The sequence below is a fragment of the Dendropsophus ebraccatus genome, unplaced genomic scaffold (genome assembly GCF_027789765.1).
Source record: "Dendropsophus ebraccatus isolate aDenEbr1 unplaced genomic scaffold, aDenEbr1.pat pat_scaffold_458_ctg1, whole genome shotgun sequence".
Lineage (NCBI taxonomy): Eukaryota > Metazoa > Chordata > Amphibia > Anura > Hylidae > Dendropsophus > Dendropsophus ebraccatus.
The window spans coordinates 1-124514 of record NW_027210064.1 but is presented as its reverse complement, the minus strand read 5'-3'; the positions used below and the strand labels follow the sequence as shown (position 1 = coordinate 124514).

At 46.0% G+C, this 124514-nt stretch overlaps 1 protein-coding gene across 4 annotated transcripts; it reads right to left on the bottom strand.

The window, feature by feature from the left end:
• Positions 1 to 45253: 45253 nt before the first annotated feature.
• LOC138776594 (uncharacterized) lies at positions 45254 to 100568 on the bottom strand. 4 transcript variants are annotated; one of them, XM_069956158.1, is made up of 11 exons: positions 100308 to 100568; positions 95577 to 95646; positions 93108 to 93151; positions 70427 to 70463; positions 69112 to 69152; positions 55090 to 55159; positions 52408 to 53310; positions 50195 to 50249; positions 49305 to 49429; positions 47380 to 47431; positions 45254 to 46193 (listed from the first exon to the last, which is right to left on the bottom strand). In XM_069956158.1, the coding sequence occupies exons 1-7, from the start codon at positions 100551 to 100553 to the stop codon at positions 52982 to 52984; spliced, it is 837 nt and encodes a 278-aa protein (XP_069812259.1). In that variant the 5' UTR covers positions 100554 to 100568; the 3' UTR covers positions 45254 to 46193; positions 47380 to 47431; positions 49305 to 49429; positions 50195 to 50249; positions 52408 to 52981. The 4 variants fall into 4 exon arrangements, with proteins under 4 accessions (XP_069812259.1, XP_069812258.1, XP_069812261.1 ...); XM_069956157.1 differs by lacking the exon at positions 49305 to 49429; XM_069956159.1 differs by lacking the exons at positions 45254 to 46193; positions 47380 to 47431; positions 49305 to 49429 and adding an exon at positions 48797 to 49267.
• Between the last annotated feature and the right edge of the window lie 23946 nt (positions 100569 to 124514).

Genomic DNA, 124514 nt, shown 5'->3' with positions numbered 1-124514 from the left:
AAAGCCCTGCCCAGATGACCACTGTCAACCAATGATAAAAAGCATTTTTGGCCAGAAAGACATGTTTTTATACAGGTAAATATGAACTATGCAGTACGGTAAAATTCTAACTGGTACTGACAACTGCACATATTAATAGGGGTGACAATATCATTTTATGCTCTGTATCACTTACATGCTGCAGCACAGGAAGGATTAAACCACACTTTTCTCTTTGGCTTCTGTTTGATGACTTCCAGAGCCTATGGGGGAGATTTATCAAACATGGTGTAAAATAAAACTGTCTCAGTTGCCCCCTAGCAACCAATCAGATTCCACCTTTCATTCCTTACAGACTCTTTTGGAACATAAAAGGTGGAATCTGATCGGTTGCTAGGGGCAACTGAGGTCAGTTTTATTTTTACACCATGTTTGATAAATCTCCCCCTATGTATCTAAGTCCATTCAGTGTTATTAACTGCTCAGCTGCAGTATCTAAACCTGTGTTCCATATTTAATTATTGATGACAGTCTGTAGAGCTGGTTTATTCTAAGGGCGCCTTACACAGAGAGATTATCTGACAGATATTTGAAGCCAAAGCCAGGAACAGACTATAAACAGAGAACAGGTCATAAAGGAAGACTGAGATTTCTCCTCTTTTCAAATCCATTCCTGGCTTTGTCTTCAAAAGTCTGTCAGATAAATCTTTCTGTGTAAAGGCACCCTTAAGGTCCTATTCTATGTAACGATTATTGTCCGTATTCGGCCGATAAACATCCTGTGGAATAGAGGGCAACGATCAGCCGACATCGTTCATGACGGCTGATCGTTGCGTCGCTTGTTTTCTAAACATGTTGAAAAACAACCGACTGACATAGCAGCGATCTGCTGCTGTTGCTCCATGGAATAGGAGCGGCGGCAGCAGACCGCCACTATCCTGTATGGGCTGCCCGCACGATCTAGCGATCACTCAGGCAGCCCCTCCCACACTCACCCTCCCCGCGGCAGCAGCGAGCAGGGAACGAGGAGCAAACGAGTGCTGACAGCGCTCATTTGCTCCTCTCGGTCGGCTCGTGGATTAGGGCCTATCATGAGCTATAGTCACTGCTGTGCTGGTGTATCTAAGCCTTTCCAGTTTACCCTGTGTGATACTGTCAGCTGAAAAGTTGTATTTATTCATATCCTGCTTGATAGTATCAACTCCATATCTAAGCTTCTTGAATGTGATGTGATTCAGATGAACCAGTGTATTTATGCCTATTGTGTGTGTGATGCTGTCTACTGAGCCAGTGTATCTAAGTATATTGTGTGTGCTACTTTATAAACCAGCTTTCGGGGGGGGGGGGGTGATGGAGGCTGTAGTCATGTAACACACACACACCAGCTACTAAAGGGATGATGGAGCCTGTAGTCATGTAACAGACACACACCAGCTATCAGGGGAATGATGGGGGCTGTAGTCATGTAACACACACACACCAGCTTTCGGGGGGGTGATGGAGGCTGTAGTCATGTAACACACACACACCAGCTACTAAAGGGATGATGGAGGCTGTAGTCATGTAACAGACACACACCAGCTATCAGGGGAATGATGGGGGCTGTATTCATGTAACACACACCAGCTATCAGAGGGGTGATGGGGGCTGTAGACATGTAACAGACACAGACCAGCTGTCAAGGGGATGATGGGGGCTGTAGTCATGTAACAGACATACACCAGCTATCAGGGGAATGATGGGGGCTGTATTCATGTAACACACACCAGCTATCAGAGGGGTGATGGGGGCTGTAGACATGTAAAAACACAGACCAGCTATCAGGGGGATGATGGGGGCTGTAGTCATGTAACAGACACACACCAGCTATCAGGGGAATGATGGGGGCTGTAGTTGCACGGTTCCTGCTGTCAGGGCAGGGTGACCTGTATTCGGGTGGCAGGTTAATCTGCAGGCTACAGCCCCCCCAGTGAAAGCCCGGCCGACCCCCTCTTCACCCCTCTCACATTGCTGATGTCCGCACCGGGACTGTCCTGCTGGCCCTGGCCTGTAGCCCCTCCTCACAGTTCTGTGCAGCCAGATGTAGTGGCCGTATCTCCTCCTGATCTCCCCCGCCTCCAGCCTTCTCCTCCTGTCTCCTCTTCAGGACTGCGCCCACCGCTCTCCTTCTGCAGCCGCCGACCCTGCTCTGACCTTTGCACTAAAAGGTTAAATGACTGTAGCCATCGGGATTGCGAGCTGCAGTCATTAGCAGCCAGGGTCTGCTAAACGCAGTAGCCGACCCCTGCTGCATATGGAGCGGGCTCAGGAGGGGGTAATGCTGCTGTCAATGTGACAGCGGCATCGATACAGTTACATAGCTGGTACATGCGATAGCTGTGCCAGTTATTTGAAGTTAGCGCCACTGAGAGCGGAGACAGGGAGGGCGGGTGGACAGAGGTGGTGACACCAGGGGGGCCACGCGGAGGACATGGCAGGCACTCAGCTTGTTGCCTGCCATATCTCCTGCTGTATACTCTATGATAAGCCGCACTGCTGCACGGCTTATCATAAAGTATCGAATACCAGGAAATCCTGGTATTGAACCAAAAATATGCCCCAAAAATCGATAGTAGAATCGATTTTTCGGTGCATCGTGCATCCCTAACTACAAGCACAGAACAGGTCAGGAAAGACTGGCATTTCTCTTTTCAAATCCATTCCTGGCTTTGGCTTCCAAAATTGGTCAGATAAATCTCTGTGTAAACGCACCATTATAAACATAGAAGATTGTCAGCAGGAAAGACCACCTGCTCCATCTAGTCTAGTTGTGAGTAGTTCAGTCGCCCCAGGATCATGTAGGACAGAAGTCGGTCTGATAAAGTTCAGGAGTCGGAGCTGCGGCTTACCGACTCCACAGTCCTGTGGGTGTAGTGTTGAGTGAACTTGCCAAAAGTTCAGGTTCATGAAAGTTCGTCTGAACGCTCGGTATTTGACTCCAGGAGGACGGAGAAGTTGTCCGCAGCACATAGACCGTATATGCAGATTGTGTATGGAATGTGAGGCGGGGGCTTTGCAAAGGGTGTACAGTACACCACAATATGACCCTCCACTACACACATTCAATGGCTTGCTGCCGAAGTACCTGTGCACGGCCTGCAGGGGGCACCGCCATAGGGAGTGACTACATACAGGGAAAAATGGGAGAAATGACCAAATGTGGTCCCTTGCACTAAGGCAACCAGGGATCGGCCATTCTCTGCACAGATACATGCTGAAGTTGAGAATTATCAGGAGGCCCAGCCTAAAAATACCAAATTCTGGTGCCCACCTGTGGTGTAAAAACTAAATTAACTAAAGAGATGGTGAAAACATGGACTACAGTCTAACAGGTGCTATACTGCCCAGAAAACCACTTTCACCATGGCCGTCTGCACGTGGCTCTGTATGTAGAGAAGCTGGGAGTTGTAGTGCTACAACAGCTGACGGGACTCTGGTCTACACTAACCCTCACGTTCCCTGTAAGGTGACCAGGCCTCCACACAGCCGGCTGCTGCTGCTGCCCTGTTACCTTGCTCTTCCTTATATTCCTAGTCTTATCCATTTTCTGCTCCTCACTACGCGGCCTGACTTCTCCGCGGACCCAAACGCAAATGCTGACGACCGTTCTTACTGGCTGGCGGGAATAAGCAGCGCATGCGCACAAGACGTGAAACCTCGCGCAAAAACTGTCCTCGTTGATCGCCATGTTCTTGGAGACCAACGTCAGGATGAGACACTTGGGAATCAGTACGATTCCAATATGAACCCGTATCTTATTCAGCATGTCAGCGACAAGCGCTCTAATAACGTCTACGTTGCTGCTTTGTAGAACTAACACGAACGATCATTTTATAGCCGGATCCGATCCGTGTCATCAATGATGGGCGTTTCAAAGTGCCCTGACATAGCCTCGCTCTATTACTCGGTGTTCTGCTAATCAGCCTTGTTACCGTGAGGGTGCATAGCTAGGACAAATGCGTTATAACGGCTTCACTGCCGTTAAGAAAGAGTAATGTAATGTAATATATATATATATATATATGTATATATATATATATATATTATGTATGTATATACTCTCTGTGGGGGAGATTTATCAAACATGGTGTAAAGTGAAACTGGCTCAGTTGCCCCTAGCAACCAATGATTCCACCTTTTTTTTTCCAAAGAGTCTGTGAGGAATGAAGGTGGAATCTGATTGGTTGCTAGGGGCAACTGAGCCACTTTACACCATGTTTGATAAATCTGCCCCTGTGTGTGTGTGTGTATATATATATATATATATATATATATATATATATACACACACATATACCACTTTTGACTTTTTATTGCCCCCTATGATCTGTAGCATTGCCCCTTTAAAACCAATGTTCCTTAAAGAGAACCTATCACCTAAAAATCACTGTCCCTATTATTAAAGGTCCTCTCTCCCTAAGTCTATTCCTGAAGATACAGACTGCCTTTGCAGTCTGTATCTTATTCTTTACCTAATCCTCTTCTTCGGTGTAGTAATGCCGGGGCGCCGCCATCTTGATGACGTCACGCTGGAACGCACGTGCGTTCCAGCGTGACGTCATCAAGATGGCGGCGCCCCGGCATTACTGCACCGGAACAAAGGAGTAGGTAAAGTATAAGATACAGACTGCAAATGCAGTCTGTATCTTTATGAAGTCTATTCATGAAGATACAGACTGCATTTGCAGGCTGTATCTTATACTTTACCTAATCCACTTGTTCCGGTGGAGCAAGGCCGGTGTCGCCATCTTGATGACGTCACTTTGCGTTCCACCGCTGGAACGCAAGTGACGTATTCAAGATGGCGGCGGCCGGCCTTGCTGTACGGAACAAGAGGATGAGGTAAAGTATAAGATACAGACTGCAAAGGCAGTCTGTATCTTCATTTTGTCTATTTATGAAGATACAGACTGCCTTTGCAGTCTGTATCTTATACTTTACCCAATCCTTTTGTCCGCTTGCCGGGCGCCGCCATCTTAATTTAGTCACTTGCGTTCCAGCGGTGGAACGCACAGTGACGTCATCAATATGGCGGCGCCCCCGGCATTGCTGCCACTCTGCATGACGGGAGCTTCCTGTCTCGCGACGGCTCTTTTGAAAAGAGCCGGCGCGAGACAGGAAAGTAAAGTGTGTATATCTAAAAAATACAGTTAAAAAAATAATTAAGTGTATTTGCAAATATTAACCCTTTAAGGACAGAGCAAATTTCGATTTTTGCGTTTTCGGTTTTTCCTCCTTGTGCATAAAAGGCCATAGCACTTGCATTTTTCCACCTAGAGACCCACATGACCCCTTATTTTTTGCGTCACTAATTGTACTTTGCAATGACAGGCTGAATTTTTGCATAAAGTACACTGCGAAACCAGAAAAAAATTCAAAGTGTGATGAAATTGAAAAATAAAACGCATTTTGTTTATTTGGGGGAAATGTGTTTTTACGCCATTCGCCCTGGGGTAAAACTGACTTGTTATATATGTTCCTCAAGTCGTTACGATTAAAACGATATGTAACATGTATAACTTATATTGTATCGGATGGCCTGTAAAAAATTTAAACCATTGTCAACAAATATACGACACTTAAAACCGCTCCATTCCCAGGCTTATAGCGCTTTTATCCTTTGGTCTATGGGGCTGTGTCAGGTGTCATTTTTTGCGCCATGATGTGTTCTTTCTATCGGTACCTTGATTGCGCATATACGACTTTTTGATCGCTTTTTATTACAATTTTTCTGGATTTGATGCGACCAAAAATGCGCAATTTTGCACTTTGGGATTTTTTTTGCGCTGACGCTATTTACCGTGCGAGATCAGGAATATGAATAATTAATAGTTTGGGCGATTACGCACGCGGCGATAGCAAACATGTTTATTTATTTATTTATTATTTACTTTTATTTATAACCTGGGAAAAGGGGGGTGATTCAGACTTTTATTAGGGGAGGGGGATTTTTACTATTAACCCCTTAAGGACCGGGCCTGAAATGGCCTTAAGGACCGGAGCAAATTTTATGAATTTGACCAGTGTCACTTTATTCATTAATTACTTCGGGATGCTTTTACCTATCCGGCTGATTCTGAGATTGTTTTCTCGTGACATATTGTACTTCACATTTCTTGTAAATTGGAGTCGATACTTATAACGAATCTTTATGAAAAAACCCAAAATAGCGTGAAAAATTGTGAAAAAATGCATTTTTCCAACTTTAAAACTTTTCTGCTTATACAGAAAATGGTTATACCACATAAATTATATATTAAATAGCATTAGCAACATGTCTACTTTATGTTGGCGGCATTTATTAAACTATATTTCATTTTTTTTAGACGATAGGAAGCTTAAAACATTAGCAGCAAATTTCCAAATTTTCAGTAAAATTTCAAAATCAGATATTTTTAGGGAACTGTTCAGGTTTAAAGTGTATTTGAGGGGACTGTGTGTTAGAAAGCCTCACGAAGCACCCCATTTCAGAAACTGCACCCCCAAAACTCTGCAAAAGCACATCCAGAAAGTTTTTTAACCCTTTAGGGGAGTCACAGAAATAAAGCTAAGTGTGTAAGAAATTTGAAAATTTTAATTTTCTGTGCAGAGATTTTATTGTAATCCAATATTTTTCATAATTATAAACCTATTACCAGAGAAATGCACCCCAATATTGATTGCCCCATTTCTGCAGTTTATAGAAATACCCCATATGTGGCCCTATTGCGCTATTTGACGCAACCACAAGCCTCAGATATAAGGGAGCGCCTAGTGAATTTCAATGGCTCCGTTATTTTTGGTCATTTCTGACTGTACCACTTCAGGTTGGCAGAGGCTCTGGGGTGCCAAAACCTAAAAAACACCCCTAAAGGGACACCATTTAGAAAACTACACCCCTCAAGGAATGTAACAAGGGGTGCGGTGAGCATCTGGACCCCACAGGTGCTTCACAGATTTTCCAAACAATATGGCTTGAAAAAAGACTAAAGTATTTTTTACACTAAAATGTTGTTCTAGCCTTCAATTTTTCATTTTCACAAAGGGATAAAAGGAAAAAAAAAAACACAAAACATGTAGCACAGTTTCTCCCGAGTACGGAAATACCCCACATGTGGACATAAAGTGCCAAGCGGGCGCAGGACGAGCCTCCAAAGGGAAGGAGCGCCAATTGGCTTTTGGAAGCTGAATTTCACTGGAATGGATTTCAAGGGCCATGTCGCATTTACAGAGCCCTCGTGCTGCCAAGACACTGGAAACCCCCCACAAGTGACCCCATTCTGGAAACTACACCCCTCAAGGAATCTAACAAGGGGTGCAGTGAGCATATGGACCCCACTGGTGACGGGCACAAATGTGGAAAAATGTGACGTGAAAGTGAAAATTTTCATTTTTTTCACTTTCATGGCACAAATGTGCCCGTCATCCAGGGGTCCATATCCTCACTGCACCCCTTGTTAGATTCCTTGAGGGGTGTAGTTTCCAGAATGGGGTCACTTGTGGGGGGTTTCCAGTGTTTTGGCAGCACGAGGGCTCTGTAAATGCGACATGGCGTTCATCATCCATTCTAGCCAAATCCAACCTCTAAAATCCAAATGGCGCTCCTTCCCTTCGGAGGCTTGCCCTGCGCCCACATGGCGCTTTATGTCCACATGTGGGGTATTTACGGACTCGGGGGAAATTGCTCTACACATTTTGTTTTTTTTTTTCTCTTTTAACCCCTTGTGAAAATGATAAATTCAAGGCTAGACCAACATTATAGTGTAAAAAATTTAATATTTCATTTTCACGCCACATTGTTCCACATTTGTGCCCGTCACCAGTGGGGTCCATATGCTGACTACACCCCTTGTTACATTCCTTGAGGGGTGTAGTTTCCATAATAGGGTCACTTGTGGGGGGTTTAACTGTCTTGGCAACACAGGGGCCTTTTGAATGCAACATGGCCCCTCGAAATCCATTCCATCCAAATCCAGCCTTCAAATGGCGCACCTTCCCTTTGGAGGCTTACCCTGCACCCGCATGGCGCTTTATGTCCACATGTGGGGTATTTCCGTACTCAGGGGAAATTGCTCTACACATTGTGTTTTTTTTTATCTTTTAACCCCTTGTGAAAATGAAAAAATCAAGACAAGATCAATGATTTAGAGTAAAAATTAAAAAAAAATTACACTAAATGTTGGTCTAGCCTTGATTTTTTTCCATTTCCACAAGGGGTTAAAAAAGAAAATGAACACAAAACGTGTAGGGTAGTTTCCCCTGAGTACGAAAATACCCCACATGTGGGCATAATTTGCCATATGGGCACAGGGCAAGTCACCAAAAGGACAGAGCGCCATTTAGAGGCTGGAATGGGGGATGGAGGCCATGTCGCAATTACAAAGCTCCTGTGCTGCCAGAACAGTAGAAACCCCCGACAAGTGACCCAATTCTGGAAACTACACCCCATAAGGAATCTAACAAGGGGTGCAGTGAGCATATGGACCCCACTAGTGATGGGCACATGTGTAGAACATGTGCCGTGAAAATAAAAAATACCATTTTTTTCATTTTCACGTCCCAAATGTGGCCGTCACCAGGGGGCCATATACCCGCTGCCCCACTTGTTAGATTCCATATGGGGTGTAGTTTCCAGAATGGGGTCACTTGTGGGGGGTTTCTACTGTCCTGGCCGCACAGAGGCTTTGTAATTGCATCATGGCATTTTCTAATGGGAATGGCGGCCATACCTATTTAGCTGGGGAAAAGGGACAATTCTAATTTATTTGGGGGTATTAGGGCAATTATTAGTTTATAAGGTTGGAAATGACAGGTGTCCATCAAATTCAACCTGTGTTGATCCAGAGGAAGGCAAAAAAAACCCTCATAAGGCAGACGACAATAGCTTCATCACTGGGAAAAATTCTTTCCTGACTCCATAATGGCGATCAGAATAATCCCTGGATCAACGTGACCCCTGAAATAGGAATAAGGGACAGAATTTAGATAATGTAGAACCCCAATGACGTGTGGTGCGCCTTGGAGCGATCCAGTATGCAGAGGCCGGGGTGATCAGGACAGGTGTCACACTGGTAAATGGCGTCCTTCCTGATCCCCCTGTTACCCCACACTCTGCACTTCTTCTGGGGTCTTCTGTTCTCCAGTGTGGGGGACATCACCTGGAAAATGTTGTCCTGGTGCGATACGGGGTCCTTCATATCCAGAAGCGCTGGGTCCGCTCCATGGCTGCTAAATATTAGGGCGCTATTACTACTTCTGATATGTTCGGATCGTGCCGCAAGCTACAGTAGCTCGGGCAGCGAGGGACCGGAAGAGGGGGTGCTGGTATAAAGGTTATCCCCGTACAGGTGGTGACCTTTATCCAGCAGTGGGAAGATCAGTTCCCGGACGATCTTCCCACTAACTCCGAGGATGGGGGGGAGGGGGCATCTGGGGGCTGGATTCGGGTGTCCCTTCCTTCATACACTCTAAGGGTACGTGCACACTGCGGAATCGCGAAGGATAACCCTTTGTGCATTCCGCAGTTGGCACCCACCGGCGGACTGATGCGGGCGCGCGTCTCCGTCCGTGTCATAGACTCCATTCTATGCACGGGCGGATTCCGCTCTGCGTCCAACATGTTGATGGAATGACTGATGATGGAATCCGCCCGTGCATAGGATAGAGTCTATGACACGGGCGGAGACGCGCCCCTGCATCAGTCCGCCGGCGGGTGCCAGCTGCGGAATGCACGAAGGGTTATCCTTCGCCATTTCGCAGTGTGCACGTACCCTAAATCTGTAAGTGTACCCTGAGGTACTCTCACAGAGTTTGTAGAATTTCACGCCATACCGTCATCTCTTATTGGGACGGTACTGGCGGAAAAGACGTGTCTGGGGGGCAGCGTACGCTACGCTACTCCCAGACACGTCACTGGATGATGAGGAGGATGAGGATGAATGGAGGAAAGAAGGATCCCCCCATTCATCCTCACTGGCTGTTTCGGTGTCGGAGGCAATAATAATGTATGCGTCCGATACCGAAAACACCCTGGGGGGCCATCTTTATATGGGGACTAGTATATGGGGTATGTAGTGGTGTAGTGTAAAACTTTATTCAATGTAGTGTGGTGTAATGTAGTGTTTTTTTACGTGTTTTTTTACAGTAAGTATACAAAAAAAAACTACGCCAAAATGGTGTTGCTGATGAATGCCGCACTTATGTTCGGCACTTATCAGCAGACCGTGGCAGTAGGATATAAAAAAAAACCACCCTACGCCAAAAAGGAGGAGTTGCTGATTAGCAGCGCACTTTCGTGCGATGCTGATCAACACTCAGCGGCGATAGGGTGCGGAAAATAGAAAAAAAAAAATGGGGAAAAAAAATTTTTTTTTTACTACATTCTGAACATCCCTGTAGTGGCTGATACGTGTATTACACTTATCAGCCGCTAGGGGGCAGCAGAGCGCAAGATCCGAAAATAGACGACGCTGGAGCCGGAAAAATACGAAAATAGACGACGCTGGAGCCGGAAAGAGACGATCGGGACTCACGGAAGAAGCCGAAGATGAAGAGGACGCCGGGAACCCGGAAGACGCCGATCAGGACCCCGGGACAGGTGAGTAATGTACAAATACCTGCTCCGGACCCCTCAGCTACCTAGCTGAGGGGTCCGGAGCAGGTATTATTACTTGTGGGGACTTTGATCGCCGTGAACGGCCGGCCGGCTGGCCGGCCGTTCACGGCGATCGGGACGGTGGTACCGTGACCACCATTACTTTTTACAGTAATGGCGGTCGGTGCCGTCCTCGGACAGCACCGACCGCCATTTTTTTCCGGGTCATCGGGCCACCGATGGCCCGGAAAGGTTCCGATCGCCGCTATGGGCTTATCAGCCAATAGCGGCGATCGTCGGCATGGGGGGGGTTAACAACCCTCCATGCCGACAGGGAGAGATGGCCTGCTATGTATTATAGCAGGCTATCTCCCCCGATCGGGACCCGGCCGGCCGCGGCGCCCGTTTAAAGGGATGACGTACCGGTACGTCATGGGTCCTTAAGTGACAGTGATCCATGACGTGCCGGTACGTCATGGGTCCTTAAGAGGTTAACAACATTTTTTTTTTAACTTTTACACTTATACTAGAAGCCCCCTAGGGGACTTCTAGTATAAGTGCTTTGATCTCTCATTGAGATCTCTGCAGCATAGATATGCTGCAGAGATCCATGAGATAGGCACTCGTTTACTTCCGGCTGCTGCAGCCGGAAGTAAACGAGTGCCGAGCCGGGGACGGCGCCATCTTGGAGCGGTCCCCCGGCCGGCTTCATTTACGGAGATCGCTCCTCCGGGATAACATCCCGGAGGAGCGATCTCCCCACTAGACACCAGGGATGACGCTGCGTCCGGTAATCGGATGCAGCTGTCAACTTTGACAGCTGCATCCGATTACTGTATTAGCGGGGACGGCGATCGGACCGTGCCCGCTAATACCTACGGTCCCGGGCTACACGCGGCACCCGGGACCGGCGCGGTTCAGAGCGGGGCCGCCGCGCGGCCCCGCTCTGAACTCCCTTACCGGCATCAGGGCGTAAATTTACGCCCGATGTCGTTAATAAAATTTAAATGTACAGCTAATTAGCAAAAAAAAAATTTTTGAATTTCGGCCATGATTGGTTCTCTTTAACTGCGACTCTCATTGTGCCATAATGGCCTTCAGCTGCCAGGGTATGGTGGTAGTTGTGGTTTTGTAACAGCTGGAGAGCGATGAGAAACACTGATCTAAACAGAGTGGTGGTCACTCACGCCCACCGTGGGCTTGGGTCCACAGGCCGCCACTATTGTCTTGTAAAGCCCCTTCAGAATGGAGTGGGTAAGCCGCTATTGGTTATTGACATTGCCAGCTGTGCCCACATACACAGCCTGACGAAGGACGCTCCGAAACGTGCGTTGGGGTGTTCATGTGGGTAAGGAAGCTGCACAGCTCATGTGTATGATGTTCTTACTTTGGTTATTTATTTGATTCTTTCTTTCTAAGGTGATTATCAGCTGATATTTAAAGAGGACCTGTCACCCCCCTGGCCAGGGTGACAGGTTCCCGACCCCCTGTTAGATCCCCCTATACTTACCTCATCGTGCCGGGTCCCACTTCCTGAGCCGGTCAGGTGACTGAGATTTCAGCGCCCGAAGCCCGGCGCGCGCGCTTACAGGAGAGTCCGATGCCCATAGAGAATGACGGAGCATCGGACTCCCCATTCATTCTCTATGAGCATTGGACTCTCCTGTAAGCGCGCGCGCCGGGCTTCGGGCGCTGAAATCTCAGTCACCCGACTGGCTCAGGAAGCAGGACCCGGCGCGATGAGGTAAGTATAGGGGGATCTAACAGGGGGTCTAGAGCCTGTCACCCCGGCACGGGGGTGACAGGTTTCCTTTAAGCACTCCGCACTTTACTTCTCTATTTCTTCACCTCAGGAAATTTGACTTTGTAACAATTGTCCTATTCTTTTTGCATGCTTTGCCTTCGTTATTTTTATCTATTGCACGATGCATACAGCACTTTGTGATATATATAATTTGTTGGTCAAAGCATGTTCTCTATTCTCTTAATAACTCATGCATGAGCTGTGTGGTCTCCCTTTCCTTTTGTTGTGTTGTCAGTCTTGTGTTGTCCTCCTTTTTGTATAAAATATTTTATGAAATTGTTGCTCTATAATCATGTTCTTTAAAATAATTGTCTCAATAAACTTTATTAATCATTTATAAAAATTGGTGAGTTGACTCTGTTTCTATGAGTTTTTCAGAGTGCATTTTTGCATTTTTTTGATTTTTTTCAGCAAAGGTTTTTTTGGTTCTCATGTTTTTGTAGCGTTGCATAACCCCTTTAAAGGCTTATCGGAAAACATCTGGTTAGCTGAATTTCATCCTTTCCCAATGAATGCTTGTGGCTAACCCCCGCCCGCATTGCGGGGTTTGGCGGTCGCTGAACGACACAGTGTGGAGTTAGCGTAGGGACTCATGATCCACGGGACCTGCACGTGGTACATGGGGCAATATGGTTTGATTAAATTATATACCAACATCCTGGCGTTGGTTTTAAAATGTAGCCGAGAGGCATTAGTGTCAGCCATGGGTGTGATGTGTAGGAGTCCCTTTCTCTCCATATCGTATTGTTCACCAATGTCCGTGCAGTGTTGTTGGGATTATTGGCAACATTGTGCGGCAATTGGTGCAAATACAGAGGGCTTGGTTTTGGCCACAATGTGTTAACCGGCATGAGGGAACACAGCCTTAGGGTGGTATTACACGGGCCGATGGGGGCCCGAAAATACCTGTAAACGAGCAGCGATCTGCTAGATTGTCGCTCGTTTACTGGACCTATTGCACGGTCCGATAATCGTTAAACAAGGGCTGCAGGGACATTGTTACCGATGTCCTTGCAGCCCTTGTTTAAACTACATACATTACCTATCCACGTCCAGGGCTGCTGCTGCTGCGGTCTTTTTCTCCACAGGTCCCGTGCGCTCTAACTTCAGAGTGGCCTGTCAGCTGACAGGCCGCTCAGCCAATCACAGGCCGGGACCGCCCGACGAAAATAGGTCCAAACCTATATCAACGATCAGCCGATGATCGGTGTCATTGGCTGATCGACGTATTTATTACATGGAGGGATAATCGGTCGAATCTGCCGATTCGTACGATTATCGTTCCGTGTAATAGTACCCTTACACTTGTCATGCCCCATTAACTCTCAAGCTATCTACTGTATTCTGAACTGGCTCCAGGATCAGGTTCCAGAGTCTGCCCGGCAACAGTGACGTCTTCTGGCACAGGCAGCCAATCAGGAGCAGTCAATGTAAAGTCTATGGCACCGGGCGATTCCCGCACTTTGGCAGCATGGCGGTTAACCCCCTCCTCTCCGGGGTATAGAAGACGGCGGCCATCTTGTATACAGTCTAGGGCCTGAGGCACTTCAATTACACCCATGGTGATATGGCAAAGTCTCTTTGGGGTTGCGGCACACTCTTGGGGGCACACAATGCGATCGTAATCCTGTTCGTGACGCCAAATGCGATGCCCTGGCCCCTGGGGGCCACTTCCGCAGTGCTGTTGTTATGAGCGAGCAATAAGCGGGGCAGCTGTAGGGTGTATACTTGTCACGGTATTGGCCTGAGGGCGGCACAGCTGTAGGGCCGGTCTGTGGAATCTGCGGGTGATGATGGGCATGCGATTCTTCGCTGCACCTAGTCAGGGCACCAGTTAGTGGACACCAATGCCAGGGTTCAGTAACAGCGGTTTATTATAGATGAGGTAACTAGTAGCAACAGTTCTGTCCGGTATATAGCAGGCTTTGACAAACAAGGCAGGAGTGATGCTGCATAGGCTGGGAGAACACGTGCCGGATGATGGGAGTGGGAGTATGAGAGAAGGTAGCGTTGCTGGGTGGATAAGCTTGAGAATAATACTTGCTGTGAATACTTGAAACGAGGATGAGAAACAATGGAATGACACCCAGATGAGAGAAGGAACTCCGGACACTTGAGCAGGCAGATACAGCCGAAGACTTGAATACAGCAGAGCACCTGATCCACACTTCTAGTGGTGAAGTGGGACCTGCGATATGTCCAACTCCTGTGAGGTAGGAGAGAGACGACACACACAATCCTTGCTTGGAAGCAGGGGGGAGACTCACTTGTTAGGAGGAAGTGGGAGGCCACATGGTTGCCCCTGGCCAGAGCTAGTCGGCCATTGGAGGAACCATGGTTACAGGGCACTGGTACGGTCATGTGATCAGCAGCCTTGCATACCACTGTACAATGTAATAATACACAGGAATATATATGAATATGCATGAGAATACACATAACCAGAGAATACCAGGGGAATACTAGCAGCAGTTGCAGTGCAAACAATTACCAGAACAGGCATTGACACAGCAATAGAAATGAGCATAATAGGAGTAGTAGTCTGCATGTTCTGGGACACTGCACATATGTATGTATCTATGTCACGCGTCTGTACTGTATATGCGGATAGTATGTGTATGTGTCTGTATATGTGCATGTGTGTATCTTTCATGTGTCTGTACTGCATATATGCATATGTGTGTATCTGTGCCATGTGTCATGGGCTTATTTGTGTGTATGAGTGTGTGTGTGTTAGTACTGTTGATATGTATATGTAATGTGCATGTGTGCTTATGTGTAAACTGCGCTCCTGACACACCTTCCGGTTCTGGGCTGTCCGCTCCCCGCTGTTGTCAGCGTGTTCCAATGACCACCGGTCAGCATAGACTCTATATACTGTCTGTGCTGACCATTTTTTTGTGGGAGCAGCATGTCAGTGGATGTTGTGGAAAAACTGACGACTGTGGGGAGCGGACGACCCGGAACCGTAAAATGCGGCGGCGGAGGGGGAATCAAAAGTTTGCTATGGGGCCCAGTCATTTCTAGTTACGCCCCTGACTGGGGGTTGACCTGGTACTAATTCCTATTGTACTGTGAGACCACAGCTCCATGGAAAACTTAATAATTGGTTGTGAAGCCACCAAATTGTCATCCACAACACTAACTAAAATAACTAATGAGGTAACTAATGTGGATAAGGCAAGACTATATACACAGCCGTCCGAAAGAGCTGTAAATCACCTTTTAAAATGTACGGGGAAGGAGATTGTTCAGGGTGCTGTACAGATCACACAGGGTCCCAGAAAAATACAGTGGACCTGGTGTCCATAGGAGCAACTCATCCTGGCACAGGTACAGAGCCAGTGGCGGACATACCGTATGTGCAGACGATTCGGGTGCACAGAGACCCGTAGAGGGCCTTGCCGCCCCCTGAGTACCACGGTACTCGGTTGGGAACGTCTCCTTTAGGCATCCCTAGAAGCTGCGGCCGTGCAGCTTCAAGGGATGTCCCTGCAGTGTGATGTTCAGCCCGCTGCAGGGTGAGCGGGCTGAACATAAGGAACAGAATAGAGCAGCAGCACCTGTCAGCGTCCTACTGTTCTATTCATTGTCACAGGCCGTGGGCACTTTGTGCTTGCAGCCTATGAGAGACCGGGACCTATTATTACTGTGGGTGGGGGGCTGTATACAACAGGGGGCCTTATTACTCTGAATGGGGGGCAGAACATAGCAGGGGCGTTATCTCTATGGATGGGGGTTGTACACAGCATGGGGCATTATAATTATGGGAGGGGGCTGTACACAGGAAAGGGCATTATTACTGTGGGAGGGAGGGGGACTGTACACAGGAGGGGCATTATTACTGGGGGGGACAGCATACAGCAGGGGGGGCATTATTATTGTGGGTGGGTGGGGGTGTGCACCAGGAGGGAGCGCCCCTGTACTGATACATGGTGTGCGTCAGGAAGGAGCTGCTCATGTTCGTCCACTAGTGTGAGGAGGCAGATCCAAGAAATGACCACCACCTATGTGAATGGGGCATCTCTACATACAACCAGCAGCAATAGCAGTATGGGACATTTTTAGACAGTAAGCCAATAGAAACCATGCCCCCTGTCTGTGTGCTGTCATGCCTGCACTCCCTAATGAGCTACCCAAAAATACAGCACCCCCAGCAGGGGGCATGGCTGCACTCCCTAATGTGTTACACAAAAATACACCACCCACAGCAGGGTGCATGGCTGCACTCCCCAATGTGTTCCGCGTAAAAACACCTCCAGGAGTGTGCATGCCTGCACTCTCCAATGGGTTACCAAAAAATAGACCCCAGAGTATACCCCGGGGTATAAAATAGCCTAGGCCAGAGTATACCCCGGGGTATAAAATAGCCTAGGCCAAACTATACCCCGCCAGGCCAGAATATACTCCAGAGTATAAAATGGCCTAGGCCAGAGTATAACCCGGGGTATAAAAAACCTAGGCCAGAGTATACCCTGGTGTGTAAAATAGCCTAGGCCAAACTATACCCGGTGTGTAAAATAGCCTAGGCCAAACTATACCCGGTGTGTATAATAGCCTAGGCCAAACTACACCCGGTGTGTAAAATAGCCTAGACCAAACTATACCCCTGGGTATAACATAGCCTAGACCAGAGTATACCCATCCAGGCTAGAATATATCCATCTAATGTCGAACCAGGCTCATTATACCCCGGGGGATAAACTCTATACCTGGGGGTGTAAAACAGCGGAGACCATGCTATATCTCTCCGGGCCATAATGTTATTACTTCACTGGTTTTCTCACCCATGGCCCAGGCCACAGTATACCCCAGGGCATATATTTTCATACCCAGATGTGTAATATAGCCTAGGCTATACGATAAACCTGGAGACAGTCTAGCCCAGGCCACAATATACCCCGGGGGAAAAACTTTATATTTGGGAGTGTAAAACGAGGCCAGACTATATCCCTCAAAGTTATCATGTCACTGGTTTTCTCAGTTTTGACCCAGGCTACAGTATACCCCAGGGGATATATTCTATACCAGGGGGTGTAAAATAGCCTAGGCCAGAATATATCCCTCCAGGTCATAATGTTATCACTTCACTGTTTTTGTCACTTTATCTCTAATTTGCTGAAAAGTGTGCACATTTTTTTTTTACTATCATACTCGGACACATAGCTGCTTCCTCTTGTTGAGAAATACAGTACAGTGCTTACATTGAACTGACAGTAGGTGGCGCTGTCCCATCACTGCATCATCTGAGGTTTTTATGGGCCGTGCAAAATTTTACTGTTGTTGCGCAAAAATCATAATTAGACGCAAGTGCCTTGATACATCTTGCAAAATTTATTGCACAATTTATGTGTTTTTTGCAGTCCGTTTTTTTTTTTATCCTTTTTTGCATACCGCCAACGCTGTGAGAAGTTACCTACTTACACACTACAACTTCCAGCATACCTCCTTAAGCAAAAAGAGGTATGCTGGGGGTTGTAGTGCACAGAGAGGTATGCTGGGAGTAGTAGTGCTCAAGGAGTTATGCTGGGAGTTGTAGTGCACAAGGAGGTATGCTGGGAGTTTTTGTGTGAGGTGGTTTCTGCTGCACAACTGCAAATCCCAGCATACCTCCGTGTGGACTTCAGCTCCCGGCATAACACCCTGTGCACTACAACTCCCAGCATAACTTCTTTTATACTACAACTCCCAGCACACCTCCCTGTGCACAAAAAGGTAGGCTGGGAGTTGTAGTGCAGAAGGAGGTATGCTGGGAATTGTAGTGCACAGGGAGGTATGCAAGGAGTTGTAGTGCACAAGGAGGTATGCTAGGAATTATTGTGCTAGGAATGTATACTGGGGGTTGTGCACAAGGAGCCCTGCCAGGAGGTAGAGGGGAGTTAAAAAATGTAAAAAAAATAAATAAATAAAAAGAGAGAGAGAGAGAGAGAGAATAAAAGTGCTTTTAAAAATTATTTAAAAAATTCTAATAAAGGTTCTAATAATACCCCCCTTTTTCCTTTTACAAAAAAAAAAGTTAAAAAAAGAAAAATACATGTATTTGGCATCACTGCATGCCTAATTGTCCAAGCTGTAAAATGTAACAAAAAAGTGATCAAAAAGTCACATAAATAAAAATGTGGTACATGGGGGCGTCATATCCGCAGTCTGGGTAGGGGGCATATATTTGTATTTTATGGCTGCGTTCACACTACGTATATTTCAGTCAGTATATTTCAGTCAGTATTGCAACCAAAACCAGGAGTGGATTAAAAACACAGAAAGGATCTGTTCACACAATGTTGAAATTGAGTGGATGGCCGCCATATAACAGTAAATAACGGCCATTATTTCAATATAACAGCCGTTGTTTTAAAATAACAGCAAATATTTGCCATTAAATGGCGGCCATCCACTCAATTACAACATTGTGTGAACAGAGCCTTTCTGTGTTTTTAATCCACTCCTGGTTTTGGTTGCAATACTGACTGAAATATACTGACTGAAATATACATATACTGACTGAAATATACGTAGTGTGAACGCAGCCTTAAAGCGTAACTGTCATTTCAGGGTAATTTTTCTGAAAACAATAAATATCTATAGTACAAGTGATTTTAAGAAACTGCAATAGCTTTTAGTTACCAAAAGAGTTTCCTTCTGTACTGAAAAATCTGTTTTATTAGGTCTCCCCTCACTACAGAAGAAGCAGGATTTCTGTCTCCATTATGTGTCTAAGGAGAGGGGAGGGGCTGAGAGGGCTAGGCATTGACTTTTCTGACCTTGGAATCCAGGGTTTTAGGTGCCCAGACAGTCTACAAACAGCTGACCTTCATGTCTCTTCTTCCTGCTCACTCATCTCCCTCGGCCCCTCCCGCCTCTCTAGGAAATAATGGAGACAGCAGAGCCCGTCTTCACTTGCTTCTCTGTAATGAAGACGGATTTGCCTGATAAAGCACAGACAGTGAGGGGAGGAGGCTTAGAAATTGCATTTGAGTCCAGAAAGAGGCTTTTTTGCCTAAGAAAACCTATTACAGAGTTTCTTAAAATCGCTTATACTACTGATTTATGCAAAACAAAAAATATATATATCTCATTTGAAAAAGAAAGATTGAGTATATTATAGGTCAGGCTTACTGTGGCATTTAGATGGCTAAAAGCCATGTGCCAGTTCCTTCCGGTGTCCAAACAGCCTCAGTGGGTACAGACTTGCTGTAATGTCATCCATGGGGCCATCTGAGGCCTCTGAGGCTACAATGACTCTACACTTGTTGTATTCTGCCATGGTTTTCTATCACATATACATATCCAAGTGTAGAGTCAGTCCTGGTGGGATCAGTCTCACCAATGAAGTTGTATTTTGTCTCTCAAGAAAAACCAACAAGTCCTGAAGCAAAGTGAAGCCGCCATGATACTGATTGTAATACATATCTCTATAGCCCAATCATGGTATCACTCACTGATCACATGACCGTTGCCGGGCATGCGGCCAGGGCAGGTGTGATGTTATCTGTGTGACTGTTGCTAAGCGACAGAGAGAGCTGTCTGCTGGACCAAGGCAGAGCCGGAGAAACAAGGAGACCTCCATGGAGAGCCCAAACAGGCGACAGGCCAAGAAGAGGCACATTCTGGGTTCTGCAGTGAAGGAGAAGAAGCCACCAATCAAGATCCAGAAGAAAGAAGAAAAGCAGGACGACCAGGCAGGCTCAGGTACAACGGTGTAAAGTAGAATTGTCTTAGTTTCCCCTAGCAACCAATCAGATTCCACCCTTCATTCCTCACAGATTCTTTGAAAATGAAAGGTGGAATCTGATTGGTTGCTAGGGGCAACTAAGGCAATTCTACTTTACAGCAGTCTGATAAATCTCCCCCTCATATATTTATATGCATGGGACATATGGAGGTTATCATGTACTCAGCCCATTATGGCTATGTTCCCACTATGGGATCATAGCTGGGAATGCCGGCTTTCTCATAATATTGACAGCCGCAAATAATGAGCTGAGCTCCTGTCACTGTCCGATCGGGACCACCACAGTGTGACTGCTGGGGTTGCGATCGTTCTGAGTGTTGGAAGTATCTTACCTTCCTCCCGGCAGTCAGATGGGCGATCATTGCATAGAGTCTGCCACAGGCTGGCTCTATGCAATGATCACAGATAACACTTATCAATGCTATGGCATAGCAACAATAAGTATTAGAATATGGAAACGAGTGGCACTCCAAGTCACAACGCGGCGGGTGCCAGCCGATATGGTTCCGACCACGAACTTCTATCAATAAAGTAACGATGATCAGCGGCACACCAGTAACGTGAAAAACCGAAGTAATTTATTGTTCAAACTTCAGAACATTCAAAATATGCAGCACAGCAAAGCACGACGTTTCGGCGGGGTGTCCGCCATTTTCAAGTGCAATAAGTACAATAAGTATTAGATGTACTTATTCAAGTACAATAAGTATTAGATATGTAATGTAAAAATGTTTTATATTAAAAAAAATGAATAATAAAAAGTACATAATATGTCCCATCTACAAAAATGGGATATTAATAAAAACTAGAGATCAAGGCGCAAAAAAGGACACCCCATACAGCTCCATAGGTGAAAAATAAAAGCGTTACAAGAGTCACAACAGGGCCAATTTCACACCTATTTGCAAAAGAATAAAAAAAAAAATCTTAGGGGGAGATGTATCAAACATGGTGTAAAGTGAAAGTGGCTCAGTTGCCCCTAGCAACCAGTCAGATTCCACCTTTTATTCCTCACAGACTGTTTGGAAAACAAAAGGTGGAATCTGATTGGTTGCTAGGGGCAACTGAGCCAGTTTCACTTTACACCATGTTTGATAAATCTCCCCCTTACTGTTAAAAAAATAGTAAAACATTAGAAAAGCTAGAAACTGCATATTGCTGTATTCAGTCCGACCTACAGAATATAAATACCATGTCAGTTTTACCAAAAAGTGCATTACATAAAAAAAAATAATAATTTGCAGAATTGTATTTTTTCCCCAAATTTCACAGCATAAATAATATTTTGGTGGTGGCTTCATTAATTTTATGGTAGATTGAAAGGCGCCATTACAAAGTACACTCATTTCTGGATATATATAGATATAAAAGTAAAAGAGTTAAAAAGACAAAAACACAAAAAATTGAAGATTGTAACAGAGACACAGAGACGATTTCCTCCCTTCTATCGATGGCATACCAGGTGGAGATTGAGAGCACCAACCCCTTTCAGGGAGCCACTTTCCTCCCTTTTCCTGAGGGTGGCGCACCAGGTAGAGATTGAGAGCAGCAGCACCTTTCAGGGAGCTGATTTCCTCCCTTCTCCCATCGGTGGGGATTGAGAGGAGCAGCCCCTTTCAGGGATCAGCTTTCCTCCCTTCTCCTAACGACGCTACACCAGGTGCGGATTGAGAGGTGCAGCTCCCTGCAGGGAGCCGCTCTCCTCCGGTGGAGATTGCGAGGAGCAGCCCCTTTTAGGGAGCCGCTTTCCTCCCTTCTCATATCGACGCAACACCAGTTGGGGTTGAGAGGAGAAGCCCCTTTTCAGGAAGCCGCTTTCCTCACTTCTTCCATTGGTGGGGATTGAGAGGAGCGACACCTTTCAGGGAGCCGCTTTCCTCCCTTTTCCTATCGACGTTAAACCAGGTGGGGATTGAGAGAAGCAGCCCCTTTCAGGAAGCCGATCTCTTATCTTTTTCTAAAGGGGCTGCTCCTCTCAATCTCTACCTAGTGCGCCGCCCTTAGGAAAAGGAAGGCGAGTGGCTCCCCAAAAGGGGCTGCTCCTCTGAATCTCCACCTGTTATGCCATCAATAGAAGGGGGAAAAAAAGTGGCTCCCCGAAAGGGGCTGCTTTTCTCAATCTCCACCTGGTATGCCCCCCTTAGGAAAATAAAGGAAAATGGCTCCCCAAAAGGGGCTGCTCCTCTTAATCACCTCCTGGTGTGCCTTCGATAAGAGAAAGGAGGAAAGTGGCTCCCATAAAGGGCCTGCTCCTCTCAATCTCTATCAAAAGCAGAACAGGTGGAGATTCAGAGGAGCAGCCCCTTTTGGGGAGCCATTTTCCTTCCTTTGACTAAGAGCGGTGCACCAGGAGGACACTGAGAGAAGCAGCCCCTTTTGGGGAGCCACTTTACTTCATTTTCCCAAAAGATATCATAAAGCTTGGCCTGTGCCCCCAACACCCCATAAACTAAATTCTTTTTCCCTATAGTGACTACAAATAATACATTCTTTCACCCAATTTTGTTATACAATCACATGGGTGCAGTTTCTATCTATTATTTAATCCCACCTGCAGCACTTCTGCCCTCAGGTGGCTCCCCCATTGGGGAGCTTTATCACCAGCAATGTGCTTTTACATCATGCATCCTGTTAGAAATAGTCTTAGTGTAGGGACCCATCTGAATGAGGTCGCCTTGACGTGGCAGATGGGCTCGCACAATGTGATCAGATTGTGCGCTAAGAACCTCACACTGTATAAAGCCTAGATGACAAAGGTCCTAAAGGGTTAATAAAGCTAAAGTGCCGTGAACAAGCTGCAGTGTTCCACATTGTAATATACTGGGGGCAGAGACGTAACTATCACAGTAGCAGCCATAGTGGCTGCTATGGGGCCCGGGGCATCAGGGGGCCCAGCAGGGCCACAATCAGGACAGCATCAGAGAGATCACAGGGGCTGCTCCTGGACAGATTCCTGCACCTCCGACCTCCCTGTATTGGATATGCTCGGCCACTAACTGTGTGCTCCTGCCTGTCATGCCGCCCACAGCCTCCCCACGGTAAACTGGATAAGCACCCAGCTTACAGTATGGAGACAGTGATTCTGACAGACAGGAGAGAGGAGAGAAGCAAGGCCCCCTCCCCTGCACCAATGGGTCTCTCCCCCACCTCCTGACTAGGAGCTCAGGCTTCCTCCTCACTTTCTGATGTCGGAACTGTGGAGGGAAGGCGGGAGAAGCTACTGGTGTTATCTGATGTGAAGGAGGTATAAACAGCCCTGCATCTTCCTTACATTAAAAGTCAGTGGGGGAGATTTATCAACAGGGGATTTTTCTAGATGTGGTCTATTTCTGCTTTTGCAAGTATAGACTGGTCTATTTAAAGTGCAATTTACTATCAGGGATAAGCCTGGTCTATTTTCTGTGGTGCAGATTTGTTTGGCTCAGAATTGTCTCTGAATAGTCTCAGAATTGTCTCTAAATCGTCTCATTGGCCCTGGTTTGCCTCCTAGGTAATGATCATTTTCTTCTCCCTTTCTTTTTTCAGATACCGGCATGCAGAGGATTACGTCGGATTCGTTTGGACTACGTCGATGACCGGCGGATTTTATTGTTCAATAAAATGGTCAATGAGGGGTGTGGGGGTGTTTTTATTTGAATAAAAACATTTTCTCAGTGTGTTGTGTTTTCATTTCTCTACAGACTTAGTAGTGGAAGCTGTCTGATAGACAGAATCCATTACTAAGTCAGGGCTTGGTTAGCGGGTATAAAATGGCTAACACTAACTCCCCCATTATTACCCCAGTACCCAATGCCACTAGGGGTACTGGGAAGAGCCGGGTGCCAGTGGTCCCGGAGTGTCAAAATTGGCGCTCCTGGACTGGGGCGGCAGCAGGTTGGTAAGATTTAGGCTGGGGAGGGTCTAAACCAATGGCTTTTCCCACCCTGGTGTTACCAGGCTGCCGTCGCTTGGTTTTTAACCCGGCTGGTTATGAAAATAGGGGGAACCCTATGCGTTTTTTTTTTATTATTTATTTATTTAAAAAAAAATAAGAAAAAAACCGCATAGGGTCCCCCCTATTATCATAACCAGCCGGGACAAAAACCAAGCGACAGCAGCCTGGTAACACCAGGGTGGGAAGAACCATTGGTTTAGGCCCTCCCCAGCCTAAATATTACCAGCCTGCTACCGCCCAGTCCAGGAGCGCCAATTTTGACGCTCCGGGACCACTGGCACCTGGCTCTTCCCAGTACCCCTGGTGGCATTGGGTACTGGCGTAATAATGGGGGGTTAGTGTTAGCCATTTTATACCAGCTAACACTAGGCCCCGACTTAGTAATGGATTCCGTCTATCAGACAGCTTCCACTACTAAGTCTGTAGAGAAATGAAAGAAAACACAACACACCAAGAAAATGTTTTTATTCAAATAAAAACACCCCCACACCCCTCCTTGACCATTTTATTGAACAGTAAAGTCCGCCGGTCATCGACGTAGTCCAAACGAATCTGACATAATCCTCTGCATGCCGCTATCTGGAAAAGAAAAGAAACAAGCAAAAACAAATAGCAAGTAAGGGGTTAAGTCCCAGGGAGCCAGACTGTAACTCCCATGCCTATGCTGGAGGTCACCCAGCTTTCCCAGCATCCTGTAAGGTTAACCCTTACAGGATCCTGGGAAAGCTGGGTGACCTTCAGCATGGGCATGGGAGTTACAGTCTGGCTCCCAGGGACTTAACCCCCTGGGGACCAGACAGTTCTGGCACTGCACCTGCACATACCTCCCAACTTTTGCAAAGAGCAAAGAGGGACATGTGTGCCGCGGTCCCCATAGCCACGCCCCCATAGCGGGCCTCCATAGCCACGCCCCCATAGCGACCCTCCATAGCCACGCCCCCATAGTAACCCTCCATAGCCACTCCCCTACAGTCACCACATGCTGCTGACTGAATAGTGCCCTATACAGTATCCAATCCCGCCAAAAATGCCCTATATAGTATCCAATCCCCCATTATAGTGCCCCACATAGTATCCAATGCCCCCATATAGTGACCTAAATAGTATCCAATCCCCACATAGTGCCCCACATAGAATCCAATCCCCCACATAGTGCCCCACATAGAATCCAATCCCCCACATAGTGCCCCACATAGTATCCAATGCCCCCGTATAGAGCCTTACATAGTAGCCAATGCCCCCATATAGTGCCCCACATAGTAGCCAATCCCCATATAGTGTCCCACATAGTATCCAATCCCCCATATAGTGCCCCACATAGTAGCCAATCCCCATATAGTGCCCCACATAGTAGCCAATCCCCATATAGTGCCCCACATAGTATCCAATCCCCATATACTGCCCCACATAGTATCCAATGCCCCCATATAGAGCCCCACATAGTAGCCAATGCCCCCATATAGTGCCCCACATAGTAGCCAATCCCCATATAGTGCCCCACATAGTAGCCAATCCCCATATAGTGCCCCACATAGTAGCCAATCCCCCATAGAGTGCCCCACATAGTAGCCAAACCCCACAGAGTGCCCACATAGTAGCCAATGCCCCCATATATGCCCCACATATTAGCCAATCCCCCATATATGCCCCACATAGTAGCCAATCCCCCATATAGTGCCCCACATAGTAGCCAATCCCCCATATATGCCCCACATAGTAGCCAATCCCCCATATAGTGCCCCACATAGTATCCAATCCCCCATATATGCCCCACATAGTAGCCAATGCCCCATATATGCCCCACATAGTAGCCAATCCCCCATATAGTGCCCCACATAGTAGCCAATCCCCCATATATGCCCCACATAGTAGCCAATGCCCCCATATATGCCCCACATAGTAGCCAATGCCCCCAAATATGCCCCACATAGTAGCCAATGCCCCCATATAGTGCCCCACATAGTAGCCAATCCCCCATATAGTGCCCCACATATTATCCAATTCCCCCATATAGTAGCCAATCCCCCATATAGCGTCCCACAGAGTAGCCAATACCCCCCATTTGTGTGGCCTCAGCGGAAAAAAAACAATAAACCAGTAACTCACCTGTCCTCCGGTCCCAGCAGCTCCTCTCCCGGAAGAGCGCGCACTCCCGTCATCCTCCGGGGCGGGCAGCTGGGTACAGAGTCACTGACTGTACCGGAAGTGATTCATGATAGAGGCTGCAGGTCACTTCCGGTACAGTCAGTGACTCTGTACCCCGCTGCCCGCCCCGGAGGATGACGGGAGTGCGCGCTCTGCCGGGAGAGGAGCTGCTGGGACCGGAGGACAGGTGAGTAACTGATTTAATGTTTTTTTCCGCTGGGGCCACTTAAAATGCGGGACACGGGGGCCGTTCCGGGACCACGGGACAGAACCCCGAAAATGGGACTGTCCCGCGAAATCCGGGACGGTTGGGAGGTATGCCTGCACCAGCAAGAAAGGGGGTTAAGTGCCCCCTTCCTTGCTGGGGCAGATGCAGTGTGATCTCCATGGGGGAGGGGGGGTTGATGCTAGGGGCTGGGGGTTACCTGCTGAGTCTTCTTCAGCAGTTGGCAGCAGTCCCCGAATGTCCCGGTAAGCTTCGCCCCCGCGACGCTAAGCCCTCGAAATTGGCGCAATGATTTCGGGGGCGGGGCTTACCGGGATATTCGGGGACTGCTGCCAACTGCTTAAGAAGACTGAGCAGGTAACCCCCAGCCCCTAGCATCACCCCCCCCCCCTCCCCCATGGAGATCGCACTGCATCTGCCCCAGCAAGGAAGGGGGCACTTAACCCCCTTCCTTGCTGGTGCAGGTGCAGTGCCAGAAGAATCTGACTCCCAGGGGGTTAAGTACCCTGGGAGCCAGACTGTAACGCCTATGCTGGAGGTCACCCAACTTTCCCAGCATCCTGTAAGGGTTAACCTTACAGGATGCTGGGAAAGCTGGGTGACCTCCAGCATGGGCATGGCAGTTACAGTCTGGCTCCCAAGGGCTCAAGTCCCTGGGAGCCAGACTGTAACTTCTGTGCCAGGATTTTAAATTTCCCGCCTAGAAGCAGACTGCTTTCTGCTTTTGGGTGGGAAATCCTGTAGGCAGGGAATCCCAGCTTAATTAAGGGGATTCCCTGCTCCTGTACTGCAAGGAGGGATGCGCTAAGCACCCCTCCTTAATGTACAGCCCCAGGGGGTTAGTAGTGATGCTGCTGCATCACTACTTAACCCTTTACACTTCGTGGACCGGGTACAACGCACCCGACCCAGAGCAAACTCACTCCACAGTATAGGTGAGTGAGTTTGCGACACATGTGCGACTATTTTAGATAGTGGCACATGATAAATCATGCCTACTTTCAGCAGTAAGCTGAAGTAGGCATGATCAGTCTATGTTGGGGAAAAGTCGCAAAATTTTGCGCATCTATGCGGTTGCTCAAAATTTTGCGACTTTTCCACTCCAAAAAAAAGGTGTAAATGTTTGATGAATCTCTCTAAGTGTGCTTTTGTCTGTGTATGTTCATACCCGTGTCTATCATGTGTCTGTACTGTATATGTGTGTATCTGTGTCATGCGTCCGTACTATATACGTGCATATGTGTGTATTTGTGTCATGCGTCTGTACTGAATATGTGCATATGTATGTATCTATGTCACGCGTCTGTACTGTATATGCGGATAGTATGTGTATGTGTCTGTATATGTGCATGTGTGTATCTTTCATGTGTCTGTACTGCATATATGCGTATGTGTGTATCTGTGCCATGTGTCATGGGCTTATTTGTGTGTGTGTGTGTGTGTGTTAGTACTGTTGATATGTATATGTAATGTGCATGTGTGTTTATGTGTAAACTGCGCTCCTGACACACCTTCCAGTTCTGGGCTGTCCGCTCTCCACTGTTGTCAGCGTGTTCGAATGACCACCGGTCAGCATAGACTCTATATACTGTCTGTGCTGACCATTTTTTTGTGGGAGCAGCATGTCAGTGGATGTTGTGGAAAAACTGACGACTGTGGGGAGCGGACGACCCGTAACCGTAAAATGCGGCGGCGGAGGGGGAATCAAAAGTTTGCTATGGGGCTGTAGCAGGTTGAATAGGTTAATCTGGCAAGGCAGGTATATTCCTCTCCGGCTACTAAGAGGTTAATCTGGAGGCTGAGCTCCACACAGGTGCAGGTGGATTAAAACCCTAACTAGTATGATGGGAGTGGGACTGGGAAGCAGCTTGGTGTGGACTCTGCTCTGCTGCTGCTAATACTTGCGCTGTATACCAGGAGAAACTGCTGAGGTACAGATGGGTGAGAGATAACCCTGTATCTGCTGTGACTGTGCTCCAGGATACTGTACAGGGCTGTATGATTTCTGTGAACTTTCATTTATGCCGTTTGAAAGACTTATTTCTGCTGAAGAAAACTGTATTTTGTTTGTGGAGCTTCTATGCTTGGAAATAAAGCTGCTGACACGTCTGGGTGACAAGAAACCTGTCTCTTTACCTGAGCTCACACCCCAAACTGCTACATATGGTGGAGGTATGCTGTGGGCATTATCTGTGCTACTTCTCAGCTGCTTAGAGGAACCACAGCTTTAAAAGCCAGCAAGCAGTGTATGTCCTGGGTGAAAGCTGTTAATCTGGTGTCATTGCAATCCACAAATATGGAGCAGCTAGTCCAGCAGTTTGTGCAAGCTAACCTACAGCAGCAGCAGGCTCATACTGAGGCCATGCAGGCTCAGCAACAAACCAATAACCTGCTCATAAAACAACTGGCAGCATTGAAAGTGACTGGACCTGTCCCTCATACCTCTCTTGCATCTGTTGCCAAGGACAATGCCAAAAAGTTGGTGCAAAGAGCAATGCAACGGATGGTGGAAGGAGAGGATGTTGAGGCTTACTTTGCTTTGTTTAAGCGAACTGCAGAAAGGGAACGTCTGCCTGAGTCACAATGGGCTGAGGTTCTGGCTCCATTCTTAACAGGTGAACCACTAAAAGCTTACTGTGATTTGTCAGCAGATTCTCTGCTTAAAAGGGAGATACTTGCACGGCTGGGGGTCACCTTGGCTGTCCGTGCTCAGCGAGTACATCAGTGGCAGTATGATGTCAGAAAACCCCTGAGGTCTCAAGTGCATGACCTGATGAATTTGATTCATAAATGGCTTGAACCAGAAAGACTCTGTGCAAGGGATGTGGTTGACCGTGTGGTCACAGAACGCCTCTTTGGTGCCCTCTCCAGAGACTTGCAACACTGGGTAATGCAGAGTGATTCCCAGAATACTGAGCAAATGATGTGCGCTCTGGAAAGACATTCTGTAACAGAAAGCCGTACTATAAAAAATTCTGGGGTTCCACCACCTCAGAGAAATACCCGGATATGCTGGGGACCAAGGAACACTGTGGAGAGCCGCAAAAGTCCAAGGCTTACTGCTCCACAGGTTTTTCCATCCAATGTTGGCCCTCTGCCCAGGGTCATATCACCTAACCAACCCCCCAAGCTTCGTTGCTGGAGATGTCATGAGGTTGGTCACATTACGGCTCAGTGCCCAACGCCTGAGGAGCCCATGGACTGCAATGTCATCAGGCGCCAGTCTATGTTAGTGCATGCTGTAAACTCTGCCAGTGCCATGATGAAAGACTCTCGGCACAGTTGTGAAGTCTGGATCGGTGGCCTGCGAGTGCTAGCCCTCTTGGACACAGGCAGCATGGTCACTCTACTACAGGCCAAGTTTCCATATACATTGGTGCACCCTGAGACTAAAATGTCAGTGCAGTGTGTGCACGGGGACACCAAGGATTACCCTTGTGCTCAGGTTACAGTGGAAACCTCCATAGGAACTGTGACCTGCCAAGTGGGGGTTGTTTCTGGGCTTGTACATGACCTGATTCTGGGCTGTGACTTTCCCCTGTTTTGGCAACTCTGGGAAAAAATCATTGAGGTCTGTAGACACAGTCCAGGCTTCATGTAAGGAAGATTTATCTGTTTACAGTAATGATGATAATTCTGATGATGGTAAAAATATTCCTTTTCCATTTTGTGTTCTAGCTGGTGATGATCCTGAAGACTCTCTCTCTGAGCAGGACATACATGACTTGGGAATTCCAAGGACCAATTTTGGGACTGCTCAGTTGAGAGATCCTAGCCTTAAAAGGGTATTTGAAAATATAAAAATCTTAAATGGTATGCCCCAGGATTCTGAGGCAAATTTGTGTCACCCATATTTTGTGTTGATCAATGACCTACTGTATAGAGTGAATAAGTCAAATGATGAGGTTATTGAGCAGTTAGTCGTGCCTCAACAATATAGGCGCAAGATCCTTGAACTGGCTTGCACACACATGTGTTAGGAGGTCACTTAGGGGTTGAAAAAACACTGGAGCACATATTGCAGCGATTTTATTGGGCCGGTGTGTATAATGAAGTAAGAGAATTTTGTAGTTCCTGCCCTATATGTCAGATTAATGCTCCAATGCTCCCATTTCCTGCAGCCCCTTAGTTCCACTCCCAATTATTGAAGTCCCCTTTGAGCGTATAGCAATGGACATTGTGGGCCCTCTAGTCAAATCAGCCAGAGGTTATCAATATATCCTGGTCATCTTAGACTATGCCACCCGTTACCCTGAGGCTATACCCTTGAGAAATACCTCTTCTAAAGTAATTGCCAGAGAGCTGTTTCAGGTGTTCACTAGAGTGGGTCTGCCACAAGAGATTCTTACAGACCAGGGTACACCAGGGGCGTAGCTAATGTCTCCTGGGCCCTGGTGCGAGAGGTCAACTTGGCCCCCCCCCCCTTTTCACGACCAAGACCGATATTACCAATAACACCAGCCTATAGGAAGAGAACATTTTATCACCATACATATTACCGCCATACTGTTATTGACCAAATCCTGTACACTGAGAACAATATTACCAGTATATAGGAAGGAAATATTACTGCTACACCACACCCACTACCATCACCACCATATTGTTACTGACCAAATCCATACTGAGACCAATAAAACACAGTACCAGATAAAACAAATATTACCACCACATACTGACTAACACCACCGCTGCTACTGAATAATCCACTGTACACAGATCACTATCACCTCATCCAGTCATATAGAGGCTGACCCAGCCCTACACAGGCTCTGTACACCATATACATTATAGTGCAGTTATATCAGATGACTCACAAGGGGCGTCTTCTCTGATCAGAGTCGTTTTAATTTTCTCCTCCATCCATCCTGGGCCGTTATGAGAACTTCTCCGAGCCACGAATCCACAGAATCTGACAGACAAACATATTAGGCTCCTCACTCCATTAGGCACCATCCTTAGCTCTCTACTAACTGCACATCTGTATTGGTCCCTATATGCCCTCATTTAGTGGGTAGGCTGACACTATGTGATCCCCCTTATAGTATATGCCCCCTCTGTGTAGCCTCCTTATAGGCCCTCTCCCCCCTTACTTATACCCCCTTATAGATGGCTCCCCTCTCCCACCTCCTTTATAGATGGCTCCCTTCCCCCCTGCTTACAGATGGCCCCCCACTCCCCCATAGATGGCTTCCCTCTCCCCACTCCCCCATAGATGGCTTCCTTCTCCCTCCCTCTCCCCCCATTATAGATGGCTTCCCTCTACCCCATTATAGATGGCTTCCTTCTCTCTCCCCCCATTATAGATGGCTTCCCTCTCCCCCCCTCCCCCTTTATAGATGGCTTCCCTCTCCCCCCCCCCTCCATTATAGATGGCTTCCCTCTCCCTCCCCCCATTATAGTTAATACGGTTGAAAAAAGACACATGTCCATCAAGTTCAACCAAGTGTCCATCAAGTTCCCCCCATTATAGATGGCTTCCCTCTCCCCTCTCCCCCTATTATAGATGGCTTCCCTCTCCCCTCTCCCCCTATTATAGATGGCTTCCCTCTCCCTCCCCCCATTATAGATGGCTTCCCTCTCCCTCCCCCCATTATAGATCGCTTCCCTCTCCCTCCCCCCATTATAGATGGCTTTCCTCTCCCTCCCCCCATTATAGATGGCTTCCCTCTCCCCCCCCCATTATAGATGGCTTCCCTCCCCCTCCCCCATTATAGATGGCTTCCCTCTCCCCCCATTATAGATGGCTTCCCTCTCCCTCCCTCCATTATAGATGGCTTCCCTCTCCTCCCTTTTTATAGATTACCCCCCTCCTCTCCTCCCCCTGTGCACAGCAGATAACAAAAAAAAAAAAACTCACCTGCCATCCGTTCCCACGTCGAACCTCTCGCCTCCTGGTCCGGTCCCCGACTGATGCGCGGCTGCTGGGGGTGTCCCGTCCTATCCCCGGCAGCGACACGCATCAGTGAACTCCCTGTACGCCGGCGCTGGGACTTTCGGCACAGGAAGCGTCTCTGACGTGCGCTTCCTGTGCCGGAAGTCAGGGCCCCAGCCGGCATAGGGCGCTTACTGATTCGCCGCGCTGCCGGGGATAGGACGGGACACCCCCGGCAGCCGCGCATCAGTCGGGGAACATAGAACTCTTGTGACCGCAAGCAAAATTATGCTTGCGGTCAGAAGAGAGTGCAGTGGCGAGGGGGGGGCCTCGCGGGCCCCCCCTCATGACGGGCCGGGTCGCAGCGGCGACCGTTGCGACCCTGGTAGCTACGCCACTGGGGTACACCCTTCATGTCGAAAATAATGAAAGAATTGTGCAAACTGTTTCACATTAAACATTTGCGTACTTCTGTCTACCATCCTCAAACAGATGGCCTTGTTGAAAGGTTTAACAAGACCCTAAAAAACATGCTGAAAAAGGTTGTGAGTAAGGATGGCCGTGATTGGGATATGCTGTTACCGTATTTACTTTTTGCAATTCGTGAAGTCCCACAAGCCTCCACGGGCTTTTCACCATTTGAATTAGTTTACGGTCGTCATCCCCGTGGACTGCTTGATATAGTCAAGGAAGCTTGGGAACAAAAGGTTAGTCCCTACAAAAGTGTGGTGGAACATGTGAGCCAGATGCAGGAAAGAATGGAGGCTGTAATGCCAGTGGTCAAACACCTGCTGCAGGCACAGGAAGCCCAGTGTAGGGTATACAATCAACCAGCCAAGGTCAGAGAGTTTAACCCTGGTGATCGGGTCCTGGTGCTCATACCAACGTTAGAGAGCAAGTTTTTGGCTAAATGGCAGGGACCATTTGAAGTTGTGGAGAAAGTGGGTCCAGTAAACTATAAAGTGTTTCAGCCAAGTAAATGAAAACAATACCAGATTTACCATGTAAATCTCATCAAACCTTGGAAAGAGAGGGAGTCATTGTCTGCAGAGGTAGTCACTAGAAAAGAAGGTCCTAGTGAGATAAATAAAGTGAAAGTGTGTGAAACTCTGTCTCCATCCCAACAACAAGAGGTAAAAGAGTTCCTCTAGAGAAACAGAGATTTCTTTACAGAAATACCAGGAAGGACAGATGTGATAAAACATGAAATCCGAACAGATTCCCATGTTAGAGTGAATGTACGCCCTTATAGAATCCCAGAAGCCAGGCGACAGGATTTTACAAGGGAAGTAAGAAAAATGCTTGAGCTTGGGGTCATTGAGCAATCCTCTAGTGGGTGGTCCAGTCCCATTGTTCTAGTACCCAAACCCAATGGCTCTTGGAGATTCTGCAGTGACTTTAGGAAACTAAATGAGGTCTCTGAATTTGATGCCTATATCATGCCAAGGGCTGATGAATTGATAGAAAGTCTTGGGCCAGCCAGATATATTACAACTTTAGACCTCACTAAAGGTTACTGGCAAATTCCTCTGTCTGAGGAATCCAAAGAGAAGACGGCCTTCTCTACCCCTGAGGTTTTGTTCCAATATGTTACCATGCCTTTTGGGCTACAGGGGGCCCCAGCCACATTCCAACGGGCTATGGACAAGGTCTTGAGGCCTCATAAAAAATATACTGCTGCATATCTAGATGATATTGTAGTCTACAGTTCAGATTGGGACAGTCACTTAGGGAGCTAACCACATTCTAAACATTGCCTAAGAGAGGCTGGATTCACTGCGAATCCTGAAAAATGCGCCATAGGCTTAGAGGAAGCCAAATATCTTGGCTATATTGTTGGCAGAGGTGTTATAAAGCCCCAAGTAAATAAAATTGAGGCAACACAAAATTGGCCCCGTCCCACTACTAAAAAACAAGTCAGGACATTTTTAGGTATTGTGGGATACTATAGAAGGTTTGTGCCAAATTTTGCCACGCTTGCAGCACCACTTATTGACCTAACAAAAGGGTCTAAGTCTAAGCCTAATACCATTCGCTGGACTCCTGACTTAGAAAAAACCTTCACTAAGTTAAAGTCAGTGTTGTGTGAACAGCCGGTACTGATAGCCCCTGACTTTAAGAAGGAATTTATTGTACAGACCAATGCGTCAGAGGTAGGCTTAGGTGCTGTGTTGGCACAGATGGTAGATGGGGAAGAGCATCCTGTAATGTACCTCAGCAGAAAACTGTCATCAGCAGAGAAAAATTATTCCATTGTGGAAAAGGAATGCCTTGCCATAAAATGGGCATTAGATGCCCTTAGGTACTATTTGGTTGGTAGACCATTCAGGTTGGTTTCAGACCATGCACCCCTAACTTGGATGGCTCAGAATAAAGACCGTAATTCTAGAGTGACCAGGTGGTTCTTAGCTCTGCAGGAATATAAATTTAAGGTAGAGCACAGATCTGGGAGGTAGATCTGGGAGGAATCATCAGAATGCGGATGCCTTTTCAAGGGTCCATTGCCTGCTAGGAGGAAGTGTTCAGACCTACGGCCTGGAGCCGGGGGAAGGGATGTGTAGCAGGTTGAATGGGTTAATCTGGCAAGGCAGGTATATTCCTCTCCGGCTACTAAGAGGTTAATCTGGAGGCTGAGCTCCACACAGGTGCAGGTGGATTAAAACCCTAGCTAGTATGATGGGAGTGGGACTGGGAAGCAGCTTGGTGTGGACCCTGCTCTGCTGCTGCTAATACTTGCGCTGTATACCAGGAGAAACTGCTGAGGTACAGATGGGTGAGAGATAACCCTGTATCTTCTGTGACTGTGCTCCAGGATACTGTACAGGACTGTATGATTTCTGTGAACTTTCATTTATGCCATTTGAAAGACTTATTTCTGCTGAAGAAAGCTGTATTTTGTTTGTGGAGCTTCTATGCTTGGAAATAAAGCTGCTGACACGTCTGGGTGACAAGAAAGCTGCGTTTAGAGTGTTTCTTTACCTGAGCTCACACCCCAAACTGCTACAGGGGCCCAGTCATTTCTAATTACGCCCCTGACTGGGGGTTGACCTGGTACTAATTCCTATTGTACTGTGAGACCACAGCTCCATGGAAAACTTAATAATTGGTTGTAAAGCCACCAAATTGTCATCCACAACACTAACTAAGATAACTAATGAGGTAACTAATGTGGATAAGGCAATACTATATACCCAGCCGTCCAAAAGAGCTGTAAATCACCTTTTAACATGTACGGGGCAGGAGATTGTTCAGGGTGCTGTACAGATCACACAGGGTCCCAGAAAAATACAGTGGACCTGGTGTCCAGAGGAGCAACTCATCCTGACACAGGTACAGAGCCAGTGGCGGACATACCGCATGTGCGGACGATTCGGCTGCACAGAGACCCTGAGAGGGGCTTGCCGCCCCCTGAGTGCCACGGCACTCCGTTGGGAACATCTCCTTTAGGCATCCCTAGAAGCTGCGGCCGTGCAGCTTCAAGGGATGTCCCTGCAGTGTGATGTTCAGCCCGCTGCAGGTGAGCGGGCTGAACATAAGGAACAGAATAGAGCAGCAGCACCTGTCAGCGTCCTACTGTTCTATTCATTGTCACAGGCCGTGGGCACTTTGTGCTTGCAGCCTATGAGAGGCCGGGACCTATTATTACTGTGGGTGGGGGGGGGCTGTAGACAACAGGGGGCCTTATTACTCTGAGTGGTGGGTAGAACATAGCAGGGGCGTTATCTCTATGGATGGGGGTTGTACACAGCATGGGGCATTATAATTATGGGAGGGGGCTGTACAGAGGGAAAGGGCATTATTACTGTGGGAGGGAGGGGGAATGTACACAGGAGGGGGCATTATTACTGGGGGGGACAGCATACAGCAGGGGGGGGTGTGTGCACCAGGAGGGAGCGATCCTGTACTGATACATGGTGTGCGTCAGGAAGGAGCTGTTCATGTTCGTCCACTAGTGTGAGAAGGCAGATTCAAGAAATGACCACCACCTGTGTGAATGGGGCATCTCTACATACAACCAGCAGCAATAGCAGTATGGGAAAGAGCTTTTAAGACAGTAAGCCAATACAAAGCATGGCCCCTGTCGGTGTGCTGTAATGCCTGCACTCCCTAATGAGCTACCCAAAAATACAGCACCCCCAGCAGGGGGCAAGGCTGCACTCCACAATGTGTTACCTCCAGGAGTGTGCATGCTTGCACTCTCCAATGGGTTACCAAAAAATAGACCCCGCTGGAGAGTGCATGCCTGCTTTTCCCAATCTGTTACTCAAAAATACACCACTCCCCAGTAGGGTACATGGCTGCACTCCCCTATGTGTTACCCAAAAAAATACATCCCCCAGCAGAATGCATGGCTGCACTCCTCAATGTGTTACCTACAAATACACTACCACCCCACAGCAGGGTGCATGGCATGTTGCCAACTGTTCCGGGCATAACCCAGTAAGCCCTGCCCCCATCGCGGTAAGCCTAGCCCCCGGCTCCGACGCTATGCCATGCAGTGCATGTTGCCAACTGTTCCGGGCTTAAGCCGGTAACCCCCGCCCCCATCGCGGTAAGCCCTGGCTCCGACGCTATGCCATGCACTGCATGTTGCCAACTGTACCGCCTTATGCCCCGCCCCCATCGCGGGGGCTTGCTATGAGAAGTAACAGCGGCCCCAGCGCCAAAAGAAAAAAAGTGTTGCGTCTTCTGAAGAGGTGGCAGTAAGCAACAACAGTAACGGGCTTAAGCCGGTAAGCCCAGCCCCCAAGCGCTGACCCAATGCTATGCAATGCACTTCGATGCATGTTGCCGACTGTACCGAGCTTAAGCCGGTAAGCCCCCGATGCCGACCCTATCCTATGCAATGACCTGCGATGCATGTTGCCGACTGTATCGGGCTTAAGCCGGTAAGCCCCGCCCCCCCGGCGCCGACCCAATCCTATGCAATGAACTGCGATGCATGTGACCAACTGTACCGGGCTTAAGCCGGTAAGCCCCGCCCCCAGCGCTGACCCAATGCTATGCAATGCACTGCGATGCATGTTGCCGACTGTATTGGGCTTAAGCCGGTAAGCCCCGCCCCCATAGCCGACCCAATGCTATTCAGGGCTGAACTTCAGGGCATAGACTGGGAGCGGCTGCTATCACATACTGATGCAGCTAATAAATGGGAAATCTTCAAATCCACATTAAATAACTGTACTGCCAAATATATTCCTATGGGTAACAAATATAAACGGTTAAAATCAAATCCCACATGGCTTACAACCAAGGTTAAAAGGGCTATAAATGAGAAAAAAGGGGCATTCAAAAAATATAAATCAGAGGGGTCAGCTGTAGCATTTAAACATTACAAAGAAGTCAACAAAACCTGTAAAAATGTAATAAAAGCAGCAAAAATTCACAATGAAAGGCAGGTAGCCATAGATAGCAAAAGAAACCCCCCAAAATTCTTCAAATATATTAATGCAAAAAAACCAAGGTCAGAGCATGTAGGACCCCTAAATAATGGTGACGGGGAGTTAATAACTGGGGATCAGGAGAAAGCTGAGTTACTTAATAGCTTCTTCAGTTCTGTATATACAAAAGAAGAGGATGGAGCTGTTGTGGGTGGGGCCAGTACTGAGCTGGGTGGGGCCAGTGCTGCGAACACATGTAATGTATTGAACTAGTTTACTATAGATATGGTCCAAGATAAATTAAATAAACTCAATGTAACCAAAGCTCCAGGGCCTGATGGATTACACCCCAGAGTTCTTAGGGAACTCAATTCTGTAATTTCTCTACCCTTGTATGAAATATTCAGTGATTCTTTGCTTACTGGTATTGTGCCGAGGGACTGGCGTAAGGCAAATGTAGTGCCGATCTTCAAAAAGGGCTCTCGAACTTCCCCAGGTAACTATAGACCTGTAAGCTTAACGTCCATTGTGGGGAAACTATTTGAGGGGCTTATAAGGGACTACATCCAGGAATATGTAGTGGCTAATAGTATTATAAGTGATAACCAGCATGGTTTTACTGAGGACAGAAGCTGTCAAACCAACCTGATATGTTTCTATGAAAAGGTAAGTAGAAGCCTGGATGGTGGCGCGGCTGTGGATATCGTGTACCTGGATTTTGCAAAAGCGTTTTACACAGTTCCTCATGGGCGTCTGATGGGTAAGTTAAAGTCTATCGGTTTGGAAAATTTAATGTGTAACTGGATTGAAAACTGGCTTAAAAATCGTACCCTAGAGAGTGGTGGTCAATGATTCCTACTCAGAATGGTCCCCGGTAATAAGTGGTGTACCCCAAGGGTCAGTACTGGGCCCCCTTCTGTTTAACTTGTTTATTAATGATATTGAGAATGGAATTAACAGCAATGTTTCTATCTTTGCAGATGATACCAAGCTTTGTAGTACAGTACAGTCTATGGAAGATGTGCAGATGTTACAGGATGACTTAGACACACTGAGTGTTTGGGCATCCACTTGGCAAATGAGGTTCAATGTGGATAAATGTGAAGTTATGCACCTGGGTACTAATAACCCGCATGCATCATATGTCCTGGGGGGAGTTACTCTGGGAGAGTCGCTGATGGAGAAGGATCTGGGTGTACTTGTAGATAATAAACTACAGAACAGCACACAATGTCAGTCAGCTGCTTCTAAGGCCAGTAGGATATTGTCATGCATTAAAACAGGCATGGACTCTCGGGACAGGGATATAATATTACCGCTTTATAAAGCTTTGGTGCGGCCTCATCTGGAGTATGCTGTCCAGTTTTGGAACCCGATTCATAAAAAGGACGTCCTAGAGCTGGAGAGGGTACAAAGACGGGCAACTAAACTAATAAGGGGAATGGAGCATCTTAGTTATGAGAAGAGATTAAAAGAATTACATTTGTTTAGTCTGGAGAACAGACGTTTAAGGGGAGATATGATTAACTTATTTAAATATATAAATGGCCCCTACAAGAAATATGGGGAAAAGATGTTCCAGGTAAAACCCCCTCAAAGGACAAGGGGGCACTGCCTCCGCCTGGAGAAAAAAAGGTTTAATCTCCGGAGGCGACAAGCCTTCTTTACCATGAGAACTGTGAATCTGTGGAACAGTCTACCACAGGATCTGGTCACAGCAAAAACAGTAGAGGGCTTCAAAACCAGCCTAGACAAGTTCTTAGAGCAAAATAATATAAATGCATATGTTCTTAGAGCAAAATAATATAAATGCATATGTATAGAACCTATCACCCCTCCCCCTTCCCTGTATCCATTCCCTCCTTGGTTGAACTTGATGGACATGTGTCTTTTTTCAACCATATTAACTATGTAACTATTATTCTACTCTCTACCTCAGCAACTCTTGGTACAGATCCAGTGAAAGCAAGTCTGTATCAGTCACGTTTTATCCATCTGTATTATGAGAGACTTGCCAGTAAAGAAAAGCTTTATTCTACTGGGATCATTGCACCAGCACCAACACACAGGCTACAACATCCTTGGGTCATCTCCCCTTTCTGTAGGTGGAGGTACCGACAGTCCGGGTGGGACACATCTCCACTCCGGACCACCATAAGAGCCCAGGAGACCCATCACAGCCCGGCAGGTCACCGACCACTGGGGAACAATATAGCCAGCCAAACACTAAAACAAGCATACCATAACATAACATATCTGTGTGCTGAGTTAGCACTGGCGTTACAACATCCTAAGCGGCTGAGCTATACTCCACCGACCAACCACCATAAACGTGGCGTCACACATCACCACCTAGCAAGTAATTGGTCACATCGGCACAACATATCCTCAGCAGCCACACACCAGGGCTGGACTGCCCATACCAGATGGGGTGTTCCCCACTATGGCAGCTGTCCTCTGCCCACCAGGTCTTCCTTTGCACAGCAGGCTTCCTCTACTGGCTGTAAAAGGATGTTACACATCCAGTACACTGCAGGGAGCAGCCACACCACCTGATAATCTCCCCCCCCCCCCCTGCTAATTTACATAATTTATTCACTGCACCTCGCTGGCTGGGGTTGGGGCAAAAGCATGAATGGCCCCTTCTCCTCTCTACTGGGCTTCCCCTCCCTCTCTATTACACAACTCACATATCCTCTTACAGCAAGGAGAAGGACACCAGGACCCAGAGGATACCTGAGAATACTGGCGGACAGCTGAGCCTAGAAGGGCAGGGAGCCATCCTGTGTGCACAGTACAGCATCAGGGCACAGTGTGTGGTACTATAACATGGGGAGAGCACAGTGTGTGGTACTATAACATGGGGAGAGCACAGTGCGTGGCACTATTACACTGGGAGGGCACACTATGTGGCACTATTACATTGGAGGGCACAGTGTGTGGTGTTATTATATTGAGAGGGCAGAGTGTGTGGCACTATTACATTGAGACGGCAGTGTGTGGCACTATTACATTGGGAGGGCAGTGTGTGGCACGATCACATTGGGAGGGCACAGTGTGACACTATTACATTGAGAGGGCACAGTGTGTTCCTTCTTCTGCGCCCCACTTCCCACCGGTCAGGCAGGTATTTTTTCCTTTTTTTTGCAGATGTTTGCTGGATGCAGGCTTAAAGGGACTTTGTCATCTTCAACCCATCTCCCTCAACACCTAAACTAACGCAAAATGGCCATCGCTGGTATGTGTTTGTTTGTCCTCCCTCACCTTCATTTGTTTCAGTTAGGAATTTATTGTGCTTTCTACAATAAAGTAAGAAGATGACAGTTACTTGTGAGTGCCGATTCTGTTTACTATGGTTGGATACTTTGGTTGGACTGCTATTCCTTCAGCTGAGCACCATCGTTGTCGCTATTGATTTATCCTCGTCATTTGTGGCTTGAGTGCCCCCTTATATGTGTTGGACTGACCAGTAATGCCGAATCACAACTCTCTCTGTTGGTTTTGACAGGCGTAAAGGGACTTTGTCACTGTCCACCCACCTCCCTCAACTCCTAAACTAAATGCAAGTCGGATAGACAATGCGGATTCCAAATCTGTAATTTTGATCTTTCTACTCTTTTGCATTTCCAAGCTGTAGGGCTGCAAACTTGGCATGTTGATGCATAGAGAGGACTCCTTAGCTCAAGAATATTATGGAGAGGACTATTTAGACTCATTTGTTTGTGGGCTAATAGCAAAGGAAGTATGTAAAAAAGATAGGAATTGCAGATTCAGAATCAACTTTGTTAAATCTATTGACTGGTAAGTTAGCACCACTGATGTGGCTGACCCAGCAGGTATCCGCTAGTGGTTATATCTACATTTAGATTACCTGTGGTGCAGCTTATTTCTTTGTGCCTGTGGTGTAAAGCTTTGATACTTACCCTTTCCTTCTGGTGATGGTCCAGATGGTGTTCGCGTTGGAAAGAGTCCAGTGCCCTTCTGTCCACCACTCAGTAATTTCTTATGGACGCCTGACTCCTCTCTGCTCATTGGCATAATGAGAACGGAGACGAGTGGTGGGTATTTCTCAGCAACTCGAACAGCATCAGGAACGTCAACAGGAGAGGGTAAGCATCATAAGCTTTACTAAGGGGTAGCGTGGGTTCTGTCCCGGTCTCCTGCGTAACAGGCGGACGAGCCCATTTCTAGGCTTCTAGGATGATCAGAGATGGTCTGCTGTGTTTTCCAATGTTTTTATCTTCATGATTGGAGAACTCAAAACTGATTAGCACAGGAGTGGAGAAAGTGACTAATAGGCCAACATAATGAAATGTTTTTGCTTCAGGTAGAGATAGGATTTATGCAGCATGCCAACAGATACAACACACACTTTTCTAAATATTTATTTAAACATTTAACGTGTGTAAACCATACCCATCATGGTTAGAAAGTGACAAACAAAGAAAAAAACCCAGAACATTTGTTTTCAATAAATGGCACAAATTCAACATTTAAATAACAAAAGACAAAATGACCAAATATATGATGAACAATTATACATGAAAATGCTTAAAGAGGCACTATCAGCAGGTTCAGGCCAGTGAACCTGCTGATATGCGTCAGCCGATATTTTCCTTAGGACCGCAGTGCCTCTGTTTATACTCATGTGGGGTCTGGTACTGTGCGGATATTAGCTAATTACTGATATGCTAATAAGCGGCTTCCGAGCATTTGGGGTGTCCCTGTCAGTCCGGAGCACCCACTCGGCCCGCCTAGCCTGCCCTCCCACTATGCAAATTCATATATGCATAGTTAGGCCGCTTGTTACTGTGCATGTGCAGGGATCAGCCTGTAACAAGCGGCCTAACTATGCATATATGAATATGCATAGTGGGAGGGCAGGCTAGGCGGGCCGAGCGGGTGCTCTGGCTGACTAGGAACGCCCCAAAATGCTCGGAAGCCGCCTATTAGCATATCAGTAATTAGCTAATATCGGCACAGTACCGGACCCCACATGAGTACAAACAGCGGCATTTACCCTAAGGTAAATAGCAGCTGACGCATATCAGCAAGTTCACTGGCCTGAACCTGCTGATAGTGCCGCTTTAAAACCTGCACTGAGCTGTCTGTGTCACATGTCAGGCCCTATATGTTTACTTCTAACAGCTGACAAATGTGCACTATTATGGATTACCAGTTTTTATGTAGAGTTAGGTTTTAAAAAGTTACTGTCACTCACACAGACATATCAGAAGGTTTGATTAGTTGGAGTGTCACATCTGAAACCACTACTGATCTACAGAAACACCCAGGAGCAGGGCACCGCTGTGCTTCACACCCCAGCTTGATGCACAATCTGACTCATTGCAGGAGACAGGTTCCAAAGACTTCCCTAGGCAGCCAGGGAGTACAGATGAGCGCAACTCGAGCATGCTCAAGTCCAATTATTTGACATTTGAATACCGGTGTCTGAAGAAGTTGATTGCAGCCCTAAGGCTGTCTTGAAAACATACAGCCTATGGCTGTATGTATGTTTTCTAGACTCCATAGGGCTGCATCCAACTTCTTCAGCCACTGGTATTCAAATGCTGAATGAGTGGACCCAGCTTGCTCAAGTTGCTTTCAACTCTGCCAGTGAGCAAAGTGCGCAACTGTGCGCTTCTTATGGCAATATTTAGCTATCAACAGTTGCTTCCTTCCAAAAGCAGCACCACTCTTGTCCTCAGTTTGGGTGTGAGCTTGCAACTCAGTCAATTAAAGTGACTCTGTACCCACAACCTGTCCCCCCCCCCCCAAACCGCTTGTACCTTCAGATAGCCGCTTTTAATCCAAGATCTGTCTTGCGGTCCGTTTGGCAGGTGATGCAGTTATTGTCCTAAAAAGCAACTTTTAAACTGGCAGCTCCGAGCCTAACGGTTGTGGCCTAGATTGTGTATGCATTAGGCCGGCACACCCTCTCTGTTCCTCCTCCCCATCATTAGGAATGCTCCAGGCAGATTGTCTCCTATTCATCACTTGTGTCAGCACCACACATGGGCTGGATCGTTAAGGCACCTGTGCAATGTTCAGCATGGAGAAAATGTTCCAGTGGCATTTCTAATGATGAAAAGGGTGGGGAGGAGGGACAGAGGGGTGGTGCAAGCCTAATGCATACACAATCTAAGCCCTGGGCTGCAAGTTTAAAAGTTGTTTTTTTTTGGGACAATAATTGCATCACCTGCCGAACGGACGCCAGGACAGATCTTGGATTAAAAGCAGCTATCAGAAGGTACAAGTGGTTTAGGGGGGGGGGGGGGTCAGATTGTGGGTACAGAGTTGCTTAAAGCAGAAGTCTGGCCAAAATATTTTTTTTAAATGTTATTACTGATGGAAATTATTTATGGGAAATGATCATATACTGCTATTTCCTTTAATTTAGTGTATCAGGAAGTGTTAGAATTATCTCAGAAGCAGTGACATCACGACAAATGGTGTAATTCCTATGGAGTGTCCAGCAGGGGGCGCACTATATATAGAAGTCAATGGATGTGTATGTAAATTTAATATAGTGTTTTTGATTGAATACATTTATGAAATACTTTGGGGAGCAAGTGTCCTTGCTCCCCAAAGTATTCCATAAATGTAAGCAATCAGTACATCACAGTAAGCCTGCCGAACCACCGCCGCTCTGGACTACACTCAACTACTACTCTCCCCACCTGCTCATAGCATGAGCAGGTGATGGGAGAGTAGTAGCTGGGTTAAATCTCTGAGATCGCCGCTGATGCCGCGCAGGGGAGTCAGCCATCAGATAGTGTAAGGAAGCAGCAGGAGGGGGGAGCGGAGGGGGATGATGGCTGCAGTGATGAGCGGCTCCCCCTGCGCGGCATCAGCGATCTCAGAGATATAACCCAGCTACTACTCTCCCATCACCTGCTCATGCTATGAACAGGTGGGAAGAGTAGTAGTTGAGTGTAGTCCAGAGCGGCGGGCGTTCGGTAGCGGCGGGCTTACTGTGATGTACTGATTGCTTACATTTATGGAATACTTTGGGGAGCAAGGACTTGCTCCCCAAAGTATTTCATAAATGTATTCAATCAAAAACACTGTATATTACATTTACATACACATCCATTGTAATTCCAATGGAGTGTCCAGCAGGGGCACACTATATATAGAAGTCAATGGTACTCATTGACTTCTATATATAGTGTGCCCCCTGCTGGACACTCCATAGGAATTACACCATTCGTCGTGACGTCACTGCTTCTGAGATAATTCTAACACTTCCTGATACACTAAATTAAGGGAAATAGCAGTATATGAGCATTTCCCATAATTAATGTACATTAAAAAATTGTATAACTTTCCATCAGTAATAACATATAAAAGACTTCTCCTTTAAGGGTAGCTTCACACACACCGTATCGCAGCAGATCTGATCTAAATAAATGAACACCGCATCAAATCTGCACCTGCAGATCTGCTGCGGATCCGGTGTGTATGTGTGAAGGCACCCTTGAAAGTGAATGGAGCGGAATTGTAATTCCACACGCAACCTGATGACAAGCGTAGCACCGTTTTTATAAGTGAGTAGCTGTGTATCCTGGACAACAGATATAACAACACGTTCAAATGACATGTCAAAAGTTTTTAAATATATAGATATGCTTAACTGTCCAGTATCTGTAGTAAAACTGTTATTTAACCGAATTAAAGCTTGTCCGCTATTAGCCTCCACTGATCAATATGGCTGCACTTCCTGTAGTCACGAAATTTGGCCATACCTCTAAATATAAGAAGCAATTACCAAACTATGTTAATTACTCTAACTTCTGTTTAGCTATCATTTGGCTATTTATTATTTTTTTAATTCTGTATAGAATTTTTTTTAAATAATAATATATGAACATTTACAAATATTAAAGAACTAACAGCATAATGTTTCAAACTAGGAAACTGTCAACTGGGGTTGGCCACTTTATAGTAAAATTGCTAAGTGTACAGTATTAGTAAGTGTACTCACTGCTCTTACTTACAGCAGCTCCCTGTGTACCTCATACAGCTAATTTCAGACTCCCCTCCTCCAAGCTGTGCAGCCCTGCTCTGTGGTGTTTTGGTCCATGAGATGGCTGACATGGAGGAGCATGTGACCAGGCCCCGCCCCCAGTGTCCACCACTGAGCCTGTATATCTCTATGGAGAACACAGTGGACAGGTCATCGTCACATGCCCCTCCGTGTCAGCCATTTTTTGGAATGAAAAAAACAGAGCAGGGCAGCCCAGCCTGGTGAAGGGGAGTCTGATTAAGCTCTATTAGGTAAACAGGGAGCTGCTGTCAGTATATACATTGAGCACACTAATACGTTGTACTGACCTATTTTACTATAAAGTGACCAACCCCTTTAACATTGACTGATGACATAACAGCTAGGGATGCTCTAGAAAAACAATATTTTAAACCAGTAAGTAAAAGAGATGCTTATAAGAAGATTCCTTTCAGTTTCCAGTACTGGAGCCATTCTTTCCTTTGAAGCTTAGTTTCCTGTATACAATTTATAAAAATATAAAGGAAAAAAAAAATTAGGTTCACAATAGATGATGAAATATAAACAAAGATGGTACGGATATTCTTATTTTGAAATGTTAAAATAAGATGAAAAGCTAAATTCTCCTGTTTAAACATATAAAACAGCTAAAAACAGCTTGTATCAGGCAGCAAGCATACTTCGGATGTACATGCTTATTATGGGAAAACCATACAGAAAACCATGGTCAACCATGTTTTTGTGTACGTCGGGGGGGAGGAAGAATCCACTTCTGTTTTTATTATGTAATGTCAATGGAAAACAGATTCAGCAGTTTGGCACACAAAAGCATCCATGTTTGTCACGTTTGTTTTCCTTTGAACCCAGCCTAATAAGGAAAAATTTTAGAAACCAGCTTTGGGAAAGGCTTTACAGGTAACACATAATGAGATCAAATCCCATGTGGGGTTTAATTATGCAATATAATGCTGCGTTTACACGGAACAATTATTGTTCGAATTTTCGCTATAATGAACGCATTTGAGCGATAATCGGCTCATGTAAACACAGTGAACAATCAAGCGACGAGCGAGAGATCGTTCATTTTGATCTTTCAACATGTTCTCCAATTGTCGTTGGTCGTTCGCTAAAAATGCGCTGATCACTTTGTGTACACAGTCTTTCACCGATTCACCCTATGTGTGAGATGGGCTTTAGCGATCTTAAAATGATCACAATAACGAATTTTCCAAACTATATAGCATTCCGTCTAAATGCTGATCGTTATAAAAAAACATTATTTCGACAGTTAATCGTTTGATTGGCCGAATTATCGATCCATGTAAACGCAGCATTACACTACAGAGTGTAAGTTACAGAACAATGCACCTCAACTATGAAAACTTGTGTCGTCTACTACTGGCGGGGTTCTTCTAAGCAAGCAAATCAGATTACGGCTTTTATTTTTGAAGAGCAGCTTTGGTGAAAAGTCATCTAACTAGTTGTCGAGTGCAACACTGTTGTCACAGATGTGAATGTATCTGACACATTTAAACGGCTTTCCACTACTGATTATGAGCAACTCCGCCAATCATCGATTGTAGTATAGTTTATTCATCCCTGGGATGTTCAATCTGATATTCTCCTATTACTTGCTGAAAACTCCTAAATGATGAATTAGACATACAATACGCTTTACTATACCGTGCATTTGTTCTTTTAGGACTTCTGGCATTAACCCCTGGGGAAGAGGAGCCTTATAACAAAATAAAACAATCATATTGTTAGAATGTCTGTGCAAACACAAGAAAATCCACACAATGGAATTAATAATTCCTTTATTTATGCCGTGCCAACATATACTAAGTCAGACTGTGCACTCAAAGACCACCTGTAGTCACCCCAAACATATAAGTCCAGTTTTATAAATTCGTGAGAAGCAAAAACTGCTGTAATTTGTCCATCACAACCAATCACAGCTCTGTATTCATATTAAATGAAGGATGAGCTGCGGTCGCTATGGGAAAATTACACCAGTTTTTGTTTCACGCAGATTGATAAGTCTAGGCCATATAATTGACACCATGTGATAGCTTTAAGTTCAGTGTTTTTTTATAGTTTAGATACGCCTCCCCAAAATATTAGGGTTTTATTGTCTGTCTGACAATTCAGGGAAACAATAGAGGGGTGGATACTTACACAGTGTGCAGAGGAGGCTGAGGGGAGTGATTTACATCGAGGGGCATGTTGTTACAGTGTGCAGGTGTGTATGAGGCTAAAGGCCCTATTCCACGGAACAATTATCGCCCGTATTCGGCCGCCACGACCGATAATCATCCCGTGGAGTAAAAGGCAACAATCAGCAGACATCGTTCATGTTGGGTGATCGTTACAGTCGTTTGTTCTTCAAACAGGTTGAAAAACAAACGACTCTGATAGCAGCGATCTGCTGCCGTTGCTCCGTGGAATATAAGCGGTGGCAGCAGACCACCACTATCCTCTATGGGCTGCCCGGATGATCTAGCGATCACCCGGGCAGCGCCCCCCCCCCCCCCCCCCCCAGCCCGTCCCGCACTCACCCACTGTCACCACGTGGAAAAACTGTGGGAGCAAGCGGGGAACGAGGAGCAAACGTGCACTGACAGCTCGGTCGGCCCGTGGAATAGGGCATTTAGGGCAGCAGGATCTCTGAGATCCAGCAAGTGACCTTCAGTAGACACGCTGCACAGGTGGAAGAAGCCAGATGCTTCTACAGCGGCATATCTGCATGAGCTGTCAGCAGGAGCTGATCTATGGGGGTGGGGGGGTCGCCTGTTCACCGTGCAGCTGGCGTTGCTGCGTATCATACTGTGCTTTGCTGCATATTATACTGTATTGCTGAGTATCATACTGTGCTTTGCTGCATATCATACTGTGCTTTGCTGCGTATCATACTGTGCTTTGCTGCATATTATACTGTATTGCTGTGTATCATACTGTGCTTTGCTGCATATCATACTGTGCTTTGCTGCATATTATACTGTATTGCTGTATATCATACTGTGCTTCGCTGTATATCATACTGTGCTTTGCTGCATATTATACTGTATTGCCGTGTATCATACTGTGCTTTTTGAGATCCTGCTGCCCTAAGCCTCATACACGCCCACACTGTAACTGCATGCCCCCTCTATGAAAAATAACGCCCCTCAGCCCCCTCTGCACACACAGTATTATAATTGCAGCATTCTTATTGCCTGTCAGACAATGCAGAGAATCGTCAAACTCTTCAAAATCTAAACAGCACTACACTTAATCCTAATCATACTAACATAGTTAATAATATTGAAAGTAGACAAGAGTCCATCAAGTTCAACCTAGAGAGATCTACTAAGTCGATCCAGAGAAAGGAAAAAACCCCTATGAGGCCGATGCCAATTGTCCCATCACAGGGAGAAAATTCCTTCCCGACTCCAAAATCTATGACACGGTGCTAACAACTCTGTGCTTCCAGGCAGTCCTAGAGCTGCATCCATCTTCTCCAGTCTGCGGGATTCAAATGCCAAGCAATCGATTCACATAGACCCAACACTAACGGCAAGTTCACTCAACTCTATAAATAATAATATTAATAATAATAATAAGTTTACCAACAAAAAGATGCCATAATTCTTGCTTGGTGTAAAAAAAGTAGTACACATGGCAAGTGTCAATCTCCTGTGGTATTCTAAAGGTAAAAACTGGACACTGGTGTGGGGGTCCTGTAAAGTAGTTGCTGGTGAGGCAAAGTAGGGGTGACAATTTTCACAAAAGTGACTAAAAGTTGTACACTATTATACAGTAAGAAACCAGACACTTTCTAGAGCAACATAGAAAGGTTATTAATAGCAATCTCATTTCTAGGTCAAAAAGAGGGACATGTAAGGGGCAAAGAGAAAAAGAGGAATGCGAGTCAAAAGTAGGAGGGACACTTGGGAGATATGTGGTTGCCATTGTTTTCGGCTCTAATCCGCTATGCTAATGAGGTCCAGTTGAGCACTGGAGGCTGGCTGTGCGCGGGCAAGTCAATGCTATCTCTCCCTAACCCCCCCCCCCCCCCCCGGTGACACGCACCTTCTCTTCTTATCCAGGCTTGCCTCCTGTCTGCCTCATAGCCCCACCTCCTGTTTCCTGCCTGACTGGCCTGTCATTATGCCTCAAGCATCGTCAACAAAGTGGGGTATAGGTTTTACAGCTCATACTCAGCAGGTATTTCTAAGTTGGGGAGTGGTGTCACAGGCAGCCAGTGCATGACCGGGGACGCCTGCCCTCCCTATTTTTTTCCCCGAAATACCCCTTAAATAATGTTAATTTATAAATGGTTTTTATGGGGAGAATCAAGACCCAGAATCTATTCTACTGCCGCCACAAGTTACACTTGCAGTAGCTAAATATTCCCTTCTTCTACTGCAGTTTTTGCACTGATCTACCAGTGACAACAACCTTTTTATCTTGCAACTTAGATAATTTTTCCTTTACAGTACTTAAATAATTTACTTACGTAGCGACATCGGACTGGAAGGCAACATGTGAGCTGGAAGGGAGGCGGCAACTTCCTGGAAAAAATAATAATTTTGTTTTGTTACCCAGTAATAACCAATACCATATTCTGGGTAAGTTTACTTTGTTTATTATTTTCCCACACCCCTCTGGCTTCCTGACTTTTTTGAATTTGGTGGGACTTCTCCTTTAAGCCAAAAGTGTTTGCGCCTCCTGCACAGTCTATACTTTCTCGTAGAGTAGTCCATACCGAAAAACATCTGAAACATAAAATCATCCTATTCTCTTGTTCATGTCAGACAGACTTTTTAAAATAAGTTTTCAAATCAACTAGTATCATAAATTTAAGCCCCTATAAAGGAGCAAACAAGCGACAAAATGTTAGGCCAGCGCTTGCTTGCTCTCCGTTCCCCGCTCGCTGCCAGCACTATTACACATATTGGCAGTGAGCGGGTAAGAGCAGGGGGGTGGCCGCGGTGTGCTGCCCGTGTGATCGCTAGATCGTCCGGGCAGCCCATAAAAGATGGCGGTGGTCCACTGCCGCCGCACCTATTGCACAGAGCGATGGCAGTATATCGCTGCTATCCTCACTGGTGAGCTTTCAACATGTTGAAAGACAACGATCAGCCCAGATTGTGCATGTCGGCTGATGTCTTCTAAGACGACTGATGTCCATAACGGCCGATAATCGCTTTGTGTAATAGGGTCTTTAGACAGATTTGTAAAAAGAAAAAAAAAATCTTTTATATAATTCCCTTTAAGCGTAAATAGGTGCTGGGCGATTATGGCCTGAAGCATCATCACGATTAACTGAACATGTAACCTCAATGATTATTGAACGATTATTATGCCATTTCTCTTGCAAGCCATGCGCATTCGGGCGTGTAAAACTGCAGAAAACAGAGGAGAGGGGGGGGGGCAGTATATATGTAGCCCAGCCAGGGTGCTGTATACATAGGGGAAGCGGAAGCTATATCCAGTGTTTACATACTATAGAACATTTTCCAGCAGTTGTGCAACTACAACTCCACCATGCCTGCAAAGCAAGCTGGGAGTTGTAGCTTCACAGCTGCTGAAAAACCACAGGTTGGGGGACACTGCTATACAGTATATATAGACAAGGAATGTGGGGTCACTGCTACTTTTTATACATAGACTGTAAAAAAGAAACGTCATGTGACAATTGGGAAAGCATTATAACAAGTTTATAAAAAAATGGGGAATGAGCAAATAAAAATCATCATCATGCGGAAGTTCAGGTCGGTCGATCGCAGCCGTATAAATGATTTATTGCCCAGCCTTAGTGCTGTGCCCTTTGTATACAACCAATCGGCAAGTGTTTTTTTTTTTTTTCACAATCATGATCATACACTGTAAAATAAAGGTAAAATGCGGCTATATTTATCAATATAATAAAGTGCTCTATTGAAGTCAATAGGAAATTGTCCGGCAGTTCACACACAGTATAGAATAACAGGTGTAATTAATTACAACTGGAGATGAGTGAAGCGCTTCGTTAGCTCTTCAATCCGCTCATCAGCTGGCTGGCTATCTTTTAGCTCACTGCCGCTCCTCTCCAGGTGCAGGGAAAAGCTGGATCCAGTCCTAGGAAACTTCTCCCAGTTCCTCAGGACTGGATCCAGCTTTTCCCGACACCCGGGAAGGAGTGGCACGGAGCGGCAGTGAATTAGAAGGCAGCAGGATTGCAGAGATAACACAGTACTTTGTTATTACTGTAACTTCTCTGAACTCTAATTACAATTATCCAAATTGTATATGACCTGCTTTTTTTCATCTGTTACTACACCATTTCATTTCATTCTCAAAATTACGTATTTAGTTTTAACTTTACTGTGTGTGAACCTAACCTCATACTACATATAAGGTACGCTTCTCCTATCACATTTTAGGTAACAGATTCATTGACATACTTTTGTTCTCAATTTCTCAGCAAGTCTAAGGGTACGTTCACACTGAGCAAATACGGCGTGCTCAGTGTCCCAATGTGAGTGAATGAGAGGGTGAGCGCTCCTCCTCTGCTCTCCGCTCAAAGAAGTGACATGTCACTTCTTTGAGCGGAGAGCGGCGGCTGCGGAGGAGCATGCTCTCCCATAGACGGGCTATGGCACACTGAGACAGGTGGAATTCTGCCTGTTTTACTCAGTGTAAACATACCCTAATACTTTAAAACGACAACTATAAAAGCGAACTTACTGAATGTTGCTGGAGAGGAGACGAGCAGGATCCTGACCATAACATATCACTACCATCCATAAAGTATGATCTCTGGTTAATAGCTTCAGTTAGGCTCCTGGGTATCTTTGACAGTGAAGATGAATAATCATCACCGAGCGGTCTTTTAGCTCTTTGAGATCCTGGCGAGTTAACCGATGGAAAATAAGTTTGTGATAGCTGGACTGGGGCTTTACCCTGTGGAAGGACTGGCTGGGGTCTACCCTGAGTTAGATCTCTATACAGACTTTCAAAATCGGCATGTTCTCTGTGATGTTCAGAAAAATGTGCAGAAAAGGAATTTCTATTGACCACAGCGCATGTTCTATTCTGCAGATCCTTAGTATTTTCTCTGAATTTTTTATAGATTGTCCCATCAGTGTCAATCCAGCTTCGAGTAGTCATGTCCTTTCTTGGAATCAATGTTCTTTCACCTTTATTGTAGTTAAGTTTGGCAAGCGCTGTTTTAGGACTCTGTGACATAGTAAACTCAGAATTCTTCCTGCTTAGGGTACTGTCTATGCATGTGGCCCAATTACCCAATACCTTCTTATTTTTACACAAAACTTTTTTTTTTGTGGAATCGAACAATGTTATCAGCTGCCTGGTTTTTTATATAAGAATTCCATAGATTGCTGAAGGTCTGGATAATTTGTGGGTACATGTTTTCAAGAGTTATACCACAGTAACTTTTTCCAGCATTCTCTGAAGATCCGCTATCATCTGCTGCACAGATCGCTGCATTATACCTTCCAGGAGATTTTACATCATTTTCTTTGCTTTTCATAAGTCTGTAACCTTGGGCTTTGAGAGGAAGCCCGACACTAGTGATCATGCTACGAACACTTGAGCCGCTATTTTGTGTTGAAACGGGTTTTTCACGGTCTGGAAAAGAAAAATTTTAACATATCAATGCAATAAATCCCATTAATCTAATCTGACATTGGCATTTCATGGTAAAAGTATTACATTATAACCATACATGACAAAAAACGGGAGAATGAATATTGGATGGACTTCTTCGAGAAGTCAAATAAACAAAAAATCAATCGAACACAAAATCACTCTGCAAGCGCTAACAGACATGCGAACACTGAACATATTATGTGGACTTTTTATATATTCTATAATAATAATGTTGAGATTCTTCGTGTATGCAGGCCTTGATGCAAGAATATGGTATGTTTGTAATGTATGAAGTCACCTTGTCATGGTGGATAGACTCATTCTGATCAAAACATGTGCTAAGAACCCCACATTTACAAGTATAGAAAATAAAGCAATAATGCAATTCAATATAATTCATATACCCAATGGAGGAGATTTATCAAACATGGTGTAAAGTAAAACTTGCTCAGTTGCCCCTAGCAATCAAGCCAGTTTCACTTTACACCATATGTGATAAATCTCCCCCAATGTTTGCATATATCTTAGTGTTTGTGGAGTCTGGCAGCTTTTGCTTGCTTCTGCGGCACAGTCATAGCAGACCTGCACATTTCACTTTTTTATGAGGTGCTGACTAACTTTTTTTTTGTATTGAACAGTCAGTGATCTGAAAGATCCATCGTTCAAACTGTCTTGTAGCACATAAGATAAAGTGGATGTTCACAATACATGGCAGATCCTTTGGGTAGCCTCGGATTTTTGTCATGTATTTTGACACTTTAAACCGCATCTTAAAGTGTACCGGGTCCGGTCCTTATAACTTTCAAATTCTAAATTAACAGCAGATGTGATATAAAGCAAGTTTGCAATTTACATTCTTTTTTTTTTTTTTAGTTATCATGCTTTTTAGTCTTGTGCTGGTTGGGAGGAAGAAAAAAGAAAGAGACAAAACGCAGGAAGTCCCGGTCATCTGAGAGCTTACAGAGAGGGCAGTCATTTGATTGGTGGACACATTGAGCTGTAACTTTATGTGTTTAGTCTCTCTTTAAAACAGCACAAGACTAGGGATGGTCCGAACCTGCCGAGGCTCGGGTTCGTATAAACCCAAACGCTCGACAGCAGATTCCCGCTCCCGGATCCAGTGGGAGTAACGCCCTGGAAACTGGGATACAGCCTATGGCTATGGCTGTATCCCAGTTTTCCAGGCGGTCCTCCCGCTGGATCCGCCGGCTCCACAGAGCGGGCAGACAGCGGGAATCATTGCCGAGGGTTCGGGTTCGTACGAACCCGAACCGAACTCTGTTCGGACCATCCCTACACAAGACTAAAAAGCTACCTTCAGGAGACTGGACCTAGATACAAGTATAACTTTGCTTTAAAGCATGATAACTTTAAAGAATTGTCAACTGCAAATTTGCTTTATTTCAGTCTGTTGATTTAGAAAGTTATAATGACAGTGATACTTTAAAAGGTTATTGAGGATTTTTTTTATTTAGTGTCTAAGAGTGCTGTGGCTGAGGTGGCACACCACTACAGTAGAGTGGGAAGGTTCGTCTTGTGCAACACAGACAGAAGGAAATGCAGCACAGCAGGGGACATACACAAGGAATTGCAGCACAGCAGGGGACAGACACAAGGAAGTGCAGCACAGCAGGGGACAGACACAAGGAAGTGCAGCACAGCAGGGGACAGACACAGGGAAGTGCAGCACAGCAGGTGACAGACATACACGTAGGTACATTTTTACATACACAAGAAAATTCAATAAACAAATGTTACCATCACAATAAGCATTGTCTTCTTCACATTCCATCGAGATGGTGCAGACTTGGTCAGAACTGTGTTCATCCTAGAATATAAAGGCAATCCATGTTCATTAGTGCCATATTGTAGATCCTTAGGCTGTGTTCACACATACCGAATTCGCAGCGGATTTCAAGTCCCGCAGCAAAGGCGATATGCGGTTGAGTTATGCCCTATGGCTCTGCATTTTCGCTGCGGATTTTCACATCCTCTTAAACTGATCAACTGTGGGCCTTTAAACCAGTTCTCAACCTTTTCAAGCCATGTACCCCCATGCTACGAGATGCTCCAACCGAGTACCCCCAAGCATGCAATCCATTATAAACATTGCCTTAGGGTAGATTCACACGTACTTTTCACAGCAAAATCAGCTGTGACACTGTACTATTATGGCCACTGCCTATTTAACCCTTAGAGGACCGGGCCAATTTGCATTTTTGCACTTCTGTTTGTTCCTCCTTGTGCTTAAAAGGCCATAGCACTTGCATTTTTTCACCTAGAGACCCACATGAGCCCTTATTTTTTGCACCACTAATTGTACTTTGCAATGACAGGTTGAATTTTTTCATAAAGTACACTGCATAACCAGGAAAAAATTCAATGTGTGGTGAAATAAAAAGAAAAATAAAATAATAATAATATATCGAGTGCCGAGCCAGGATCAGCACCATTACGGCGCAGACCCCGGCCGGGTAGGGAAGCAATGATCACCCCTCCGTAACTATGTCACGGGAGGGGGCGAACCACCCTACTAGACACCAGGGAATCGGCTGCAGTCAGTTTTCAGATGCAGCTGTCAACTTTGACAGCTGCATCTGAAAACTTTATTAGCTGGCACGGCGATACATGCTGCACCCGGGACCGCGGCGGTTCAGAGCGGAGCCAGCGCGCGGCCCCACTTTGAAGTTACCTAGGCGACCTTGGGACGTACAGGTACGCCCAGGGTCGCCTAGGGGTTAAAGGAGAAGTCCAGAGAAAATTTTTATTGAAGTATTGTATTGCCCCCCCCAAAAGTTATGCAAATCACCAACATACACTTATTAGGGGAAATGCTTATAAAGTGCACTTACTTTTTTCCCTGCACTTACTACTGCAGCAAGGCTTCACTTCCTAGATAACATGGTGATGTCACTTCCTGGATAACATGGTGAGGTCCCGACCTCCAGAGCTGTGCGGGCTGTGCCCCGTGTCCCCCTGACATCATCCTCTCCAGCAGCCACAGCCCGCACAGCTCTGGGAGTCGGGTTGTAACATCACCATTTTATCCAGGAAGTGACATCACCATGTTATCCAGGAAGCGAAGCCTTGATGCAGTAGTAAGTGCAGGGAAAAAAGCACTTTATAAGCATTTCCCATAACTTTTTGGGGGCTAATACAATACATTAATAAAAATTTTTTGCTAGACATCTCCTTTAACTAGTTAGCTGCCGGGCCTTGCACAGATCATGCTTACCTGTCTGCACTCCTACCTGCTTCTCAGCCTTGTGGTTCATTGACAGCCTGCTCATCCAATCAGTGGCTGCAGCAGGAAAGCGCAACGAGCAGGCCGTCAGAGAGCCGTGATCCAGAGAAGCAGGCGGGAGCACGGGCAGGTAAAGCATGATATGTCCCTTTCAGCTAGGTATGCCCCTGAAGCCAGATATGTCCCCTTCAGCCAAATACATCCTTTCCAGCCACATATACCCCTTTCAGCTAGATATGCCTCTACCATCCAGGTATGTCCCATGGAGCCAGATATGCCCCTTGCAGCCAGGTATGCTGTCTGTAGCTAGGTATGCTCCCTGCATTTAGATATGTTTTTAGGTGCCAGGTATGTCCCCTGTAGGTGGATATGTCTCTTCCAGACGGATTTGTTCCCTGAAGCTGGATATGCCCATTTCAGCCAGATCTGCCTCATGGAGTTGGATCATGTCCCTCCCATGTAGCCAGATAAGTCTCCCCAAGTAGTCAGATATCTCCCCATGTTGTCAAGATGCCTCCTTCTATGCAGCCAGATACCTCCCCCAATGTAGACAGATACCTTCCCCATGTAGCTAGATATCTCCTCATTGCAGCCAAATATGTCCTCATGTAGTCAAGCCCAGACCACCATGATGATTTCTTGCGGCTACAATTTATCTCTTCCCAGAAAAACTGCCAGACAAACATCTTAGGCTCCTGACATTTCCTTTAACTACTTATAGGAATACAGTAGTAATTCTGCTGTTTGGTATCATCTGCAGTTAAGTGACTAGGCGTGAGTTGCCCCTGTATGTAGGATCCCCCGTATAGTAATAATGCCCCCCGGTGTGCCCTCCATATAGTAATACTGCCCCTGCTGTGACTCGCTGTGACTCCATATAGCATAATGTCTCCTGCTGTGCCTCCATATAGTAATAATGTCTCCTGCTGGGCCTCCATATAGTATTAATGCCTCCTGCAGTGCCCTCCATATAGTAATAATGCCTCCTGCTGTGCCTCCATATAGTAATAATGCCTCCAGTTGTGCCCCCATATTGTATTAATATCCCCTGTTGTGCCTCCATATAGTACTGTCTCCTTCTGTGCCCCCTTATAGTAATAATACCTCCTGCTGTGCCCCCATATAGTAATAATGTCTCCTACTTAGCCATATAGTAATAATGCCTCCTGCTGTACTCCCATATAATAATAATGCCCCATGCTGTGCCCCCATATAGTAATAATGCCTCCTGCTGTACCCCCATATAGTTATACCCCTACTTTGCCTCCATATAGTAATAATGCCCCCTGCTATGCCCTCACCTGCTATGTCCCCATAGTAAATGCCCCCTGCCCTGCTGTGCCATCATAATACTGCCCCCTGAGCCCCATAGCAAAGCCATGGGGGGGGGGGGGCAAGAAAGGAAGAGGTGATGGGGGAGAGAGGGGGTAAGGGGGAGAGGAAGAGAGAGGCGGTGAAGGGGGTGAGGAGGAGAGGAAGAGGGAGGAGGTAAAAGGGGTAAGGGGGAGATGAAGAGAAGAGAGGAAAAAGGGGTTGGAGAGAGAGGAGGGAAAGAGGAGGTGATGGGGAGGAGACAAGAGAGGGTGAGGGGGAGAGGAGGTAAAGGTGGGTGAGGGGAGAGAGGAGGGGGTGATGGGGGAGAGGACAAGAGAAGGGTGAGGGGGAAGGAAGAGAGAGGAGGTAGAGGAGAGGGGAGGTGAAGGGGGTAGGAGGAGGAGAGAGGGGGTGAGAGGGATAGAGGAGGTGATGGGGAAGAGGTAACAGAGGTGAGGGGGCAGAGAGGGGGGAGGGAGGAGGGAAAGAGTAGGTAATGGGGAGAGAGGAGGTAAAGGGGGTAAGGGGGAGAGGAGGGAAATAGGAGGTGATGGGGTGAGAAGAGGACAACGGGGTGAGGGTGAAGAGAGGGGAAGGGGGGAGAGAGGAGGAGTTAAAGAGGTGATGAGGGAGAGGAGGAGAGAGGGAACGTGGGGGGGGGGGAGGAAGAGAGAGGAGTTGGGGGGGAGAGGAGAAGATTAAAGGGGGGAGAGTAGGTGGAGGGGGTTGAAAGGATGTGGAGGAGGCAGAGAGGAGGTGGAGGGGGTAGAGAGGAGGTGACAGGGGGTGGATTTGGCATGGGGGAGAAACGTGCTCGGGGAGGGAGTGTGCCAGGGGTCTGAGAGGGGTCTTGCCAGCTCCCGGTCAGGGAACCACATCAGCGACGGGGTCGTAGTGCGCAGGACTACCCTGCCCGGGGCTCCTGCAGCAGTGGATTGTGGACTGGAAGATGGGGCCCCCACATCCACTGGCTGCCGCCACCTGTTCTCCCGATCCCTCGACTGGGGAGAAGCGGCAACGGCAGCTGTTGGACATGGGGGGGGGGGGCATCCCATTTCCAAGTCCACAATCCACTGCTGTAGGAGCCCCTGGCAAGGTAGCCCACGCACCACGACCCCCTCGCCACTGACTTTCTTTGAGTCCCCGCTGGTCTGGCGGCCGCCTGCTGGGACATCACCCAGCAGTCACATCTCCTCCTCGGCCTGCCAAGTCACGCGTGGGAAGAGTGTCCACCGGAGGCTGCTGCTGCTGCTTTGAGTCCTGTGACTCCATCCTTCCCCTAACAGCCTCACCATGCCCTTTCCCCCACAGAACGCTCTTGAGCAGCTGCTGGGGGAAGGAAGGAGAGAGCTGCCGCGGTGATTGGTGCCGGGACATTGCTCAGTGATGTCCTGACACCCAAAGAGATTATTTTCCCCCCACCTCCGACGTACCCACTCAACCTGCGGCGCGTACCCCAGGGTACCACAGGTTGAGAAACCCTGCTTTAAACAAGATAATACATTATCTGGCTGCACTCCCATCTGTTAATCAGGCTCCTAGGTCACTGACGTCCCGCTCAGCCAATAAGTGTGCTGTCCCACCATAACGGGACGTCAGGAACGCAGGCATTTAACGTATTATCTTATATAAAGCCCCGGCAGATTGGTTAAGGAGAATGTGGCTACATTTTCAACCCACTGCGAAAATATAGAGCCATAGGGCGTAACTGTACCACATATCTCAGCGGATTTTGCTGCAAATGCGGTACGTGTGAATGCAGCCGTAAAGTTAATATTTCAGCTGCAATTTATGTTCCAAGCTGCTGACAATGTTAGTTAGCCATTATATATATATATATATATATATATATATATATATATATATATATATATATGGTATCTCTTTGCTCTATCTGTGCTTCCATAACTCAAAAACATTTATTTTTATTCTTCTGTGCAAAAAGTAAGGGGGAAAAAAAAGGCCTTCCCAAGCTCCTGATCTGCTGCAAGCTGGAATGCCTCCTTGTTTCAAATGTAGATTCTGATGGCTTAGTCGGTTTCTGGTGTTTTTAACACATTTGTGACTGACAGCTAACCATTGTATGGCATTGTTTCAGCGTTTTTGTGAGCACTCTCTCGATGACGTGTGCTATAAGGAGATATTAGCAGGTTAGATACTTCTAACCTGATTATATAGTTCCCTTTTAACAATGTTTTTGTGCATAACCACTGTCAGAAGCAAGGGCTGGACACAAACTTATGTTGCTTATGTCTGGGGAGCAGAGGCCCATTTAAACTTCTTTCCCATAGTATACCTTCTGACACAGCGGTGCCGAAACCTAATAAAGAAGGTATACCTACCTATCCCCATGTCCCTGCAGCGCTGCTTACTGATTTCCCACAGTCTCCTGTAGGATCCTTCTGCTGAAATGTCATGTATGCTTCTGAACTACTGCCTGCTCAGCCAATCAGTGACTAGGACGGGACTCCGCTGCAGTCACCGACTGGCTGAACGGGCAATCCATCAGAGGGGCTTTGACGTTTCAGCAGCACGATCCAGGTACGTGACATACCCAGATGCCCGCTGAAAATTGAACGGCTGTCAAAGACTCAACATCAACAAAACGGAGGCGCAGGGACGGGTTAAGCATATGTTCTTATTATTTTCCCACACCCCTTTGCCTGCCTGTCATTTAAAAAAATTGTGGGACTTCCACTTTAAGGCTGCGTTCACACTACGTATATTTCAGTCAGTATATGTATATTTCAGTCAGTATATTTCAGTCAGTATTGCAACCAAAACCAGGAGTGGATTAAAAACATAGAAAGGATCTGTTCACAAAATGTTGAAATTGAGTGGATGGCCGCCATTTAATGGCAAATATTTGCTGTTATTTTAGAACAACGGCTGTTATATTGAAATAATGGCAGTTATTTACTGTTATATGGCAGCCATCCACTCAATTTCAACATTGTGTGAACAGATCCTGTGTTTTTAATCCACTCCTGGTTTTGGTTGCAATACTGACTGAAATATACTGACTGAAATATACGTAGTGTGAACGCAGCCTAAGCTGGGTTCACACTACGTATATTTCAGTCAGTATTGTGGTCCTCATATTGCAACCAAAACCAGGAGTGGATTGAATACACAGAAAGGATCTGTTCACACAATGTTGAAATTGAGTGGATGGCCGCCATTTAATGGCAAATATTTGCTGGTATTTTAAAACAACGGCTGCTGTATTGAAATAATGGCCGTTATTTACTGTCATATGGCGGCCAGCCACTCAATTTCAACAGAGCCTTTCTGTGTTTTTAATCCACTCCTGGTTTTGGTTGCAATATGAGGACCACAATACTGACTGAAATATACGTAGTGTGAACCCAGCCTCAAAGTAAAAGGTGTCTACTTTCAGAAAATACCATATTTTATATGTATAAGACGACTTTTTAACCCCGAAAAATCTTCTCAGAAGTCAGAGGTCGTCTTATATGCCAGGTATGGTCATAGAAACAAAGAAGATTGTCAGCAGAAAAAGACCACTGGGTCCATCTAGTCTGCCCTTTTAGTATTTTCTTTCTTATTATCTTCGGATAGATGTATGTTTATCCCAGGCGTGTTTAAATTATGTTATTGTAGATTTACCAACCACCTCTGCTGGAAGTTTGATCCCGGTATCTACTACTCTTTCAGTAAAATAATATTTTCTCACATTGCTTCTGATCTTTCCCCCAACTAACCTCTCACTGTGTCCTCTTGTTCTTGAGCTCAGTTTTGTTTACTAAAAACACTCCCCTCTTGGACCTTATTTAGTCCTTTAACCCCTTCAAGACTAAGCCTATTTGGGCCTTAATGACCAGGCTCATTTTTCAAAATCTGACCTGTCTCACTTTATGCGCTTATAGCTCAATGTTGCTTTAACGTATGCTAGCGATTCTGAGATTGTTTTTTCGTCACATATGGCACTTTATATTAGTGGCAAAATGTGGTCGCTACTTTGTGTGTTTTTTGTGAAAAACATCAAAATAACATGAAAAATAAAAAAAATTAGCATTTTATGAACTTTCATATTCTCTGCTTCTAAAAAAAGAAAGTCGTATCACATAAATTAGTTACTAAGTTACTTATTATCAATATGTCCTCTTCTGGCATAATTTCATAAACATTTTACTTTTTTAGGGTGTTACGGGGCTTAGAAATTTATCAGCAAATTATCACATTTCCGTGAAAGTTTCCAAAACTGATTTTTTTTAGGGACCAGTTCTTTTTTAAGTTGATTTAGGAGGCTTGTATACTGGAAACCCCCATAAGTGACCCCATTTTGGAAACTAGACACCTTAAAGAATTAATCTAGGGGTATAATGAGAATTTTAACCCTACAGGGGCTGGAGGAAAGTATTCACCATTAGGCTGTAAAAAAATGGAAAATTAAAATTTTCCAATAATTCAGATTAGATTAAAGTTTCTCATTTTCAAAAGGAACATGAGAGAAAAAGCACCCCAAAGTTTGTAACACAGGTTCTCTTGAGTACAACGGTACCCCATATGTGGGTGTAAACCACTGTTTGGGCACAAAGGGGGGGTCAGAAGGGAAGGAGCGCCAATTAGCTTTTTCAATGCAGATTTTGCTGATAAAGTTTCTGAGCGCCAGGTGCGTTTGCAGAGCCCCTGTAGTGTCAGCAGAGAGAGAAACCACAATAAGTCACCCCATTTTGGAAAGTACACCCCTCAAAGAATTTTGGGGTGTAGTGAGCATTTTGACCCCACAGGTATTAGAGGAAAGTATTTAAAAGTAGACATTAAAATTGAAAAACTCGAATTTTTCCAATAATATATTCCTTTAGTTTGAAATTTCTCAATTTAACGAGAAACAGGAGAGAAAATTCACCCCACAATCTGTAACGCAGGTTCTCCTGAGTAGAACGGTACCCCAAATGTGGGCATAAACCACTGCATGGGCACACAGGGGGGCTCAAAAGGAAAGGAGCGCCAATTAGCTTTTTCAATGCAGATTTTGCTGTAGAGGTTTCTGAGCGCCAGGTGCGTTTGCAGTGCCCCTGTAGTGCCAGCGGAGTAAACTCTCGCCATAAGTCACCCCATTTTGGAAAGTGCACCCCTCAAAGAATACATCTTGGGGTGTGGTGAGCATTTTGGCCCCACAGATGTTAGAGGAAAGTATTCAAAATTGGCCAGTAAAAATGGAAAACTCGAATTTCTTCAATAATACAGGTATGTTCCTTTAGTTTGAAGTTTCTCAATTTCACGAGGAACAGGAGAGAAAATTCATCCCAAAATCTGTAACGCAGGTTCTCCTGAGTAGAACGGTACCCCATATGTGGGTATAAACCACTGTATGGGCACACAGCCGGGCTCAGAAGGAGGGGGCGCCAATTAGCATTTTCAGTGCATGATTTATCTGAAGAACTTTCTGAGCACCAGGTGCGTTTGCAGCGCCTCTGTAGTGTCAGCAGAATAGAACCCCCCCAAAAGTCACCCCATTTTGGAAAGTGCACCCCTCAAATAATACATTTTGGGGTGTGGTGAGCATTTTGACACCACAGGTATTAGAGGAAAGTATTCAAAATTGGCCAGTAAAAATGAAAAACTTAAATTTTTCCAATAACATGTTGGTTTAGTTTGAAATTTCTAAATTTCACAAGGAACAGGAGAAAAAAAAATGTACCCCAAAATCTGTAACACAGGTTCTCCTGAGTACAACGGTACCCCATATTTGGGCATAAACCACTGTATGGGCACACAGCAGGGCTCAGAAGGGAAGGAGCGCCAATTTGCTGGAGCAAAACCGCAGCTAGTAACAGTTATTACAAAAGCGCAGTTACTAAAATACAATAAAAAATGAGATTACAAGTAATGTGGGGTGGGTACGGAGAGTCTGGGGTGGTTCCGGGTAATCTGGAGTTGGTTACGGGCAACCTGGGGTGGTTACGGGTAATCTGGGGTGGATACCGACAACCTGGGGTGGTTACGGGTAATCTGGAGTATATACGGACAACCAGGGGTGGTTACGGATAATCTGGGGTGGATATGGTCAACATGGGGTAGTCATGGGCAACCTGCGGTGATTACGGCAACCTGGGGTGGTTATAGGCAACGTGGGGTGGTTACAGTCAACGTGGGGTGGTTATGTCTGGACTGGAGGACGGAGGGTGACTGGGGGGGTGGGGGGCGACTTGGGGGACGGAGACTTACACTTTTTATCCCGTCACCAATCATTTATGGTGACGGGATAAAAAGTGCCGGCGGCACATGGCACAAGCGATAAGCGGTATATAGTATATATCGCCGATCGCCTGTTCCGGGACCCCACAGGGGTGGTCCCCGATCACTGCCCGATGCTCTCCGCTACCTCCGGTGGCGGAGAGCATGGGGCTTTGATTATTTATTTATTTTCCATTGCTGTGAACAGACATAAGTCTGTTCACATCGATGGCGGCGGCCATTTTGGATCCGATGGCCGCCGGGGGAGGGAGCGGGTTAGTGACCAGCCTACTAGGGGGGCTGATCTGGGGTCTGATTGATTTATTTCATCTCCCCCCACCGTGGATTCACGGTGGGGAGAGATGAAAGGCAGTGCAGCGCCGGCCCATTAGTGACCGCTGATACTAGCCGGGATCCAGGCACGGCACGGATCTCGGCAGTTGCGGCGGGGGCCCGGCTATCATTGACAGCCGGGACCCGCCGGGGATGACAGGAGTGCAGCTCCTGCGCCCCTGTCATCTCGAGGACGTACCGGCACGTCCATCTGCAGGAACGGGCTGCAGATTTGGACGTGCCGGTACGTCCATATGGGGCAAGGGGTTAACATACATAAAGGTTTAATCATGTCCCCCCTTTCCCTTCTTTCCTCCAGACTATACAGATTCAAATCCTTAAGTCTTTCCTGATATGGTTTATGCCTCACACCCTCCACCATTTTTGTAGCCCATCTTTGGACCCGTTCTATTTTATCAATGTCCTTTTTTAGATGAGGTCTCCATAACTGGACACAGTATTCCAGATGTGGCCTCACCAGAGCTCTATACAGGGGGATCACAATCTCCCTCTTGCTACTGGTTATACCTCTAGCTATACACCCCAGCATGAGATTTGCTTTCCCCACCGCCTGGTTGCACTGGTGACTCATTATAAGGCTGTCAAAAATCACTACCCCTAAATCCTTCTCTTCTGAAGTCTTCTCCCAACACAGGATTCCTCCCTCCTAAATGCATTATTTTACATTTGGAAACGTTGAACTTCAATTTCTACTGTTTGGACCACTTATCTAGCAAAGCTAAATCATTTTCCACATTACTGACACCTCCAGGAATATCAACCCTGTTGCACACTTTTGTGTCGTCAGCAAACAGACAAACTTTACCTACCAAACCTTCTCCTATGTCACTTACAAACATATTAAAAAGAATAGGACCCAGAACAGACCCTTGTGGCACACCACTTGTAACCAGTCTCTGCTCGGAATATACACCATTAACAACAACCCTCTGATAGTTATCCTTCAGCCAACCACAAATCCACTTAACTATCCAGGGATTAAGTCCAATTTTCTCCAACTTCTCTATCAGCTCTTTATAAGGAACTGTATCAAAAGCTTTGCTGAAGTCCAGATAGGCGATATCCTCAGCACCACCTTCATCCAGCACTTTTGTGCCATAATCAAAGAAATCAATGACATTAGTCTGACATGATCGGCCCTCAGTAAAGCCATGCTGGTTTGGATCCATCAAATTGTTGATTCTTAGGTGATCCATTATCTTCTTTTTAGAAGAGTTTCCAACATTTTTACTATTACAGATGTTAAACTCACTGGCCTGTAGTTACTGGGCTCTTCTCTACTCCCCTTCTTATGGATTGGTATAACATTGGCCGTTCTCCAATCATCGGGGACATCTCCTGTTAGTAGGGATTGGTTATACAGATCTGTCAGGGGGGCAACAATCACAGATCCGAGTTCTTTAAGAACCCTGGGATGGACGCCATCTGGACCCATCGTCTTATTCAGCTTTAAAAGGGCAACTTCCTCTGCAACTTCAGCCTCTGAAAATACTGGAGCTGAACCCATATAACTGGAGGCAATGCTGTGTCCAATTATCCTGTAATTGTGAAGGCCGCCTTCTGAAAACACTGAGCAGAAGTAACTATTTAAATAGTCAGGGACCGCCTTATCTCCATCAATAAACCTATTCTCCCCATTACTTATTTTAGTAATGCTGCAACCATTCTTCTTCTTCCTGTCACTTATATATGTGAAGGTTTTATTCCCTGCAGTAACAGATTTTGCCATTTCTTCTTCTTTTGAGGCTTTAGCAGCATTTATAATCTGCTTTGCCTCCTTCTGTTTACTTTTATACGCCTCTCTGTCAGCTTCATTTCCAGTCTTCTTATACTTCCTATACGCTGCCTTTATTCACTTTACAATGGCCTTAACCTCTCTAGTAAACCATAATGGATTCTTCTTCCTTTTACTAACTTCTCGCACATGTAGTCTAGTTGCCTTTAACCTTAGCGTCCCATGACGTACCTGGTACGTCATGGTGCCGCGGGGGGTGTTCAGAGCGGGGTCCCACCGGGACCCCGTTCTGAACGGCACCGATCCCAGCTGTATCTGCAGCCGGGCAGTTCCTCTATTAGCCGGCGCGGGTCCCGTTGCAGCGCCGGCTAATTAAGCACTTCAATGCAGCTGTCAAACCTGACAGCTGCATTGAAGTGCTTTGTACTGCACGACCCTGGTGTCTAGTGGCACGGATCTCCCCCCCCCCCCCCCCCCCCCCCCCGCGCGATGCGATCGCGGGGAGGAGATCCGTTCTTCTGGCCGACCCGGGTCTCAGCGTCGGAATGACGCTGACCCCGGCTCGGCAATAGATTGCTATGGCCTGCAGCAGGCCACAGCAATCTATCACCGATTACAATGATCTTTGCTGTGTATGTACACAGCATTGATCTCTATGAGAGATCAGTGCTGTCTATATACAAGTCCCCCAGGGGGGCTTCTAGTTTATGTAAAAAAAAAAGTAAAAATGTGTTTTAATTAATAAAAAATCCCCTCCCCTAATAAAAGTCCAAATCACCCCCCTGTTCCCATTTTATAAATATAAATAATAAATAAACAAATAAATAAACATATTTGGTATCGCCGCGCACGTAATCGCCCAAACTATTAATTAATCACATTCCTGATCTCGCACGGTAAACTGCGTCAGCGCCAAAAAAATTCCAAAGTGCAAAATTGCACATTTTTGGTCGCATCAAATCCAGAAAAAAATGTAATAAAAAGCGATCAAAAAGTCGTATTTGCGCAATCAAGGTACCAATAGAAAGAACGCATCATGGCGCAAAAAATGACACCTGACACAGCCCCATAGACCAAAGGATAAAAGCGCTATAAGCCTGGGAATGGAGCGATTTTAAGAAACATATATTTGTTAACAATGGTTTGAATTTTTTACAGGCCATCAGATAATATAAAAGTTATACATGTTACATATCATTGTAATCGTAACGACTTGAGGAACATGCATAACAAGTCATTTTTCCATAGGGCGAACGGCGTGAAAGCAAAACCCCCCGAAATCAAAACAAATTCGGGTTTTTTTTCAATTTGACAGCGCAAATTATTTTTTTCCGGATTCGCAGCATATTTTATGGAAAAATAATGCCTGTCATTACAAAGTGCAATTGGTTTCGCAAAAAATAAGCGCTCATATAAGTCTCTAGGTGAAAAAATGCAAGCGCTATGGACTTTTAAACATAAAATGGAAAAAGCAAAAGCGCAAAAAACGAAAATTGGCTTTGACCTTAAGGGGTTAATGTGGCATTTTTTAATTCTGCCCACTGAGTGCTCGCTCCCGATGTTTTATACCACCCTCTTAATTCTTTATCTAAATACTCCCCCATTTTCTTCCTAAAATCCAGTACTCTTGTTGTAGTATGGGATTGGATGCAGTCAGTTTGTACGTCAAACCATAGACACTGGTGGTCACTGGAACCTACATTTTCTTCTACTCTAACTTCAGAAACCCGAGTAAAAATCTAGAATGTTCTCTCCTCTGGTTGGTGACTTCAATAGCTGTTTTAGAGATGCCCCTGTAAGGGTCCCTATTATATTCTTGCTTTTACATGTAAGTGCAGAAGGGATATTCCAATCCACATCTAGCATGTTGAAGTCACCCATAACTACACTGTCCCCCTTTAATTTAATGACATTTTAGTAATTTCATCCATCAGCATGCTATCATAGTTCTCACTTTGTCCCCGGAGGCCTATAGATAACACCGATTCTAAAAACAGATCCCTCTTTGGACTGCATGCAAACCCAGAGAGTCTCCAGCTCTTTATATGTATTTTGGATGACTGTCTATTTTAGACTATCCCTAACATAAATGGCTACCCCGCCTCCAGTTCTCTCTGCTCTGTCATTCCTGTACAAAATGTATCCCGGTATAGGTATTTACCAATCATTAGACTTTTTGGTCGCCGCATACGGTGGGGGAGCTCAAAAATGGCCGCATCCCAACCATATGCAGCGACCACTATGGAAAAACAATCCAACTCACCAGTGACCGGTTAGCGGCAGTTGCGCGTCTCCCATCATGTTCCTGGCGCAGGCAGTGTCTTTGCATAACACTGCCTGCACCGGAAACATGACAGGAGACACATGCCTACCGGGAAAGGGTCACAGGTGAGTTGTCGTTTTTTTCCCTTCAAGTTCGGTTAACCCCTGCCTGACCGCAGCAGGGTTACAGCTAGCAAACCCTGCTGGGGTCAGGCAGGGGTTAACATTTACCGGCGTATAAGACAAACCCCTAAAAATCTTATTAAAAGTCAGGGGTCGGAAAATACGGTATATAAAATGTGTGTATGGGGGGGGGGTTAGTGCAAATTTTTTCTTTTTGATATTGTAATTTCAGTGTTATTTGTACTGTTATGGCTACTGGAGGTACAAAATTCCCATAAACGCTTGGCAGTGAAAGGTTTAAGGGTTGACTTTGCAGAAAGATTGGTGACCTAATAAATAGCTCATTCCTTTTTTTTGTTTTGTTTTTTTTACTGCAAACAATCTAAATAGTATAAACTAATATAAGTTCATGAAGTTTATTGATTTTTTTTATTTGTAGCCACCAAAACATGTTCTAGTGGGTATAATCCATAGCATTCTTAGTACTCTATGCAGAGTTGAACTTTAATAAGAATCACCCAATATAATATATAGTAATATTTACCTCAGACTCTGTCAAATTAGTTTCCTCAAAGTTCTCAGTTTCTAAGAGAGATTAACAGAAAAAAAATAACATGACCAAAAGCACGGGCAAATATAAATTCCTTAACCCCTTCAGATCCAGGCTAAAAATAGCCTATACAGCCAGGCAAATTTTCATTTTTGTGTTTTAGTTTTTTTTCCTCCTCACCTTCTAAGAGGTATAGCACTGAGGCACACAGGGCACTGTGTGCATTTCCTGTAATAAGTGTATATAGGGGATTTGTATAACTTTTAAGAAGTAATACAATACTTTAATAAAAAATTTTGCCGGACTTCTCCTTTAATTATTTTTACATGTTTTATTTTTTTTTTATTTTTTCATTTTCACAACATAGACGGGTTAGTGATGGACTGCAGCGATGATCCTCATCTGCTATGAAGCAAGCTCAGCTCTTTCATAGCACTGTACCACTAAATGGTGTACAGATACAGCATGGGCCATTCAGCCACCGGCAGCCATGCTGGGTCCGTACAGAATAGGTCTAGGCCAAGGGTTAAGGACAAATGCCAATTTGGGGTTTTTGCTTGCCCTCCATAAACCATAATTTTTATTTTTACCATCTTAGGGGGAATTTTTTATGTTGTTCATGGTGTGGTCGCAGTTGTTGTCTTGATTTTTGTGGTCAGTACTATTACAACTATACCCAATTTGTGTGCGTGTGTTTTTTTTTTTTACATATAATGAAACAAATAAATTAGCATTTACTGTGTTCGAATACCACAGTTTTGACTGCGCCATTTAAAAAAATTAATAGGCCGAATAGAGCGATTGCTCTGCGTCAGTGTCTCCAGGCTACACGATCTCTGCTGTTGCAGTAAATCAGCTTTTGCTTTATTGTGGTCAAACAGCTTCTCACATAGTGACCTTCTATATATCTACACTCATGTATGTGCTGTTACTTATCAGTTTATTATACAGGGTCTTTGCTAACTAAAAATGACTCTTCTGGATAGAATGAAATTTGTATTCTGGATCATCAAGTTTAATAAGAATTTCAAATGGCATTCTATCTAGAAACAGAGACAATTATAGCAAGTGAAGAGCCAGTCTAACACGTATACTTATATGTAGGCTATAGCCTTGGGTACAATGGGATGTGATAGACACTAGCGCAAACTTTAAAACAGTATCGAAGCTCCCGACATCATAATTAATCATGATGCTGGGAGCTCCAAGGTCCACTACGCAGGACAACGTCCATGCACAGACGGGGTTTTGCAGATGTGTGCATTCTAAAAAGTCTTATGGGACAAATAAACTGTAAAATAGTCATTACCTTGGATGTGCTCTGCACTAACAACTCTGTCGGAGTTCTGTAATAAAGCACAATATTAGGATAAGAAAATAAGAAATGAATGAAGTAGTATGAAAGAACACTCATTAGATTTTGATCATTTAAAGGTATTTTTTTAACCCCCCAAAGTTCAGAAAGAATCCTCTGTATGTACAGTATTACCTCAGTTTCCCTGATGTATATAGCTTAAGAGTACTCCAGCAAAAGATTTTTTTTTTTTTTTTTTTTTAAATCAACTGGTGCCAGGAAGTGCCAGAGATTAGTAAGTACTTATCAGCTGCTGTATGGCCTGCAGGAAGTGGTTTGTTCTTTCCAACCTGGAGAGCAGGAGAGGGTTTTCTATAGGGATTTGCTACTGCAACATGGAATGAGGTGGCAGCAGAGAGCACTGTGTCAGACTGGAAAGAGTACACCACTTCATGCAGGACATACAGCAGCCAATAAGTACTGCAAGACAGAATTTTTTTTTTTTTTAATATAAGTAAAATTACAAATCTCTGTCACTTTTTGACACCAGTTGATTTGAAAGATTTTTTTTTCCATTGAAGTACCCCTTTAATTCCACCATGCTTCAACCCTTATGTCTGGGTTGCATCACTTCCTGTTAGTATTTTCACTCCAAGTGTCATGTCACAGCCAGTCTTTCCTATACCCACAGTGTCTCCTCCTCCCGGATAGCTCCATCCGTCCCCCAGCCTATCCTCTAACCCTGACAGTTTCCTGACAGTGATGCCATCTGCTGTCTCTGCTTATCACCAGAGCAGGGACACAGCACACGCTAAGGCATTTGAGTTTGCTCCAGTCCCCACCCGTCCCCAACCCTTCTAGTCCTGCCTGCTGTAAGAACAGCGCAAGATTAACAAAACATTCCAGGCAATGGCAAACAAGCGGGGATACATGACAACGTCACCGAAAGTTTGGAAATTACTCTTGTGAAAGGTCACATGACCTGGGTTTGGGTAATGTAATTATCTGATAATGACTATGAGTTTTTCAATATATTTAACATACAATGTTCAGCACAGAGTGAAGCACGTTGCTGCGCACTTCTTCTGGCTATGTACAGAGATTGGTAGGAGCCTTAGCATTGAGAACACAGACCATTCAAAACTTTTGACAAGTTTACATGTCATTTGAAAGGTTTTTTAAAATTACAGTACTGCTTTAACCCCTTAAGGACAGAGCCTGAAATGGCCTTAATGACAGAGACAAATTTTATGAATATGACCTGTGTCACTTTATTCATTAATAACTTCGGGATGCTTTTACCTATCTGGCTGATTCTGAGATTGTTTTCTCGTGACATATTGTACTTTACATTTCTGGTAAATTGGAGTCGATACTCATAACGAATCTTTATGAAAAAAAAACAAATAATGTGAAAAAATGTGAAAAACTGCATTTTTCCAACTTTGAAACTTTTTTGCGTATACAGAAAGTGGATATACCACATAAATTATATATTAAATAGCATTAGCAACATGTCTACTTTATGTTGGCGGCATTTATTAAACGATCTTTCATTTTTTTTTAGACAATAGGAAGCTTAAAACATTAGCAGCAAATTTCCAAATTTTCAGTAAAATTTCAAAATCAGATATTTTTAGGGACCTGTTCAGGTTTAAAGTGTATTTGAGGGGCCTGTATGTTAGAAAGCCCCACAAAGCACCCCATTTCAGAAACTGCACCCCCCCACTCTGCAAAAGCATATCCAGAAAGTGTTTTAACCCTTTAGGGGAGTCACAGAAATAAAAGCTAAGTGTGTAAGAAATTTGAAAATTTTAATTTTCTGTGCAGAGATTTTATTGTAATCCAATATTTTTCATAATTATAAACCTATTACCAGAGAAATGCACCCCAATATTGATTGCCCCGTTTCTGCAGTTTATAGAAATACCCCATATGTGGCCCTATTGCGCTATTTGACGCAACCACAAGCCTCAGATATAAGGGAGCACCTAGTGAATTTCAATGCCTCCGTTATATTTGGTCATTTCTGACTGTACCACTTCAGGTTGGCAGAGGCTCTGGGGTGCCAAAACCTAAAAAACACCCCTAAAGGAACACCATTTAGAAAACTACACCCCTCAAGGAATGTAACAAGGGGTGCGGTGAGCATCTGGACCCCACAGGTGCTTCACAGATTTTCCGAACAATATGGCGTGAAAAAAGAAAAATTTATTGTTTACACTAAAACGTTGTTCTAGCCTTCAATTAAGAGGAAAAAAAAGACACAAAATGTGTAGCGCAGTTTCTCCCGAGTACGGAAATACCCCACATGTGGACATAAAGTGCCAAGCGGGCGCAGGACGAGCCTCCAAAGGGAAGGAGTGCCAATTGGCTTTTGGAAGCTGGATTTCACTGGAATGGATTTCAAGGGCCATATCACATTTACAGAGCCTTGTGCTGCCAAGACACTGGAAACCCCCCACAAGTGACCCCATTCTGGAAACTACACCCCTCAAGGAATCTAACAAGGGGTGCAGTGAGCATATGGACCCCACTGGTGATGGGCACAAATGTGGAACAATGTGACGTAAAAGTAAAAAATTTCATTTTTTCACTTTCATGGCACAAATTTGCCCGTCATCAAGGGGTCCATATCCTCACTGCACCCCTTGTTAGATTCCCTGAGGGGTGCAGTTTCCAGAATGGGGTCACTTGTGGGGGGTTTCCAGTGTTTTGGCAGCACAAGGGCTCTGTAAATGCGACATGGCGTTCATCATCCATTCTAGCCAAATCCAACCTCCAAAATCCAAATGGCGCTCCTTCCCTTCGGAGGCTTGCCCTGCGCCCACATGGCGCTTTATGTCCACATGTGGGGTATTTTCGGACACGGGGGAAATTGCTCTACACATTTTGTTTTTCTTCCCCTCTTTTAACCCCTTGTGAAAATGATAAATTCAAGGCTAAACCAACACTATAGTGTAAAAAATGTAATATTTCATTTTCACGCCACATTGTTCCACATTTGTGCCCGTCACCAGTGGGGTCCATATGCTCACTACACCCCTTGTTACATTCCTTGAGGGGTGTAGTTTCCATATTGGGGTCACTTGTGGGGGGTTTCAACTGTCTTGGCCTTTTGAATGCAACATGGCCCCTCGAAATCCATTCCATCCAAATCCAGCCTTCAAAAACCAAATGGCGCTCCTTCCCTTCGGAGGCTTACCCTGCGCCCGCACGGCGCTTTATGTCCACATGTGGGGTATTTCCGTACTCAGGGGAAATTGCTCTACACATTTAGTGTTTTTTTTTATCTTTTAGCCCCTTGTGAAAATGAAAAAATCATGACAAGATTAATGATTTAGAGTAAAAATTTTACAAAAATTACACTAAATGTTGTTGGTCTAGCCTTGATTTTTTCCATTTCCACAAGGGGTTAAAAAGAAAATGAACACAAAACGTGTAGGGTAGTTTCCCCTGAGTACGAAAATACCCCACATGTGGGCATAATGTGCCATATGGGCACAGGGCAAGCCACCAAAGGGACAGAGCGCCATTTAGAGGCTGGAATGGAGGATGGAGGCCATGTCGCAATTACAAAGCTCCTGTGCTGCCAGGTCAGTAGAAACCCCTGACAAGTGACCCCATTCTGGAAACTACACCCCATAAGGAATCTAACAAGGGGTGCAGTGAGCATATGGACCCCACTGGTGACGGGCACTTACGTAGAACATGTGCCGAGAAAATAAAAAATACCATTTTTTTTCATTTTCACGTCCCAAATGTGGCCGTCACCAGGGGGCCATATCCCCGCTGCCCCCCTTGTTAGATTCCTTATCGGGTGTAGTTTCCAGAATGGGGTCACTTGTGGGGGGTTTCTACTGTCCTGGCCGCACAGAGGCTTTGTAATTGCATCATGGCATCCTCTAATGGGAATGGCGGCCATACCTACTTAGCTGGGAAAAAGGGACAATTCTAATTTATTTGGGGGTATTAGGCCAATTATTAGTTTATAAGGTTGGAAATGACAGGTGTCCATCAAATTCAACCTGTGTTGATCCAGAGGAAGGCAAAAAACCCTTGTGAGGCAGACGACAGTAGCCTCATCACAGGGGAAAAATTCCTTCCCGACTCCATAATGGCGATCAGAATAATCCCTGGATCAACGTGACCCCTGAAATAAGGAATAAGGGACAATAATTAGATAATGTAGAACTCCGATGACGTGCGGTGCGCCTTGGAGCGATCCAGTATGCAGAGGCCGGGGGGATCAGGACAGGTGTCACACTGGAAATCTCTTCATCTGAAAATCTGTCATCTCTTATTGGGACGGTACTGGCAGAAAAGACGTGTCTGGGGGGCAGCGTACGCTGCGCTACCCCCAGATACGTCACTGGATGATGAGGACGATGGCACTGGCTGTTTCGGTGTCGGAGGCAATAACGTATTCCTCTGACGCCGAAAACACCCTGGGGGTCATCTTTATACGGGGATTGGTATATGGGGTATGTAGTGGTGTAGTGTCAAACTTTATTCAATGTAGTGTGGTGTAATGTAGTGTTTTTTACGTGTTTTTTTATTACAGTAAGTATAAAAAAAAAAACCTACGCCAACAAAGGAGTTGCTGATAAATGCCGCACTTATGTGCGGCACTTATCATCAGACCGTGGCAGTAGAATATAGAAAAAAAAAACACCCTACGCCAAAAAGGAGGAGTTGCTGATTAGCAGCGCACTTTCGTGCGATGCTGATCAACACTCAGCGGCGATAGGGTGCGGAAAATAGAAAAAAAAAATTTTGGAAAAAAAACAAAACACTTTTTTACATTCTGAACGTCCCTGTAGCTGCTGATAAGTGTATTACACATATCAGCCGCTAGAGAGCAGCAGAGCGCAAAATACGGAAAAAGCCGACGCTGGAGCCGAAAATAGCCGAGAGAAGCTGAACATGACGTCACGGAGGAAGCCGAAGACCCGAACGAACACGAGGACGCCGCGAACCCGGAAGACGCCGATCAGGAGCCCGGGACAGGTGAGTAATGTACAAATACCTGCTCTGGACCCCTCGGCTACCTAGCTGGGGGGTCCAGAGCAGGTATTTACTATTTTGGGGGACTCTGATCGCCGTGCCACCGGCCCGATCGCAGTGAACGGCCGGCCGGTAGCGGCCGGCCGTTCACGGCGATCGGGCCGGTGGCACCGTGACCACCATTACTTTTTACAGTAATGGCGGTTGGTGCCGACCTCGGACAGCACCGACCGCCATTTTTTTCCGGGTCATCGGGTCACCGATGACCCGGAAAGGTTCCGATTGCCGCTATTGGCTGATCTGAATTGATCAGCCTATAGCGGCGATCGTAAGCACGGGGGGTGTTAACCACCCCCCGTGCCGTGAAGCTAAGATGGCCTGCTATGATTTATAGCAGGCCATCTTCCCCGATCGCTGTGTGCGAACACGCAGCGATCGGGGAAACATCGGGCGTAAATTTACGCCCTGATGCGCCAAGTACCAGGGCGCAAGGGCGTAAGTTTACGCCCGATGTCGTTAAGGGGTTAAAGGAGGGGGTGCAGAAACATGATTAACAATGTAAACTTACCTATCCCAGTGCCCTCATAGCGCTGCTCTCACCTCTTCTGCGCAGCTGGTGGAAGTAATTTTTGTCTGGTTTCCGTGTACATCATGGCCCAACTCCTCCTGCTGCAACGTCACAGACTGGCTGAAGGCTTGCCGCTTAGCCATTCAGTAACTGCAGCAGTGTCCCGCCCCAAAGCAAACCATCAGCCGGACATTTTAGCAGCAGAAAGTGCTGGAAGCTGGCAGAATGAAGATATTGGGAAGGCTGTGCTGCAAGGGCACAGGAATGGACAGGAATGGACAGGAATGGACAAGTTTATTGTTTCTTTAATGTTGTTTGCAGTGCCATTAAAAAACTCCCCATCAATAGAATTACATCACAGAACCTCACTAGAGGGGAAAGAGAGGCACTTAATAACTTGAGCAAACAACAAGATTTTTTAATAAAGGAAGCAGATAAGGGGGGGAATGTGGTGCTATGGCCAGTGGATCTATATATACAAGAAGCTAATAGACAACTTAGTGATACAGCTTACTACCAACTACTTTTATCAGATCCTACATACATTTTTAAGAATAAATTTGATAGTCTTCTAGACACAGCGAGGGAACACTCTATCATCACTGTACGTGAGCAACAATACCTGTCTGTATCTACTCCTATTGTAACGACATTTTATATGGTTCCAAAGATCCATAAAAACCAACAGAATCCTCCGGGCCGCCCTATAGTGGCTGGAATAGGAGGATTAACAGAAAAGACTTGCTCATACATCGATTTTTATTTACAACCTATGGTGACTGAGCTATCCTCATATCTAAGAGATTCAATGCACCTAATTGAATTGCTTTCAGATGCATCCATACCCAATGATGCCATCTTGGTTACGTGTGATGTGGAAGCATTATATACTAACATAAGACATAGTGATGGCTCTCATGCAATAATGTACCATTTGGACAAACGACAAAATACGGATCGAATTCACGACTCTTTCATTATTGAACTTTTGGATTTTGTGTTACAGTACAACTACTTTACGTTTAACGGTAAATATTACAAACAAATTTCAGGTACTGCCATGGGGGCACGGTGTGCTCCTTCTTACGCCAACCTTTTTTTTAGGTTGGTGGGAGGAGCAGCACGTGTACCCCATGGCCTCATTTCAAAACAAGGTTTACTTTTGGTATCGCTTCATTGACGACATTGTTTTTTTGTGGACAGGTACGGAGGGGGGAGTGTCGTCAGTTCATTGAGGAATTAAATCAAAACCCCTTCAACATCCATTTAACATCACATGTTTCCATGGATTCGGTGGAATTTTTGGATCTGATGGTACCGTTACAAGGCAATCACATCAAAATAACTCTTTACAGGAAACCGACGGCGATGAATAGTCTCCTATCATATGACAGCTTCCATCCAATTCATACCCGTAATGGAATTCCAGTGGGCCAATTTCAAAGAATTAGGAGAAACTGTTCAGAGACGACAGAATTTAAGAAACATGCCTGGGAGCTTACAAAAAGATTCAAAGCCCGTAAATATCCTCATAGGATCATCTCTAAAGCATATGAAAAGGCCAAAAATGTGGATCGTGCAACCATTTTAACACCTCGACAACGTGTAACAAAGGAGGAATTACGTTTTATTACTCCATACAACAACCAATGAAGGGAAATGTCAAAAATTCTGAACAATTGGCACATCCTATCGGCAGATACAAGAATAGCTCCACATATCCCCCCAAGGCCATTTATTACAGCCAAAAGAGCACCAAACCTGAAGGATATTCTCACTAGAAGCCACTTTAGGAGCCCAACAAAACCCACAGGGAGAGGACATAAACACACTGCAACATATGGTTGTGGACAATGCAACATTTGCCAATACATCTAACCTCTTAACCCCTTAACGACATCGGGCGTAAATTTACGCCCTCGCGCCCTGGTACTTAACGCATCAGGGCGTAAATTTACGCCCGATGTTTCCCCGATCGCTGTGTGTTCGCACACAGCGATCGGGGAAGATGGCCTGCTATAAATCATAGCAGGCCATCTTAGCTTCTCGGCACGGGGGGTGGTTAACACCCCACGTGCTTACGATCGCCGCTATTGGCTGATCAATTCAGATCAGCCAATAGCGGCGATCGGAACCTTTCCAGGTCATCGGTGACCCGATGACCTGGAAAAAATGGCGGTCGGTGCTGTCCGAGGTCGGCACCGACCGCCATTACTGTAAAAAGTAATGGTGGTCACGGTGCCACCGGCCCGATCGCCGTGAACGGCCGGCCGGCCGTTCACGGCGATCGGGCCGGTGGCACAGCGATCAGAGTCCACAAAAATAGTAAATACCTGTGCTTGACCCCCCAGCTAGGTAGCTGAGGGGTCCAGAGCAGGTATTTGTACATTACTCACCTGTCCCGGGGTCCTGATCGGCGTCTTCCGGGTTCGCGGCGTCCTCAGTCATTCCGTCGGGTCTTCGGCTATTTCCGGCGGTCCCCATCGGCTTTTTTCGGCTCCAGCCTCGTCTTTTTCCGGATTTTGCGCTCTGCTGCCCTCTAGCGGCTGATATGTGTAATACACTTATCAGCAGCTACAGGGATGTTCAGAATGTAGAAAAAGTTTTTTTCTTCCAAATTTTTTTTTTCTATTTTCCGCACCCTATCGCCGCTAAATGTTGATCAGCATCGCACGAAAGTGCGCTGCTAATCAGCAACTCCTCCTTTTTGGCGTAGGGTGTTTTTTTTTCTATATTCTACTGCCACGGTCTGCTGATAAGTGCGGCACATAAGTGCGGCATTTATCAGCAACTCCTTTGTTGGCGTAGGTTTTTTTTTTATACTTACTGTAAAAAAAACACGTAAAAAACACTACATTACACCACACTACATTGAATAAAGTTTTACACTACACAACTACACATTTACATACCCCATATACCAATCCCCGTATAAAAATGGCCCCCAGGGTGTTTTCGGCGTCAGAGGGATACGTTATTATTGCCTCCGACACCGAAACAGCCAGTGAGGATGAATGGGGGGATCCTTCGTTCCTCCATTCATCCTCATAATCCAGTGACGTGTCTGGGGGTAGCCTAGCGTACGCTGCCCCCCAGACACGTCTTTTCCGCCAGTATCGTCCCAATAAGAGAACACGGTATGGCGTGAAATTCTACAAACTCTGAGAGTACCTCAGGGTGCACTTACAGATTTAGGGTACGTGCACACTGCGGAATGGCGAAGGATAACCCTTCGTGCATTCCGCAGCTGGCACCCGCCGGCGGACTAATGCTGGCGCGTGTCTCCACCCGTGTCATAGACTCCAATCTATGCATGGGCGCATTCCATCGTCCATCCAAAGAATGAACACGTTGGACGGAGAGCGGAATCCGCCCATTCATAAAATGGAGTCTATGACACGGATGGAGACGTGCGCCTGCATCACTCCGCCGGTGGGTGCCAGCTGTGGAATGCACGAAGGGTTATCTGTCGCGATTCCGCAGTGTGCACGTACCCTTAGAGTGTATGTAGGAAGGGACACCCGAATCCAGCCCCAGATGCCCCCTCCCCCCCCATCCTCGGAACAAATGGGAAGATCGTCCGGGAACTGATCTTCCCACTGCTGGATAAAGGTTACCACCTGTACGGGGATAACTTTTATACCAGCACCCCCTCTTCCGGTCCCTCGCTGCCCGAGCTACTGTAGCTTGCGGCACGATTCGAAAATATTAGAAGCAGTAATAGAGCCCTAATATTTGGCAGCCATGGAGCGGACACCTGTCCTGATCCCCCCGGCCTCTGCATACTGGATCGCTTCAAGGCGTACCACACGTCATTGGGGTTCCACATTGTCTAAATTCTTTCCCTTATTCCTATTTCAGGGGTCACGTTGATCCGGGGATTATTCTGATCGCCATTATGGAGTCGGGAAGGAATTTTTCCCCTGTGATGAGGCTACTGTCGTCTGCCTCACGAGGGTTTTTTGCCGTCCTCTGGATCAACACAGATTGAGTTTGATGGACACCTGTCATTTTCAACCTTATAAACCAATAATTGGCCTAATACCGCCAAATAAATTAGAATGGTCCCTTTTCCCCAGCTAAATAGGTATGGCCGCCATTCCCATTAGAGGATGCCATGATGCAATTACAAAGCCTCTGTGCTGCCAGGACAGTAGAAACCCCCCACAAGTGACTCCATTCTGGAAACTACACCCCATAAGGAATCTAACAAGGGGGGCAGCGGGGATATGGCCCCCTGGTGACGGCCACATTTGGGACGTGAAAATGAAAAAAAATGGTATTTTTAAGTGCCCGTCACCAGTGGGGTCCAAATGCTCACTGCACCCCTTGTTAGATTCCTTATGGGGTGTAGTTTCCAGAATGGGGTCACTTGTCGGGGGTTTCTACTGTCCTGGCATCACAGGAGCTTTGTAATAGCGACATGGCCTCCATCCTCCATTCCAGCCTCTAAATGGCGCTCTGTCCCTTTGGTGGCTTGCCCTGTGCCCATATGGCACATTATGCCCACATGTGGGGTATTTTCGTACTCAGGGGAAACTACCCTACACGTTTTGTGTTCATTTTTCTTTTTTAACCCCTTGTGGAAATGGAAAAAAAATCAAGGCTAGACCAACATTTAGTGTAATGTTTGTAAAATTTTTACTCTAAATCATTAATCTTGTCATGATTTTTTCATTTTCACAAGGGGCTAAAAGATAAAAAAAAAACACTAAATGTGTAGCGCAATTTCCCCTGAGTACGGAAATACCCCACATGTGGACATAAAGCGCCATGCGGGTGCAGGGTAAGCCTCCGAAGGGAAGGAGCGCCATTTGGTTTTTGAAGGCTGGATTTGGATGGAATGGATTTCGAGGGGCCATGTTGCATTCAAAAGGCCCCTGTGTTGCCAAGACAGTTGAAACCCCCCACAAGTGACCCCATTATGGAAACTACACCCCTCAAGGAATGTAACAAGGGGTGTAGTGAGCATATGGACCCCACTGGTGACGGACAAAAATGTGGAACAATGTGGCGTGAAAATGAAATATTAAATTTTTTACACTATAATGTTGATTTAGCCTTGAATTTATCATTTTCACAAGGGGTTAAAAGAGGGTAAAAAAACTAAATGTGTAGAGCAATTCCCCCTGAGTCCGTAAATACCCCACATGTGGACATAAAGCGCCATGTGGGCGCAGGACAAGCCTCCGAAGGGAAGGAGCGCCATTTGGATTTTGGAGGTTGGATTTGGCTAGAATAGATGATGAACGCCATGTCGCATTTACAGAGCCCTCATGCTGCCAAAACACTGGAAACCCCCCACAAGTGACCCCATTCTGGAAACTACACCCCTCAAGGAATCTAACAAGGGGTGCAGTGAGGATATTGACTCCTTGTTGACGGGCACATTTGTGCCATGAAAGTGAAAAAATGAAAATATTCCCTTTCACGTCACATTTTTCCACATTTGTGCCCATCACCAGTGGGGTCCATATGCTCACTGAACCCCTTGTTAGATTCCTTGAGGGGTGTAGTTTCCAGAATGGGGTCACTTGTGGGGGGTTTCCAGTGTCTTGGCAGCACGAGGGCTCTGTAAATGCGACATGGCCCTTGAAATCCTTTCCAGTGAAATTCAGCTTCCAAAAGCCAATTGGCGCTCATTCCCTTTGGAGGCTCGTCCTGCGCCCCCTTGGCGCTTTATCGCCACATGTGGGGTATTTCCGTACTCGGGAGAAACTGCGCTACACATTTTGTGTCTTTTTTTTCCTCTTATCCCTTTAAGAAAATGAAAAATTTAAGGCTAGAACGTTTTAGTGTAAAAAATAAATTTTTCTTTTTTCACGCCATATTGTTCGGAAAACCTGTGGGGTCCAGATGCTCACCGCACCCCTTGTTACATTCCTTGAGGGGTGTAGTTTTCTAAATGGTTTCCCTTAAGGGGTGTTTTTTAGGTTTTGGCACCCCAGAGCCTCTGCCAACCTGAAGTGGTACGGTCAAAAATGACCAAATATAACAGAGGCGTTGAAATTCACTAGGCACTCCTTTATATCTGAGGCTTGTGGTTGCGTCAAATAGCGCAATAGGGCCACATATGGGGTATTTCTATAAACTGCAGAAACGGAGCAATCAATATTGGGGTGCATTTCTCTGGTAATAGGTTTATAATTATGAAAAATATTGGATTACAATAAAATCTCTGCACAGAAAATTAAAATTTTCTAATTTCTTACACACTTCGCTTTTATTTCTGTGATTCCCCTAAAGGGTTAAAAAACTTTCTGGATATGCTTTTGCAGAGTGTGGGGGGTGCAGTTTCTGAAATGGGGTGCTTTGTGGGGCTTCTAACATACAGGCCCCTCAAATACACTTTAAACCTGAACAGGTCCCTAAAAATATCTGATTTTGAAATTTTACTGAAAATTTGGATATTTTCTGCTAATGTTTTAAGCTTTCTATTGTCTAAAAAAAATGAGAGATCGTTTAATAAATGCCGCCAACATAAAGTAGACATGTTGCTAATGCTATTTAGTATATAATTTATGTGGTATAACCACTTTCTGTATAAGGAAAAAAGTTTAAAAGTTGGAAAAATGCATTTTTCACGTTATTTGAGGTTTTTTCATAAAGATTCGTTATGAGTATCGACTCCAATTTTCCAGAAATGTAAAGAACAATATGTCACGAGAAAACAATCTCAGAATCAGCCGGATAGGTAAAAGCATCCCGAAGTTATTAATGAATAAAGTGACACTGGTCATATTCATAAAATTTGTCTCTGTCATTAAGGCCATTTCAGGCTCTGTCCTTAAGGGGTTAAAGAATTTAAGGATCCACCGTCTTCCTGCATCTCTTACAAAGAGAACCAATATAAGATTCTCTATTTTTGGTATCACACCCCTGATTTATTACACTGTCTGTACCCCAACACCCCGCCGGAGTGCCTAGTACACCGGGGTACCCTTACACACATTTTTTGGGACTGTCCGGTGCTGAAGCCGTTTTGGAACGGAGTCCAAGGCCTAACCGCTGCGGTCTTGGGGCAGGTAGTACCTCTCACCCCGCTTTCCTATATTTTTAATGTCCCTCCTAAGACCATGAGAAAGCACCAAGCGAGACTGTTCTTATATATACTAACTGCCTCAAAATGCCTCCTAGCTAAGTACTGGAAGCAATGTCTCATCCCAACGGCTGTTGAACTAGTAAATCGCATACAAGATGTTAGGAGACTAGAACATATCTCTGCGTCCCAAGAAAATAGAGTGGATAAGTTCCTGAAGGTCTGGGCCCCATGGGATACTTACTATGAACTTTCCCATTCACCCACTACCACCTGACACCCTGACTAGTTCTACCCCTCATGTTTCTGTCTTGTCTTTGTTACCCCCCCCCTTTTTTTTTTTTTTGATGTATGTTTTATGATTGGTGCTTCCGGTCCCTATATAATGGCCCATTAGGCCCCTGGGTATATTCGCTGATATACGCGTAGCCCCAACTGAAAGTGACGTTTTCTGAGCGTGATTATGTGTAACTTGTTTTATGGTGTTAGCCCTGAAGTCTATGTAACCGGAAGTCTTTCATGCCTCCAATGTATGTTTGTTTATGTATTCTGTTTTGAAAAACTTTGAAAATAAACAATTTATAAAAAAGAATTTAAGGATCCACAAAACGGCAAAATATATCCATTAAGACACTATATTAATTGCCGTACAAGACAGGTGATTTACGCTATTTTATGCCCTTGCCAAAAAGTGTATGTGGGACAAACGTCTCAGGAGCTGAGAAAAAGAATTCAAAAACATCTATCCACCATAAATCTGGCTAAACTTGATGTCCAGCAAGGTAAACCATTGACGGCAGTGGTAGCCCATTTCCTGGAACACCACCAAGGTAGGACTCGGGGTCTCCAAGTGGTGGGTTTGGAAAAAATTATGGTGGGTCCAAGGGGAGGGGACTGTAGTAGCTCTTTACTTCAGAAGGAGTCTAGATGGATATATGAACTCAATTCCATTAATCCCTTTGGCATGAATAAGGAGTTGCTATTTACTGGTTTCTTAGGTTAAAAAACAAAAAATGTTTTATTGCAGTGAACCAAATATTTATGAGTTCTCGTATATGAACAGATGGGTCTCGCCTGTGCTTTATCTGAATTGACCATAAGAACTCATGATCTAGGATCTACATTATACATGGTGGGTATCCTTTTAACTTGTTTTCAATCTGTTACACACATCACATTTTTCACTCTTCACACATCTCAGGTTTGGCTAGCACTATCCCGCACATGTCAGAGCAGGTCAATTATTTTCTTTGCACACGTGTTGCATGCTGTGGTTTTTTGTTTTACATACACACATACCCTATCACATCACCACATTATGCTCTCCTTTGAGGGCACATAATACTCACATTTTTCTATCACCAATCATTAAACACATACACAGGTATCACTACCACAACTTTTCCTTTGTTTTTTCCCCTTTTTTTCTTCCTTATCTTTCTTCTTTTTTTTTTTTTTTTTTTTTCTTCCTTTTTCTTCTTTTACCCACCTGATATGCTTACCCTAACCATTTGGTAGGTCCTTGTTATCATTAATCATATGGACATATGTCCATTTTCAGATTATTTCCGATGTTTCATTGTTGTTATCCCTCTATGTATGATGGTGTGCTCATATTCCTTTAGATAAATTGGTTACTCTGGATTGACCTATGATGTCTTCAGTGGCTGGAGAAGTGGCACGTTTGAATCTCCAGATCCAGGCGGATCTATGGATAACATGTGAAGAATACTGCACTATCATATATATGGCTATTGTTGCCCGCCTTCTCTGTTCGGTGGAGCCTCCTTGTTTCTCCCGCCCCCTTTTTTTGCTCCGACGATCATGTTTGTAGCCCTCTGATGGGCCTTTATACATATGTCTATCTTTATATATGTTTATACATTCATTATCTTTATTCATTCAACTTATGCAAGTGATTGATCACATTTTAGGGATACTTTTCACTTTAGTTATAGTTTTTTTATGTTTTGACCATATGGGATTATCACACTGTCAGGGTTTTATGAAATTATTATATTCACTTATTAGCCTTTATCTTTTTCTCTTTTTTTCTGTTTTGATGTGACTGGTCACATAAACACCCTGAAGGGCTCGATGTGCCCTAAATGGTGTCTATATATGTTGTAGTGAGAATTCTTTTTATTGACTCATAAATAAATTGTATAATATTTGTATTTTACACAGGTTATGGGATTTATATTAGTATACCAGTAATATACAGTTATTTATTTCATTGCACTTTATATCACATATTATATATGTGGTCATGTACTTTTATATTTTGTATAAGCTGAGTCTATATATTCATTTAGTGATGGTGCTATCCCTTTATTATATATTATTGTTATTGCTGATATTCTTATAGATATATATACTAGAAAATGTACCCGGCGCTGCCCGGGTATAAAGTGTCAGTGTCCTGTATACCTGCAGGGTCGTATTTACCATTAGCCACCCATGGTCTGGTGTGTAGGGTAGCACCTTGCAGAGGGGCAGTACCCTCCTGTTCAGACTTGCCAGAAAATCTGGTGTCTTTTCGAGGGGGGTATGGCGGTATTGGTCTGGTATAGCGGTGTTTTCCAGTCACAGTATGGCGGTATTGGTCAGGTCTGGTATGGCAGTGTTATTCAGTCACAGTGTGTCGGTATTGGTCATGTCGGGTATGGCTGTGTTATCCAGTCACAGTATGGCGGTATTGGTCAGGTCTGGTATGGCAGTGTTATTCAGTAAAGTGTGTCGGTATTGGTCATGTCTGGTATGTCGGTGTTATCCAGTCACAGTATGGCGGTATTGGTCAGGTCTGGTGTGGCGGTGTTCTCCAGTCACAGTATGGCGGTATTGGTCAGGTCTGGTATAGTGGTGTTATCCAGTCACAGTATGGCGGTATTGGTCAGGTGTGGTATGACAGTGTTATCCAGTCACAGTTTGGCGGTATTGGTCAGGTGTGGTATGACAGTGTTATCCAGTGACAGTATGGCGGTATTGGTCAGGTCTGGTGTGGCAGTGTTACCCAGTCACAGTATGGCGGTATTGGTCAGGTCTGGTATGACAGTGTTATCCAGCACAGTATGGCGGTATTGGTCAGGTCTGGTGTGGCAGTGTTACCCAGTCACAGTATGGCTGTATTGGTCAGGTCTGGTATGGCAGTGTTCTCCAGTCACAGTGTGGCGGTATTGGTCAGGTCTGGTATGGCAGTGTTATCCAGTCACAGTATGGCGGTATTGGTCAGGTCTGGTATGGAGGTGTTACCCAGTCACAGTGTGGCAATATTTGTCAGGTGTGTTATGACAGTGTTATCCAGCACAGTATGGCGGTATTGGTCAGGTCTGGTATGGCAGTGTTATCCAGTCACAGTATGGTTGTATTGGTCAGGTCTGGTATGGCAGTGTTATCCAGTCACAGTGTGGCGGTATTGGTCAGGTCTGGTATGGCAATGTTATCCAGTCACAGTGTGGCGGTATTGGTCAGGTCTGGTATGGAGGTGTTACCCAGTCACAGTGTGGCGGTATTGGTCAGGTCTGGTATGGCAGCAGGGCCGGACTGGGACTTAAAATCAGCCCTGGCACTCAAACCTCAGCAGCCCACATACCATATCCTTCCTTATAAATTAGAGATAGCATTGTACTATACATGCTGTAGCGAATTCTACTCACTACTCACTACTTCCTTAAATATTGAACCCTACCATCAACACATAAAAAAGAAAAAATCTTTTGTGCATATTTATGTATTTCAGCAGCACCAAATCCGCAATAGATTAGGTATGTACGGGAATCTGTGAGGTCCATACTAGGTACAGAGCTGTAGAAAGGTGCGGGGGAGATACAGTATCAGTGACAGGACTTTTAGTCCAGTGTAAACTTTAATAATCATCCTTTTTCTTTACCAGCTGAAGTGTCACAGAGGAGGAGCCTTCCTGCTCTGACTGATTTACATACATGGCGGTGCTGCGGCTGTCACTGTGACACTTCAGCTGGTAATAAAAAGGATGATTATAAAAGGAGTGCTTATAGTGCAATTACATCCAGTGACTTACAGGAGGCGTCTTCTCTGCATGAATTGCCTATCATGAAGACTTCTCCGGCCGTGACTCCCCTCTGTAGGATCTACCAGACAAACATTTTAGGATCCTTGTTCCAGCATCATACCCAAGTGTATTGCTTCACAAAGTAACCTTTGCCAAAGTGTCTGGGGCCTCCCTAACAAAAGGGCCAATGCCCCACTCACACCTTGGACGTGACCCTATTATTAAAAATTTGTGTTTGTTAATACCCAATAAAATAATAAATTTAACATGAAGATGAAGGTGACACTATTAAAAATACACTCCAGGTCACCAATATATGAAGTGTATGGATATGGCGGCCCACACAGGCCCTGCTTATACTGTAGTAGCTGCAGACTACTATCCATAGAACAATACTGATGACCAGATGATATATTAAAAGCTGCATAGCCCCTCAACTAGTGTCACTTTGCAAAGAGGCAGCTTATTTCCAGGGAAGTGAATGGAGCTGAGTTCTAATACAATAACACACACAACCTGAGGACAGGGTGGCGCTGTTTTTGGAAGAAAACAACCATGTTTTTCTAATTCTGGATTATCCTTTTAAATTCTGTAGTGATGATTATGACCATAAAGTCACTACATGTGTGCGCAAACAGCCATTTTAATATCAAGTTTAATTGAACATAATAAACTGTTATGGACCTTTTAGGACTTTATGAGCAGCTACTGTATGGTCGCATTCACACGTCCGTGTTCTGTGCAGAACACGGACGTGAAATGCCTGTAACGGACTCTCCCCCGCCCGGACAGCATCTGTGATAAGATGCTGGGAGCGGGGGAACTGTACAGATATGCTGTAATGAAGCAGCCGTGCGGCTTTGTCATTACAGTGCGGCGCATATCTGTACAGTTCCCCCGCTCCAGCATCTTATCACAGATGCTGTCCGGGCGGGGGAGAGTCCGTTACAGGCATTCCACATTCATGTTCCGTGCAGAACACGGAACGTGTGAATGCGGCTTATGGCTCAAAAAAGTGTGTGTGAACATAGTCTGACAGACAAAAGTCCAGCACCTCGTTCTGGTGTATTAGAATTCACAGCTTCATAACAGATCCATAATGTAAGACACCCTTGTTACCAACAACTGCATCATGTGATGGTGATGGCGTCTTGTATCAGGGAGTTACAATAAAGATGTGAATATAATTACATAGGAAGAAAGTGCTGGACTTTTGTCTATGGAATCCTACATATATTTACAGTCACATTTAAAGGGGTAGTGCGGCGGTAAACAATTATTCACAGAATAACACACATTACAAAGTTATACAACTTTGTAATGTATGTTATGTCTGTGAATGGCCCATTTTCCCGTGTCCCACCACCACCACCCGTGTACCCGGAAGTGTGGTGCGCTATACATACCTGTCACGTGCCGACTCGTCTCCGATCTTCAGTCAGCGATGTCGTCTTCGGACGGCCGGGCCGAATCCCTCCGACCGTCCTGAGTGCTGGCCACCCTCTTCAGTGTCACCAGATGCTCAGCCGCGATTGGCTGAGCATAAATGTGCTCAGCCAATCGCGGCTGAGCATCTGATGACTGAAGATCGGAGACGAGTCGGCACGTGACAGGTATGTATAGCGCACCACACTTCCGGGTACACGGGTGGGGGTGGTGGGACACGGGAAGGGGGCCATTCACAGACATAACATACATTACAAAGTTGTATAACTTTGTAATGTGTGTTATTCTGTGAATAATTGTTTACCGCCGCACTACCCCTTTAACTACAGATTATTACAGATTATTCCAGTGGTGTAAACACCCAGCACACACTGTGCATACATACATATATATATACATACGTACGTACACATGTAGCCGGCATTAAACAGATTGTGCTGACGCTACAGTTCAGGTATGGTCACATGTCAGCGCAATGTGTCTAACACTGGCAGCATACACTTTCTGTAGCGCTGTGTACTGCCGATACCCTGGGATGGGCACACTACAACCAACCCATGGCATCCCTGTCACACAATGGAGACTATAAACTAGGACAGCATCTCCTTCATACAAAAAATGTGTTTTCATATTCTGCCATATTGCATATACAAAAAATATGTAATACTGTATGTGCAATATGTCAGAATAAGAAGGCACAATTTTTGCATGAAGTAGATGCAGTCCTCTGGATTTTTTTAACACATGCATATCATATATGAGAACATTCTGTACAAACATAAAATTATATACACATATGCCTACTGCACATACATGCATACAATATATCATAAGCATACTACAGAAGCATGTATACACTATAAACTGTACATACAAATACACAAACACACTATACATATATTGATACATCATAAACATACTACAGAGGCATGTATACACTATTCACACATCTACACACACACACACACACACACACACTATACATATATTCATACATCATAAACATACTACAGAGGCATGTATACACTATATACTGTACACACATATACATACATCATAAACATACTAGAGGCATGCATACACTATATACTGTACACACACATACATACATCATAAGCATACTAGAGGCATGCATACACTATATACTGAACACACATATACATACATCATAAGCATACTAGAGGCATGCATACACTATATACTGTACACACATATACATACATCATAAGCATACTAGAGGCATGCATACACTATATACTGAACACACATATACATACATCATAAGCATACTAGAGGCATGCATACACTATATACTGTACACACATATACATACATCATAAGCATACTAGAGGCATGCATACACTATATACTGTACACACATATACATACATCATAAGCATACTAGAGGCATGCATACACTATATACTGAACACACATATACATACATCATAAGCATACTAGAGGCATGCATACACTATATACTGTACACACATATACATACATCATAAGCATACTAGAGGCATGCATACACTATATACTGTACACACATATACATACATCATAAACATACTAGAGGCATGCATACACTATATACTGAACACACATATACTGTGTACATTACACACTTGAACACACTCCATATAGTAACACACTTACACATACAATCACTTACTTCTCATCACTAAGCTCCTTAGTTCTCTGGTCCTGGCAGGTCCTCCTCCCTCACAGCCAGCATGGTTCTCCCCTGCCCCTCCGACTGCAGAGCAGGAAGGAGATGATGAAATCACTGTGAGGGGGAGGGAGACTTGGTTGCTTCCTCACCCAGCCCAGCAGGGGGCAGATGACAGGCCCGGGCCCCCCTCTGACTGACACCTCAGTCAGCAGCCTGGGGCAACTTCTTCTCCTCTCTCCTCCAGGAAGCTGATCCGTGCAGGAAATGACGTCAGATGTGAGAGAGGAAGTTGAAGCAGACGGCCTGTGCGGCACCTCCGTTATGCTGAGGTATAGGGAAATAGGCAGAGGGGAGGGGGGAGCAGGGGAGGAATATTCCGGCCCAGTCACACTGCCAGAGGCTGAGAGAACAGCGCGGCGGCCGGCCACACTGTTCTCTCAGCCACTGCAGAGGGCCGATGCAAGTTTACAGCAGGACCAGCGGCCCCACTGACTGGTAATCTGGCGGCCCAGCGGGCATTTGCCCGGCCCGCCAGATTACCAATCCGGGCCTGTATGGCAGTGTTATCCAGTCACAGTATGGCGGTATTGGTCAGGTCTGGTGTGGCGGTGTTACCCAGTCAGTCACAGTTTGGTATACCTGTCCTGTAGTGCCCTGTATATACATGTACTGTATAGATGGAGTAGGAGGTCCTGTATACATGTACTGTATAGATGGAGTAGGGGGTCCTGTATACATGTACTGTATAGATGGAGTAGAGGGTCCTGTATATACATGTACTGTATAGATGGAGTAGGGTTTTCTGTATATATATGTACTGTATACATGGAGTAGGGGGTCCTGTATATATATGTACTTTATAGATGGAGTAGGGGGCCCTGTATATATATGTACTGTATAGATGGAGTAGGGGGCCCTGTATATACATGTACTGTATAGTTGGCGTAGGGGGTCCTGTATATACATGTACTGTATAGATGGAGTAGGGGGTCCTGTATATACATGTACTGTATAGATGGAGTAGGGGGTCCTGTATATACATGTACTGTATAGATGGAGTAGGGGGTCTACCAGTTATTACTGTGGATGTTGTGAGGCAGCTTCCCTAGCAACCATTGCTCCCTGTGAAAATGAAAGCAGTAATCCTATTGGTTGCTAAGGCTCCAACTGCCGTGTCTGCTGCAGCTAATTATATCACCTGTGTTTGCAGTGAGGAGATTTTCCCATTCATCTCTATGGGGCGCCTCTCTTTCCCCTCCCCCTCCCCTCCTGTACATCTGGCGGGGACGGGACCTTCGCAATAACTTTCCCGGGCACCCAATGTATCTGTGTGCCAAATTTGGGGTCAAACGGTTCAGGCGTTTGGAAGTCTATAGAGGACAGACAGACAGAAGGACAGACAGACTTTGATTTTTATGATATATATATATATATATATATATATATATATATATATGTGTTTTTGTGGGGTAGGACCTTAACTATGGATGAATTGCAATAATCTTAATAGCCACCCGATGGCCACTAAATTTTGCAGTGCGAGTAATACAATGTATACATAGCTCTAGTTGCCATATACTGTATTGGATTTGACTATAACAAGATGGTTACCATATTTCCATCTGCGCATGCGCTGCCATTCAGTCAGACTTATGATATTATCTTTACTGATGGTACTATGTAGAGCGGCCGGGTAGGGCTATGCGCATGCGCTGAGACATGGACGTTATATATGGGGATTATGGCTTAATTCAGCAACTGGCCTTATATATGCGCATGCGCGAGACATGACTGAGTTTATTTTCTCCCGGAGCTATGTCTCATTGCGCATGCGCCATACGTCATCATAGTTCAGAGGGCGGGACGTCGGCATCAGGTGGCGGTCATTGCAAGTAATGCTACATGTATATAAGACTGTAGGGAGCACAATATTCTTTTCCTGACGAAGTCGCACTGTGCGACACAACGCGTTGGGCGGTTTTTTTCCAACTGTCCTCACCACACTGGCCGCGGTACAGGTTGTATAGGTTAGCCTTACGGCACTTGCATTGTTTGTACTTAGGCCCTTACTTTTCTGCATGTAGAGGGAAGTGGCAGGATATTATGCATTACTAATACTTTACCTGTGTTACCTGCATTTCGTCCCTTTATGCAGGAACCCTCACACCATTTTTCCTTATTGTGGGATATAGGTGGTATATCACTGCCATCTTGTGGACAGTGGGTTTAGTGCAGCTTATTGTGGCTGGCACTATGTTGGCATGTTTTTAAATGTTTTTATGTTTCATGTTTGTGCTCTAATAAAATTCTAATATTTTGATATATTATTTTGGGTGTGCTGATTTAGTACTTTCCTTTTTTCTTTGGTTGTTATATGGAAGCTGGCAGCATGACTATATTGGGAAGGCTGTGCTGCAAGGGCACAGGAATGGACAAGTATATTTCTTTATTACATTCCCACACTCCTCTGCCTGCCTCTGATTTTTTTCTTTTAACTTTCATGGGACTTCTCCTTTAAGCCAGTGTTTCTCAAACAGTGAGCCAGGCCTCAAGAGCGAGGTGCCCCCTAGTTGTTGGTGAGGTACAGCTCTGGAGTCCAATCTTTCTATGTCTGCAACAATTTCTACTTTAGACTGAGCAATATTCTTAACATTTGCATGGACTTCCACCATAGGTGGTAAGGACCTGACCTCCCCCTGGTCTGTCTGGTGAGGCCCAGGTATCAGGTATTTTTAAATGTCCCATTACGGCACATGGTTCTTCTCATACTATGTACCAGAATAGAGAGCTTCTATGGCAGACCCATCAAGTTATACAAACAAATTTCCAACCATAAGTCTAGAATCACACACAGTATTTTCAGCCCTATTTTGGCCAGGAAGTTTTTACCTAAATCAATACAAATGTAAAAATATACAATAAAAAGATAAGTACCACATCTTCAGACGTATTTATTTTGAAATTCCATTCACGTCGACCTGGAATAAAAATGCATATGAATTAGGTGTATTCAGTATTATTACCATATTATCATATCCATTCCCTTTCAGAGAATTAACTATTTTAACATTTAGACCCCTGAAATTCCCAACTTAGTAAGCAAAGCACCAGGTGTTTGTCCCCTTTCACCTACAAATACCTGTAATTCTGTATTAAAGGGAACCTGTCACCCCCTGTGCCGGGGTGACAGGCTCCCGACCCCCCGTTAGAGCCCTCTATACTTACCTAATCCCGCCGGGTCCCGCTTCTGGAGGTGGTCGGGTGATAAAGATCTCAGCCTCTGCAGCCTGGCGCGCGCGCTGAGAGATGAGTCCAACGCTCATAGAGAATGACGGAGCGCTGGACTCTCCTGTCATTCTCTATGGGTGTTGGACTCATCTCTCAGCGCGCGCGCCGGGCTGCAGCGGCTGAGATCTTCATCACCCGACCACCTTCAGAAGCGGGACCCGGCGGGATTAGGTAAGTATATGGGGCTCTAACGGGGGGTCGGGAGCCTGTCACCCCGGCACGGGGGGTGACAGGTTCCCTTTAATGGCTCCCTGCAGAATGCCACTAGCTGATCACATCCAAGAGGAAAGTGATATTTTGTTTGATGTTAGAGTTTTTCCCGTACTCTGCTAATGCTATGGTATCAGGAAAGCCTATCTAGCTCAGGCTATTAAGGGGTTATCCCAAGATTAAAGAGGTTGTCCACCTTAAAGCGACTCTGTACCCACAATCTGACCCCCCCCCCCCCCCCAAACCGCTTGTACCATCGGATAGCTGCTTTTAATCCAAGATCTGTCCTGGGGTCCGCTTCGGCAGGTGATGCAGTTATTGTCCTAAAAAACTACTTTTAAACTTGCAGCCCTGTGCCAAACGGTCGTGGCTTAGAGTATCTGTGCCCTAACTTTGTACCACCCCTGCCTTTGCAAGTTTAAAAGTAGTTTTTTTAGGACAATAACTGCATCACCCGCCGAATGGACCCCAAGACAGATCTTGGATTAAAAGCAGCTATCTGAAGGTACAAGCGGTTTGGGGGGGTCAGATTGTGGGTACAGAGTCACTTTAAACTAAAGCCCCTAATACACGGGCCGATCAGCAGGTGCAAGCGAGTGCCAACCTGTCAGATCAGTGCTCGCTTGCTCTGTGCTCCTCGCTTGTTGCTGGCGCTATTACACAAGCTGGCAGGGAGCGGGTTAGAGCAGGGGGGCTGCCAACAGCGACTTCTTTATAAATGGCCAGTCATTATGAGTCGGGCTCATAATGTAAGTCTATGGCGTCTGACTCTTCCATATACCCAATGGAGGAGATTTATCAAACATGGTGTAAAGTGAAACTGGCTCAGTTGCCCCTAGCAACCAATCAGATTCAACTTTTTATTCCTCACAAACTCTTTGGAAAATGAAAGGTGGAATCTGATTGGTTGCTAGGGGCAACTGAGCCAGTTTCACTTTACACCATGTTTGATAAATCTCCCCCAATGTTTGCATATATCAATGAATCATATATCAATGTTTGCATATAGTGTTTGTGGAGTCTGGCATCTTTTGTTTGCTTCTGCGGCACAGTCATAGCAGACCTGCACATTTCACTTTTTTTTTTGTATTGAACAGTCAGTGATCTGAAAGGTCCATCGTTCAAACTGTCTTGTAGCACAGAAGATAAAGTGGATGTTCACAATACATGGCAGATCCTCTGAGGGTAGCCTCAGATTTTTGTCATGTATTTTGACACTTTAAACCGCATCTTAAAGTGTACCGGTCGTTATAACTTTCAAAATCTAAATTAACAGCAGATGTGATATAAAGCAAGTTTGCAATTTACATTCATTTCTTTTTTTTTTTTATTAGTTATCATGCTGAAGGTAGCTTTTTAGTCTTGTGCTGGTTGGGAGGAAGAAAAAAGAAAGAGACTAAACGCAGGAAGTCCCGGTCATCTGAGAGCTTACAGAGAGGGCAGTCATTTGATTGGTGGACACATTGAGCTGTAACTTCATGTGTTTAGTCTCTTTTTCAAACAGCACAAGACTAAAAAGCTGCCCTAGACTGGACCTAGATACAAGTAAGTATAACTTTGCTTTAATGCATGATAACTTTGAAATAAAGCAAATTTACAGTTGACAATTTTTTAACCTGTTGATTTAGAAAGTTATAATGACAGTGATACTTTACAAGGTTATTGAGGATTTTTTTTATTTAGTGGTGCTAAGAGTGCTGTGGCTTAGGTGGCACACCACTACGGTAAAGTGGGAAGGTTTGTCTTGTGCAACACAGACACAAGGAAGTGCAGCACAGCAGGGACAGACACAAGGAAGTACAGCACAGCAGGGGACAGACACAGGGAAGTGCAGCACAGGAGGGGACAGACATACAAGTAGGTACATTTTTACATACACAAGAAAATTCATTAAACAAATGTTACCATCATAATAAGCATTGTCTTCTTCACATTCCATCGAGATGGTGCAGGCTTGGTCAGAACTGTGTTCATCCTAGAATATAAAGGCAATCCATGTTCATTAGAGTCATATTGTAGATCCTTAGGCTGTGTTCACAAATACCGAATTTGCAGCGGATTTGAAGTCCCATCCTCTTAAACTGATCAACTGTGGGCCTTTAAACCAGTGTTTCTCAACCTTTTCAAGCTAAGTACCCCCATGCTACGAGATGCTCCAACCGAGTACCCCCAAGCATGCAATCCATTATAAACATTGCCTTAGGGTAGATTCACACGTACTTTTCGCAGCAAAATCCGCTGTGACACTCTGTACTGTTGGCCACTGCCTATTTAACGGCCACTGCCTATTTAACCCTTAGAGGACCGGGCCAATTTGCATTTTTGCACTTCAGTTTTTTTTCCTCCTTGTGCTTAAAAGGCCATACATAGCACTTGCATTTTTTCACCTAGAGACCCACGAGTCCTTATTTTTTGCGCCACTAAATGTACTATGCAATGACAGGCTGAATTTTTTCATGAAGTACACTGCAAAACCAGGAAAAAATTAAATGTGTGGTGAAATAAAAAAAAAAACAACGCATTTTATTTATTTGGGGGGTATTTGTTTTTACGCCATTTGCCCTGGGGTAAAACTGACTTATTATACATGTTCCTCAAGTCGTTACGATTACAACGATATGTAACATGTATAACTTTTATTATATCTGATGGCTTGTAAAAAAAATTCAAACGATTGTTAACAAATATATGTTCCTTAAAATCGCTCCATTCCCAGGCTTATAGCGCTTTTATCCTTTGGTCTATGGGGCTGTGTGTCATTTTTTGTACCATAATGTGTTCTATCAGTACCTTGATTGCGCATATGCGACTATCGCTTTTTATTACAATTGTTCTGGATTTGATGCGACCAAAAATGTGCAATTTTGCAATTTGGAATTTTTTTGCACTTATGCCGTTTACCGTGCGAGATCAGGAATGTGATAAATTAATATTTGGGCGATTACGCACGCAGCGATACCAAGCATGTTTATTTATTAATTTATTTTAATTCATAACATGGGAAAAGGGGGGTGATTCAAACTTTTATTAACGGAGGGGGCTTTTTATTAATAATAACACTTTATTTTTTTTAACACATATACTAAAAGCCCCCCTGGGGGACTTCTGGTATAGCCACACTGATCCCTCATTGAGATCTATGCAGTATAGTTATACAGCATAGGTCAATGAGATAGCCACTGGATTGTTTTCGCTGCTAATAGCCGCGGCCCCGGGCTACATGCCGCACCCAAGACCACAGTGGTTCAGAGCAGGACCGGCGCGGCCCCGCTTTGAAGTTACCTAGGCGACCTTGGGATGTACAGGTACGCCTAGGGGTTAATCCTTTTGAGGACTAGGCCCAAAATGACCCAGTGGACTGCGCAAATTTTGATCTTTGCACTTTCGTTTTTCCCTCCTCCCTAGCTCTAGCACTCTCAGTTTTCTATCTACAGGGCCATGTAAGGGCTTGTTTGTTACAGGAATAGTTGTAATTTGTAATGGCGTCTTTTTACCATAACATGTATGACGGAATCCCAAATCTATTATTTATGAAGATATAAATAGGTGAAATCGTAAAAAAGAATGCAATATGGTAACTTTTGGGGGGTTCCTGTGTCTAAGTAATGCACTATATGGTAAAAGCGACACGATACTATTACTCTATAGGTCAGTCCGGACACAACCATATGCAGGTTTACACAGATTCTCTAATGTTATATATATTTTTTTAATGAAATCCTTTTTTTGGCAATAAGTTATTAATAAAATGGGCCTATTATGACGCTTATAACAGTTTTATTTTTTCACCTATGGGGCTGTATGGGGTGTCATTTTTTCCGCCATGCTCCAATCTAAGATATGGGGGAGCTCACCTAGAATACAAGAAAAACAAGGGGTGCAGCTAAGTGTCCAAAGACACAAACCTTATGCAAACAAAGAAGAAAAAGCTGGACACTATAGTAAAGCGCACACCACTATATCCAAACAAAATACAATGTTTATTAGGACAAACAACAAGACACCACAACAAACAGCAATAAAATCAATTAAAAAACCACATAGGTATGTAGAAAACTAAGTAGGAGGACTGTATACTCTCCTACTTCACCAGGGAATCAAACATGTTAGTAATGCTCCACATGATCAGATGTAAAGTATAAAATGCATAACTAGAATGGCTTCCAAGTAGGGCTGGGCGGTATACCGCAAAAATACCGATACCGTCACTGGCGTTGGTTAACCGACTTCAACTTAGCCAGGACGGTAATTGCGGTATTTTTATGTCCCCGCGCCCATCCTGTCAGAGCCCCACGCGCGCGCACACACACACAAGCGGCCCGGCACGAGCGCTGCACGTCATGTGCAGGGATACCGCCCCCGTCTGGTCCAAGCAACCATCTCCCCACCCCCCTATGCGCGCACCTGTCCGCCCTCTCCGAGGCCCCGTCCTGCCGCACCGTCCATGCGCCCACCACCCGTCCGGTCCGGCGTCCCTGCTCACTGAGGGGAGTACAGGACAGCCGCCCTCACGTGCTGCTGCTCCTCCAGCTCTGACATGGCCGCGTCCCTGCACACACAGGACAACGTGTGCAGCGCTCGCCGGCCGGGTGTGGGGGGGGGCGCTCGGACGGGACTGTGCTGGTCCCCCCTCCCGGATCAGTCCTGTCCGAGCGTCCCCCCCCCCCCCCCCCATGTCAGAGCTGGAGGTAGAGGAGCAGCACTTAGGAGCAGCTGACCTGTCATCTCATCCCCTCAGTAACAGTACAGGAGTGCAACATAGGAGGAATAATGTGCTGCAGCAGGCAGGATAACTTATAGCTGTGTGTGCTATCCTGCCTGCTGCAGCCCATCCATTCCTCCTATGTTACAGTCCTGTACTGTTACTGGGGGGACTGCAGTCATACACCGCTGTCCGCGCCCCCCCCCCCCCCCTATACAGTCATAGACCCCTGTCTCCCCCCCCCCCCCTGTATAGTCATACACCCCTGTCTCCCCCCCCCCCTGTACAGTCATAGACCCCTGTCTCCCCCCCCCCTGTATAGTCATACACCCCTGTCTCCCCCCCCCCTGTACAGTCATAGACCCCTGTCTCCCCCCCCCCTGTATAGTCATACACCCGTCTCCCCCCCCCCCTGTATATTCATACACCCCTGTCTCCCCCCCTGTATAGTCATACACCCCTGTCTCCCCCCATGTATAGTCCATACACCCCTGTCTCCCACCCCTGTACAGTCATACACCCCTGCCCCCCCGTATAGTCATACACCCCTGTCCGCCCCCCTGTATAGTCATACACCCCTGTCCGCCCCCCTGTATAGTCATACACCCCTGTCCCCCCCGTATAGTCATACACCCCTGTCCCCCCCGTATAGTCATACACCCCTGTCCCCCCCCGTATAGTCATACACCCCTGTATAGTAACACACCTCCTGGTAGCTGAAGTGTGTGTTTCATGACTACAGCCCCCAGCATCCCCCTGGTAGCTGAAGTGTGTGTTACATGACTACAGCCCCCACCATCCTCCTGGTAGCTGAAGTGTGTGTTACATGACTACAGCCCCCACCATCCTCCTGGTAGCTGAAGTGTGTTTACATGACTACAGACCCCACCATCCTCCTGGTAGCTGAAGTGTGTTACATGACTACAGCCCCCACCATCCCCTTGATAGCTGGTGTGTGTTACATGACTACAACTCCCATCATCCCCAGCTAGCTAGTGTTTCAATTTCTATTCTTGAGAGGGTTTTTTTTATATAATTTATTCAGTATCGAATTGGTATCGAGCATTGAAAGAAAAAAGTTGGTATTGGTATCGAACTCAAAATTCTGGTATCGTGACAACACTAGTTGTGAGTAGTTCAGTCGCCCCAGGATCATGTAGGACAGTCGGTCTGATAAAGTTCAGGAGTCGGAGCTGCGGCTTACCGACTCCACAGTCCTGTGGGTGTAGTGTTGAGTGAACTTGCCAAAAGTTCAGTTTCATGAATGTTCGTCTGAACACTCGGTATTTGACTCCAGGAGGACGGAGAAGATGTTGCATGCCGTCCTAGGGAGCTCACGGCATCACAATGAATGATTGAGTGGAGTATGGAAGTCCGGTCCGCAGCACATAGACCGTATATGCAGATTGTGTATGGAATGTGAGGCGGGGTCTTTGGAAAGGGTGTACAGTACACCACAATATGACCCTCCACTACACACATTCAATGGCTTGCTGCCGAAGTACCTGTGCACGGCCTGCAGGGGGCACCGCCATAGGGAGTGACTACATATAGGGAAAAATGGGAGAAATGACCAAATGTGGTCCCTTGCACTAAGGCAACCAGGGATCGGCCATTCTCTGCACAGATACATGCTGAAGTTGAGGATTACCAGGAGGCCCAGCCTAAAAATACCAAATTCTGGTGCCCACCTGTGGTGTAAAAACTAAATTAACTAAAGAGATGGTGAAAACATGGACTACAGTCTAACAGGTGCTATACTGCCCAGAAAACCACTTTCACCATGGCCGTCTGCACGTGGCTCTGTATGTAGAGAAGCTGGGAGTTGTAGTGCTACAACAGCTAACGAGACTCTGGTCTACACTAACCCTCACGTTCCCTGTAAGGTGACCAGGCCTCCACACAGCCGGCTGCTGCTGCTGCTGCCCTGTTACCTTGCTCTTCCTTATATTCCTAGTCTTATCCATTTTCTGCTCCTCACTACGCGGCCTGACTTCTCCGCGGACCCAAACGCAAATGCTGACGACCGTTCTTACTGGCTGGCGGGAATAAGCAGCGCATGCGCACAAGACGTGAAACCTCGCGTCCTCGTTGATCGCCATGTTCTTGGAGACCAACGTCAGGGTGAGACACTTGGGAATCAGTACGATTCCAATATGAACCCGTATCTTTTTCAGCATGTCAGCGACAAGCGCTCTAATAACGTCTACGTTGCTGCTTTGTAGAACTAACACGAACGATCATTTTATAGCCGGATCCGATCCGTGTCATCAATGATGGGCGTTTCAAAGTGCCCTGACATAGCCTCGCTCTATTACTCGGTGTTCTGCTAATCAGCCTTGTTACCCTTAGGGTGCATAGCTAGGACAAATGCGTTAAGAAAGAGTAATGTTATATATATATATATATATATATATATATATATATATATATATATATATATATATATATATATACTCTCTCTGTGGGGGAGATTTATCAAACATGGTGTAAAGTGAAACTGGCTCAGTTGCCCCTAGCAACCAATGAGATTCCACCTTTCATTTTCCAAAGAGTCTGTGAGGAATGAAAGGTGGAATCTGATTGGTTGCTAGGGGCAACTGAGCCACTTTCACTTTACACCATGTTTGATAAATCTGCCCCTGTGTGTGTGTGTGTATATATATATATATATATATATATATATATATATATATATACCACTTTTGACTTTTTATTGCCCCCCTATGATCTTTAGCATTGCCCCTTTAAAACCAATGTTCCTTAACTGCGACTCTCATTGTGCCATAATGGCCTTCAGCTGCCAGGGTATGGTGGTAGTTGTGGTTTTGTAACAGCTGGAGAGCGATGAGAAACACTGATCTAAACAGAGTGGTGGTCACTCACGCCCACCGTGGGCTTGGGTCCACAGGCCGCCACTATTGTCTTGTAAAGCCCCTTCAGAATGGAGTGGGTAAGCCGCTATTGGTTATTGACATTGCCAGCTGTGCCCACATACACAGCCTGACGAAGGACGTTCCGAAACGTGCGTTGGGGTGTTCATGTGGGTAAGGAAGCTGCACAGCTCATGTGTATGATGTTCTTACTTTGGTTATTTATTTGATTCTTTCTTTCTGAGGTGATTATCAGCTGATATTTAAAGAGGACCTGTAACCCCCCTGGCCAGGGTGACAGGTTCCCGACCCCCTGTTAGATCCCCCTATACTTACCTCATCGTGCCGGGTCCCACTTCCTGAGCCGGTCGGGTGACTGAGATTTCAGCGCCCGAAGCCCGGCGCGCCCGCTTACAGGAGAGTCCAATGCTCATAGAGAATGAATGGGGAGTCCGATGCTCCGTCATTCTCTATGGGCATCAGACTCTACTGTTAGCGCGCGCGCGCCGTGCTTCGGGCGCTGAAATCTCAGTCACCTGACCGGCTCAGGAAGCAGGACCCGGCGTGATGAGGTAAGTATAGGGGGATCTAACAGGGGGTCTAGAGCCTGTCACCCCGTCACGGGGGTGACAGGTTTCCTTTAAGCACTCCGCACTTTACTTCTCTATTTCTTCACCTCAGGAAATTTGACTTTGTAACAATTGTCCTATTCTTTTTGCATGCTTTGCCTTCGTTATTTTTATCTATTGCACGATGCATACAGCACTTTGTGATATATATAATTTGTTGGTCAAAGCATGTTCTCTATTCTCTTAATAACTCATGCATGAGCTGTGTGGTCTCCCTTTCCTTTTGTTGTGTTGTCAGTCTTGTGTTGTCCTCCTTTTTGTATAAAAATATTTTATGAAATTGTTGCTCTATAATCATGTTCTTTAAAATAATTGTCTCAATAAACTTTATTAATCATTTATAAAAATTGGTGAGTTGACTCTGTTTCTATGAGTTTTTCAGAGTGCATTTTTGCATTTTTTTTATTTTTTTCAGCAAAAGGTTTTTTTGGTTCTCATGTTTTTGTAGCGTTGCATAACCCCTTTAAAGGCTTATCGGAAAACATCTGGTTAGCTGAATTTCATCCTTTCGCAATGCACGCACCCTAAGACCCATGTGACCCCAATCAGCAGCACCTGTGCACACATGGCAAGTACCTCCTATTTTTCCCATTCTACCTGCAGGAGCAATGGTGAGTAGCAAGACCATGTTCACACTTGTGTTGCTTGGTGGCAGCTTTCCCCACCGGCAGTGCCTGCTGGGTTTGGGGGGGCACTTGGGGTTTGGTCCTGTGACATTGGGGTTGCAGGACCATTCTATGGCCTCCCTTCCCTGCTTGCGCTCGCTTTGCGGGGTTTGGCGGTCGCTGAACGACACAGTGTGGAGTTAGCGTAGGGACTCATGATCGACGGGACCTGCACGTGGTACATGGGGCAATATGGTTTGATTAAATTATATACCAACATCCTGGCGTTGGTTTTAAAATGTAGCCGAGAGGCATTAGTGTCAGCCATGGGTGTGATGTGTAGAAGTCCCTTTCTCTCCATATCGTATTGTTCACCAATGTCCGTGCAGTGTTGGATTATTGGCAACATTGTGCAGCAATTGGTGCAAATACAGAGGGCTTGGTTTTGGCCACAATGTGTTAACCGGCATGAGGGAACACAGCCTTAGGGTGGTATTACACGGGCCGATGGGGGCCGAAAATACCTGTAAACGAGCAGCGATCTGCTAGATTGTCGCTCGTTTACTGGACCTATTACACGGCCCGATAATCGTTAAACAAGGGCTGCAGGGACATTGTTACCGATGTCCTTGCAGCCCTTGTTTAAACTACATACATTACCTATCCACGTCCAGGGCTGCTGCTGCTGCTGCAGTCTTCTTCTCCACAGGTCCCGTGCGCTCTAACTTCAGAGTGGCCTGTCAGCTGACAGGCCGCTCAGCCAATCACAGGCCGGGACCGCCACGGCCTGTAATTGGCCGGGCGGCCTGTCAGATGACAGGCCACTCTGAAGTTAGAGCGCGCGGGACCCGGAGTGAAGAAGACCGCAGCAGCCCTGGAACGTGGATAGGTAATGTATATCGTCAGTCGCCGGCCCCGCACCGCTATTAAATGCAGCGGTGCGCGGTCGGCGCCCGACGAAAATAGGTCCAAACCTATATCAACAATCAGCCGATGATCGGTGTCATTGGCTGATCGATGTATTTATTACATGGAGGGATAATCGGCCGAATCGGGCCGATTCGTACGATTATCGTTCCGTGTAATAGTACCCTTACACTTGTCATGCCCCATTAACTCTCAAGCTATCTACTGTATTCTGAACTGGCTCCAGGATCAGGTTCCAGAGTCTGCCCGGCAACAGTGACGTCTTCTGGCACAGGCAGCCAATCAGGAGCAGTCAATGTAAAGTCTATGGCGCTGGGCGATTCCCGCACTTTGGCAGCATGGCGGTTAACCCCCTCCTCTCCGGGGTATAGAAGACGGTGGCCATCTTGTATACAGTCTAGGGTCTGAGGCACTTCAATTACACCCATGGTGATATGGCAAAGTCTCTTTGGGGTTGCGGCACACTCTTGGGGACACACAATGCGATCGTAATCCTGTTCGTGACGCCAAATGCGATGCCCTGGCCCCTGGGGGCCACTTCCGCAGTGCTGTTGTTATGAGCGAGCAATAACCAGGGCAGCTGCAGGGTGTATACGGTATAGGCCTGAGGGCGGCACAGCTGTAGGGCCGGTCTGTGGAATCTGCGGGTGATGATGGGCATGCGATTCAGTAACAGCGATTTTATTATAGATGAGGTAACTAGTAGCAACAGTTCTGTCCGGTATATAGCAGGCTTTGACAAACAAGGCAGGAGTGATGCTGCATAGGCTGGGAGAACACGTGCCGTATGATGGGAGTGGGAGTATGAGAGAAGGTAGCGTTGCTGGGTGGATAAGCTTGAGAATAATACTTGCTGTGAATACTTGAAACGAGGATGAGAAACAATGGAATGACACCCAGATGAGAGAAGGAACTCCGGACACTTGAGCAGGCAGATACAGCCGAAGACTTGAATACAGCAGAGCACCTGATCCACACTTCTAGTGGTGAAGTGGGACCTGCGATATGTCCAACTCCTGTGAGGTAGGAGAGAGACGACACACACAATCCTTGCTTGGAAGCAGGGGGGAGACTCACTTGTTAGGAGGAAGTGGGAGGCCACATGGTTGCCCCTGGCCAGAGATAGTCGGCCATTGGAGGAACCATGGTTACAGGGCACTGGCACGGTCATGTGATCAGCAGCCTTGCATACCACTGTACAATGTAATAATACACAGGAATATATGTGAATATGCATGAGAATACACATAACCAGAGAATACAAGGGGAATACTAGCAGCAGTTGCAGTGCAAACAATTACCAGAACAGGCATTGACACAGCAATAGAAATGAGCATAATAGGAGTAGTAGTCTGCATGTTCTGGGACACTGCACATATGTATGTATCTATGTCACGCGTCTGTACTGTATATGCGGATAGTATGTGTATGTGTCTGTATATGTGCATGTGTGTATCTTTCATGTGTCTGTACTGCATATATGCATATGTGTGTATCTGTGCCATGTGTCATGGGCTTATTTGTGTGTATGAGTGTGTGTGTGTTAGTACTGTTGATATGTATATGTAATGTGCATGTGTGTTTATGTGTAAACTGCGCTCCTGACACACCTTCCGGTTCTGGGCTGTCCGCTCTCAGCTGTTGTCAGCGTGTTCCAATGACCACCGGTCAGCATAGACTCTATATACTGTCTGTGCTGACCATTTTTTTGTGGGAGCAGCATGTCAGTGGATGTTGTGGAAAAACTGACGACTGTGGGGAGCGGACGACCCGGAACCGTAAAATGCGGCGGCGGAGGAAGAATCAAAAGTTTGCTATGGGGCCCAGTCATTTCTAGTTACGCCCCTGACTGGGGGTTGACCTGGTACTAATTTTTATTGTACTGTGAGACCACAGCTCCATGGAAAACTTAATAATTGGTTGTGAAGCCACTAAATTGTCATCCACAACACTAACTAAGATAACTAATGAGGTAACTAATGTGGATAAGGCAAGACTATATACACAGCCGTCCGAAAGAGCTGTAAATCACCTTTTAAAATGTACGGGGCAGGAGATTGTTCAGGGTGCTGTACAGATCACACAGGGTCCCAGAAAAATACAGTGGACCTGGTGTCCATAGGAGCAACTCATCCTGGCACAGGTACAGAGCCAGTGGCGGACATACCGCATGTGCAGACGATTCGTGTGCACAGAGACCCGTAGAGGGCCTTGCCGCCCCCTGAGTACCACGGTACTCGGTTGGGAACGTCTCCTTTAGGCATCCCTAGAAGCTGCAGCCGTGCAGCTTCAAGGGATGTCCCTGCAGTGTGATGTTCAGCCCGCTGCAGGGTGAGCGGGCTGAACATAAGGAACAGAATAGAGCAGCAGCACCTGTCAGCGTCCTACTGTTCTATTCATTGTCACAGGCCGTGAGCACTTTGTGCTTGCAGCCTATGAGAGGCCGGGACCTATTATTACTGTGGGTGGGGGGCTGTATACAACAGGGGGCCTTATTACTCTGAATGGGGGGCAGAACATAGCAGGGGCGTTATCTCTATGGATGGGGGTTGTACACAGCATGGGGCATTATAATTATGGGAGGGGGCTGTACACAGGAAAGGGCATTATTACTGTGGGAGGGGGAATGTACACAGGAGGGGGCATTATTACTGGGGGGGACAGCATACAGCAGGGGGGGGGGGTGTGCACCAGGAGGAAGCGACCCTGTACTGATACATGGTGTGCGTCAGGAAGGAGCTGTTCATGTTCGTCCACTAGTGTGAGAAGGCAGATTCAAGAAATGACCACCACCTGTGTGAATGGGGCATCTCTACATACAACCAGCAGCAATAGCAGTTTGGGAAAGAGCTTTTAAGACAGTAAGCCAATACAAACCATGGCCCCTGTCGGTGTGCTGTCATGCCTGCACTCCCTAATGAGCTACCCAAAAATACAGCACCCCCAGCAGGGTGCATGGCTGCACTCCACAATGTGTTACCTCCAGGAGTGTGCATGCTTGCACTCTCCAATGGGTTACCAAAAAATATACCCCGCTGGAGAGTGCATGCCTGCTTTTCCCAATCTGTTACTCAAAAATACATCACTCCCCAGTAGGGTACATGGCTGCACTCCCCTATGTGTTACCAAAAAAAATACATCCCCCAGCAGAATGCATGGCAGCACTCCTCAATGTGTTACCTAAAAATACACTACCACCCCACAGCAGGGTGCATGGCATGTTGCCAACTGTACCGGGCATAAGCCAGTAAGCCCTGCCCCCATCGCGGTAAGCCTCGCCCCGGCTCCGACGCTATGCTATGCAGTGCATGTTGCCAACTGTTTCGGGCTTAAGCCGGTAAGCCCCGCCCCCATCGCGGTAAGCCCTGGCTCCGACGCTATGCCATGCACTGCATGTTGCCAACTGTACCGCCTTAAGTCGTTAAGCCCCGACCCCATCGCGGGGGCTTGTTTAAAAATACAAATGGTGGTGCTATGCCATGAGAAGTAACAGCAGCCCCAGCGCCAAAAGAAAAAAAGTGTTGCGTCTGCTGAAGAGGTGGCAGTAAGCAACAACAGTATCGGGCTTAAGGCTGTAAGCCCCGCCCCCAAGCGCTGACCCAATGCTATGCAATGCACTTCGATGCATGTTGCTGACTGTACCGAGCTTAAGCCGGTAAGCCCCCGTAGCCGACCCTATCCTATGCAATGACCTGCAATGCATGTTGCCGACTGTATCGGGCTTAAGCCGGTAAGCCCCACCCCCCGGCGCTGACTCAATCCTATGCAATGAACTGCGATGCATGTGACCAACTGTACCGGGCTTAAGCCGGTAAGCCCCGCCCCCGGCGCTGACCCAATGCTATGCAATGCACTGCGATGCATGTTGCCGACTGTATTGGGCTTAAGCCGGTAAGCCCCGCCCCCATCGCCGACCCAATGCTATTCAGGGCTGAACTTCAGGGCATAGACTGGGAGCGGCTGCTATCACATACTGATGCAGCTAATAAATGAGAAATCTTCAAATCCACATTAAACTGTACTGCCAAATATATTCCTATGGGTTACAAATATAAACGGTTAAAATCAAATCCCACATGGCTTACAACCGAGGTTAGAAGGGCTATCAATGAGAAAAAAGGGGCATTCAAAAAATATAAATCAGAGGGGTCAGCTGTAGCATTTAAACATTACAAAGAAGTCAACAAAACCTGTAAAAATGTAATAAAAGCAGCAAAAATTTACAATGAAAGGCAGGTAGCCATAGATAGCAAAAGAAACCCCAAAAAATTCTTCAAATATATTAATGCAAAAAACCCAAGGTCAGAGCATGTAGGACCCCTAAATAATGGTGACGGGGAGTTAATAACTGGGGATCAGGAGAAAGCTGAGTTACTTAATGGCTTCTTCAGTTCTGTATATACAAAAGAAGAGGATGGAGCTGTTGTGGGTGGGGCCAGTACTGAGGTGGGTGGGGCCAGTGCTGCGAACACATGTAATGTATTGAACTAGTTTACTATAGATATGGTCGAAGATAAATTAAATAAACTCAATGTAACCAAAGCTCCAGGGCCTGATGGATTACACCCCAGAGTTCTTAGGGAACTCAATTCTGTAATTTCTCTACCCTTGTATGAAATATTCAGTGCTTACTGGTATTGTGCCGAGAGACTGGCGTAAGGCAAATGTAGTGCCGATCTTCAAAAAGGGCTCTCGAACTTCCCCAGGTAACTATAGACCTGTAAGCTTAACGTCCATTGTGGGGAAACTATTTGAGGGGCTTATAAGGGACTACATCCAGGAATATGTAGTGGCTAATAGTATTATAAGTGATAACCAGCATGGTTTTACTAAGGACAGAAGCTGTCAAACCAACCTAATATGTTTCTATGAAGAGGTAAGTAGAAGCCTGGATGGTGGCACGGCTGTGGATATCGTGTACCTGGATTTTGCAAAAGCGTTTTACACAGTTCCTCATGGGCGTCTGATGGGTAAGTTAAAGTCTATCGGTTTGGAAAATTTTATGTGTAACTGGATTGAAAACTGGCTTAAAAATCGTACCCAGAGAGTGGTGGTCAATGATTCCTACTCCGAATGGTCCCCGGTAATAAGTGGTGTACCCCAAGGGTCAGTACTGGGCCCCCTTCTGTTTAACTTGTTTATTAATGATATTGAGAATGGAATTAACAGCAATGTTTCTATCTTTGCAGATGATACCAAGCTTTGTTGTACAGTACAGTCTATGGAAGATGTGCAGATGTTACAGGATGACTTAGACACACTGAGTGTTTGGGCGTCCACTTGGCAAATGAGGTTCAATGTGGATAAATGTAAAGTTATGCACCTGGGTACTAATAACCCGCATGCATCATATGTCCTAGGGGGAGTTAGGGTCTATTCACACGTCAGTATATTTTTCCAATCCGCAAATTTCAGTCAGTATACAATCCGCAAATTCAGTCCGTATTGCATCCGTATTGCTTCAGTAAAATACAGACCCCATAGAGTTGTATTGGATGTGTCAGTTACTGTTCGTACTAGGGTCTGTCCTTTTTTTTTTGCGGAACGGATTGCAGCCCAGTACACAACACGGATGTGTGTATAGGTCCATTGAAATACATTGGTCCTATATTATTGCGGATCCGCAATTAAGGACATGAACAGGACGTATGAATAGAGCCTTACTCTGGGAGAGTCGCTGATGGAGAAGGATCTGGGTGTACTTGTAGATAATAGACTACAGAACAGTACACAATGTCAGTCAGCTGCTTCTAAGGCCAGCAGGATATTGTCATGCATTAAAACAGGCATGGACTCTCGGGACAGGGATATAATATTACCGCTTTATAAAGCTTTGGTGCGGCCTCATCTGAAGTATGCTGTCCAGTTTTGGAACCCGATTCATAAAAAGGATGTCCTAGAGCTGGAGAGGGTACAAAGACGGGCAACTAAACTAATAAGGGGAATGGAGCATCTTAGTTATGAGGAGAGATTAAAAGAATTACATTTGTTTAGTCTGGAGAACAGACGTTTAAGGGGAGATATGATTAACTTATTTAAATATATAAATGGCCCCTACAAGAAATATGGGGAAAAGATGTTCCAGGTAAAACCCCCTCAAAGGACAAGGGGGCACTGCCTCCGCCTGGAGAAAAAAAGGTTTAATCTCCGGAGGCGACAAGCCTTCTTTACCATGAGAACTGTGAATCTGTGGAACAGTCACCACAGGATCTGGTCACAGCAAAAACAGTAGAGGGCTTCAAAACAGGGCTAGACAAGTTCTTAGAGCAAAATAATATAAATGCATATGTATAGAACCTATCACCCCTCCCCCTTCCCTGTATCCATCCCCTCCTTGGTTGAACTTGATGGACATGTGTCTTTTTTCAACCGTATTAACTATGTAACTATTATTCTACTCTCTACCTCAGCAACTCTTGGCACAGATCCAGTGAAAGCAAGTCTGTATCAGTCACGTTTTATCCATCTGTATTATGAGAGACTTGCCAGTAAAGAAAAGTTTATTTATTCTACTGGGATCATTGCACCAGCACCAACACACAGGCTACAACATCCTTGGGTCATCTCTCCTTTCTGTAGGTGGAGGTACCGACAGTCCGGGTGGGACACATCTCCACTCCGGACCACCATAAGAGCCCAGGAGACCCATCACAGCCCGGCAGGTCACCGACCACTGGGGAACAATATAGCCAGCCAAACACTAAAAGCAGGCATACCATAACATAACATAACATATCTGTGTGCTGAGTTAGCACTGGCGTTACAACATCCTAAGCGGCTGAGCTATACTCCACCGACCAACCACCATAAACGTGGCGTCACACATCACCACCTAGCAAGTAATTGGTCACATCGGCACAACATATCCTCAGCAGCCACACACCAGGGCTGGACTGCCCATACCAGATGGGGTGTTCCCCACTATGGCAGCTGTCCTCTGCCCACCAGGTCTTCCTTTGCACAGCAGGCTTCCTCTACTGGCTGCAAAAGGATGTTACACATCCAGTACACTGCAGGGAGCAGCCACACCACCTGATAATCTCCCCGCCCCTGTTAATTTACATAATTTATTCACTGCACCTCCTGGTCGGCTGGCTGGGGTTGGGGCAAAAGCGTGAATGGCCCCTTCTCCTCTCTACTGGGCTTCCCCTCCCTCTCTATTACACGACTCACATATCCTCTTACAGCAAGGAGAAGGACACCAGGACCCAGAGGAAACCAGAGAATACTGGCGGACAGCTGAGCCTAGAAGGGCAGGGAACCATCCTGTGTGCACAGTACAGCATCAGGGCACAGTGTGTGGCACTAAAACATTAAGAGGGCACAGTGTGTGGTACTATAACATGGGGAGAGCACAGTGTGTGGCACTATTACATTGGGAGGGCACACTATGTGGCACTATTACATTGGGAGGGCACAGTATGTTGCACTATTACATTGGAGGGCACAGTGTGTGGTGCTATTACATTGGGAGGACACAGTGTGTGGTGTTATTATATTGAGAGGGCAGAGTGTGTGGCACTATTACATTGAGACGGCAGTGTGTGGCACTATTACATTGGGAGGGCAGTGTATGGCACTATTACATTGGGAGGGCACAGTGTGTGGCACTATTACATTGGGAGGGCACAGTGTGTGACACTATTACATTGAGAGGGCACACTATGTGGCACTATTACATTGGGAGGGCACAGTATGTTGCACTATTACATTGGAGGGCACAGTGTGTGGTGCTATTACATTGGAGGGCACAGTGTGTGGTTCTATTACATTGGGAGGGCACAGTGTGTGGTGTTATTACATTGAGAGGGCAGAGTGTGTGGCACTATTACATTGGGAGGGCACAGTGTGTGGCACTATTACATTGGGAGGGCACAGTGTGTGACACTATTACATTGAGAGGGCACAGTGTGTTCCTTCTTCTGCGCCCCACTTCCCACCGGTCAGGCAGGTATTTTTTCTTTTTTTTTGCAGATGTATGCTGGATGCAGGCTTAAAGGGACTTTGTCGTCTTCAACCCATCTCCCTCAACACCTAAACTAACGCAAAATGGCCATCGCTGGTATGTGTTTGTTTGTCCTCCCTCACCTTCATTTGTTTCAGTTAGGAATTTATTGTGCTTTCTACAATAAAGTAAGAAGATGACAGTTACTTGTGAGTGCCGCTTCTGTTTACTATGGTTGGACTGCTATTCCTTCAGCTGAGCACCATCGTTGTCGCTATTGATTTATCTTCGTCATTTGTTGCTTGAGTGCCCCCTTATATGTGTTGGACTGACCAGTAATGCCGAATCACAACTCTCTCTGTTGGTTTTAACAGGCGTAAAGGGACTTTGTCACTGTCCACCCACCTCCCTCAACGCCTAAACTAAATGCAAGTCGGATAGACAATGCTGATTCCAAATCTGTAATTTTGATCTTTCTACTCTTTTGCATTTCCAGGCCGGTTTCACACGTAGTAAAAGTGCGGCCGTAAAAATGTCTGTCCCGTACATCTCCGGGTGGTTTTGCGGCTGTATTTGAAAAGCACTTACGGTCTTATCGTAAGAGTCCGGCCGTAGTGTCATGATGTTTCTTGGCTTGTTTTGCCCCGCTCGAAAGCATGTATTTTATTCATGAATCTGCCCCCGGGCCAAATAAGCACACCCACATCCCTATAAAATCTCCGCCCACTCGCGAAGTACGCCCATATGCTTGTATTGTTTTGAAGCCAAAAAACGAATCGGCAAACATGTCTGATGCCGCTAATAATGCGCCCTATGGTCCAGCACGGCGTATGAGGCTGCGCCGCAAGCACCAGCTCGTGGTGCTTTCTATTCTGTGGAAGATGCGTAATTATTACTTGGGTTTGTGTGTAAGTATAATTTTTTTTTTTTTTTTTTTTTTTTTTGTTAAAGCTTTATGTAGCTTTTTTCGAACTAGCCTTAGAAACTGTTTCGGCTTATAATCCGTAAACCATTGATTTAAATGTATTGTTTATGCAAGCTCCCTTAAGTACTGTTGACCCAAGGTCCTTAAATGCAACAGTGTTAATAATTTAGTGACTAATTGAGATGTCTTCCAAATGATTAATTTAATTTTTAAATAATTATTCTCAGAGGCAAAAAGACGCAGAGCAGCGCCGTCTGCAGGAGGTGGGACGGCGATATTGGGTCCACCCCATCAATCTGCGGAGGGAGACACGGGGACACATTGGTTGCCTGTATGATGATTTGCGACGGTATGTCGATTTTAATAGATCAAAGTTGGCTAATCTTTGAATGTAATATGCAAATGTAAAGGTTACTGTCCCCAAATGTGTAGGCCAAAGTCCATTATGTTATATTTTAGTTTGGTTTTATCCTTACAACGTTTGATGTTAATTTCAACATTTGTAAACCGTATGACATCTTCCTCTGATGTGTGTTTCTGTGTAATATTTGTGAAAAATATTTTTCTTCATTTCTTGCAGCCATCCTGACAAGTTCCAGGACTTCGTCAGGCTGCCTATGGAGGCGTTTGATAATTTGCTTTCGATTTTGAGCCCACATCTCCAGAGACAGGACACCTACATGCGGAAATCCATCCCTCCTGTGGCCCGTCTGCTCATAACGTTAAGGTGAAGAGGCTTTCTTTGAATTTAAACTATTTGTTCATGTATTAGTAGTTCAATCTAATATAGTGTTAAAATATGTAATAATGTAATATTTAGTTGAATGTGAAATCGAATACTAAAAATTTATTTATTTTTTTTTGATCGACAGGGGAGAGTTATGCATCGTTGCACCTCCAATTCCGGGTTGGTACGTCCACCATCTCTGGAATTGTGAGGTGCACGTGCGGCGTGATCTGGGACCATTTGCAGCCCATCGTGATGCCCAGTCCGACCCGGGAGATTTGGTTGCAGTCAGCAGCAGGCTTTCAGTCTGTGGCCAATTTCCCCAACTGTATAGGGGCGGTTGATGGTAAGCACATACGTGTGAAGCAACCACCGCGATCAGGATCACAGTATTTCAATTATAAGAATTTTTTTTCTGTGGTCCTGATCGCGGTTGTTGATTCCACGTATCGTTTCCTTGCCATCGACGTCGGCTCCTATGGCAGTACTGGGGACTCCCGGGCGCTACTGAGATCAGAGTTTGGGAGGCGAATTCTGTTAGATCACGTGACTCTACCTCCTCCCACTCCTCTTCCGGGTACCACGCATCCCGCTCCATTCGTCATGGTAGGGGATCAAGCCTTCCCTTTACTGAACAACCTGCTGCGCCCTTACCCACGGAGAGGGCTGGATGAACGGGGGAGACTATTTAACCGGAGGCTGAGCCGGGCACGTAACTTCGTGGAGTGCGCCTTCGGAATCATGACTAGTCAGTGGAGAGTGTTTACCACTGCCCTGCAGTTGAACTTGGGCACAGTTGACATGGTCATTAAAGCTGCCTGTGTTCTCCACAACTACCTTCGGGACTATGCTCCCACCCCGGAGGTGAACGTGGAGACACTGCCAGCTTTTAGTGCCCCTGTCAACTATGGCCAAGGGAGACAACTCAACCGCGGGATAGTGGTCAGGAACCTCTTTGCTGACTACTTCATGACTCCTGAAGGCGCCGTGCCCGTGCCCCTTTCACAGCCTCCGTTATGAGCCACGGCCACAGGACTGATGTTTTTCCCCATGTATGTCACCTGTCTCTGGTATATTTTTTTTTTTTATTAAATTTTGTTTTATTTGAGCCAGATGTATTGGTTTATATTTAATTTGCCTTATCTTTTTAATAAAACCAAACATCTATTTTGTTATTACACTAAACAAAGTGTCTGCCTTTTCAATGTCTGTAAACCATGTTGTGTGTTCCCACATAGTAGTGTTCCAAAATACACATAACCTCACTATATATACTACATACTACTGGCCAGTAATTATCGAGCATGGTCACATCCTGCTAATGTTAATTGTATAGTCCTTTGAACCTAGTGTGCTGAAACATTGATGTGATAAAAACATGTGCATTTCCTATGGAGTGACCAGCAGGGTGCGCACTATATAACAATCACTATTAACACACCACATATATCCCTCCACACATCACCCAGGTGCGCCAGCTTGATGTGGTCTACTTAGGTTGCGGTTCCCAAAAAATCGTTATCATCACATTTTTGTAAATTAAACACAGAAAGAGTGTATTAAAAGCTGATAAATCTCGCTCTTTACTTTATCACCTGTTCCTTTTCTACAGTCATCTCCTGGATTTCTTATCAAAAATCCATCACATCAATCGGCCTGTGTAAACGCTACATTATGTCGTTTATTGTCTCTACGTTGATATATCCTCCACTTTGTACATAATGACCACATGCTAAATGTCCTGCAGGAGGCGATTTCTACTCCCATCGGACATCCAGCTCTATGTGGAAATGATAGTGTCATGATAATAAACATTAATGTCCCAAAATATGTTAGTGATCATCACAAGCCTCTCCTGCTCTGCCCACTTCCTGCCTTGCCCACAGATGTCAGCATAGAGCAGGCTCAGACCTGAAACACAAGTAATCGCAGCATTCACTACATCTTCGCTAGTGGCTTCACAATACGTGTATTTCACTCAGTATAGCTAACAAAAACAGGAGTGGATTCAAAACACCCAAAGGATCTCTTGACACAATGTTGTAATGTTGTGGATGTGCGCCATTAAAACACTAAATAAGGACATTTCCAAATAACATCCCTTCTTACAAAAAAACAGTGCACGATTTCACTTTAAATGGCGCACATCCACTCTATTTCAACATTGTGTGAACAGAGACTTTGTGTTTTTAATCCACTACTGGTTTTGTTAACAATACTGACCAAAATATCCAGACTCAAATACACGTATTGTGAACCTACTACGAACATGTAGTGAATGTTGCGATTCTTTGTTTTTCATGTATGACAGTGCTCTCTGCTGACATCTGTGGCCAAGGCAGGAAGTGGCCAGAGCAGGAGAGTCTTGGCCTGATAAATGAAATACTTAACTACATTAATATTTCCTATCATGACACATAAATTTTGACACATACAGCAATGTCTCAGATATGATTACAAATATCCTCCTGAAGGACATCCAGCATGTGTTAATTTTATACTAAGGTAAAGCATACAAGTAAATTCACTAACACACAATAGCAACATTCAATACATCTTTCTAGGCAAAAAAAGGGCAAGAAGTGTTTTTTAAGCGTATTTCGTAGTTCCTTAGTGCCAGTCAATAATCATTTTGGTTTGTAACCCTTAAACACTAAAACATAACCAAGTCAAAAATAATAATTATGGAAACAACAAGATATGTCGAGATGGATTTATTACATGTCCAAAAAAATTCACATTCACATGATAGTGTGTGTGGGTGGATGTGGGCGAGGGTGTGTGGAGACTACTTTGGACCATGTTGACAGAAGTTACAATAGTCTGCAGAGGCAATAGTCTGGCCAATATGTGAAGCCCCCAGCCTGACTGTATTCTGGCAAAACAAAACCAAACGGGACATCCCTATCCCCCCAAGCTGTTATTGTCATCCCTAGCTAATGTGATGGCAGACCTTGTAAAAAGTGTGTTATTGATGTGGTCCTGGTGCGCACACATTTTAGGAAAATATTAATGCTAGTAAGCCGCGGTTGGCACAAAGGCCCTACAGTGTAGCAGACAAGGGGTGGTGTTGGTGTAGCTGAGGAGAGGGAGTGCGGAACAAACACAAATGTTGTTGGACGGTCAAGGCACATGTCACTCTCTCTCTGCAGGCTCCACAGGACCCTCTTGCCATCTTGGTGGTGGAGTCCTGGCCAACCCCTGTGCCAGATTAGGTTCTTCATTCTCTTCATCCGATGAGGCCTCTGCTGGTTGCTGAACTACTTGTGGTCTGAGGAGAAAACAACACTGGTCACTATCTAAGATGGCACATTTGTTTAAGGACATATTTAGCCATCTAACTAAAATGGGTGCATCCAATGCAGGATTACACTCTGCCTGCTTTCACACTATTTTCTATGTAGGAGGTGGCACACTAGAACTTTTTACACAATATTCACACACTCTTGACCCAAAATGTTGGTCTTCACAAGGCCCCCCGAGTGGAACATTATTTTACTCTCTGGACACATTGCGTCCATTGTTTAAACATTATGAATACAGTCCACGCTATTGGCATAACTGGCATTTCATGTTCTGGCTTAGATCCTGGAGGGATCAAAAGCTGTTACCAAAGCGATTAGGCCAGGCTGCATTTGTTAGTTATCTTGTGTCCAGCAGGGGGCGCCTCATCTTACCGAACTAGAGATTACTCTAAAGTGTTCACTAAATATACTGCTCCCCCTGCTGGAGCATCAAAGTATATAATCTATATAAATATAACACATGTCTATGTCTGCACACATAAGACACTGAGCTACTTCCGTCATCATCTGATCCTACCATGGACACATGCAATTAACACACACACTTACCTGCGGCGTCTGGTGGAATTCAAAATGAAACGCAGCATTGGGGCAAAACGCAAAGCGGCCAGTTCTTCTTGTGAGGCCCCACGCCTGATCAGCTGCCGTCGCTGCCTGATGAATCTGTCCCTCACACTGGACCACCTGGTCTCCACATAGTTAGCTTAAACCAAAGCATCCACACATTAGGAATATATCGGCGTCAGGTGACCATAACACTCGAGTTTATGGTTTGCCACAAAGGCTAAACAACTTACCAATTCTCCATTGCTGTAATCTAGTATGCTGGGCCCAATCTGGGTATACAATCCGGGCAACCTCCCTCCATGCGGCACTCCGCGTTACCCGGCTTCTGTACCCAGGCGCAGGGCCGTCCCATAGCACTGGCCGAGCATGGACCTGAAAATAACATAAAATCACAGTAACGTCTTACAAATTATTAGGCAATAAGGTCATAGCTCCTACACCCATTTCACATGCTACACGCCATGTTTGGTTTTCAATAGTACGTCACTTATGTGGGTGGGGTATCCAGCTTCACCTGCAGCTAACTCCCTCCCTCCATGATGTTTGCTGGCGGACAGATCATATACACAGTACACTACTACTCACGTCATGTCCTCATAGTATTTGTAGAAAATATATGTGCTTACTACTAGGGAATGGAAGGCCACAATCCGGCGCGGGGGTCTGGGATCGGATAGCGACACGGGGGGGGGACACGCCTCCTCTCTGTAGTATCGCCACCTCAGCACTGTGCGTAGCGGGGGTGGGGGTGGGGGTAACAATTGTGTGTCGTGTGCTCGGCTAATTGCTATGTGACACCATGTAACGCTGCTCAGCTTACCCATTTGTGTCCGGCCTTGTCACGTCGTAAGCCGCTGCACTACAAGTGCCATAATGGGCGCACACGCCTCTTTTAACGTGGCTGCTGCGTATTGTGTGTGCTTCCGACGTTACAACGCGTGACAAAGTACACAGCAGAGCAGCGCTAAAAGGCAAAATACTCATTAGCCGAGCAGTGAACATAATTAGCACAGCACACCAAACACTCCGGCTAAACAACCACCCCGCTACGCACACTGATGACGTGCATGTACTACAGAGAGGGGGCGTGTCCACGCTGTGTCGCTAGCCTATAGCATCATCAGCCGGCGCCGGATCTTGTGCGTGATTTGCGTACTATTAAAGCGACCTCCTTATGATGACACTATCAGAACATTCTATGGGCGGATTTCTCCTATGTATGTGCCGCCAACACCCATCATGGAGGGAGGAGGGAGGAGGGAGGAGGGAGGAGGGAGGAGGGAGGAGGGAGGAGGGAGAGAGTTCGCTGCACGGCCATCTCGCTAAAAGCAAACATAAGTCACGCCCTGGTTGCCCACCAACATGTTCTATTACAAGGACAATTCCTCGACTAGGCATTACTTACAAATCTCGCCAAAAATATGATGTGTGGTACATGGTCCGAAAGAGCTAACACCTTCACAGATTTGGAGGAGACACACACATATGTAAAGACTAATGCAGTCATTGCTCGATTTCAAGCGCCCCCTGATGGCAAACACATAGGAATTACACACAATCGTACTTACATCAACTACTCGGAGCGATGTATCGTGGCACTAAATGACTATGGACAATCGTACACATAAAAGAAAGATTATCTTGCATCTAGTGATGATTACATAATCGATTTTTTGGACCAAAATTAGTTATCACTTAAACAGGATGCAATAACAGATGTGACTTTTGGACATCCAAAAACACGCTATAAAAGGAAAGAATTCTAAATTACATGTATGTAAATGTGAGTCACACAACAAATGACAATCATACATGAAGTCACGGCCACACAAATCTCTTCTCCGATGCCAAAGGAGGATCGAAATGTGTCTATCGGCGATCTTATCTATGTAAAAACCACTCCCAACACCTCCATAAAATACTTACTTCACTGATAAGCTGTGCGACGTCTATAACCGACCGATCAAGATCCATCTCTGGTTGCATCGATCACTCAGGCTTTGTTGTCCAAAAAACTGCTTCTTACAGCGACGGGTTTAGAAGTGCAGATCTTACAATGCAGACACATCCTAAATAACCTTGCCTTCTACCCATAGGAACTCAAAATGATACATTTGTTATCTCCATCCAGTCACCGACACGGGCTAGGTGAAGCCTGGACACAAACAGTTGTTACATTCATCCCTGTATTTTGTGTTATATTTAAAAATATACAAGGACAATTCCAAAATCAGACCGTGAGAAATGTGTGGAAAACAATCTTTCTCTCATGGCTAAGCTTCACATAAATAATTATTTTCTTCTATCATCCTATGTCAAGGCCAACTGCCAATCCTGCTCTCATCACACAGGTGCAACTAGCCACAGTGCAGGGTGACACTCAGATACATGCACTAACAATGCTATATAATATTTGGCCACTTCTACAAGAAATGGACCACAAACACAGCATTCCTTTCCCTTCCGGGCCAAAAGGCACCTGCAAAGGTCCAGGACACAAGTCCACTCTCTGACAAGGCCGAGAGCACACCTGTACCAACGATACCTCATACCCAGCCCTCAGGCCAGGCACTCACTGGTCGTCAGTTAACTGCAAACTAAGGTCTAATCTCCAGAAGGAGAAAACTGGTGCGCAGACATGAAATGACCACAGAACAGGTTTGGTATTTTTTGATTGAAAATATCTTTATTACAATCAGTCGTCGTCAGGCATACATAAACTGTGACGCAGCACAGTTCAATAAATAAGACAAAACATACTCAGCACCATGGTACAACATACAGCACAGGCTCCCTACGCTATACATCATACCACCCGCTACACTAACATTCCCGCATACCTTAACAATCCTAAAAACAACAAACAATAAAGCAATACAGACAAGTGATGGGGTAAGGGGGGTGGGAAAGAGGGGGGTAGGGAGGGGAAATCACAGGCCCGAAGCTTTATTGAAAGACAACACAACACAAGGGGAGAGGGGGAAGGAGAGGGGTATCAATCCTCTTCTTCCTGGTCCGATCTGTCCATGATGGAATAGTCTCTGAGCAGGCTGTGGACCAGCCTGCGGCAGTCCAGAAAGGACATCCTCTCCTTCTTCAGAATGAGGCGGTTCCTGGAAAGCCATATAGCGTCCTTAAAACAGTTCATAAGGCGCCAGGCCTCCCGGGTTGCCTCATCGCCGAAATTCCCAGGGAACAGGCCGTACAGCACCGCGCAGTGCGTTAGCCTGTTCCTGGGCACGCAGTCACTGAGTTCAAGTTCCAGGGCGTCCAACAGGCCCTGAGCAAACGGACACTGCCAAAAGAGGTGCAAAGATGTTTCCTCCACGAAGGGGCACCGGGGGCAGTACCGCGTTTTGCACAGGTTGCGGGCATGCATGAATGACCTCAAGGGCAGTCCCCCCTGAATGGCCATCCAAGACAAATCCTTGTGCCCGTTGGTCAACTTCGCCGAAGCCACATTAGTCCATACAGTCTCTGCGGTGGCCGCAGTGAGCCCTGGAACGAGCTCCATAGAGTCCTGTGCTCTGATGAGCTTGTGGACAGTTTTTGGCTTCCACAAGTCGGGCTTGAGTCCCTCCAGTTGGTGTTCCCTCACAAACTTGACGACGCCCCCCGTAGAACCAGGGAGTGTGCCAGTTGTAAGGGATGGAGCTGTCCCACTTGTCCCAGCTCAGACCCCTCCAGAGGGGGAGGAGGAACAGGCGAGACATGGACCTGCCCGCAGAGCCATTTTTCTGTTGCAGAGTCCTCCGCACACAGTCACATACGAAGGCTGCCCGCAGCAAGGTAGGGATATCCGGAACACCTTTTCCGCCCTTGCGGGGTTCCTTGTACATCACGGAGCGCTTCACTCTGTCCATTTTGGAGCCCCAGATGAAACGAAACACGGTCCTGGTGATGGCCCTGCAGACGGTGACATGGGGGGGCCAGGCCTGTGCGGTGTACTGGAGCACAGGCAGAACTGTCGTTCCTCAGGACCAATGCTTTGCCCTCAATGGTGAGGTGTCTGAGGCTCCACAGCCCGATCTTCGTATTGACCTTAGCCAATCGCTCTTCCCAGGACTTGAGGGCCGCGCCTTCCTTTCCGAACCAGACTCCAAGGATCTTGATGAAGTCCGGTTTGATGGTAAACGGGAAGGGGGCGGAGGAAGCCAGGTGCCACTCCCCGAAGAGCATAGCCTCCGACTTCCCGCAGTTGACCTTTGCCCCTGAAGCCTTTCCGAACTTCTCGCAGGTCTGGACGAGTGCGGTCACCGAACGCTGGTCAGCGCAGAAGACGGTCACGTCGTCCATGTACAGCGAGCACTTGACCTCGTGTCGATCGGGTCCGGGTACGGTGATCCCTCTGATCTCTCCGTTCTGCCGTATAGCCTCCGCGAAGGATTCTATAACACAAACAAAAAGGAGAGGTGAGAGAGGGCAGCCTTGTCTGACCCCAGAGAGAACCGGAAAGGGGTCAGTCTTCCAGCCGTTCACCAGTACCCTGCTGAAAATATCAAAATACATCACGTTAACAAAACGACAAAACATATCACCAAGTCCTAACCTACGCAGTGCCCTGCCCATGAACTCGTGAGAGACCCGGTCGAAAGCCTTCTCCTGATCAAGGCTGACCAGGGCCGCGTGTGCACGGCGGCTTTGGATGTAATGGACCGTGTCCCTTACTAGGGCGAGGCTGTCTGCGATCCTGCGGCCGGGAATGCCACAGGTCTGGTCCAGATGGACGACCTGACCGATGACCTTCTTCAGCCGGTTGGCCAGCACCTTGGCGAGGATCTTGTAGTCCACGTTCAAGAGAGAGATGGGACGCCAATTTTTCAAGTCACATCTCTCCCCCTTCCGCTTATACAGGATCGTGATCGTACCCTCCCTCAACGACGGAGGCATTCTGCCCTCCACCACCATCTCCTCGTACAGCTCCAACAGGTCCGGGCAAATGAGATCCCCCAGCGCTACATAGAGCTCCGCTGGGAGACCATCACTGCCCGGGGTCCTGCCAGGCCTAAAGGATTTAGCGGCAGAGAGCAGCTCCCCCACCGTCAAGGGGGCGTCCATGGCCGACGCACCTGCGGGATCAACAACGTTAGTGATACCTGACAGGAACTCGTCGGCCACTTTCGGAGTCGGTGGTCTTCGGGGCATAGAGGCTGCGGTAGAAGCTGGTGACAACCCCCCATCACGTCCTCTTTGCCCTTCCGCAAGCTTCCGGTCTCATCCCGCAGCTCAGTCAGGGGCGTGTGGCCGGCGTTGGAGTTTCCTGAAAAAGAACGAGTTACATTTCTCACCCTTCTCCAGGTTCTCCACCTTGGAACGGAAGACGATTCGCTTGGATTCCTCCTCAAAGTGCCTTTGCAAGCTCTTTTTGGTCTCCTCCAGCTCCTCCTTCACGTCCCAGCCGCACCGGAGAAGGTCTTGCAGTGACCGCAGCTCGCGCTGCAGCCTCCTGAAGTCCCTCTTTCTTCCGCACGCCTGTTGACGACTCTTGGCCTGAAAGAAACTGCGAAATTGAACCTTAACAAATTCCCACCAATCACTAACACGCTTAAACATACATTTATCGTTGCGCCATACGATGTAGGCCTCTCTAAGCTCCTCCAGAACCTCCTCCTGAGCCAGCAGAGCACAATTCAGCTTCCAAGAGCCCTGGCCAGATGGGAAACCATGGCCCAGAACCCCTTGAAACAGAATGGCCCCTGTGGTCAGAGAAGAAGCAGGGAACCATAGAGTGCCTAGTCTGCCTGACTGCTCGAGAGGCAAACACAAAGTCAATCCGAGAACGGAGCGAGCCATCGGGGCGGCTCCATGTATAATTAACAGAGCCGTTCCCGATGGACCCAACAACGTCCTGCAAGGATGCTTCAGTCACCATCTCGATGAGCAGTTTGGATGTGACATCCAACTTGACAGATGTCCCAGAACTGCGTCCGTCCGCTTCAATGGGGCAGTTGAAGTCCCCACCCAACACTACAGCCCTGGAGGTTGCGAGCTGGGCCCGCAGGGCCTGGAATAGTTCCAGACGCGCACCCTTCTCAGGAGAGGCATACACATTGATGAGCCTTACGGGCTCCCCCCGCCCAAGAGCCGTCTGCAATTAGCAATCTGCCACAGACAAGCTCCTGAACAGAATCAAGTGTAAAGTTGCCTCCCCTGATCAGGATGGCGACCCCCTGCGGACTTACAGTCGCCCCCGCCGGACCAGTAGGAGGGACCGTGGGACCACTGCCTGGCCAGATGGTTGTAGGACCTAGAAGAGGACAGAGCACATTCCTGCAACATATACACATCGCACAACTGAGCATTTAAAAACGAAAGAACTGTCTGGAATCTAGACCTATCTCTCATACTCCGCACATTAAGCTAAAGATGGAAAGATTAGCCATGGGGAGAAAAGAAAAGGGTTAGTCACAGACTCATACGATACCACTCCGGTCGGGCGGATCCTCTTCTTCGGGGCCCGCCGGCCCCGACCCATTCCCGTATGCACTCCTCCAGCGCCTCTTTCAGGTGTGCATTCTCTAGGACGTTCCTCGAAGTCGAAAAGCCTCCGGTTCGTCGACCAGATTCTCCACCACCTGATCCATGTCGCTTTCCTCCGGGAGGTCATCTTCGCAGACCTCGATGATCTTTTTCTTGGAGGTCTCAGCCGATGGGCTGTCCCTCACTTTCCTCTTCCTGTCGGGAACCACTGTGGGGACAAGAGGGGGAAAATCCTCCAAGGAAGAGAACCACAGCAGCGGGAGGAAAGGTTAGTGCTGCTGGGTTGGGGAGTGGGGTGGGAGGGTCGGGGGTAGGGGCGAGGGGACAGGGGACCCACTGAGGCAATGGGATAGGGGAGGGATTCCTCAGTGGGGGTGGGCGGGGAGGGAGAGGGGGGAGGGGGGGAAGGAGGGGAGGGGGAAGGGGTAGGGAGGGCGGGGGTGGGGGGGAGGGTTAGGGGCCGTCGGTCCTCTTACCCTCCTTCTTCTTCTTCTCCTTCTCCTTGGGCTTCTGCCGCTGCTTGGGCTACGGCCGGCTGCTGGCCGGTCGGAGCTTTTGGCAACCACGGATGCCCACGTTCTCTTTTCCCTCTGGGGCAGGCCCTGTAGCTGTGGTCCGCATGGCCGCAGAGGTTGCAGGTTTTTGCCTTCGGACAGTCCTTGGTCCCATGCCCCGGCACTCGGCAGACTCTACAGGAATCTTCGCTGCAGTCCTTCGCCTGATGACCCTTCTTGCTGCATCTCCTGCAGATCTGCGGCATATCCGGGTAATAGATGAAGCCTGGAGCGTCCACCAAAGAGAAAGCCTGAGGCAGGTGCTGGAAACCGTCGTCCGATGACTCATCCCTGTTGAGCCTCACGACCACCGACCACTTGCCCAGTCCAGAATCCAAGGCTGCTCAGGATCTTGGAGGGTTCCTTGACCACTGTGCAAGTACCTTGCAAGGAAATGTGGCGATGTCCTTGCCTGGGATGTACGGGTTAAGGATTGAAACCGTCAACCGCCTCTCCTCCCCCTTTGGATTAAGCAGTTGCTTACAAAGCTGAGAGAGAAAGGGGATTCGGGCCCTCGCTGCCCTTTTACCGACCCCTCCCAGTACCTCCTGCAGGTGTTGAAGGAGGCAAATGTCACATAGAAGATCCCAGTGAAGAAGAAAAT

Excerpts from the sequence above, each read along its gene's own strand:
- LOC138776594 (XM_069956158.1), bottom strand. The coding sequence starts at position 100,553 with ATGCTGAAAAAGATACGGGTTCATATTGGAATCGTACTGATTCCCAAG. Across the intron at positions 69,153-70,426 it reads TAGTGCAGAGCACATCCAAG|AAACTGAGAACTTTGAGGAA; the intron begins GTAATGACTATT and ends AATCTCTCTTAG. Across the intron at positions 55,160-69,111 it reads CTAATTTGACAGAGTCTGAG|GATGAACACAGTTCTGACCA; the intron begins GTAAATATTACT and ends TTTATATTCTAG.